The sequence below is a fragment of the Gopherus flavomarginatus genome, chromosome 1 (genome assembly GCF_025201925.1).
Source record: "Gopherus flavomarginatus isolate rGopFla2 chromosome 1, rGopFla2.mat.asm, whole genome shotgun sequence".
NCBI classification, from domain to species: domain Eukaryota; kingdom Metazoa; phylum Chordata; order Testudines; family Testudinidae; genus Gopherus; species Gopherus flavomarginatus.
Genome location: NC_066617.1, coordinates 250,089,681 through 250,194,703, shown reverse-complemented (window position 1 = coordinate 250,194,703; position 105,023 = coordinate 250,089,681). Strand labels below are relative to the sequence as shown.

The 105,023-nt window shown below is 44.6% G+C and overlaps 5 protein-coding genes and 1 pseudogene across 7 annotated transcripts; 4 read left to right on the top strand and 2 right to left on the bottom strand.

The window, feature by feature from the left end:
* Nucleotides 1-9,629: 9,629 nt before the first annotated feature.
* On the top strand, nt 9,630-36,123 carry LOC127038842 (lysozyme g-like). 3 transcript variants are annotated; one of them, XM_050931868.1, is made up of 6 exons: nt 9,630-9,720; nt 25,369-25,455; nt 26,328-26,429; nt 27,640-27,836; nt 34,397-34,535; nt 35,614-36,123. In XM_050931868.1, the coding sequence occupies exons 1-6, from the start codon at nt 9,699-9,701 to the stop codon at nt 35,745-35,747; spliced, it is 681 nt and encodes a 226-aa protein (XP_050787825.1). In that variant the 5' UTR covers nt 9,630-9,698; the 3' UTR covers nt 35,748-36,123. The 3 variants fall into 3 exon arrangements, with proteins under 3 accessions (XP_050787825.1, XP_050787843.1, XP_050787834.1); XM_050931886.1 differs by lacking the exon at nt 9,630-9,720 and adding an exon at nt 22,602-22,696; XM_050931877.1 differs by lacking the exon at nt 9,630-9,720 and adding an exon at nt 24,951-25,033.
* A 3,568-nt stretch (nt 36,124-39,691) lies between these two features.
* LOC127038860 (lysozyme g-like) lies at nt 39,692-55,235 on the top strand. The gene is given in 7 exon segments (XM_050931914.1): nt 39,692-39,786; nt 50,997-51,089; nt 51,615-51,716; nt 52,911-52,990; nt 52,992-53,108; nt 54,222-54,360; nt 54,671-55,235. Coding segments are annotated over 6 exon segments (615 nt in total). The 5' UTR covers nt 39,692-39,786; nt 50,997-51,046; the 3' UTR covers nt 54,805-55,235.
* Nucleotides 55,236-58,379: 3,144 nt separating this feature from the next.
* LOC127038875 (lysozyme G-like) lies at nt 58,380-70,687 on the top strand (annotated as a pseudogene).
* A 5,776-nt stretch (nt 70,688-76,463) lies between these two features.
* Nucleotides 76,464-79,131, bottom strand: MRPL30 (mitochondrial ribosomal protein L30). Its single transcript, XM_050931930.1, has 5 exons — nt 79,012-79,131; nt 78,257-78,340; nt 77,478-77,624; nt 76,732-76,805; nt 76,464-76,646 (listed from the first exon to the last, which is right to left on the bottom strand). Exons 1-5 carry the CDS (start codon nt 79,063-79,065, stop codon nt 76,514-76,516), a joined length of 492 nt encoding a protein of 163 aa, XP_050787887.1. The 5' UTR covers nt 79,066-79,131; the 3' UTR covers nt 76,464-76,513.
* A 108-nt stretch (nt 79,132-79,239) lies between these two features.
* On the top strand, nt 79,240-84,877 carry MITD1 (microtubule interacting and trafficking domain containing 1; the record flags this gene model as incomplete). Its single annotated transcript, XM_050937387.1, has 7 exons — nt 79,240-79,528; nt 81,652-81,753; nt 81,896-82,032; nt 82,114-82,200; nt 82,873-82,988; nt 84,523-84,583; nt 84,657-84,877. Coding segments are annotated over 7 exons (888 nt in total), but the record flags the coding sequence as incomplete, so codon positions are not given.
* Nucleotides 84,878-85,471: 594 nt separating this feature from the next.
* On the bottom strand, nt 85,472-88,213 carry LIPT1 (lipoyltransferase 1). The gene has a single exon (XM_050931823.1). The coding sequence runs from the start codon at nt 87,678-87,680 to the stop codon at nt 86,559-86,561; it is 1,122 nt and encodes a 373-aa protein (XP_050787780.1). The 5' UTR covers nt 87,681-88,213; the 3' UTR covers nt 85,472-86,558.
* Between the last annotated feature and the right edge of the window lie 16,810 nt (nt 88,214-105,023).

The following is a 105,023-nucleotide window of genomic DNA, read 5'->3' as shown; positions in this document are numbered from 1 at the left end:
ATGAGTACTATTTTGATGGCTTAGTAACAAGTTATAATCTCTAGTACAATGTAGCATTGGAAGGCTGGAGAACGGGTTGTGTGTTGCAGTGTGATGTGTCCATTGGAGGGAGGTAGTAATGTTGGACTGAAAATCAGTGCGAGGGACTTAGAAGTGGTAGTGGGGTTGAGTATTGGGATTGTAATGGGCTAATGCTTAGACATTGGAACTTGGTTGGGTGCAAAATGTCCCTTTAACATGATTTCCTTGCTTTTAGTGTTTGTGTGCAGAGTTGGATTGGCCTATGGGAGTAACGGAAAATCTCTCAGGAGGCCGCTACCCCCCAGCAAAAGTCTGAGGCAATAATACAAAGTTCTCTTCTGTGTATTCAGTGAGAGACCTATCTGTCAGCCCTCTCCTTTCCTCAAGGATTCGCTACACCTGCTTCTTTGCCTGAAAGCAGTAGCTGCCACCCCCTTCTCATTTTGCCAACACCATAGCATTCCACAACGTGTTGTAGGTGCTAGTACCAAGGAAGAGTTATCTGAATTTGAGTTATTCCTCTCACGTTGACTGAACTTAAGTGAGAGCAGCCACAATGCAAAATACACAAATTACTGTATCCATCCACTCAAGGCACTAATAGAGTGTACTGGCCCTTTAAGCATAGAAAGGGCCAGAAGTCCTCGCTCCAGGAACATTGGTACAAACAAAGGCTCGGGAGATGGCTGAAGCCTGAACAGAGGAAGAGGTTCCAGGTAATTAATAGTTGGATGGGAAAAACTCAGGACACCATCCCTTTAAATGCCCGGGACCAGGAGTCTAGTAGTGTAGAGTAGGGTAGGGCCCCTCTCTCTCCCAGCCAGCTGGGAGGAGCTCTCCATAGGAGGGCAATATGTATGATGCCTTCACCCTCAGAACAGGAAGAGACTGACAGGAGAAAGAAGCCAGACCCAGAATGCTGAGCTCCCACTGAGAAGAGCAGGGAGTGGCAGCTTGTAAGTTTCGAGGTTCAACCCAAACTAGTAAGGGGATTGTGTCACCACCTGCCCTAGAATTCTGGGTACTGTTAAATGCTGTGCTGCTCTAACTCACCGCCCTGACACCATCAGCCTGCCTGCAAGCATACCAGTCACATCCTGGTTTCCACCACCTAGGTACTGTTTGCAGAGTGACCCCAAAACCCCCATCCAATCTCATATTTGTTCAAAACCATTCCCTGCCGTGTCCAGCCCTCTCCCAGTACACTCACAGAAGTTGTTTTGGTCGCTGCTCCTTTACAGAGACAGAAACAGCAGCTCGTTATCTTGACTGGAGTTAACAATCACTTCAATTCACCCAAAGCACTGGGTTGGTTTAGATCAAAAGTAAAACAAGTTTATTTAGTCAAAAAGAGAGCGGTTTTAGATGAGTTCAAATGTCAGGGAGAAAGATAGAAAGGGTTATAAACAAACAAAAGTAAAAATATGCTTTCTAATGGCTAGGACCTAACTAAGCAAGCTACAGTCTTTGTTCAAGCAGAACGAACTGCATTCCATTATCGAAAAAATTAAAAAACTTAACTGCCCCTAGCATGCCTGGTTTAAACACATTTTAGTCATAATTCCAGCACATCTGTATAATCCTTTGTGGGTTAACTGTACATACATCACACCAGAATATTATTGATCAGTGAGCTATTAGTCTTCCAATGATACATCACATGACACCTTTTACAGATTACAGTAGAACCTCAAAGATACGAACACCAGAGTTACAGACTGACCAGTCAACTGGACACCATGTGGAACGGGAATTAAGCAATCAGGCAGCAGTGGAGAGAAGGAAGAAGTGAATACTATATTGTGCTTCACCATGCAGGGGGCAGCCACTTACAGGTCGGAGGCAAAGACGCTGCGGTTCGCGGCACAGCTGTGAGCCCCTGCTGCCAGTCCAAGACAGCCCGATGAGGCAGAGCAGAAGTGGCGCTGGGGTCTGAGCCGCTTTCCTGTAAGCTGTGGGTGCTGTTTTCAACACCTCTTTCCCCCTCCCTCCCCGTCCTTCTTCAGCCGGGATGGGGACAAACTTGCAAGCTCAGTGTGAGCCCAGGAAAGAAGCTGCCACAGCCTGAGCTGTGGATGCTGCAATGAAGGTGCTGGTGCTGGAGAGGGAGCTGCTGCTCTTGTGGCTGGAGCCTGGCTTGGAGTGTGAACTGCCAGAGCTGGAGCTGCTGCCAGCACGCTGCGCTCTGGAGGAGCATCTCCATTTTTAAAGGGCCATAGCCTGCACCATGTACCCCATGGCTGTGCTCCTGGATCCTGCTAGCACTTCTGGAAGTGCAGGAGCAGGATTTTATAATTGTAGTATGAGAATTAATGTATGATTTGATTTCATCCTGTCAGCCATCCTTTTTGAAAAGCAGAAAGGAATGATCCTCTGTGACATTGGTAGAAATGCATCTAACAGACTGCCAGTGTCTGTACTGATGTTAAGGCAGGGACAGACCAGAACAATCCTTCTGACTGATTATGGTCACCCTTTTGTTCGAAGAAGTGCTTGATTGACTACCTTTTTTGCAGAATAAAGCATATAACTTCTTCCAAGTCTCTGGATCTTCAATGGAAAATCTTTCCATGATTCAAACTTTTACTTATCATTTAATCCTTGATGTAACACTAATCTATACAGACCTGACATATGACTCTGTAAGAACATAAGAAAGGCCATACTAGGTCAGACCAAAGATCCATGTAGCCCAGTATTCTGTCTTCCGACAGTGGCCAATGCCAGGGAGGGCTGGCTCCAGTGTTTTTGCCTCCCCAAGCAGCGAAAAAAAAAAGACAAAAACCGTGATAGGTAGCACTTTGGAGAAAGCTCTACCACTGCCACTTCATTCTTTGGTGGCAATTCGGCAGCAGGTCCTTCCCTCCGAGAGGGACTGAGGGACCAGCCACTGAATTGCCACCAAAGAGCCAGAAGTGTTGCCCCTTTCCGTTGGCTGCCCCAAGCACCTGCTTGCTGCTCTGGTGCCTGGAGCTGGCCCTGATGCCAGATACTTCAGAGGGAATGAACAGAACAGGTAATCATCAAGTGATCTATCCCTGTCACCCATTCCCACCATCCCTGCCCATCTTGGCCAATAGCCATTGATGGACATATCCCCCATGAACTTATCTAGTTCTTTTTTGAACCCTGTTATAGTCTTGGCATTCAAAACATCCTTAGGTGAAGAGCTCCACAGGTTGACTGTGAGCTGTGTGAAGCTATACTTCTTTTTGTTTGTTTTAAACCTGGGACCAATTAATTTCATTTGGTGACTGTGGTGATGTATGCACACCCCATCCCCTTTAGGGCAGATCTTGGGTGTGGTGACACTGAAGTTACAGCCTACCAAACTGTCCTGGGACTCCAGACTGTGCAGCTCAATGGCCAGAGTCAAAGTGGCTATCCTTGGGTTCTGGGCTGCGTGGCCTAATGGCCTGAGACAATATGGCCTCCCTCAAGCGCAGGGCTGCATGGCCTAGTGGCCAGAGTCAATAGGGTGGCCCTAGAGCACAGGGTTGTGGGGCCTAGTGGCCAGAGTCAATATAGCTTCCCTCAGGTTCCAGGCAGCACGGCCTAATGGCCAAATTAGAGGGCTGCCACCTCAGGGAGGTGGTGGCTAGGGTAGGGGGACCTGGGCCCATCTGACTCCAGAAGGTCCCAGCACAGGGTCCTAACAGTGGCAGGGCAGTCCACCATGGGGTCAGCAGGGAATCCAGCTGCAACACATTGACCTTACACAAGTGGGAGATGCCACTCACTCCACCTCCCTGGGCTACTTCCTACCATGCTTCCTGAAGGTGTAGTCCATATCAAGTCACGGTCTCCAGGTTCCTCAGCACAGGTAACTTGGGACTCTGACTCCGGCCAGTCAGCAGTAGGAAACAGGTCCCTGGTCTCCGCTCCCGCAGGCAAGGGCTGTAATGGCTCCTGGGATGGAGACTCCACCAAACGTCTTTCCTCCTTGGCAGTCAGCCCAGACTGAGCTGGGCTGTGCTCCTTTATACTAGCACAGCAGTTGGAGCAGATCCAGGATGGTCTGAAGGACAGGACTTCCTCTGTCCAAATTGTGGGATTAAGCTTTTCCTGCCTAGTGAGGGGTATGTATACTCCATCACAATGATCCCTAGTTCTTGTGTTATGAGGAGTAAATAACACTTCCTTATATATTTTCTCCACACTCGTAATGATTTATTAGACCTCCATATCCTCTCTTAGTCATCTCCAAACTGAAAAGTCCCAATCTTATTAATCTCTCTTCCTATGGAAGCTGTTCCATACCCCTAATAATTTTTGTTGCCCTTTTCTGGATCTTTTCTATATGTTTTCCAATTCCAATATACTTTTTTGAGATGGAGGGACCAGATCTGCACACAATATTCAAGAGTGAATGTACCATGGATTTATATAGAGGCAATATGGTATTTTCTGTCTTATGATCTACTCCTTTCCTAATGATTCCCAACATTAGCTTTTCTTACTGCAACTGCACATTGAGTGGATATTTGCAGAGACTATCCACAATGACTCCAAGATCTCTTTCTCGAGGGGGTAACAGCTAATTTAGACCCCATCATTTTATATGTATAGTTGGGATTATGCTTTCCAATGTGCATTACTTTGCATTTATCAGCACTGAATTTCATCTGCCATTTTATTACCCAGTCACCCATTTTTGTGAGATCCCATTGTAACTCTTTGCAGTCTGCTTTGGAGTTAACTGTCTTGAATAGTTTTGTATCATCTGCAAATTTTACCACTTCACAGTTTACCTGGTGTTCCAGATAATTTATGAATATGTTGAATAGTACTGGTCCCAGTACAGACCCCTTTCCATTCTGAAAAATGTCCATTTATTCCTACTTTTTGTTTCCTATCTTTTAACCAGTTTCTGATCCATGAGAGGACCTTCCCTCTTATCCCATGACAGCTTATTTTGCTTAAAAGCTTTTGGTGTGGGGCCTTGTGAAAGGCTTTCTGAAAATCTAAGTACACAATATCCACTGGATCACCCTTGTCCACATTTTTGTTGACCCCTTCAAAGAATTCTAGTAGATTGGTGAGGCATGATTTCTCTTTACAAAAACCATGTTGACTCTTCCTCAGCAAATTGTGTTCATCTGTGTGTCTGATAATTCTGTTCTTTACTATAGTTTCAACCAATTTGCCTGGTACTGAAGTTAGGTTTGCCAGCCTGTAATTGCCAGGATCGCCTCTGGAGCCTTTTAAAAAAATTGGCATCACATTAGCTATGCTCCAGTCATCTGGTACAGAAGCTGATATAAATGATAGGTTACAATACCACAGGTAGTAGTTCTGCAATTTCACATTTGAATTCCTTCAGAACTCTTGAGTTGATACCATCTGGTCCTGATGACTTATTACTGTTTAATTTATCAATTTGTTCTAAAACCTCCTCTACTGACATCTCAATCTGAGACAGTTCCTCAGATTTCTCACCTAAAAAGAATGGCTCATGTGTGGAATTTCCCTCACATCCTCAGCTGTGAAGACCGATGCAAAGAACTCATTTAGCTTCTCCACAATGGCCTTATCCTCCTTGAGTGCTCCCTTAGCATCTTGACAGTCCAGTGGCCTCACTGGCTTCTGATGTACTTTAAAAAAAATTTGCTGTTACTTTTTGAGTCTTTGGCTAGCTGTTCTTCAAACTCTTTTTGGCCTTCGTAATTATATTTTTACACTTCTCTTGCCAGAGTTTATGCTCCTTTCTATTTTCCTCAATAGGATTTAACTTCCACTTTTTAAAGGATGTCTCTTTGCTTCTAACTGCTTTTTTTACTTTGTTGGTTAGCTAAAGTGGCACTTTTTTTGTCCTCTTACTATGTGCAAGAGCGGATACATGTATTCTCCTCATGTTCCCTATTTGCAGCACCTACTGGTCACAACATAGCTGTGACCTTGTTACTTGTGAACATTGCCAATACCTTGGGTTTTCCTGATGACAAAGGGGATGATTCTGGATTTTTATGAATAATTATGATAATTGATACCTGAGTATCGATAATAAATAGAAAATGGCAGCCCTTGACCATTGCTGATATTATGAGTCGCCCATTTGCATCTCTACCCAAAGAGATTACAACTCAGCATGGGGCCTCTTAGCATCATGCTATCTGTTCTTGTGAGTAAACATTCCTCCCCACATTCCTGGCTTTCATGCTCCATAAGGGGAGTTGAAGTCTGGGATAATGCTTCAGCAGCTCCTGCAATGGGTTCAACTGGAGTTGACTGACAACCTAAAACTATAGAAAGAACAGGAGTACTTGTGGCACATTAGAGACTAACAAATTTATTTCAGCATAAGCTTTCATGGGCTATAGCTCACTTCTTCGGATGCATAGAATGGAACACACAGACAGAAGATATTTATACAGACAGAGAACACGAAAAGGTGGAAGTACGCATACCAACTGTAAGAGTCCAATCAATTGAGATGAGCTATCATCAGCAGGAGAAAAAAACCTTTGAAGTGATAATTGAGATGACTCATAGAAGGTGTGAGGATAACTTAACATAGGGAAATAGATTCAATTAGTGTAATGACCCAACCATTCCCAGTCTCTGTTTAAACCTAAGTTAATTGTATCTAATTTGCTTATTAATTCGAGTTCAGCAGTCTCTCTTTGGAGTCTGTTTTTGAAGTTTTTTTGTTGTAAAATTGCCACCTTCAAGTCTGTCACCGAGTAGCTAGAGAGGTTGAAGTGTTCTCTGACTGGTTTTTGAATGTTATGATTCCTGATGTCAGATTTGTGTCCATTTATTCTTTTGCGTAGAGACTGTCCAGTTTGGCCAATGTACATGGCAAAGTGGCATTGCTGGCACATGATGGCATATATCACGTTGGTAGATATGCAGGTGAACGAGCCCCTGATGGTGTGGCTGATGTGATTAGGTCCTTTGATGGTGTCACTTGAATAGATATGTGGACAGAGCTGGCATAGGGCTTTGTTGCAAGGATAGGTTCCTGGGTTAGTGTTTATGTTGTATGACGTGTGGTTGCTGGTGAGTATTTGCTTCAGGTTGGGAGGCTGTCTGTAAGCGAGAACTGGCCTGTCTCCCAAGATCTGTGAGAGTGAGGGATCATCCTTCAGGATAGGCTGTAGATCTTTGATAATGCGCTGGAATGGTTTTAGTTGGAGGCTGAAGGTGACGGCTAGTGGCTTTCTGTTATTTTCTTTGTTGGGCCTGTCCTGTAGTACGTGGCTTCTGGGTCTCTTCTGGCTCTGTCAATCAGTTTTTTCACTTCAGCAGGTGGGTATTATAGTTTTAAGAACCCCATCTAGGGTGTATTGTATTTGCTACCCAAGATCCATAAACCTAGAAATCCTGGACGCCCCATCATCTCAAGCACTGGCACCTTAACAGCAGGATGGTTTGGCTATATGGACTCTCTCCTCAGGCCCTATGCTACCAGCACTCCCAGCTATCTTTGAGACATCACTGACTTCCTGAGGAAACTATAATCCATTGGTGATCTTCCAGAAAACACCATGGATGTAGAAGCCCTCTACACCAACATTCCACACAAAGATGTACTACAAGCCATCAGGAACAGTATCCCCGATAATATCATGGCTAACCTGGTGGCTGAACTTTGTGACTTTGTCCTCACCCACAACTATTTCACATTTGGGGACAATATATACCTTCAAGTCAGTGGCACTGCTATGGGTGCCCGCATGGCCCCACAGTATGCCAACATTTTTATGGCTGACTTAGAACAATGCTTCCTTAGCTCCCATCCCCTAATGCTCCTACTCTACTTGCACTACATTGATGACATCTTCATCATCTGGACCCATGGGAAGGAGGCCCTTGAGGAATTCCACCACTATTTTAACAATTTCCATCCCACCATCAACCTCAGCCTAGACTAATCCATGCAAGCGGTCCATTTCCTAGACACTACTGTGCTAATATGGGATGGTCACATAAACACCACCCTACACGAGAAACCCACTGACCGCTATACTTATCTACATGCCGCCAGCTTCCATCCAGGACACACCACATGATCCATTGTCTACAGCCAATCTCTAAGATACAATCGCATTTGCTCCAATCCCTCAGAGAGAGATAAACACCTACGAGATCTCTATCAAGCATTCTTAAAACTACAAGCTTTTTGAGCTGGGGCAATAAAGATTAGTATCAGGTATAAATTGTCTCCTGACTGTAGTTAATGAAGATGGTAAACAGTGCAACCATGGTCCTTCCTTTATGTTTCTTTGATAGTTACATCATGGCATTTGGGTTTGGGGGTGCTGGGATATGGCACCCTTTGGATCTGATCAACTTCTATTATTACCTTACCATCTTGAGTTAGTTATCTGGCCTTGTGCCATACCCCGTGGGCCATCTACCTTGACTATCAGTTTTCATGAAGCTCTTTGAACAATTTCTATGGGAGGATTAATTTGCTTGGAACTTCTCTGCTGGGTTTGACTATAACTATAAGCTTTAGACAATAAGTCCAAAATTTCTGGAAGAGTGCTTTTGGGATGCACATGTAACATAACCTTTCCTCCCGTTGCCTCATGTTGGCTACCAGGATAGCCGTTGCCTGTCCTGGATGAATACTTCACTCTAACATGTACAATGTCCTTAAACGATCTTTCCCCTTATCGAAAATCTGGCGGTAATGTGTTCCACAAAGTTCTATTCACAGTTAACTGTAAAATCCTAACCAAATCCTCATAATCTAACTGAAACAATTTTACTATTGTTTACAAATATACTGCATGTGCTACAATTGGATCTCTTCTTTTTCATTGGGTCCACCATCCTTGCAATAGCATCTAGTGTTTTTACATTTGTTACCACTGCTATTGGAGAAACCTTACTACTTGAGTCTAACAGTTCCAATTTAGAAGTTCATTCTATTTCTTGTTCTGAAAATTCCAAATTTTCCTTTTATAGTTACAATGGAGATATCCTGTTCTTGCTTTTTCAAAGGAACTGGTATTTATCACGTTTGGACAGCTTCTGCAATGGATAATTTAAGTGGGGAGTTTTGCTTTAACCCTTTACACTTTCTCTTGGCTGGGGTAGGTGCCTGCACCTTGTGAAGGTATGTCATTGTCAGGTTTTCTTGTGGGAATTCTGCGTTTGGCCAAGCCACTTGGTGTAAAGTGGGCCTATGAGAATAAAAATGGAGTATGCCACTTGTTTCTCTTCATTATTGTTTCTGGCTCAATTTTCTTAAAGATATTAGAATTATTGGTTGGGATTACCGGCTGCAAATACTGTAGTCTTTTGTGGGAGGCATCAATACTCAAGACTACCTCTTTGCATGTACCTACAGCAAGTTCCATATTTCCCTGAGTTTCTTGTAATAAGCAGCACAATCTTGGATGGGCCTGAAGCATGTTCTGACTTGTTCTTTCCTTATTTTTTCTAATTGCTGTTTGTTCCATCTCCTGTTCCAACCATTCAGCATTTAATTCCTCATTCACCAAATGCTGCCTGTCTGTCTTCCTTCTTTCTTTACAACTGATAGCTTCTTCCAATCCCCCTTGTGCTCCCCCCAAATCTTCTGTGTCTGGCACTTCCTCTTTTTCTAACTCTCCAAAATGTTTATTCTGTTCCTCCTCCTGACTGCTTGTAGCCCTCGACCTGGTAAGTAGGGTGAGATTCTCTGTCCTACTGCTACTAGCTGTTCTGTCCCAGGGTCCACCATGGCTACCTGGATATGGGAAGGTGAGTTATCTGGTATTCTATTAACAACATATACAGGCGACAGCTGCATCTCTGTACACATATTCTCTTCATTTCCTACCTCTGGGATATCTTGTGTTTTGTTCTCAGGCTCATCTTCAACATTTGCTACCTAACAATACATATCCCCCAGAATATTTAAAAAAAATGTTCTAAGGCCTCTGTTCTTTGAGCTAATTCTGCTGTTTTCATGTCTTGGCCATATGACTGTTCCTGATCCATTACTGCTCACTCTTTCCACATCATAACTTCATAACTGTTGGGTCTAAACTTTTGGTGAACTTTGGGGAGCCAAAACACACCCAGACTGGCCGTCTCTGCATAATCCTTTCTGAACCCTTTATTGAACAAAGCACTGACTTGCAAACTACTCATGACACCCCCTTTCTCTAGTAGCCATTAGCCTTTATCTCTATGCATTTACTTGTTAAACTTGCTTTTCCTGTAAAATCTTAATTGATTATGCATGACCATTATCTTTTGTTAATCACTTTGTTTACTTCTGTGTATAAATATTGATGCTCACCCCTAATAAAGGGGCCACACTTAATCTAAAGCTTTGAGAGCTAAGGATAGTGTGAGCCCGTTAATCAACGCATTGGTGTCTGGTCTCTGACAGAATTGTGTGCCCCATACCAACTCCGCACGAACTCGGGTGCTGGAGAGGTGAGTGAGGACTTGCTTTATTACCTAACAATTTGGGGGCTCGTCCGGGATTCCTTCTGGTGCGGTACCTCTGTCCAGTGGTCAGACCACTCATATATGAATTGGCAAGGCGCCACAGGAGATTTCTCCCAGCCAATTCAATATTGAGGGGTCGTGTATTGGACAGCAGGGTAAACGCCAGTTGGAGGGCTCCTGTCAGACACCATGGGTCAAGGGACTAGCGTGCCTCTTGAGAGTCCGTTGGGGATTGTAAATAAGTTATGGAACGAAGGGAAACTCCCAGTACAGACAGGAATGTCTAGGAAGAAGTTGTACACACTATGTGTAAGGAATTGGACTGGGTATACCGTGGTATTGGCCGACCCGGAGATGAGGTCGCCTTCGTATGGCTCTTTCGAACAGGCTGCCTTAAGAGGAGTAAAGAGCCAGATCGAAAAAGACCATCCGGGACAGTTATGTTACTGGTTTTGTTGGGACACAGCAGCAGAGCTGTGGAAATCTTTAAAAATTATGGCAGTCAGGTACTCTCCCGAGAGTGAACCCCCTCCAGGTTATTTCGATGAAGGGTGTAGACCACGGCGTGTTTTGACTCGTCAGCTGGTCCCCTCTGCACCTGCCCCTATTCCTCCGCAGGGGGACTCTCTCCTTGTAGCAGAGGGGAATCTGCAGGATACCAGATTGGAATTTCTGCAGAAGGATGAGGAGGAAATGGAGGGGCAAACCTCGGGAGGAGTGGTTACTAGGCTAATGTCCAAGCAGGTACGGCAGGGTGCATGCCCCCCCCCCCGAGGATAGCCCAGAGGATGTCCCCGTCAAATCTCTTGCGAGTAATAAAAGTATAGTTAGAGAGATGCCTTTACAGGTGCACGATCAACCTTATATGGGCAATGATGGACGGTTACAACATGCTAATATTGTGGAATATAAAGGATGGCTAGAATGGGACTTAAAAGAGTGGGGACGGTTGTCAGGGTCTTTTGGGAAAAATCCCCGAAAGATCATAGAACTTCTAGAAAGATTGTTTTTAAGTTATAATCCTACTTATATGGATGTGGATCAGTTGTTAAGTAGAGTTTTGACCGGAGAGGAACGTAGTAGATTGTGGATGGCAGAAAGGACATGGGGAGATAGCAATGCAGTTAATCGTACTTGGATGGATAGGCGGGATCTGGCCGCTGGCTGGAATCCCCTAGACTGGACTCAGCCAAGGCTGACTCAGCTGCGAACAGATCGAGAGCGATTGTTAGAGAGACTCAAGGAAATGGCTCGCCGCTCGCCTAATCAGGCTAAGTTCATGCAGATTCGGCAGGAATCTGATGAGCCGCCCAGAAAGTTCTGGTCGAGGCTATTGGAGGGGGCCCGAATGTTCACTCAGATGGATCCTGAGAGAGAAGCAGACCACCCTACTCTTATTTCATTTTTTGTGAATCAGTCGGTGCCCCCTGTAAGGGATTACTTCTTAAAGTTTCGCCCTGGTTGGGGAGGTGAGTCAGTCACTTCAGTGTTGGACGTAGCTGATTTTGCCTGGGAGAAAGAAAGGAAAAGTAGTAAAAAGAAAGAGAAAAAGGAAGAATATAAGCTGATGGCTTTAGCTTTTCACGGCGGTGTTCGAGGCAAAGGCCGTGGCCGTGGCAGGGGATTCCAGGGTGCTCGGGGAAGAGGGTCCTGGCGACCCCAGCCATCAGGAAATTGTTTTCAGTGCGAACAGCCCGGTCACTTTAAACGTGAATGCCCCTGGGGACGCCCAGAGGGTCTGGTTGCATCCGCAGATGCTTACACAAGTGAGGAATACACCCCTGCACCACCAGCTCAGCCCATTCCCCAGGCCTGGATCAACTACGGGAAACAGCAGCAGCCGCAGCAAACTCAGCCTCCTCAATGACGGTACCCCGGGGGCAAAGGCAAACAATGTGATGGTCTTATTTCCTTAATGTCTTTAGCCGGCTCCTTTCTCACTTTCTCCCCTCCCAGCAAAGAGCCTCGTTTAACCCTTCCAGTCCAGGGACTGCCTGTCTCTTTCCTCATTGATACTGGGGCTACTTTCTCTCTTTTAAATCATGCCCCCTCTCCCTGGCTATCCTCTGAGGTCAAAACTGCGACTGGGGTGGAGGGCAACCCACAGTCTCTGGAACTCACTTTGCCTTTGAATGTTGTTTATGCTGATAAATGTTTTCCTCATCGTTTTCTTTTTTCCCCAGCTTGTCCGATCCCTTTGATGGGCCGGGATTTACTCTGTAAGCTTGAGGCTACTTTAACCTGCACTCCTGAAGGGGTAGGATTATTGATGACAGTGTTAGGAGATTCGGCCCCTACTCAGGGTAATTGGGAAACACCCCCCTCTCTCTCCCCTGACCTCACTGACTTGCCTTCAACCCTCTGGGGAATTTCTGACACTGATGTTGGCCTGCTCCTTTCGGCAGAGCCCATAAGGATTCAGGTGAAGCCTTCCTTAACCCCCCCGTCAGTCCCTCAATACCCCCTGTCGCTGGAAGCCCGGGAGGGCATCCGCCCCATTATCGAGGGATTCATTGCACAAAAGCTAGTCCGCCCTCAGCGCACTCCCTGTAACACCCCTATACTGCCTGTCAAAAAGCCTCCTAAAAAGGACGGAGACCCTGTTCGTTGGCGCTTTGTACAGGATCTACGAGTTGTTAATCAGTATGTGGTCCCTCTTCATGCAGTAGTTCCTGACCCAGCTACTATCATCAGCCAAATCCCCTGGGATGCTGAGTGGTTCACTGTTATTGACTTAAAATCAGCTTTTTTCAGCATTCCTGTGCACCCAGACTCTCAGTATCTCTTTGGTTTCACCTGGGAGGGACAAAGTTATGTCTGGCAACGACTTCCTCAAGGCTACAGAGACAGCCCCACGATTTTCAGCCAGTGCCTCCGCCACGACTTGGAAGGTTTCACCAGTCCGCAGGAATCCACATTGGTCCTATACGTAGATGACATCCTATTAGGTAATCGCGAAGAAGCTGCCCTCCGCATCGATGGTAAGGCACTTTTATTATACCTACACACCAGAGGCCACAAGGTAGACCCTAAAAAGATTCAGTGGGTCTCACAGAAGGTCCGATATCTGGGCTTCCTGTTAACCCCAGAGGGAAGACAGATGGACCCAGCCTGCATAAAGACTATTCAAAACTGCCCTCTACCGAACACCAAGAAACAACTTCGAGGTTTCTTAGGATTAATTGGCTTCTGTCGCCCCTGGTTGCCGTCCTGCGGGGAGTTAAGCAAACCGCTCCACCGACTCACTGCTAACCTTGCTCCTGACCCTTTGCAGTGGTCCCCGGACACTATTCAAGCCTTTCAGTTACTCAAGGACAGTGTGGCCTCCTCCATGTCTCTCCGCCCCCCCAATTACAGCAAACCCTTTCACCTTTTTGTCCACGAGAGGGGCGGAATTGCTAGTGGTGTCCTTACCCAGCTGAGCGGGCCCCACCATTTCCCGCTTGCTTTTTACTCTCAGCAAATCGACCCTGTCGCTCAGGGAACCCCATCCTGCACCCGGACTCTGGCAGCAGCTGCCCTGCTGATCACAAAGGCAAAGAGCCTAACCCTGGGTCATTTTACCACGGTTTGGACCTCTCATGCCTTGTCAGCCCTTCTGCGTAGGGGCACAACCCAAGTCTTTTCGGCCCATCGTCAGCAACAGCTAGAGGCCGAACTCTTAGAAGACACTAACCTAATTTTTGAAAGGTGTGGACCCCTTAATCCAGCTACCTTGCTTCCTGACCTGCCAGTCCTCCAGGATCAGCACGACTGTGTGGAAGTAGTTTACAGCATCTTACAGATAAGAGACAACCTGTTTGACGTGCCACTGGACAACCCCGATTGCATCCTCTTCTCGGACGGAAGCTCCTTCTATGTTGATGGCAAGCGTTTCACTGGTTATGCTGTCACCTCTGAATGGGACATTCAAGAGGCCGCCTCACTGCCAGGCAACTGGGGAGCCCAAGCCGCTGAACTCTATGCCCTGGCCCGAGCTTGCCAGTTGGCCGCTGGTAAGACCGTTACCATTTTTACTGATAGCAAATATGCTTTTGAAGTTGTGCATTGTCATATCCACCTCTGGAAGTTTCGAGGTTTCCAGACAGCTGCCGGTAAACCCATTCAGCACCTCCCCCTCATCCACAAGCTTTTGGACGCCCTCCAAAAACCCTCTGTCCGGGCTGTAGTTCACTGCCGGGCCCATACTAAAGATAGTAGCCCCGTTACCCGTGGGAATGCCCTGGCTGACGCCTCCGCCAAGAAGGCTGCCACCTTACCTTTAGCCATGCCCACATTGGCTATTGCAACCTCCTCCTTTACTCCACCGCACCCCGTACCAGTACCCGCTGCTGAACTACAATCGTGGGAAAGCCTCGGGGCCACTCTGGTCAAAGGGACCTGGCTTATGCCAGATGGCCGAGCCTGCCTCCCTCGCTCCACATACCCCGTGGCAGTTCGCTGGCACCATGATAAAGGGGGTCACTACGGCACGCACGCCCTCGTGGACACTATCGCTCGCTTTTGGTATGCTCCAGGCATTCAACCCTATTGCCTATCAATAGTGAAAGCATGCAGCACATGTCAGCGTAATGGACCTGCTCCGCCTCTTAACAAAATTAAGGGTGGAAGACCTCCGCCTGCTGCTCCATTTCAACATCTTCAAATTGACTTTGCAGATATGCCAAAGGCTTTTGGGAAAAAGCACCTCCTTGTTTTGGTTTGCCCTCTGACTTCCTGGGTCGAAGCTTTTCCTACTGCTAATTGTACTGCTGCCACAGTGGCGAAGATTCTCCTTAGAGATATTGTACCCCGTTTTGGCCTCCCTCTTGTGCTCGACTCAGATCGCGGACCTCACTTTACTGGTCATGTCCTTGGCCGTTTAGAACAAGGACTGGGCATTTCACACTCCTTTCATACACCCTACCACCCCCAGTCTAGCGGGAAAGTTAAGCGTATGAATAGGGAACTTAAGTTTACATTGGCTAAATACTGTCAGGAAACAGGATTAAAGTGGCCTCAGGTACTTCCCTTGGTCCTGTTTCACCTTCGTACTCGCCCAACCCGCGCATTGGGATTATCCCCCTTTGAACTGCTCTATGGACACCCCCCTTTCAAAGGCGGGGCGCTACCACGTGCTGATGTTTCACTATTGGGAGGGGATCATATGACCGCGTGTCAGTTTCTCTCCCTACAGGCTCGCCTTCGTACCCTTTGGAAAGCCTCGCAGTTTTCCCAGACCGTGCCGCTGGAGGAACAAATCCACCCGTTCCAACCAGGGGACTTCGTCTGGGCCAAAAAGTTCGTTCGTGACGACACCCTCCAGCCAAGGTTTACTGGACCCCACCAGGTTCTTTTGACAACCCAGACTGCAGTGTTCCTGGAAGGACGCAAATCTTGGATCCACCACTCCCACGTCAAGCCAGCCGTAGTGGACCACAGTGACGGACCAGCAGCTCTTGTCACCACTGAGGACACTGCCTCCGACCAGTGGACCAGCTTACCTCTCTCAGACATTAGACTTAAATTGACTCGAAAAAAATGAGAGGACCCTTTATTCTGACAACTGTATGTTTTTTTTTATGCTTTTTTAGTCTATTTTCTGCTTATGAAGATAATGCTTTTATTAGATATTCCCACGAGGTTAAAACTCGTATTTTAGGAAATAGAAGTAATTGCTGGGTATGTACTCAATTTCCAGTAAATGCAGCACAGGGACTCCCCTTCACACCCATTCCCCTAACCACTGCTAATATAACTTGGATGCCACCGACTAGAATAAAAGATCCAGTCCAACCCAATCTTACATGGGACAAAAGAGGAGTGCCAATTAACAAATATCTCAGGGTAACCAATCAAACAGGATCACTGTGTTTTGTTAAAGAAAAAGGGTCAACTTTTGTGGGAACAAGTAAATGCAACATATATTTTAATGGCACCGCCTTTAGTAAAAATCTTGGCTTCAAGCCTTGCGCATCCCACTTATCCCATATGTGGATCCCTCACCCCGATCCAACCTTTTCAACTTTTTCATGAAGGGGCAGGTTTTCAGAGTCAGTTTTTAAAAAGCCCTGCTCAGATCTCGAGGGTGTCCAACTAATTGTTAAAGAATACACAATTGCCTTCTACAACTGCTCAAGCAGTACTACACTGCCCTTTGAGGACAACACTACCAAATTGTGCCTCTGCAGTTCACACAACGACCCCTCTGCGTTACCAGGGGAACAGTGGTACAACGGGTGGTGGGTTACCTCCTACTTTGAGAAATGGAATACCCAAAACGCATTATATGGAACATACTGGGTGTGCGGGCCCAAGGCTTATTATTTTCTCTCCCCTGATTGGGTAGGGTCATGTTATTTGGCATGGCTAGCACCGCCTTCTCGCATCTCCCTCACTCCCCCTCATTTTCCCCACGTTCGTAACATCCGTGAAACTGACAGAGATATTAATCTCCGTGATGGTTTGTCCTGGCAGCGGTGGGCTGGTCACACTAGCTTGAAGGGTGCTATCATCCGCCTACAGGGACTATTAGAATCTTTGACAAATGAAACTGCAACCCTATTTGAAAATCAGGCCGGGGAAATGTCCCAGCTGCGCCAGTTAGCTTTGCAAAACAGAATGGCTTTAAATATGATGTTAGCAGCCCAGGGAGGAACTTGCGCCCTCATAAATGAAAAATGCTGTGTTTTTGTAAATGACACCTACTCTGACATTTTTCAACGTACCAAACACCTAAGGGAAATGGCTAAAAAACTACTCCTCTGGCCAGCCACCTTATGATTGGTGGGGAGCCTTATGGAATTGGCTGCCCGGACTTGGGTGGGTTAAAAACCTCTTGGTGGGTGTTGTTGGGGCCATCGTAGTCCTTATAATACTGTGTTGCTGTATTCAGTGTGTCCCCTCCCTCATAAACTCATGTAAGTCAGTTTATTCTTTTCCCACTTCAGCTAAAAGCCTTACTCTCTTCGAATTGGCCCAGGCTGAAATTGCCAAGCGGCCCTTGAGATCTTGAAATAGGGTGTAGCTTTTTGATTAATAGTTATCTCAAAGCTACAAATGGAGGAATGTTGGGTCTAAACTTTTGGTGAACTTTGGGGAGCCAAAACACACCCAGACTGGCCGTCTCTGCATAATCCTTTCTGAACCCTTTATTGAACAAAGCACTGACTTGCAAACTACTCATGACACCCCCTTTCTCTAGTAGCCATTAGCCTTTATCTCTATGCATTTACTTGTTAAACTTGCTTTTCCTGTAAAATCTTAATTGATTATGCATGACCATTATCTTTTGTTAATCACTTTGTTTACTTCTGTGTATAAATATTGATGCTCACCCCTAATAAAGGGGCCACACTTAATCTAAAGCTTTGAGAGCTAAGGATAGTGTGAGCCCGTTAATCAACGCATTGGTGTCTGGTCTCTGACAAAATTGTGTGCCCCATACCAACTCCGCACGAACTCGGGTGCTGGAGAGGTGAGTGAGGACTTGCTTTATTACCTAACATAACCATCTTTTTGTAACTGCTGTTTACAGGAAGCCTGTTCTCCTGCAAGACTACCTCTCTGATAGAGGAGCCTGGAATTTACTTCCCGTGTCTGACTAAGCTGTTCTCTTGGGGCTTGTCTACATCACAAAATGAAATTGACTTAACTTAAGTAGAAGTACAGCCTCCGCAGTAATTAAAGCAGTGGTTCACATCCCCATTATGCTCCTTCTGTCAGCAGAGCAAGTCCCCAACTGAAGTGGGGCATTGTGGGGCACTGACAGCTGGAGCCCCACTGCCCCAGGGCTGAAGCCTGAGCTATGAGCTGGGCAGAGGGGAGGTAGCTGCAAGCCCCATGCCTGGCTGACTGCTCAGGCTGTAAGTGCTGGGGAAGAGGGGGGAGTTCCATCTGTCAGCCCCATGCTGGGCTTACAGCCAACAGGCAATGTAAGTAATGCGTTCTCTACAAACACTGCGTTACCCTAACTGCATCCTAATGCTACATGTCTTGTGAAGGTAGCGTTATTAAGTCGATGTAGTGAGCAACTTATATCAGCAGAAAAATCACTATAGTGTAGACACTTACATAGTTAGGTAAGCACAAGCTGCCTTTTGTCAACCTAACTCTATAGTGTAGACCAGGCCATAATGTAGCACTTATCCCTTGCTCCTGGAATAAATCTTGTCTTGCCTCATCCAACTGTTCTATTTTTTTCTTCAAAATTCTTCTCAGTGCATTACATGCAGTATATACACAATCCATGGCTATTTCTTTTACCTCTTGAGGTTTTTTCTTTAACTTTTCTTCCTCAAGGAGGGAACATATTAAGTTCCATGGATCTTGATGTTCCAAGAAGATTTGATTACTTTGTTTTTTGCTAACCCTCCTTCCTGGGTTTTAATATAATCGCATACAAGGTGTGTCTGTGGGGCCATTGGGGCAAATGCCTGAATAGGCACCTGACTCTGTTCAACAATGCATTTAGTAGTTCCTGTTTCAGAAGACATTACATCCTTGCTCCCTATGCCACAAAATATCACATGGGGATTTTCCCTGTTGAGGAGTCCTTGTGGTGCTTACTTCCCCTTCAGCTGTTAACAGCTGGAGTACACTGAGAGGAAGGGCATTGACCTAAGTTAGCCATTACATTTTTCCTTGATCCTCTGTTGGTAATGCAGTCCAGAGAGTTTTGGGGAGCATATTAATAACATCTAACCATCTGACTCACTCTGCCACACCTACCCATACGGTTCCCTCACACACAAGTGCTATTATCTATTTGGAACTACTTTGATAATTTCCACTTTCAATATTTCCTGAGCTCAGTTTTTACAACATTACATAAACAGACAAGCAAAACCGCACTGATGCCTCTCCAACACCAAACCCCCAGTCTCAGGATCAACACGCACATACCCCAAACCTGCCAGGCTTAGAAAAAACATCTCTTCTTACCTGACATCTACTGTCACCAGGTTCAGAAAAAAATCCCTCAAAAAGCTCAAAAATCCCCTCACCCCACTTCCTCCTCACTGGGCCTAGAGAAGCAGGAGCAGAGGCAGCATGGAAAGACAGTGGGAGCAAGGAGCCCTATACTCTGCCTCTATATGGCTGCTCTGAACTAGCACCACAGAAGCTTGTGTGCGCTGCTTTGTGCCTCCTCCCATTCCTAGCTGAAGTCTATGTGCACTAGAGATTCTGGTCATATTTGTGGCAGCAAAATTCACTGCAGCTTCCAGGGGCTGAAACAAGAGTCTCCTGTCCACAGCACGTGGTACTGCTACCTGCAGTACAGCCACACAACACAGTGTCCACAGTATGGCTGATAACTGTGGCTTATTTGATAGCCACGTAAAGGCTATTGAAGCGAATGCAGTGATGCCCTACACTGGGAGTCAGCAACCTTTCAGAAGTGGTGTGCCGAGTCTTCATTTATTCACTCTGATTTAAGGTTTCGCGTGCCAGTAATACATTTTAATATTTTTAGAAGGTCTCTTTCTATGTCTATAATATATAACTAAACTATTGTTCTATGTAAAGTAAGTAAGGTTTTTAAAATGTTTAAGAAGCGCCATTTAAAATTAAGTTAAAATGCAGAGCCCCCCGGACTGATGACCAGGACCCAGGCAGTGTGAGTGCCACTGAAAATCAGCTCGCGTGCTGCCTTTGGTATGCATGCCATAGGTTGCCTACCCCTGCTCTACACTCATCTTGATGGCATGTCTCCGGATGTAATGTGATAACTTTTGTGCACCGCATCTGATCACCTCCAAAATTCCAGGGAATGTCCTAAGCATCAATTGGCAGAGCTAGGGATGTAACATTTACAGAAATTTTGAAGGCATGGGAAAAAAACACCCTTTTCCCCTAGGAAAGTGGAAATTCTAGAAAAAATTGAAATATCTGCAGTAGGTACTTGCTTATCAAAGCTAAACTTTATTTACTTCTTTAATAATCAGAAATGTGTTCTGTATAATTTAGCTAGCACATAAAGAAAGTACTGTTTGGAATATTAATGAGATAGATAAGTACAGATTCTTAAGTTTTAATCTGAATAATAATGACGAAGATAGCTAGTGTTAGGGCTGGAGCTGCAGTTTCACATTAAGGTATTCAAGTGCTTCTTTTTAACCTCTTGGCATATAGGAAATAAATATAAAATGTTGAAAATAGAAAGCACCACTATTGTTATAAACTAAAAGGAAGGTTATATCCTTTGGGCTCAGAATTAGTCAATAGACCTGACATGACATCGTCATGCAGATATAAAAAAATGCTCATATTTCTAGAGAAGCATTCATTTTGCATACTTATTAATTATTACAAAGCATTTTGAAGTGCTGATGAGCAGCAGTAAAAATATAATATTAAACATTCCTCTAGAATGTTTTCACTTTTCATTCTGAGAGAAAATATTTCATAGAACAGTTTTCTTTCAATTTTCCCTCAATTTTCCAATGTCTCCATACTGGGCCTCAGGAAAAAAAAATTCCTACAAGTTGCAATTTTTCTTCTGGAACCTCACATCTGCAGAGCCCTATTGATTTTGGTAAAAATCAGAAAACTAGAAAATTCATTTGCCCTTACCATTGCTCCTTACTCTCTCTTCTGAGACTTACCTATCAGTTCTGGGGTGGATGCTGAAGGAGTCAGAGATAGAGGAGAGACAAGGAGATTTCTTCATTCCTTCCAAGCATGTTGCCTCACCAAACCTGCTTTATGGTTAAGGAGAGAAAGAGAATTAGAGAAGATACCAGCCGTACACCTGTCCCTTTCCATCCAGGGACATTGATGAAATTAAGCCTCCTTCACTGAAGGCTGAGGGTAGTGAAAATGAGGGACACATGGTATGAAGGGAAGAGGAGAATGTGGGGCCAAATACAGAGGGAGTTTGCAAGGAGCCCCTAAAATAGAGAGAGATGGGAGGGTGCATATCTAGTGAGTGTGTACTACAGGACCACCTCTGTGCCCAATAAGTAGAGGATATGTGTTGTAACAATCACCAGGTCCAGTGCTGGTTCTTTAGCTCAAGCTGTGGTAGCTCATGCTTTTAGATCTTGAAATTCCCAGTTCAGCCCCTGGTGTGTCAGCCAAGAAGGCGGCCATCTCACACCCAGCTTGTGGGGCAAACGAAGGAATGCAAGGAGCCTCTGGTATGTGCAATGAGCTTAGACAACAGCAGCAATGAAGTGCGCCATCCTCTAGCGATTAGTTGCTCCTGCCTGGGATGGGAAATGCTTTTTGTTTGTTTGTTGCCACAGTCTTGCCTGAGAGGGTCTGTGACACCCAGGGGCGGCTCCAGGCACCAGCACACCAAGCGCCTGCTTGGGGCAGCAAGCCACAGGGGGCGCTTTGCGGGTTGCCGCAAGGGCGGCAAGCAGGCTGCCTTCAGTGGCATGCCTGCGGAGGGTCCGCTGTTCCTGTGGCTTTGGCAGACCTCCCGCAGGCTGCCGCCAAATTCGCGGGACCGGGGACCTCCTGCAGGCAAGCCGCCAAAGGCAGCCTGCCTGCCGTGCTTGGGGCGGCAAAATGCCTAGAGCCGCCCCTGGTGACACCACAAGAAGATTGGGCAATACATTCCTGGGGAGAGGATGAATGCCTCACCTTTGCTTTGGATTTTGTCACAGACTGTAGGAAGATGCAAGCAGAGTCAGGATGAGCCCTACCCTGACATCTGGTGGTGAATTATGGGAAGTGTGGAAAGAGTTTCAGGAAGTGTGGAATCTCAGGTATTTGCATAGGCACACCCAGCATAGTCCAAACCAGCCTGGGATGGTTATTTTGACAGCTTTGGGATCCCCAATTTCTTTGTTATTGGGGCAGGATAAATAAAGTGATGCCACCTGATTATGTGAATGAGGAACTACGAGGCTGCTTTATGACAGAGATGTCTCAATATAAATTAAGTGACACTTGCTAGAAAAGGGACATGAGTTCCAAAACCCAGTGAATGGAGAGAGGTTGGGGACTGGTGTGTGTGCGCTTGATGGTATGGGCCCCTTTTGAGGGCCTGGAACATCAATTGCACATCTTCCTCTCTCCACTGTTAAAGAGTAGAGCTAATTTTGATTTTATTAGGAGTCCATCTAAAGGCTGCTGAGCTGAATTCATGCTGGGCGAATGGTGCACCAGCACCAGAGCTCCCCTACTATGAGCTGAAATTGCTAAGAGTTGAAATCACTAAACAGCTGGAATTATTGAGCTGAGAGCACTGAGTGCTGTGCTAACTAGTGGGGGAGCCTGAAGACCTATTGCTAAGTGGCTGGCAGAGTGAAGCAGTTTGCAGCATGTTGGAGCAGCCCATGGAACAGTGAGTGGAGTGGAGCGGTTTGCGGGGGTGGCTGGAGTGGCTTGTGGGTTGGCTGGAGGAGCGGCACAGCTGGTGAAGTGGAGCTGGTCATGGTGAAGTCTGCAGCAGAACTCCACAGAGAGGCAGAGCAGTTGGTCTTGGCCCACGTAAGGTGCCCCTTACCACCCTGTGTGGGCCCCTCCCCATTTTCACCCAGGTGGAGGGGGGGTAAAACTCTGCAGATAAACTTTTGAACTCTGGGGTGGCACTGACCAGAGACTTTTGGGTTGTTGGACTTTGGGGTGATTGGACTTAAGACCCTAAGGGGGAAAGGACATTGCCAAGCATACTTGGAGGTGGGCTTTTGCTTATGGTTTGTGTTATAATCCTGTTTGTGGTGTTTCTCCAATGTGATGCCGCATTGTTTCCATCCTTTATTAAAAGGATTTTGCTACACTCAGACTCCGTGCTTGTGAGAGGGGAAGTATTGCCTCCTAGAGGCGCCCGGGGGGGTGGTATGTAAGTGTCCCAGGTCACTAGGGGGGGGCTCGAGCCAGTTATGCATTGTGTTATTGAAACGGAACCCCTGGATACTGAACCCGGCCCTTGTTGCTGCCAACTCAGAGGGGCAGAAGGGTTACAAAGAGAAAGCTAATGAAAAGTAGAACCCATAGGAAGGGGAATTAGTTTCTTTTGAAATCTGAATCTTGCCACATAGTGGAACTGAGGTTATACCTTCCCCAACTCTCATAAGACAGACGCTGGTTTGTTTTAATTATAACCTTGAAATTTGAATTACATCTGATATAGTTGTTTTGAATAAAGAGGGAAGGAACCTTCTAGTGTATATAAAGCTCTTCAAAACAGCCGTCCTCTAGAAGAGAAACTGAAGACAGATGAGTGAAATATCAAGCTATTCATAGTGGAACTAGTCTCAATTCTGCGCATTAGTGAAATCCTATGGGTGGTAATGGAAGGGCATTTCCTTATTCATTGAATTCAGTGAAAGCTCTGCTTGAGAAAAAACTCCAAAATTTGCTCTTTAGTGGTTGTTACTGTGTCTCTGCTGTACAGTAACTTCAAGATAAGAGGCATCTGCTTATTATTCAGATTACTTTAGAAAAAACTAGAGTCGTAGAGCAGCTACAAGGGGGTTTGGGGTTATAATCCCATGCCCTGCTCAAAGAAATAATGAATTTAGTAAACATCTGCACAGAGTGTGTAGGGTACCTTGGCATAGAATAAAAGTACTTACACCTCTACCTCGATATAACGCTGTTCTCAGGAGCCAAAAAATCTTACCATGTTATAGGTGAAACCGCGTAATATCAAACTTGATTTGATCTGCCAGAGCGCACGTCCCCACCCCCCGCCCCCCCACCGAGCACTGCTTTACCGCGTTATATCCAAATTTGTGTTATATCAGGTGGCGTTATAACGGGGTAGAGGTGTATATAGCAGCAGTAGAACATACTAAACACTATTAATAATATGAAGTCCAGATCAAACGTTACTAGGGTTTATATTTGGAAATAAGCTATTAAGATATTCCATGAAAGACAAAATATGAATGTCAACAAAACTGCATTATTACAGCTTGATTCTGAATTTATTCTCTTGCCTGTCTTCTACAGTGCATCTCAGTGTTTGCACATTCAGTAAAGAACAGTGCCCCATCATTTAAAAAATAATTTCTTTGTATTCTAGTCCACAGGGCTAGCTTGTCTTTATTATATTTACTGTCTTCTTCTTATTATATCCTTCTTTCACTATATTCAGCTGTAACTCAAGAAACCTACAGGCCTGGATCCTGTAAGACATTTGGCTGAAGTGAGTTAGCATAAGTATAGTCACGTGTAACAGGCTGCAATCTTTGGCGTAGATAAATGGCCTAAAGGTTACCTTTAGAATTTGGAAACTAAGGAGAGGTTGCTCAATAGTAGAGTTTGAATTTACCAGTAAATGCTACCACAAGGAACATAGAAATAATAACCACAAATTTACCAGTAAATGCTACCACAAGGAACATAGAAATAATAACCACAAAGGAAGGGGTGACGGGTAGGATGGCAGTTACATGGAGCAATATGTTAACCTACAGAATAAGTACACCTCAGTATTATGTGGATGAAAAGGCTAAATTTGGGCATGGAGGACTGAGCATGAGCAAGTGATGCTCAGGCCCTATAACAGGGCAGCCACCATGTGGCTGAAAGTTCTTTCTGGGCTTCTTCTGTCACTTTCTGCTTTCTACCGCTTGACCCTTCAGCTCATTGAGGAACTTGGTCCATCGGACACTGTGGCATGCTACAGACAGAGCTGGTCTTTTGTCTCTTACCACCAGGTCCTTAAGGAACGGTGTGAGTATGCACTTCTAAGGGCTTATGTAAAGAATGATACCGCAGATAGCCCCAATACTCTATTATCTCTATCTTTTCATGTGATTGGGATCTTTAGGTATCAAAGGCTTTACTTGGTCCTCAGTGTGGGTGTCTCTGCCTTCTACCCTGAGGCTCCCTGCAAGATAAGAAACTCTATAGTTTTAGTTCTGTAGCCTGATTCTGGGGAGAATAACCTTATTGCAGTTAGATCAATTGGCCATCATTGCAATCATTAGTAACCTCTAAAAGGGTCAGACAACAGTACTTCTTCATAGTAGCATTGTACATTTAGATATTTTCATTCCTTTGCAGACTTTATTTCTGACTCTCTTGGGTGCTTGAGAAGAACCGTCCCCATGCTACTAACACTGATGATTCTGGGTCTTGCTGCCTTCATTGGTGAGTCTGGGGTCTATTTCTATTTCACTTAACTCACTGCCAAAGCAAGAATGTAAAAATATATTTGTGGGGATGGGGTGTGTGATAGGTTTTACCCCCTTGGCATCCCCTGGGGATGAGGGGAGCCCCTCTCTCATCCTGGACATGCTTCTCTCAACAGCAGCTTGACTGTGGCCTTGGCTGCAGACTTGGGGTACAGCCCTCTGGCTATGCCTCTTCTACCCTCTGGCATGTGGGGTTAAAGTAGTCCAAAAGAAAAAAGGCAAAATACCTCTATGGCCAACCAAAGGACCGGTTCCCCACAGTATAATGTAGAGTAAAGGCCAATAGACCTTGGGAAGAAAGGTTGGTCTTCTTATCTCTTGTGTGTCTAAACAACTGAGGATGAGTCCCAGGACTCCAAAAATAAAAACTGTTCCTGCCTTTCCTCAGGGGACTCAGACAGCTGCTGTATATGGAAGAATGAGTTTGGTTTTTGGTTCAAGAGCAACAAGATAAACTATTTCAGACTAATTTGGCTCCTAGGATCAAGGATGACTCTTGCAAGAAGTGGCAATAGGGTGGTCTCAGTGAGGGGCACTTGATATAGGGGACAAGAAGTTTTCATGTGTTGCCTCATTTAGAGCCAAATTAAAATATAGATGAGTTTTCATAGGACTTTCCTTCACAGAGGCAGTGACTTCTGGCTAGCAAGTCCTCCTGTCCAAGAGAAATAAAAAAAATTAATAATAAATTACCCCATCCAAAAAAACTTATGAAATGGAACCCATCTGAGAGTGGAGCTGAGTCTAGTTCATGACTTTTAATTCATTTAGCTTTACTTATGTTCACAAAAGGTTCTTAATGTAAAATCTCTCCATTTAATTGGTCAGGTACTTCTGAGAGTCAGACAGGATGCTATGGTAACATAAACAAGGTTGATACCACTGGAGCTTCCTGTAGAACTGCAAAAGCAGAACGCTTATCCTACTGTGGTGAGTATAGCTCCGCCATTCTGTTGCTGTATTTCATCACAATGATCCATAGTACTTTACACCTTCAAAGTACTTTACAAGCATTAATTGATTAAAACTCATAACAGTCCTATTGGCTAAATACTATTGTCCTCATTTCACAGATAAGGAAACTAAGACAGAGAGGAGGATTTAATATAATTTTGGTGTAACTCCACTGGCTTCAGTGCAGTTATACTACAAATGATTTTGGCCCAGAAAGGTGACAGCCAATTTTTTCACAAGTGGCTTCTGATTTTTTTTAGGTGCCCAACTTCAGACATTTAGGGTATGATTTCCAGAAGTGCTCACACAAGCACCTCTAATTAAAGTTATCAGGATCCGTGAGTACTCTGAACCCTCAAAAAAAAGACCCCAGTTGTCTCTGTTTGGAACACCCAAACTGAACAGTCACTTATTAAAATTTGGCCCAACTGAATCTCTCAAGGCTGCTCAGCAAGTCAATAGCAAAGCTGGGATTAGTACTTAGGAATTCCTGACTCCCAGATTCTAGTTTAGTACTCACTATTATATACCAGCTATAGGCACATCAGATCAACATCAACATCGAAGGAGCTTATTCTTTTACTCTACAAACAAAATTGGACTTAATGCCTCCCATGTTGAGTAGGATTGAGATTCCCTCCTAATGTAGCATGAAATGGTGCTGAGACTCCAAAAGAAACTGAGAGGAAAATGCAACTTATTGGGAACTATCTCAAATTACAGCTTCCCATTCCCATTAAGTCTTCTGCATCTGTCCCTAAGAATCCCACCATTTTGAATCCCCCTCTCAACTTCAAATATTACAGTCCTGTCCTTCTGGCCATAGAGGGGTAAATGTGACTCCTCTTAGCTCCTGTCAACATCACTCCTGCATAATTCAGAGAGCGACAGGTTGCAGCTGATTTCTCTTCAGAGTCTAAGCACTTTCTCCCTCCACCTTCATCCTCAGCAAGCCCATTCACCCATTCACCTAAGAACTAAATCCAGATTTTACACATTATTTCAAGGCACATTTTTTATTTTATTTTTTGCCTTGACACATTGTTAAAATTCATAATGCAAAATTCACAATGCACATAACTCATAGAAGGGCTATCAGAAGGCAGAGCAGAGCTCTGTGCTTAGGAAATCTCTTGTTGATGTTAAAATTATTAAGAAAACATCTCTACTTTTCCACTTACTACAGGAGTTCGTGCTTCAACAACAATTGCAGCTAAAGACTTAAGTGCTATGAGCAATTATAAAACCATCATTAAGAACGCTGGAAGAAAAAGATGTGTGGATCCAGCTGTGATTGCTGGTATCATCTCTCGAGCGTCACATGCTGGAAAGGCTCTAAAGGATGGCTGGGGTGATCGTGGAAATGGATTTGGTTTGATGCAGGTCAGTAATTATCAATAAACTAAGAATAAGTGTATAGCCGAGTGTTTAGCAGGGAGACTCCTGCATTTCTCAGTAGTGCAGCTCAGGCTGAAATTGATAGTTGGCACACCACTAGAAAACGAACTATTGCTGAGGCAGCCGCACATTGCACTGGCCTATGTCAGATCTGGCAGTATAGAGGCTGCTTCTTATGCTGCAGTTTGAACATCAGTTAACTCCATTGGTTTAATGGAAGTCCCTAAAGAGGCCAACTATTTTACCCTTCCACCTAGAAATTCCATGTCTTGTTTTTAATATTTATTTAGGAAGTATTAACAGGTTTACAAATCGCTGCTGTGTAAATATCAGAAACAAAACAACAGTCCTTAAAGTCACAAGCTTTTGTTTAAAGAGACATTATGCAGTAATACAGTCATCAGATCTCTCGATTTTTTACCATATTGCCTCTTTACACCTATGATGTAATTTTTAGTGATTTTATTAAACTGAATGGAATCTCTGATTGCATATATTGAACAGACAAGGAATGCCTATCAAATTGTAATATTCAAAAACCTTTGGACAGCTGTGCTGCTTTTGTTTCAGGTAAATGTACTGTGAGTGTTGAATATATGGTAACTAAACATCTAAGTATCTATTTGTCCTCAGTTTCTTTGGCTGGGTACACAATAGAGACATTATATTTGCATAACAACCTCCCATATTTTTGAACCATTCCTTGGGAATGGCACTGTTTTTTTCTCCACTAAGAGGTATCAGTAACTCAGCATCTACTAGCAGATGAGAGATTAATTTTTCATTTCCTTTTGTGTAACTAGTTCTGCTAGGAAGGCCCAGGAGGGTTCCCAAAGGATCATTTGGAAATAAATATAGAACCAGTCGTGATATTTGGTTACAAATTGTATCTCAATACTATCTAATGACCATATGTGTATAAAATCTCTTTTACCACAGTTTCTCCAATGCTTATCCCCTATCTATAAAAATCTCCTCTTTCACTCTGTTTCTCCAACACTTCTCTGTCTCTCAGTCTCTCTAACCCCATTTCTCTGGGGTTATTTGTCTATACAGATCCTTTCCACTGTGTCATATACAGATGGGTTTTTTTGTTAAGAAAGTTGGGTACGAAGATTGATATTGATTAGTTATAATTTTTTGTTTTATAATTGACAAGTTGTGATTGCTTCTATTAGAGTTATCTTGCTGTATAAAACAGCTTTCTCAGAAAGTTGAAAACGTAATGCCTAACTTGAATGTACTGGTACCATGGGAGAATGGGCCTGTTAATGCTAGTTTTGATCTCTAAATAGGTTAGTAAAATTCTCTTTACTGAATAGCTGCCCAACCATATGTATCCCATGACTCTCCCAATCTTTAAAGCTCATTGGTTTGTGAGTTGGATTACGATCTGGATTATTCGCAAGGGGTGTTTTGGGGAGGGAAAATTAATTTACCTTATTTCTAGTGCCATCCCAAAGGCATAGAGTAGCCTTTACTCAAGCATATGTATAATTTCTGGAGGGTGTGGTTTGTTTGTTTTTTTTGCTAATCTGTGGTGACCTAGCGATGTTTACACTGCCACAATTTTCTTGCCCAGTAAAGACCCAATGTTTGGCAGGGTTAGTGCACCCTCCAGTCCACTACTGCTTTGAGTTGTCTGGCATGATAGTATCAGACTATTTGGAACAGCTCATCCACCCTGTTCAGTGGGTCTGTACAAAGTATCTGCCCTTATTCTTGATCTTTACTTATTCCATATAAAGTGCAACAACATCCTCTGTATTCCTGCTAGGGTTTTATCTGGGATAATCACAGAAAGATTTTGAAACAGGAAAGCTATCCTTAGCAAAATGTTCATTTTGAGTGTGGCTGTTCTTCCCAACCAAGAAATTGCATACTTCCCCCAGCATTTCATATCTTTTTTCATTTGCTGAAGTGATGGCTTGACATTTACATCATAGAGCTCTTATGGGTTGTTTGATATTTGAATTCCCAGGTATCTTATAGAATTTATTGTCCATTTGTACCCAAATGTTTTCTGAAAGAATGACTTATCAGAGTCTGGCAAATTTACAGCTAGTAAATTTCAGATTTGGCATAATTTACTGTAAATCCAGATGTTTTCCCAAAGTCATAGATTTCTTTAGAAACTAAGTATAGGGAAATCTTTGGTTTAGATAAAATTAACAATACATCAACTGCATACACCACTTGTTTCCGATGGGTTCCTGCAAGTTCTATTCCTGTGACAGATTCACTGATCCTTTTCCTTTGTGCAAGAAGCTCCATGCCCAGTGCAAAAAATAAAAAAGACAATGGACATCCCCACTTAGTCCCTCTGTGTAATTCAAACGGGGGACATTTAACCCCATTAATTCACAGAGCTGCTTTCGGGCTTGTATAAAGAGCCATTATCTGATTAAGGAACTGGGAACCAATGTCCACACAGGATAGGACTTGCAACATTCTATTCTGTCGAAAGCTTTCTCTGTGTCAAGTGATCTTTTGCTGATCTGTCATTATGGATGATTCCAAGGACTCTCAGAATATTGCCTGACATTCGTCTGATGTCAACCAATCCACTTTGATCTGGATTTATATAAGATGAGAGCATGGACTGCAATAGGCTAGCAGCGCTAGTATTTTTGCTACAATGGTTATGCCATGATTCGGTAGCGATGAAGGTCTATAAGGCCTGCATACAGTCAGGTCTTTTCCAACTTTAGAGAGAACAACAGCAGTAGCTTCTTTCATAGGTTATGTAAGTTCTTTCCCTAACAGAATAGCGTTGATGGTTTCTCTCAAAGGACTCATTAATACCGCCTTAAATTCCTTATAAAACTCATCTGGAAAGCCATCAGCTCCTGGAGTTTAATTGCTTTTCGTATTTTCTATTGCCTCTAAATTTCTTCTTCTGTTGTTTCTTTATTGAAGGTTTCTTTGTCAATTCAAAAAGAACGAGGAGTACTTGTGGCACCTTAGAGACTAACAAATTTATTTGAGCACAAGCTTTCATGGGCTGATGCCCACTTCACCACATGCATGCAGTGGAAAATACAGTAGGAAGATATATATATATACGGAGAACATGAAAAAATGGGTATTGCCGAACCAACTCTAATGAGACTAATCGAATAAGGTGGGCTATTAGCAGGAGACAAAAAACTTTTGCAGTGATAATCAGGATGGCCCATTTGAAACAGTTGACAAGAAGAGGTGAGTAACAATAGGGGGGAAATTAGCATGGGGAAATAGTTTAGTTTGTGTAATGACTCATTCACTCCCAGTCTTTATTCAAGCCTAATTTAATGGTGTCCATTTTGCAAATTAATTCCAGTTCTGCAGTTTCTTGTTGAAATCTCTTTTTGAAGTTTTTTTTGTTGAATAATTGCAACTTTTAGGTTTGTAATAGAGTGACCAGGAAAGTTGAAGTGTTCTCCGACCAGTTTTTTAATGTTATAATTCTTGATGTCTGATTTGTGTCCATTTATTCTTTTGCGTAGAGACTGTCTGGTTTGGCCAATGTACATGGCAGAGAGGCATTGCTGGCACATGATGGCATATATCACATTGGTAGATGTGCAGGTGAACGAGCCTCAGATAGTCCCTTTGGCAAGTCTGATACTTCCAGATATTTCTGAATAACTTCAGAGCTTTGAGTATCTGAGATATAGAGGTTTTTAGAATAAGAAGCAAAAGTAGCACATATTTCATTACAGTGTGTAACTCTCTTCTGCTGATTATATTTAATGGAGGAATAATATGTTGCTCTTGAATCCCTTTAAGCCAGAGGTTTTCAAACACTGTCACAGGAGACTCCCTAAGCAAAGAAAAATAATTGTGTGCCTCCCCACAGTTTACTAAGACAGTAAAAGGAACTGAAAAATCCTCTACTTTGCACAAATATGAGTAATGGACTAAAAGGACTTAAAGCAGGCGTCAGCAACCTTTCAGAAGTGGTGTGCTGGGTCTTCATTTATTCACCCTAATTTAAGGTTTCATGTGCCAGTAATACATTTTAACATTTTTAGGAGGTCTCTTTCTATAAGTCTATAATATATAACTAAACTATTGTTGTATGTAAAGTAAATAAGGTTTTAAAAATGTTTAGAAAGCTTCATTTAAACTTAAATTTAAATGCAGAGCCCTCCGGACTGGTGGCCAGGATCTGGGCAGTGTGAGTGTCACTGAAAATCAGCTCGCGTGCTGCCTTCAGCACGGATGCCATAGGTTGCCTACGCCTGACTTAAAGCAATGGAGTTATAATAAGAGTATGAGTGTCAAAAGTATTGCTTTTATTTCAGAAATCACCTTTTGTGTTAGCTCCCAGTTCTGTTCAAAAGGAGAACTAATCCAAGCAGCTAAAGGAAAACTGCACAAACTTTTTAGGAAATCATAACTCCAAACAAGTATAGATTGTGTCATTACCCACCAGTTCTTACCCACCAGGTCAGTGGGAGGAGAGAGCTTGTCTGACTGTACAAAGTAGTGGGATTCGGGGTTGCAGTACAGAAAGGTAGACACGTCTCCTGCCCAGCTACCTCTTTAGCAGGCTATTCCCACCTGCCTGAGACTCTGCCCCTGCCTAAGCAGTGCAGCTGGCTGGAGAGGAGGGGCGCACATTCTTTTGGGTCATAAATTACAAGGCCAGAAGGGGATTGTGAGCATGTGGTCTGACCTCCTGCCCTTCGACCCCACACCTAGCTCATGTTTGTGTCTCCCCTCCCACCGTGCAGGAAAATGAAAGGAACAAGCAGCTGTTGCCACTGAGCTACCCGTGCCATGCCCTGCCCTGCTCCACACAGGCGGCACCATTCCTGTTCTGGGTTTGCAAGGGGAGTAGCCTCTCTCTGCAGGAGCTAGCAAGCCCTGCAGCAGCAGCCTCTGTTGGAGACAGCAGTCCAGTCCTAGTAGCTGAGGCTGCCAACCGTAGTATTTAGTGGCAGATGCAGCATCAGCATGAACCATGCATTCTGCATACAAGGTCATGCTGGCAAGGGCAGGACCATGTGCTCTTTAAAATGGCCTTCCCTCATGAGATGTGACCTCACACACATCATGCAGGCACAGGCGGGGTCACGCAAGGAGGGGCAGGCCCACACCACTTCCAGAAGTGCCAAAATGTCCAGTATACCAGGAATGTATGGATGGCCACCTGGCAGAGATGTCATGGAAAAACTGCAGCTTGAGTATGAGTTCTGAATACTCTCTGCTGATTATGCTAAAGTTTAACTGTAAAATCTCTGTGTCTATTACTATTAGTCCCAGATTGGGGGGAGCAGTGCCCTACATGCTCTCTCCACTTTCATCTCTTCCAGAGAGCTCAGATTTCACAACTGCGCAATTTAAGTGTTTACATGCAGGATTGGGCTTCCTCCTTCAGCATTTCCAGGCATGTTCTTAATTCTGATGTTCCTTCATGCTCTGTTTTCTGTATCATCTCTCTCTCTTTCTGTTCCATCAGTGCCATGTGGCTCTGCAGCTCTGCTTCTCTCTCACTTGCTTCTCTGAGGCCAGTCTCTAGGACAGTGACTCGATCTTCCAGGGCAGTAACTTCCTTCTTTAATGCTAGAAGCTTGGTTTTCGGATCCACCTTGGTGGCCATTTGATTTTCTTCAGCCCTTGGCATTTCTTCCTGATTTGGTTGCCATGTGCTGATTTGGGGTCTGAGAGGTTTCTCCACACTTTGAGCCAGAAACACTCTTACTGAGGTATTCTTTTACATTTTCAGGGCGAATCCACCTTCTGCAACGGTATGCTCCATATTTCGGGCTGAGTTTAGGAGGTCTAGGGATTGATGGAGTCAGATTAGTTTGCAAGCCCCTCATAGTTCAGACTTCAGGTAGCCATTTTAGTCCATCCCCCTGCTGATCTCCAGAAATTCAATTTCTTAGCAGCAGCAGCTGCTTGGGGAAAAGCCTCAGGCCAAGAGACTAGGTGAAAACTGGCAGGCCCACAATGACAGGATGGACTTTATCCACAATGTAGTGCCACAGAGACCTGAGTGACAACTATAGATATTGAAAATATTCACCTAACACCTTAAAGCACAGCCTGCTTCTGCCAAGCCTGTCAGTGATAATCCAGCAATCACTTAAGTGTGCTGCACTTCAGTGTGCTGGGAGTTTTCTTTTTGAACTTTTGTAGTACTTTGCATACTAGTGGTATACTGTAGGGGACTAAAACTTTTAAGAATGAGACATAGAGCTTTGCTGGATTGAGCCCTTATAGTATAAGCTTCTTGGAGCAGGAAGAGTGGGGGCGGGGCAGATATACTGCAGCACCAGGCATTGCAGCAGTGCTAGCCAAATAATATCATTAATAACTACAACTTGAAATGGAAAAGCAGCATTTTAAGATAAACCCCTTTTCATTATCACAGTCCAATGTAGAATACCTCACTGTTTGCGCTGGGACTACATCAAGTGCAATGAAGATGAAAAACTGATTAATTTCTCAATCAAAGATTGAGACAAAGTCATGAAGAGTATGCTGAGAGGGAAGAACAGCAAAAACACATTATCTTTTTTGAGAAGTAATGTTCTTTCTGGCTCTTCTAGGTTGATAAACGCTACCATAGATTGGTTGGACGATGGAATAGTGAGGCACATGTCCTTCAGGGGACAGGCATCCTTGTTAGTATGATTAAGGGAATCCAGAAGAAGTTCCCCAGATGGACAAAGAACCAACAGCTGAAAGGTACAGTATAGATTGCATTCAGTCCAGGAGCTAAGGGAAACTCTAGGAGAAAAATCATATTAAAAGTTTCTTACGTTACTGATATTTTTAAATACTTAATATTCTAAGTATCTTAATTTTTAACCATTGGTGCTGTTTGTCTACTTTTGATTTCCCATAGTTTGGGCAGTGAAACTAGATTAGTCAGTTTCAGTATTTTGTCCCATTCGTTACCACAGTGTTGTGTGCTGGGTTTCCAACACTACATTTATATAGGGGAATATTTATAAATCCCTCCCCCCCAGTCTAGTTTATATTGACATTTGGGCCTCTACCACTTCACCGTGAGTGAAATCCTGGTGCCTCTGAAGTCAAGGAGAATTTTTCAGCATCTTTGAATGAGTCCCAGAGTTCCCCTTATAGCTTTACACTTGTGTGGGCGGGAGGTGCATTTCTAGGAACTAGACATCTTCAGGGGACTGCAAAATTGTGCAGTACAACATGGAGCAGAGATTCAGAAAGGGGAGAAGAACAGAGTGTGAGGTCATGTTTTAATTTTCTCCAATGCAGTTCTTTGCAGGACTGAACAAAAAGTAACATGGTAACTGGGTCTTATATTTTATTAAGAACAGGCCTGCTTCAAAGATTGAGAGCTTCTGTTTGAATGTGGTTAGCCAAATGCATACTGAAGGTTCACCACCCTACTAACATTTGTTTATGTCAAAATCCAAAAGCCCTCTGATTGTGATTGGATTCATGCAAACTGTTCACACAACCTCCTTTTCATAGAATTTCAGGGTTCAAAGGAAACTCAGGAGGTCATTTAGTCCAACCCCCTACTCAAAGCAGGACTAATCCCTGGACAGATTTTTGCCCCAGATTCCTAAATGGCTCCCTCAAGGATTGAGCTCACAACCCTGGGTTTAGCAAGCTAATACTCAAACCACTGAGCTATCCCTCCCCTCTTTCTTTCAGTTACACTGTGATAAAGGAATTCATTCACTACCAAATGTCTAATTTTTTTAACACACTAGGAAAAAAACAAGCCAGGTCTGGCTGGATAAGTCTGTTTTTAAAAATGTCCCTTTTTTTGTTTCAGGAGGGATTTCTGCCTACAATGCAGGACTACGAAACGTCCAAACCTATAATAAAATGGACATTGGCACAACCGGCAATGACTATGCCAATGATGTCGTTGCACGAGCCAAGTTTTTTAAGAGAAATGGATACTGAATCTGGGAGTTCTCTCCTTTTCAAATACATTCTGGATCTTACAATAATTAGTGAGGTGTTCAGGAGAGACACTGTATATCTGGGGAGATTAGAAGCTGGAACCTGCAAAACCTTACTGATGTAAATAAACCCATTGTGGGAAGATTTGCTTAAATAAGGATTTGCAGTCTCAGGTGCCAGATTTTTAAATTCTATAATCAGTAAAACATTGGTCATATCAAAGGAAATAGTTATGAGAGTATTAATAAGATCCTACTCCATCTGATTATTTCCCTTATTAAAGCTGCTCAGTCTAGCTATTATTAATCATCTGCCTTCCAAATTTCACGCCTATTTCAATATCTGCTGCTGTCTTAAAAATAAAAGAGGAAAGTAATCTCTTGGGGGGAAGGAAGCCTGTATTTTCAATCTTTTTGTGATTTAGTTTGACAATTTATTTTTCATTGCAGCTGGACATGTGCCTGTAAACAGATAGTATGTGGGGATTTTATCTGTATATATATTAATTTTGCATAGAAATGCCTAGAGACTGGGATAGATGCTTTTAATCAAATGGAAATTGAATAAGAATATTATTAGCAAGTGAAGGAAGATTCAAAGACTCATCTTTTCAGTTGCAATGTTAGCAAAGGTTGGATAATGACAATACATTTAAAAGCAGATAAGTAAACTTAAAATCATCTGGCACTGGCCCCTGTCGGAAGACAGGATAATGGGCTAGATGGACTGTTGGTCTGGTCCAGTATGGCTGTTCTTATGTTCATAATAGCAATAGACTCGACAGGCTCAACATGAACATTTCCTGACGTACCTTGAGAATTGGACCCAGGAACTCAGGTGATTTTCAGAGAAGTGAAATCTAGCAGATCAGTACTGGGCCTGTCAAAATTGGGTGTTTTTGTGTGCCTTCGAGAAGGTAGCAGCCACAACAAGGTGGATTGAATCCCCTTGGACAGCTCATGTGGCCCCATTCCTTTCAGGAAAAGCTCAGTCATCCTACCACCTTTGTCTGATGAGCAGGTGTGGTCCTACACAAATGAGAGAATAGGCCATTCTAGGTAGACTGGGGCTGACCCCAGAAGCACAGTGCCTCTGGGAGAATACACTCTAGTTTGGTGGCATTATGGCTATGATACATGGCAACATAATTGGTTGCAGCCTGACATAAATTCATTGCATAAGGCAGTGGACCTTATAGTCCTGGAATAATTTCTAAGGGTCTTGCCTGATGGAGTCCAAAACTGGGTCCAGGGGTATCAGTCGACTTCTACCAATGAAGCTGTATTGAGAACATAGGCCTGTATGGAATTCAGTGGTACCAAATCATCCAAACAAGGGATTAGATCAAGGGGACCATAATGAGGTAAACAAGATGACAGAAAATTCCAACCCTGTGGCAACAAAGGGGACACAAGGAGAGAGAAATTATTGGACAGTTCTATATCTAGGAACCCACAGGAAGTATTGATGCCTCAGGCACCCAGGAGATAAGTGAACTAAGTTATATGTTTTCTCTGTGGCCAACTGGGTCATATAAGAAAGGACTGCCCGCTCATAGAGTGCAGCTATTTGTACTGCTACTACAGTCAAGTATATGGCTTGGGACACACTCCACTTTATCTGGACCCATTAAGTTAGCCAGATGTGAAGTGAGAGGCTTTATCAACTCGGGGCACAGCAGAAGCTAGTTCAAGGAAACAGCCTCTGTGCAATAAGAATAGATCAACATTTGCCAGTGTAAGCAGGGTTTGAATAAGCTCTCCCCTGACATCTAGTGATGCACTGGGGGAAAAGACCTCAGGAGCAGACCATATTTGCACATGTCCACTCTGCCTAAGTGAGTAGCAGACAGGCCTGCTTTGCCAGGGTGATCAGTCTTGGCTGATTTCGGGTTATAATTCACTTTAGTATTGAATACAGGGGTAATTAAATGTTGCTATCCTGACTGTATGAGTAAAGGGCAGCAGAACAGGACTTAACATGCAGTGACTCAGGTGGTTACCCTAAACTGAACCTTGCTTGTTAAGTGGGAGGTAGGGATATCAAATCCCACTGAAAATGAGAGGAGATAGGAGCAGGTATTCCTAGCTAGTGGTGCGATCTCTGCCTAAAGAGTCCTAGACACTCTTTGATCTTCCCCTCTCCAGTGGTTGAAGACAGAGGTGATTAGATTCAATGGAAAGTCCTTGTTTCTGTTCAGTGATTACTAGAGCTGAAATCACTGATGAGCAGATCTAGGTGCCAAGCCTTAGACCTCATGTGTGGACATTGGTTCAGGAAATGACAACATAGAGACTGTCCTGGGAGTTGGGGTTTCAAGCCAGTTCAGTTTTGTATTGTTAACAGGAACCCCTATATTTTGAACCCAGCCCTTGTTGCTGCAGACTCCAATTCTTCACCACAACTTAATTCCAAGTCATCACAGGGAGCAGTTTCTCGCTGTCAATCTGTAGGCATGGTAGAGGCACCTCTAAGCCTTCCCCAAGAGTTGCCTCCCCCAGGATTCTCCCACCCACATCCAGCACGGGTATTTGAATGTTGTGTAGGAACAAGTGTGTACTATTAATACACCAGGAATTTCTACGATTCCCTCAGATGAAATCGACTCGCAATACAAGAGCACTAGAAATATTGGGCCCCACAACAAAAGTCCGCTTAGAATGAAGAGACCCCAATTTCAGTGGGAACAGGCTATCTCCTGTTGTCTGCAGTAGTTGATGATTAATAGTCAACAATTTAACTCCTACAATAAATCTTCTTCATGGATCAGACTTATTTCAGATCCCAAGTCCAAAAACATTGTAATTTTCCAGCCATTGATGTCACCAGGTACAGATTAACAGGTATCTGAGCAGCTCATCACATGGGCCTTTTAAGAGTTGCTGATGGTGACTCTACTGCAGCATCAAATTCTCATTTCCTTTGATGTGGCTTCCTTCTGCTTGGGCAACTCTGTCTCCATTGTCTGTTGCCTCTGCATTGTCTGCAAATGTCATCTGGGCTGAATGACAGGGCCTAGCTGTGGTAAAAAAAAGCTAACAAGAAATTAAGATGCAAAAGGAAAAGGATGGAAAGTAACATTGGAAATTTTATAATGCCTTTATATAGATCAATGGCATGGGCCCATCTGGAAAGCAGCGCACAGTGCTAGTCACCTCATCTCAAAAAGGATATTGCAGATGAAGGTTCAGAGAACAGTGATACTAGTGTGATCAAGGGCCTGGAAGAATTCTTGTGTGAAGAAAGACTGGAATTGTTCACCTTAGACAGTAGTCAGAGAAGAGGAAATATGATATGTCTATAAAACAATTAATGGTATAGAGAAAGCAGAGCAGGCACTCCTGTTCTCCCTGACTCAGAACACAAGAACAAGGGGACAGTCAATGAAATTAAAAGGTAGGGAAGCCAAAACCAATAAAAGGAAATACTTTTTTATGCAGCGTTTAATTAGTCTATAGAACTTGCTGAACAGGAAGTCCCTGAGGCCAAGGACTTAACATGATTCAAAGGGGAATTTATATGAATGTCAAGAATATCTGGAGTTATCATAATGAGAACAAGAATTTTGGAAGGGAAAATAAACCTTATGCTCCACAGCTTAAGCCAGTCTCTTACTGGATCAAACATACATAGGACTAGGCTCTTACACTTCCCGCTTGCACATTAGGTTCTGGCCACTGTCAGAAACTGGACAGTGAACTACATAAACCTTGGTTGTAATCCAGTGTGGCAATTCATATGTACCGTAGTCTAAATTTTATGCAAAAAATCAGCAGTTTCTTTGCAGAGATGTTGTGAAACTATATGGAGGCCCAATACTGTATGTATGTATTGAGTTAATTCTAAGCAGAATTGTCAGTAACTGCATCCAGAAAGGGGGAAATGAATCCAGATATACCCTCCACAACAAACATTTCAGACACTCTGGCTTTACCCCGACAGAGCTCAGAAAACTGGTGTTGGGCAGAAGATTCAAGCATGTGAGCTGAGAGAATGAAGAAATTTGCCAGGGTTTAAAAGTCAATCCCTCATGGAAAGGGTAAGTTAAGGGGAAAAAACTGACCCCTCCCCAGACCCCCAGAGGTTAGAGACCTGAGATAAGATAGGCCTCCCTCGGGCTCTAGGTAAGGTATTCTTTTAAACCTCACTCTCTCTCTCTGGCCCAATTAATATTTAACTATTCAATTAATGTGGAACAAATTCAACAAAATACTCTCCCTCCCCCATCAGATTATTTCATAGCCCACTGCTGAGGGCACTCACCAGGGAGGCAGAAGATTAAGGTGACCAGATGTCCCGATTTTATAGGGACAGTCCTGATTTTTGGGTCTTTTTCTTATATAGGCTCCAATTACGCCCCAACCCCTGTCCTGATTTTTCACATTTGTTGTCTGGTCACCCTCTAGAAGATCTTTGTTTGAATCCCTTCCATCAGACAGAGGGGGAACTTGAACCAGGAGTCTCCCATATCCTAGCTGAGTACCCAATCTACTGGGCTAAAGGGAGGCCTTTCCGTGCCATTTTGTCTGGGGTTGGGCAGACACCTAATTTTGACTCACAAAGATCAGTTTAGGTGCTTAAATCACCAGATTCCAGGAGAGTGGTTCCTGGCTTTGAATTGTGAGCAGAAATAGGTGCCTCCCTCCAGCCCAGAGTTTAGGCCCTGAACTCCAAGACAGGGAGGAGTTTAAGGGTATGTCTACACTACGAAATTAGGTTGATTTAATAGAAGTCGATTTTTTTAGAAATCGATTTGATACAGTCTTGTGTGTGTCTCCCCACTAAGCGCATTAAGTAGGTGGAGTGAGCCCACAGTACCGAGGCTAGCGTTGACTTTTGGAGTGTTGCACTGTGGTAGCTATCCCACAGCTCCCGCAGTCTCTGCCACCCATTGGAATTCTGGGTTAAGCTCCCAGTGCCTGATGGGGCAAAAACATTGTCGCGGGTGGTTCTGGCTACATGTCATCAACCCCCCTTCCTTTCTCCCTTTGTGAAATCAACGGCAAAAAATTGTTTCTTGCCATTTTTCCTGGATTACTCATGCAGAGGGCATACCAGGGCAAGCATGGAGCCCACTCAGCTCACTGTCACCATATGTTTCCTGGGTACTGCTGGCAGACACAGTACTGCAGTGCTACACAGCAGCATCCCCTTGCCTTGCAGACAGCAGACAGTACAATACAACTGCTAGCCATCATCATCATCCCATGGGTGCTCTTGTTGACCTCGGTTAGGTTGGTCTGGGGCGCCTGGGCAGATGTGGGTGCCCCTGGCCGACGTTGGTGAGGTTGGTTGGGGGCACCTGGACAAAAATGGGAATGACTCCAGGTCATTCCCTTCTTTAAGTTTCGTCTAATGGAGATTCAGTCCTGCTTGGAATATCATGCCAGCTGGAGGCTTCTACCTTAGGCTGCTCTCCCAGTTGGCAGCGCTGCGCGGTCACACCTACCCCCGCCTATCCCTTGCTCCCATGGCTCATGAAGCCTGGCCAGTAGTAAGGAGCAATTCAACTATAGGCTGAGCAAGTGCAGAATGCTGGTAGAATGTGCCTTTGGACATTTAAAAGCTCGCTGGCACAGTTTACTGACTCCGTTAGACCTCAGCAAAACCAATATTCCCATTGTTATTACTGCTTGCTGTGTGCTCCACAATATCTGTGAGAGTAAGGGGGAGATGTTTATGGCAGGTTGGGAGATTGAGCTCTGCATGGTCACCTGTGCTGATCAGCTCGCTACGCTGGCCAAACAGGAAATGAAATTCAAAAGTTTGCAGGGCTTTTCCTGTCTATTGGTCAGTACATCTGAGTTGAGAGTGCTGTCCAGAGCAGTCACAATGGAGCATTCTGGGATAGCTCCCGGAGGCCAATACCCCAAATTCGACTCAGCAGGGTCAATTTCAGCGCTAATCCCCTCATCAGGGAGGAGTATGAAAATTGATTTTAAGAGCCCTTTTAGTCAACAAAAATAGCTTCATCGTGTGGACAGGTGCAGGGTTAAATCGATTTATTGCTGCTAAATTTGACCTAAACTCATAGTGTAGACCAGGGCTAAGATACACTCCTCTTCTCAGCATCACCCACTGAGCAGCTTAGGCAGCTCCCTACCTAGTGTGCTGGCTTCTGTGGATTGCATTCTAAAGCACCTGTCTCTCCCCATGCATTGTATAAGGAGACGAAATACCTAAGTCACACTTTGTGAATTGCATTGCTGTTCCCGTAATTTTCTAGGTGCTTAAAAGTTAGATGTGATGCCTAAGTCCCTTTGTGGATCTGGGCCTCACTGCTTAAGAAGCTTGCAAGAGCTCTGCCTTATTTTGTGTCCTGTTCGAAATGTCTGTGCATAACAAGAGCTTCACAGCACCCCACCTGGACAAGCTTAGTCCTTCAAGGCACAATTCCCCATTCCACATCTTTCCTTCCAAGCCAAAACATAACAGTAACAGTTAAGAAAACCAACATTAATGTAACACAAAATTACAAATACCTATAAACAACCTAATAACTAAACTTACCAACAATGTTCCATTCATTTTTGAGGTGCTCTGCACTGTTGCTTGGACTTATGGGGCTTTCCTGGAACATCAGCACTACAGTTGTCTGTTTGCCTATCTGGGTGTAATGTGATAACTTGTGTAACATTATAACTTCCAACGTTTCCAGGAGTGTTCTAGGTATCAGTGGGCAGAGTCCGACAGATTTTGGTAAAAATCAGAAAACTGGAAAAGCCATTTGCAGTCAAAAAGCTGGTCCTTGCTCCAGTGGGACCAGAATTAGGGGACAGGGGGCCACTTTTTTGAAAGTGGATGGGCCTCGCTTGTTCACTTTTCACCAGGTCAGACTCCGGCGCCTTCCCCTCCCTTTCCCCCCAGGTCCCACCCCCTGGCCAGGCCAGCAGCTGGTTGAGCCCGGCCAGGGACTCTGGGCAGTTGTGGGAACCACGCGAATCCCCCCACCCAGGGTAGGGGAGACGAAAGCAGCCCGGGCTCCCCGCCTGGCCAAGGGCGTGTGGAGGTTGAGGGTCCATGCGCTGGCTCCCCCACAGCTACCCACATGGCTCTTACCCCAACCTGGCTCCAGCCGAGGGGCAGGGCCTTGGAGTCAGAGCTGCAGCCCAGTCATGGTAAGACCTGTGGGGAGCCACAGTAGACCCTCTACCTGCCACGGTGCGGGGGGGTGGCGAGAGAAGCCCCCTCCCAATGTCCCTGCCCCCCGGGCTCCCTACCCAAGGCAGGTGGAGGATCCGCACCACGGCTCCCCACAGCTACCCACATAGCTCTTGCCATGGCTGAGCTGTGGCTCCAAGGCCCTGCCCCCTGGCCAGAGCCAGGTGAGAGTAAGAGCCACTGTGAGGGTTGCTGCTGGGAGCCTGGGTCCCTCCACCTGTTCTGGGGAGCCCGGGGGGCAGGGATGTGGGGAGTGGGCTTCTTTCAGCCCTCCTAACCCACCCCAGGCTCCAGCTTTGGGCTTGGCCAGGGGTGGGGTCTCCAGGGGAAGGGAAGGGGTGGGGCCTCCAAGGGAAGAGGCAGGGCCATGGGGAAAGAGGCAGGATGGGACCTCAAGGGGCAGGAACTCCAGCCCCTACACTTTCTGGAAGGCTCTGCTGCCCCTGTGCTCTCTCCCTGCTGATGGCTGCCTGAAAGTTCCAGGGCAGATACTGAGCCAGCTGAAAAGACAGATAAATGGCAGCTTCATCCCCTCCTCCCTTCTGGTGTGCTGCCTCCCCAAAGTCTGCTGCATGGTGTGGGAGAGAGAGAAAGAGAGCTCCAGCCATGTACCCATCCCTTCTAATCTCAGAGGCAGGAAAGTACTTTGGTGGAGAGATAGAAATAGGACAGACACATATATTGCCTGGTACATGGTGTAATGGGGTACTCACTATTGTGGTGCCGCCTCGTGGCTGGGTCTGGGGATCATCTCTTATCCAATATAGTGCCTTCTTCTGTCACTTGCTCACCCTGCAGCCCCACTTGCTCTCCAGGACTCAGGACGCTCTCTCATTTTGACTCAGCCCTCTGGCCAGGTCACTGTATAGTCCTCCTGTTCTGAGGTATCACAGTCTCACCGGACTGGCTGTCCAGACATCATTCCCAGCAGCCCTCCAGTTCAAGGCTATGCCACCTCCTCAGTGGCTGGTAGGGGAAAATGGGCTCGCCCACTACTCCAGCCTAGGAACTCTACAATCAGCAGCCAAGATCTCTGGCTGCTATTTCACTGGACTGCTTCCTACTCTGTCTCTATCATACTTCTTTATCTACCACCCTTCTGGGTATGCCTGTCTTAGGATCCCAAGGTTTCTACTCTCCCCCAGGTAGGGTTACCAGATAGCAACTGTGAAAAAACAGGACAGGGAGTGGGGGGCAATAGGCACCTATATAAGAAAAAGTCACAAAAAACAGGACTGTCCCTTTAAAAATGGGACATCTGGTCATCTACCCCCAGGGTTTCTCCCTCTTTTCTCTCTAAGACCAGAGAGTGACTGCAGGCTTCCACACAGCAGTCTCTTCCTGGTGAAAATGTCCTGACTCTACGCTAGCCAGGTCTGCTCCTGTCCAACTGGGCTCCATCCTCAATCAGCGCTTTCCTCTCGAGCCTAACTCTCCCTCAGGGGACGCCTGTCAGGTTAATAGTACAAGTAACTATGTACAGTTATGTTTAATGTATAGTCCAGGAGTAGGCAACCTATGGCACGGGTGCCGAAGGTGGCACATAAGCTGATTTTCAGTGGCACTCACACTGCCTAGGTCCTGTCCACCAGTCCGGGGGGCTTTGCATTTTAATTTAATTTTAAATGAAGCTTCTGAAACATTTTAAAGACCTTATTTACTTTACATACAAGAATAGTTTAGTTATATATTATAGACTTATAGAAAGAGACCTTCTAAAAATGTTAAAATGTATTACCAGCACCCGGAACCTTAACTGAGAGTGAATAAATGAAGACTCGGCACACCACTTCTGAAAGATTGCCGACCCCTGGTATAGTCAGGATCTTTGGTGCTTGGTTAGTGTAAACTCTGCCTAGCACATAAAGGTACATAATTAAAATTGTCTCAGTCTTCAGCATTTCATGGATAAAAACTAAAAGGAAGTATAGCAGCTTTGCAATATGCACAGCTGTGCTAAGAGAACCAAGCTGCAGAGATGAGAGCCGGTGACCAGAAGCCATCTTTCTAGAAGCTATAGAGTCTTAACCACGAGACTCCCACCCTTTTATTTGTGGTTGGTTTGATAACTTTAACAGAAGTATTTTATATAAGTTGCAACATTTTTTGATCAAGAAATCTAGGAGAGGCTCAATGTCATAATGTAAATCACTAAAATCCATGAATCACAGAAATGCCTACGGTGCCTGCGTTGTACACTCAAATATACATGCCTGCAATTTTCTACCCATTGCTCCTGAGAAATATGCTGAAATAAACCTTTCTGCATTATTCCAGAAATGGGATGTAGTCTTGTTGCATGGCAGAAATTACTATTTCCCGTCTTCAGGGTTTAAAAAAAACCCCAGCAGTGGCCTAAAGTGAATGAGTATTGTAAAGCCAATGTCAATAGCACAGATTGCACCACTTGGAGTCAACTGGTGTTTTCCCTCCCTCACATGAGTTAGGTAATAAAAGAGAAGGGCAAAAATAACTCCTCAGTCCACTATTTTCAGCTAAACTTAAAATATTTGTTTTGATGCCTTAGGCGAGATATTCATCATTAATAATTGACCCTGCACTCAACTCAATGTTATTTCTCTGTCTGTCGGGCTATAACATGATAACTTTTGAACATCACATCCGATCACTTCCAATATCTCAAGGAACATGCTAGTCAACGATGGACAGAGCCCTGCTGATTTTTGGGAAAAGTAGAAAAGCCATTTGCACTTAAAAAGTTGCTCCTTGCTCTCCCTTCTGTGAATTGCCTACCACCTGTCAGGTGGATGCTCAGCCAACAGGGGAAGCCAGAGGCAGAAGAGAGAGGAGGAATATTCTTCCATTCCTCCCGCCTGGCATACTGCCTACCGAAAGCCTGCTCTATAGTGGGGGAGAGAGCAAGAGTGCCCAATCTGGGAAGCATTGAAGGAAAGAAGCTTCATACACTGGAGGCTGGGGGGAAATGAGGGACTCCCAGAGCTCCAGGTGTGAAAGGAAGGGGAAAGCAGGGGACTATATGCAGTTCTGATTGTTAAGAGGGAGGGTTGCACCATGTCTCTGCAATAGAGGGAGATGTGAGGATGCAAATGTACCCCTCTGATGAGAGTGTTCCAGGTCCCCCTCTGTGCCCAGTAAACAGAGGAGATGAGTTGCAGAAGTCACCAAATACAACACTTTGTCTCAATCTGTAGCAGCTGATGCTTTTAGCTCTAGCGTTTCCCAGTTCAACTTCCAGTGTGTTAGCCAAGAAGGTGGACATCCCACTAAATAACTTGTAAGGTTTGAGGAGAATGGAGGAATGCAAGGAACCATTGATGTGTGCAGTGAGGTCCCAGCCTCTAGTAACTAGTTGTTCCTGCCAGGGTGGAAAAATGTTTTTAGTTTGTTCCCACAGAATCTCCTGAGAATGGTCTGTGATACCAGAACCAGACTGGGGAAAAACGTTCCCAGGGAGGGTGAATGCCTTGTCATTGATTTGGACCTGGCCACAGAACATTTAGGGAGGAGGTTGTGAAATCAGAGAAAGATGAAGAGGGAGGGGGCGAACTGCTGGGAAAAGGAATTTTTTTGTTTGTTTTGAAATTTGAATCATGCCAAATAGTGGAAGATTACATCTGCCCTCATGCCAACTTCCGCAAAGGGACACACTGGAGTTAGTTTTCATTACGAAACTTGACAGTAAATTTGATCACATCTGATACCAGAAAAACATGTTGAGTAAACAGGGAAGTACTGTCTAACATATATAAAGCTCCTCAAAACATCCATCTTCTAGGAGAAGGGAAGCTGAAGACAGCTGAGTAAAATAGTAAGCTAATTCAGAGTGGGAGCTATTCTGAATTCTGTTCATTAGAAAATCCTCTGGGTAGTAATGAAAGACCAAATAAGTTTACTCTACTTGAGTAAAGACTCCAGGATTTGTCCTTTAGGTAAAGTCTACACTATGAGCTAGGAGTGTGAGTCTCAGCTCACATAGACATAATCCCTCACTCTTTTCACTCTAGGGCACTACAATCAGTTGTGTTGTCATGGGAACATGGACAGTGGCAAGCAGCCACATGGGTTAGCTGTGCCTAGTAAAAACCTGCCTGAACTCCATGTGTATGTACTTAGCACGGCTAGCCCATACTGCCACTTGCCGCTGACTCTGCTGCTGCAGCTACATCACTATTTTTAAAGCATTTACTTGATGAGACCTAGGCCTGGTCTACACTACGCGTTTAAACTGATTTTAGCAGCGTTAAACCAATTTAACGCTGTACCCGTCCACACTACAAGGCCCTTTATATCGATATAAAGAGCTCTTTACATTGGTTTCTGTACTCCTCCCCGATGAGAGGAGTAGCGCTAAAATCGGTATTACCATATCAGATTAGGGTTAGTGTGGCCGCAAATCAACGGTATTGGCCTCCGGGCAGTATCCCACAGTGCACCACTGTGACTGCTCTGGACAGCAATCTGAACTCAGATGCAGTGGCCAGGTAAACAGGAAAAGCCCCGCGAACTTTTGATTTTCATTTCCTGTTTGCCCAGCATGGAGCTCTGATCAGCATGGGTGGCAATGCAGTCCCAAATCCAAAAAAAGCTCCAGCATGGACCGTACGGGAGATACTGGATCTGATCACTGTATGGGGAAACAAATCTGTTCTATCAGAGCTCTGTTACAGAAGACGAAATGCCAAAGCGTTTGAAAAAAAATCTACAGGCTACACAGTGCTGCGTGATAAGTGTAACGGGAAGCCAGAGACTCAAATGGATGCTCATGGAGGGAGGGAGTGGGTACTGAGGACTCCAGCTATCCCACAGTCCCCAGCAGTCTCCGAACAGTATTTGCATTCTTAGCTGAGCTCCCAATGCCTGTAGGTTCAAACACATTGTCCGGTGTGGTTCAGGGAATAGCTCGTCAATTTACCCCCCCACACACGTGAAAGAAAAGGGAAAGAAATCGATTCTTGACTTCTTTCAATGTCACCCTATGTCTACTGAAAGCTGCTGGTAGACACGATGCTGCAGCAGTGAAGACCAGTATCTGCTCCTCTCCCCTCCCTGGTGGCAGACAGTGCAATATGACTGATATCTGTCATTGCCATCAGCCCGTGAGTGCTCCTGGCTTGCCTCAGGTGAGGTAGGCTGGGGGTGCCTGGTTAAAAATAGGAATGATTCCTAGCCATTCCCAGTAGATGGGACAGAACAGCTGGTAACCGTCCTCATCATAGCAACTGGGGGCTGAGCTCCATCAGCCCCCTCCCTTTCCTGTGTAAAGAAAAGATTCTGTACTGCCTGGACTATCATAGCAGCGGCATGCTGGGCTCCTCTCCTCTGCACCGCTTAATGTCCTGCCTGGACTGTCATAGCACCGGGAGGCTGCGTCCGCTTCATTTTATCTCACTAACAAGTCACTGTTTGTTATTCCTGCATTCTTTATAACTTCATGACACAAATGGGGGGGACACTGCCATGGTAGCCCAGGAAGGTTGGGGAAGGAGGGAAGCAACGGGTGGGGTTGTTGCATGGGCACCCCCCGTGAATGGCATGTAGCTCATCATTTCTGCAGGATCTGACATGGAGCAGCTGTGCTCTCTGATACACTGCTTCTTTAGTACACTTGCCCCATATTCTAGGTAGGACTGACTCTATTTTTAGAAACCATAAAGGAGGGATTGACTTAGGGAGTCATTCCCAGTTTTGCCTTTGCAACCCCAGTCGATCTCAGCTAGGGGCACCCATGATAGCAGCAGACAGTACAGAAGAACAGATAACCATCATCTCATTGCTGAATTACACTAGCAGCAGATGGTACAGAACAACTGGTACCCATCTCTGCTATCATGCAAAAGCAAATGAATGCTGCTGTGTAGCGCTGGAGTATCGCCTCTGTCCGCGGCATCCAGTACACATACGGTGACTGTAAAAAAAAAAAAGCTGAACGGGCTCCATGGTTGCCGTGCTATGGCGTTTGCCAGGGCAATCCAAGGAAAAAGGAGGTGAAATTATTGTCTGCCGTTGCTTTCCCGGAGGAAGGAATGACTGACCACATTTACCCAGAACCACTTGTGACAATGATTTTTGCCCCATCAGCCACTGGGCTCTCAACCCAGAATTCTAAGGGGCGGGGGAGACTGCGGGAAGTATGGGATAGCTACGGAATAGCTACCCACAGCGCAACGCTCTGGAAATCGACGCTAGCCTCGGACCATGGACACACACCGCCGAATTAATGTGGTTAGTGTGGCCGCGTGCACTCGACTTTATACAATCTATTTTATAAAACCGGTTTATGTAAAATCGGAATAATCCCGTAGTCTAGACGTACTCCTAGCAAGAGAATGTCTATGCAAGCTGGGAATCACACCCCTAGCTCATAGTGTAGATATACCCTTAGTGGTTATTACTGTGTCCCTGCTGTACAGTGAATAGAAGAGATGAGGCACGTGTTGATTATAGATTACTTTAGAGAAAACCAGAGCCCTGGAGCTGCTAAAAAAGTTGGAAATGATAATCTCCTGTGCTCTGCTCATAGCAATAATAACAGTTAGCAATCAACTGCATAGTGGGTGTAAGGGACCCTGGCATAGAATAAAGGTGCATTTGTAGCAGCAGCAGGTCACCTTAAACACTATGAATGTTACTAATTCCAGATCAAATATTATTGGGGTTTGTATTTTGAAGTAAGGTAGTAAGATACAACAGAGGCACACTATGATCAAAATTAAATTATTAAAACTTGCTGTGTTGATCCTCTCAGATTTTTTCTACACTGAAAGGACCTTATCTGTGTGCTGTGTCAAAGAGAGGCAGAGTTATTATTGTGCCTTCAGTACCAGTATTTATACACTAATACACAAAATTCCCTTCTATCTCAGTACTTGCACATTCGGTGAAGAAAGTCCCCATCATTTTTTTGTATTTCTTCACAGTGGTACTATACATTTAGATGTAACCCTTCTGCCCCTCTGAGTTGGCAGCAGCAAGGGCCGGGTTCAGTATCCAGGGGTTCCATTTCAGTAACACAATGCATAACCAGCTCGAGCTCCCACCCAGTGACCTGGGACACTTACATACCACACCCCCCTGGGCGCCCCTAGGAGGCAATACTTCCCCTCTCGCAAGCACGAAGTCTGAGTGTAGCAAAATCTTTTTAATAAAGGAAGGAATCAATGCGGCATCCCATTGGAGAAACACCACAAACAGGGTTATAACACAAACCATAAACAAAAACCCACCTCCAAGTACGTTTGGCAATGTCCTTTTTCCCTTTAGGGTCTTAAGTCCAATCACCCCAAAGTCCAACAACCCAAAAGACTCTGGTCAGTGCCACCCCAGAGTTCGAGAGTTTATCTGTAGAGGTCCCTCCGCCCAGCCTGGGTAGAAAGGGGCACCTTACGTGGTCCGGGGCAAACTGCCCTGCCTCTCTGTGGGTTCTGCTTCCGCCTTCTCCACGAACTGCTCCGCTTTACCAGCCGCTCCACTCTGCTCCTCCAGCCGTCCTCACAAACTGCTCCACTCCACCAGCTGCTCTGCTCCATGGGCTGCTCCAGTTCTCCCTGCAAACTGCTCAGCTCCGCTCGCTCTGTGGGCCGCTCCACCCATCCACAGCTACTCCGCTCTGCCAGCTGCTCCACTCCACCAGCTGTCCCGTGATCCGCTCCAGCCATCCCCACAAACTGCTCTACTCCACCAGCTGCTCTGTTCCACAGCATAGCTTCAGGCTCCCCCACTAGTTAGCAAAGTATTCAGTGCTCTCAGCTCAGTAATCTGTATCTAGATTCTTGAGGGAATAAAAAAATCAACTCTGACATTCCACAGTGGAGAGAGGAGGGGGTGGAACTGGTGCTTCTGGCTCCACAAGGAGACTGCACCACCAGGCACAAATACCTGTCCCCAGCCTCTCTCAATTCACTGGGTTTTGGAACCCATGTCCCTTGTCTAGCAAGTACCACCCAACTGAGGTTGAGTCATTTCTGTCACAAAGCAGTCCCACAGCTCGGCAGCCTGGGATGGGGTAGGCGTGCTTATGCAAATACACTCTCTGAAATTCTTTCCACCAGATGTCAGGGTAGAGCTCATCCTGACTCTGCTTACATAGATATTTTGGTTTCTCTGCAGACCTGGATTTATTTTCTGACTCTCTTGGGTGCTTGAGAAGAACCGTCACCATGCTGCTAACGCTAATGATTCTGGGCCTTGCTGCCCTTTTCGGTGAGTTTGAGGTCCATGTCTATTTCACTAAGCTCACTGCCAAAGCAACAGTGTAAAGAGATGATTGTAAGGATGGGGAGATATGAGAGACTAAGGCATTTTTCTGACCACTCCTACAAAACCTAATTATGGACATGGAAGAATGAGTTTGGTGCAATAGCAAATGGAATATACATAAACTGTATTCGACAATGCAGCTTTCAGTACCAAGGATGACTCTTGCAAGGAGTGAGAATCAAGTGTTCTCAGTGAGGAGCACGGGGGCATAGCAGTCAGGACACTTTCATGTCTGGCCTTTTTTAGAGACCAGTGAAAGACACATATCTGCACTGGCCTTCCCTCTCAACTGAGGTAGTGTCTTCTGGCAAGCAAATCCTCCTCTCCACAAGATCTTTTTCCAAAACAACCCACAATGTATCCCATCTCAAAGTGGACCAGAGTCTGGTTTATGACTTCGAATTCTCTTAGCTTTACTTATGTTCACAATAGGTGCTTAATGTAAAATATCTGCATTTAATTTTTCAGGTACTTCTGAGAGTCAGACTGGATGCTTTGGTAATATAAACAACGTTGATGCTACTGGGGCTTCCTGTAAAACTGCAGGACAAGAAGGTTTAGATTACTGTGGTGAGTATAATTCTGCTGCTTTGTTGCTGTATTTCAGCACACAGATTCGTCACAATGATCCATAGTACTTTACACCTTCAAAGGACTTTACAAGCATTAATTGATTAAACTTCACAACAGCATTCTGATTGGCTAGTATTATTCTCCTCATTTCACTACGAAACTAAGACAGAGAGGAAGACTTAATAAAACCTTGGGATGATTATGGTCCAGAAATTAAAAAATCAATGTTTACACATGTGGCTTGATTCTTTAGATGTCCAACTTCAGACATTTAGGGCCTAATTATCAGAAGTGTTCACACAAGCACCTCTAATTAAACTTATCAGGAGCTGTGAATGTTCAGATTCTCTGAAAATCAGGCCCAAGGTATCTCTGATTAAAGTATCCAAAATTAACAGTCACTTTTTAAAATTTGACCCAAGTGACTTTCCCAAGGATGTTGAGCAAATCAGTGGCAGAGCTGGGAGTGGTACTGATAAATTCCTGATCCCATTCTCTTGGTTAGTCCTCATTATGCCACACCAGCTACTTGCACATCAGATCAACAGTTTATCTGATACCGTCGGGAAAATCAAAGGTGCTCCCTATTCTTTCACTCTACAAATAAAATTGAACTTAATGCCAAACCCTTCTATTGTGGGTAGGATTGAGATTCCCTCCTCATGTAGCATGAAATGGCACTGAGAATCCAAAAGAAAATGAGGCAAAAGTGCAACTATTGGGAACGACTGTCTCAAATTGCAATTGTCCCCCTCTACATAAGTCTTCTGCGTCTGTCCCTAAGAATTCCACATTTTGAATCCCCCTCTCAACTTTGAAGCCCCATATTACAGTCCTGTTCTTCTGGCCACAGAGGGGTAGATGTGACTCCTCTCAGCTCCTCTCAACATCACTCCTACATCATCCAGACACTGACAGGTTGCTGTCAGTTTCTCTTCAGAGGCTGAGCATGCTGCTCACTCCAACTCTACCCAAGCCCATTCACCTTCCTTTTGGGACCTATAGAAATAGGAATTAAACCACCTTTTACACATTAATTACACAAGGCAAAATTATTTTTTGCCTTGCTTTCACAACGCACGTAACTCTCACAACGGCTCTCAGATGGCAGAACAGAGCTTTCGGCTTTTGAAATCTCATATTGACTTAATAATCTTAAAGAAAACATCTTTACTTTTACATTTATTACAGGAGGTCCTGCATCAGAAAAGATTGCTGAGAGGGATTTAAATAATATGAATAAATATAAAGCCATCATTAAGAGCGCTGGCAAAAAAAAAATGTGTAGATCCAGCAGTGATCGCTGGTATCATCTCTCGAGAGTCACATGCTGGAACTCTCCTAAAGGCTGGCTGGGGCGATAACAGCAGTGCATTTGGTTTGATGCAGGTCAGTAATGATCAATAAACTAGGAATAAAATACTACTGTATATCCATGTGTTTCAACAGAGAGAGCCTGCTTCATTTCTCACTAGTGCAGCTCAGGCTGAGATTGATACTCGGCACACTATTATATAGGGTGACCAGATGTCCCAATTTTATAGGGACAGTCCCAATTTTGCGGTCTTTTTCTTATATAGGCTCCTATTATCTCCCCACCCCATCACGATTTTTCACACTTGCTGTCTGGTCACCCTACTATTAGAAAACGAACTATTGCTGAGGCAGCAACACATTGCACAGGCATATGTCAGACTTATAGAGGCTGATTCTTGTGCTTTAGTTTGAACATCAGTTAATTCTGTGGGTTAATGGAGGTCCCTGAAGAGACTGTGCATTTTACCCTTCTATACAAGAAAAGTGAAGTACTTAGTGGCAGCAGCAAGTTTGAGAGAGAGCATCAGACAAAAAGACAGGGGAAAACTGGCAGGCTCAGAATGACAGGGCAGGCTTTATCCACAGTCTTATGCCACTGAGTCCTTAGTGATAATAATAGATTTTAAAATATGCACTTGGCTAGCACCACAATGTACATACTTCTTCTGATAAGACTGTCAGTGATAATCCAACAACAAAAGAACAGAGTGTAATTTTATGGTTCATTTTGAACTTTTGCATTTCTTTGAATTTAGCCAGGCCCCTGTCCTCTGTGGCATTCTATGTTTGTAATGAAGTCAGTGAGACTACTCAGAAGGATTACAACCTTTAAGGATGAGAAGTAAAGATTTTCTGGATAAAGCCCCTAATTTCCTCCGTGGGTCAGGAAGTGTAGCCCACATACTGCAGCACCAGACACTAGACCAGTGGTAGCCAAATGCACAACTACAACTTGAAATGGAAAAGAAGCAGCATTTTAAGATATGTTTTTTTCATTAGCACAGTCCAACATTCTATCCCTTGGTGTCTGTGCTCAGGGCACAACAAAAAGTACAGTGAAGGTCCATGGACATTAATGACCAAAACTGATTTATCAAACAAAATTTGACAACTAAAAATATGTAGAGGATATCGAGAGGGAAATAAATTTCATAAACATATCCTCTTTCCCCCCAGCTCTTCTAGGTTGATAAAAAACACCATAGTATTGTTGGACGATGGAATGGTGAAGATCATCTCCTTGATGCTACAAAAATCCTCATCGATATGATTAAGGGAATCCAGAAAAAATTCTCCAGATGGACAAAGGAACAACAGCTGAAAGGTATAGTGTAGATTTGTATAGGGACTAAGGGAAAATCTCTGGCAAAAATCATGTTTAAAAGCTTCTTTGTTTCTGACACTCTAGAATAATAAGCATTTAAAAGAATCTCACATAATTTTTCACCACTGATGCTGTTTGTCTGCCTCTTGATTTCACCTAGTTTGAGTAGTGTCCCATTGTTTAGCATAGTGTTGTATGATGGGTTTATAAACACTGCATGGGGAATATTTATAATCCTCACCCCCCCAAAAAAAACCAACCCCCCCCAGTTTATATTGACTGTGTTAGCTACTCTGATGTTTCATTTCAGGTGGGATTTCTGCCTACAATGGAGGACTAGGAAATGTCCGAAGTTATGAAAATATGGATAGGGGCACGCCCGGTGATGATTATGCCAATGACGTCGTTGCACGAGCCAAGTTTTATAAGAGAAATGGATATTGAATCTGGGAGTTCTCTTCTTTCAGATAAATTGTGGTGCATATGATTATCAGTCTGATGTACATTAGAGACACTGTACGTTTGGGGGAAGATTAAAACCTGTATCCTGAAAATCCTTATTGATGCATATAGGCTCACTGACTGCAGTGGGAAGAATTGCTTCAATAAGGGTTTGCAGTCTCAGGCACCAGATTTTTAAATTCTGCAATCAGTAAACATTAGTTATATGGTAACTTTAAAACATTTGGTCTCTATCTGACCAAGGAATCATTAACCAGAGTATTGATAATATCCTATCCTATTCTGATTATTTCTCTGATTTATTAAAGCTGCCCTATCTAGCTATTGTTAGTCTTCTACCTTCCCATTTTTAATCATATATATATTTCAATATCTGCTGTTGTTTTAAGAAATAAAAAGGGAAAAGTAATCTCTTTGGGGAAGGAAAAATGTATTTTCAATCTTTTTGTGATTTAGTTCGACAATTTATTTTTTGTTGTTTAACAAATGAAGCAAGACTCCAATGCTCATCTTTTCAGTTGCATTAACAAACATTTGATTAGGACAAGAATACATTTAAAGCAGATAAATTTCAAAGGGAATCAAATGAAAGAAATTTGTGCTACCTGAGATTATGGCTTTTTTGCTGCTTTCAAAGGCCTTAACATCTCATTCAATGAAAAGGAGTGATAACCTACTTGAGAAAACATTAGTACTATCCAGTACAGCATGTCTTACAGTCTTTTGACTTTAAGATTGAGCAGTTCTTCTGGAGTGCATTTAGAATCCACTTGTTCCCAATGTACATGGGAGTTACAGGATAAGAAGCATTTTTGAAAAGCTGGTCAATTCATTTAGGACCCTGAGAGCCTGAACCAATGTCCATTGAATCAATGGAAAGACTGCTGTACTATAAACAGAAAAGAAACAATTCATGTTGACATATAGACCCTCATTAATCTCTCTGCCAAGATGGAAAACTCATCAAATTCCATATTCCTGAAAACTCAGGTGATCATTCTGGCTTCATGGACATATATTATACAAACAAACAATCTAAAAGGTACAATTACTGATAAATATTCAACTCATAATACAACTCATAGCTTGTTAGATTCCACTTGTCCAGTCAAACATGATAATTTCTCATACAAGTAGTCTCCATTGTCTATATTTTCAACTAAAGTTAACCATGAGCATGTGTCTATCTTCAGAGTCATAGAAGCATGTGTAACCATGTTTCCTGGTGGAATACCTGACAAAAAACACCAACAAAAATCTGTATTTCTTTTTCCGAAATGGAAAACCATCTTCATCAGTTCATTTAGTATGCGCCGAAATACTAAATGGCTTAATAAGTATTTTCACTTGCGTCCTCTTAATCTACATGTAAAGATTCTAGCAAACAACAGCCTGCAGTAGAACCACCCCGTAAGCATTCCAGATCACAGATGTAGTCCATGATTTGTTTGTCTCTGCAACGGAGTGTATTCGACCTTTGCAGTGCCATTCTGATGGCCCTGCAGTCCTACTGTACCCCACTCCAAGAAGGGGCAAGCTGGAAGGACAAGAGCAGTGGAGTTGGATGCTCCAAGCTTGCCTAGAGATATATGTCTAGAGTGGTCATTTTGGAAGCCATAGAGTCCCAGTCCTCCATGGGTTAGAAGGGCTAGTAACAGCAATGCGGGCCCTGCTGGCCCAGATAAAAGTAGCTGCCTGGCCTTAGCAGTTCAGTGCCTGACTGGGACCAGAGGGGCAAGGAAGGGTGTGCCTCTCTGCCAACCTTCTCCAACTGCCCACTAGCAACCCTTTGTAGGCCCAGGTATAGCCCAGCCCTCTTTAATTGGCTGGACTGGACTCACCTTCTTTGGGCCAGCAGAGATGGGCTCTGTCTATCCACAGGCACCAGCCACCCTGTGCCATAGTTTAATTTATTTTGTGAAAATCTGGAAAAGGGGGAGAATCGTGAGGTGTAAAAAAAATGGCAGATGACAGAAAATTATTGTTAGTTATGACAAGAAAATACTGTGAGGAACTTCAGGGAGACTTAACATATTGACAAAAACAAGTTAGAAGGAATCATTCGAAATATTTCTCCACATTGCTGTGTTCTAAATTCATTGTAGCCAATGCAGAAATGACATGGGGATTGTTGTGAACTGTTGCTCTATGAAAATAACTTTTCAAAGTGAAGCAGTGACTAAAAAGCAAATAAAATGTAAAGAAATGAAGAGTGGAATTTTTTTCAGTATTATTTGCTATAATACTATTATGTAAATCAATATTATGGCCTTACCTGGAATATTGTGTTCAGTTCTCGTTATCATATTTCAAAAGAGAATATAACTAAAATAGAAAGGGGGTCAGAGAAGAGAAATCAAAATGATTAGATGCATGGGGCATGGAGTGTCATCCTTAATGAGAGAGACTGAAGAGTTTGCAACTAAATTTAGAGAGAAGATAAGTAAGAGGGAATACGGTACAAATAAACAGAATAATGAAAGATATAAGGAAGGTAAATCAGATGTTCCTAATTACTTTCTTAGAATACTGAACAAAGGGATCTTAATTGAAATTGAAGCAGTACAGTTAAAAATAATAAAAAGAAATTTTTTTCATGGTATATAATTCGCTTGTGGAACTCATTGCCACAAGATATCTTTGGGGCCAAGATCTTAACATAAATAAGGACCAGAGACTATATATAAACTTTTATGCTTCTTGGCATGAATCAATCACTAATAGATTGGGATTAGGAAGAAACTTCCCCATGAGCAGGTTATTCAATAATTTCTCCGCTTGTACATTTCTCGGACCTCCCTTTAAAGGGATGAACAAAATCTTGTATCCAGTTCATTCCGAGTGGGAGCTATTCTGAATTATGTTCATTAATAAAATCCTATGGGTGCTTATGGAAGGCCAATTCCTTATACATGGACTTCAAAAAGAGCTCTCCTTGCGTAAAAACTCCAGAATTAGTCCTTTAATGGTTGTTACTGTGTCTCTGTTTTACAACTATTTTTAAACTATGAGGCATCTCCTTATTATTCAGATTACTTTGTAGAAAACCAGAGTAATGGAGCAGCTACAAAGAGTGGTTGGAGGTCTTAATCTCCTCTACCCTGTCCACAGAAATAACAAATTTAGCAAATACCTGCACAGCATGTTTAAGGGAACCGTCCACATATAAAGATGCATGTGTAGCAGCAGCCGGTCATGCTGACCACTATGAATTTATTAATTCCAGCTCATATATCAGTGGGGAGTTTATTTAGAAATAAGCTATTACTATATTTCATGAGCGAAAAATGATCAATGTCAACAAAACTAATTTGTTACAGCTTGATTCTGAGTTTATTCTCTCGATTCTCATCTACAGTGTGCTTATTTGTGTGCTGTGTCAGAGAGACAAAGATATTGTTCTGGTCCCAGTATTTATCTATTAATAGAATAGAATTCCTTTCTGTTTCAGTGTTTGCATATTTAAAAAATGGGGTCTTTGTACTTCTTCGCAGTAGCATTGCACATTTAGATATTTTCATTTCTCTGCAGACTTGGATTCATTTTCCAGCTCTCTTGGGTGCCTGAGAAGAACCCTCCCCATGCTACTAACACTGATGATTCTGGGCCTTGCTGCCCTCATTGGTGAGTTTGGGGTCTATTTCTATTTCACTAAGCTCACTGCCAAACCAACCATGAAAGAAGATATTTGTGGGGATAGCAAGTGTTGTATGTATTTAGATAGAATATATGGGTTGCAAAGAGTCTAAGGTGTTAACCTACCCAGTCACTGCTCAACAGTGTTAAACAAGGTTTGGCATACAGAGACCTCAGCCTGCTTAATACCATGGCAGTCACGCCATTGAACGTCAGTTTAACCTTGTATTAAAGATATCAGAAAGAAGGAAAAACAGTTAAAGCAATTGAAATGTAAACTATTAAGTATTTTAACAACATCCCTTGTTCCCTTTCCCTTTTAGCGAGAGGGAATTTTTCAAAGGAAAATACTCCTCGTTTGACAGTAGTGTAGATGATATCAAGGATGGTAATTAAAGGTCCTCTTTGGGGAAAAGAGAAGAAGTTAAATGAGATGAGCTGGACATGTCCTTGTTCCTGTTGTTGATAAAGTCCAATTCCATTTCCTAAGAAGAGCAGACAAGACAAAACACTCACAAAGAGGGGAAAGACATGAACAGCAAAAACAGAAAATGTAGCTTTTATCTCTGGTGTTGACTCTCATTTGCAATCTCACTGCTGGAGAAACGCAGGCATTTGCTGAGAGTGACCTCTTATGGATGTTCACTCCCTTTTAGCAGTTGAGCTCACAGCTGGAGTAAATTTGTTAACCCAATTATCACAACAGGAGTGTGATTGGTTTTACCAGTCTGGCATGCTGTTGAACTGACAGGAGCACCTCTCTCATCCTGGATATCCTTCTCTGCACAGTAATTTGACTGTACCCTTGTTTCCAGACTTGGGTACAGCCTCTTGGAGTCTGCTCCCTTCTGGGGAGAGATGAGGTGGGGTTAACATAATCCTAAAAGAAAAGACAAAATACCTCCACTGCCTATAAAAAGGGCCAGTTCCCCACAGTCTCACATAAAGCTTCTTATCCCTTGTGTGCCCAAACTCCTGATGCTGAATCCCAGGACTCCAAAAATAATAACTAGTCATGCTGTTTTCTCAGAGGCCTCAGTCAGCTGTTTGCCAAGTAGACACTCTGCGTTTCCTGGGGCCAAGGAGGTCTATGTACTAGCTCTGTTTGCTCATGAATACTGCCCAGCCTGAGCTAGGATTCTCCCTTTTAAGGATTGACAATTCTTATGGCATGTTGAGGTTGATTAAGCCCAGAGAAACTCTTAAACCTTTCTTGACTGCAAGGGAGAGCTACCCCCTCTCACAGGAGAGATAAGAGACTTAACATATCATAGGATTGCCTCACCACTCCTACAAAACCTAATTATGTACATGTAAGAATGAGTTTGGTTCAACAGTAAATGGACTATAAATAAACTGCCTCAGTCAATGGCACACTTAATACCAAAGATGATTCTTGCAGGAGGTGGGGATTGGGTGCTGTCAGTCAGGAGCACCTGGGTCTAGAGGTCAGGATGTTCCTGTCTTGCCTCTTGTAGATCCCAAATGAAAGACACATCTCTTTGCACAGCCCTTCTCCGTCAACAAAGGCAGTGAGTTCTGTGGAGCAACTCCTCCTTCCCAACAGATCTCTTTCAAACATAAAAAGACACCTGTGGAATGCTACCCATCACCTGAGTGGAGCAGAGTTGGGTTCGTGACATTGAATTCTTTTAGCTTTACTTATGTTTGCAAATGGTCCTTAATGTAAAATCTCTCCATGTCATTTTTCAGGTACTTCTGAGAGTCAGACTGGATGCTATGGTAATGTAAACAACATTGATACCACTGGGGCTTCCTGTGCAACTGGATCACCAGAAGGCTTAAGCTACTGTGGTGAGTATAACTCTGCTGTTTTGTTGCTGTATTTCATCACACAGAGTCATCACAATGATTCATAGTACTTTGCAAGCACTATGTTGGTGGGAGAGCTGCTCTTGCAGACATAGCTTCTGCCACTCGTGGAGGTGATTTTTTTGTGCCAGCGGAACAGCTCTCTCCCCTCAGCATAAAGTGTCTTCACCAGATGCACTGCAGCGGTACAGCTGTGCCACTGCAGCGCAGTACATAGAGATATCCCCTAAGAGAGAGAGGAAGACTTAACAAACCCTTGGTGTTACTCCGCTGGCTTCTAGCCCAGGAGGATTTTAGCCCAGAAAGGTAATAGCCAATATTTACACAAGCGGCTTCTACCATTTGAGGTCCCCAACTTGAGACACTTAGGGTCGATTCCCAGAAGTGCTCACACAAGCACTTCTAGTTAAAGTTATCGGGAGCTGTGAGTACTTCAAACCTCTGAAAACCAGGTCCAAAGTGCTTTGACTGAAACACCCAAAATTAATGGTGACTTATCAAAGTTTGGCCCAAGTGACTTTCTGAAGGCTACACAGGAAGTCAGTGAGAGAGCTGGGATTAGTACTGAGGAATTCCTATCCTAGTCTCTGATTTAGTTCTCACTGTTTTATACCTGCTACATGCACATCAGATCAACAGTTTGTCTGGTATTGCTGGTAAGAATCAAAGAAGCTCCCTATTTTTTTACTCTACAAATAAAATTAGACTTAATGCCAAACCCTCCCATGATGAGTAGGATTGAGATTCCCTCATAATGTGGGATGAAATGGTGCTAAGACTCCAAAAGAAACTGAGAAGAAAGTGCAAACATTGGGAACTAATGTGTCAAATTGCAGCCTCCCAGCCATGCCCCTAGATAAATCTTTTACATCTGTCCCTTCTTCTATTTTGAGTTCCCCTCTCAACTTTGAAGCCCCATATTACAGCCCTATTCTTCTGGCCACAGAGGGGTAGATGAGGCTACTCTCAGTTCCTATCAACATCACTCATGCATCATCTAGAGCAAGGGTGGGCAAACTTTCTGGGCAGAGGCTGAGGGCCACATCTGGGTGGGGAAATTGTATGCAAGGCAGGGGGTTGTGGTGCAGGAGGGAGTGTGGGGTGTGGGAGCAGGTGCAGTGTGCAGGAAGTGGCTCAGGGCAAGGGAATGGGGCAAAGGAGGGGTGTGCAATGTAAGGGGGCTCAGGGAAGAGGGTTGGGGTGCAGGAGGGGTATGGAGTGAAGGAGGGGGCTCAGGGCAGGGGTGCAGGAGGGGTGAAGACTGCGGGAGGGGGCTCAGGGCAGGGGGTTGGGGTGCAGGAGGGGTGCAGGGTGTGGCAGGGGGCTCAGGAAAGGGGGTTGGGGTGCAGGGGGGTGCAGGGTGTACAAGGGGGCTCAGGGCAGGGAGTTGAGGTGCAGGCAGGGAGCTTAGAGCAGGGAGTTGAGGAGCGGGGTGCAGGTGGGGTTTGGGCTCCAGCCCAGCGCTGCTTACCTAAAGCGGCTCCGAGGTGGCAGCAGCGTGCACCAAGGCCAGGGCAGGCTCCGTGCATTCCTGCCCTGTCCCCGGCCTCGCACTGCTCTAGGAAGTGCTGCAGCCCCTGGGGCGGAGAGGGGGCAGGAGGGCTCTGCATGCACTGCCCTTGCCATGCCTCCAGGTACCTCCGCAAAAGCTCCCATTGGCTGCCATTCACTGTTCCCAGCCAATGGGAACTGTGGGGAGTGGTGCCTGGAGGCAAGGGCAAAGCACAGAGCCCTCTGCCCCCCCTCCCGGGGGCTGCAGGGAAGTGGTGCCAGCTGCTTCTGAGAGTGGCACAAAGCCCATGGGGGGCAATCCCATGGGCCAGATCCAGAGCCCTCAGGGGCTGGATCCAGCCCGTGGGCCATAGTTTGCCCACCCTGATCTAGAGGGTGACAGGTTGCTTTTGATTTCTCTTCAGAGGCTAAGCACATTGTCCTGCCATCTCCCCACCAAGGCCATTCACCTTCATCTTGGGGCCCAAAGGAATGGGAATTAAACCTAGTTTTTTTTCGCTTTGACACATATCAAAATTCATTCTGTGAAAGGCACTATGCACATTACTCTCACAAGGGCTATCAATGGCACAACAGAGCTCTTTGCTTTTGAAATCTCTTGTTGACATCAAAATGATTAACAAAACACCTTTACCTGTATTTTTACTACAGGGGTTGCTGCAACAGAGAAGATTGCTGAGAGGGACTTGTATAATATGAACAAATGTAAAACCATCATTAAGAGCGCTGGTGCAAAAAAATGTGTGGATCCAGCTGTGATTGCTGCTATCATCTCTCGAGAGTCACATGCTGGAACTATCTTATTGAATGACTGAGGTGATTATGGATATGGATTGGTTTGATGCAGGTCAGTAACTATCAATAAATTTAAGAATAAGTGTATAGCCGAGTGTTACAACAGGAAGCCTCCTGCATTTCTCAATAGCGCAGCTCAGGCTGATATGAGGCACACTCCTACAAAACGAACTATTGCTGAGCCAGCAGCACATTGCACTGGCATATGTCAGACCTGGGATTATAGAGGCTGCTTCTGGTGCTGCATTGTCAACATCCATTGATTCCATGGGGTTCACAGAATTCCCTGAAGAGGCCGAACATTTTACTCTTCCACCCAGAAATTCCATTTCTTGTTATTACGATTCACTTTTTCAGGAAGTATTTACAAGTTTACAAATCCTTGCCACATAAATACCAGATACAAAACAATAATCATTACAATACTGAGCTTTCTTTAAAGACATTATACAGCAGTACAGTCATTCCATCTCATAATCTCTGATTGCATATTTTGAACGGACAAAGCATGTCTATCAAATTGTAATATTCAATAAAAATTGGACAGGTGTGCTATTTTTGTTGCAGGTGAATCTATTTATTCTGATAATTGAATAATGGATTACTAAATAGCTAAGTATCTATTTGCCCTCCATCTATTTTGGATGGAGGGCAATCCAAAATAGATGGAGGGCAAATTATCCCTCTCACACCGCAATAATAATTGTTGCACTAGTTTTCCCATTACCAACTCCCATATTTTTTGAACCATTCCCTGAAAGTTGAACTATTTTTCTTTCTCCATTGAGAGGCTATCAGTAACCAAGCAGCTAGTAGTAGGTGAAAGATTAATTCTTCATTTCCTTTTATGTGACCATTTTTGCTAGGAAGGCCCAGGATACCCAAAGGATCATTTGGTAATAAATAGCCAACAGTTTGTGATATTTGGTTACAAATTGCGTCCCATTACTCTCCAATGACTGGACATGTCCACCATATATTTATCAAATATCCTCTTTCACCACCATTTCTCCAACACGTATCCTATCAATCTATCAAACCCCATTCCTCTAGGGTAATTTGTCTATAGTACAGATCCTTTTCCCAGAGTATCATATATGACATTTTTTTTAGGAAACTTATCTACAAAGATTGATATCACTTACTTATAATTTTTTGTTTCATAATTGACAAGACACCATTGCTTCTATTAGAGTAATCCTGCTGTGTACAACAGCTTTTCTAGAAAGTTGAAAACATAAGCCTAAACTTGAAAGTACTAGCACCATGGAGAATAGGCCAGTTAATGTTATTTTGATCTCTGAATAGGTTAGAAAAGTTTCTTTACTGAACAGCTGGCCAACTGTATGCATCCCATGGCTCTCCCTGTCTTTAAAGCTCACTGTTTCGTGATCTGGATTATTGCCAAGGGGTGTTGTTGGTGAGGGAAAAGAATTTATCTTATTTCTAAATCTGTCCCAAATCCATAGAGTAGCCTCAAGCTCAAGCATGTGTATAGATTTCTGGAGAGTGATTTTTTTTTTATTTATTCATCAGCGATAACCTAGAGATGTTTACTCCACTGACTCCACTACTGCTTTGAGCTGGCTGGCTTGATAGTACCAGAAACTATCTGGAACAGCTGAACAACCCTGTTCAACGGATCTCTCCAACCTGTTACTTCTGGGAGAATTCTGCACCAAAGAATTAAAAATTCTGCACACGATATTTTAAAATTCTGCAAAATTCTGCATATTTTATTTGTCAAAATAACGCTGGTTTCAATTATTTAGGTAATTTATTTAAACTACAATACAATGGATGGAGACTGGGAGTGGGGACCATTGGAGGAAACCTCCAACCCCCTTGCCTAATAGTAAAGCAGCTAGTAATTAGTTATAAGTTATTAGTCAGCAAATATATGCAGCCATATGCTCAGTGTTACATCACAGGCAACTGAAGAGCAAATGAGGGCTAGGGAATCAAACTCACAATTTATATTGGCTATTGACCATCTCCAGAAAGGTCAGTAGCAAACAGTTCATGGAGCATATTTTGATAAGAAATTTTTTCAGTCCAAAGATTTAGACCAGTTCTAAGCACTAAAGCACCATAAGCATTTATAAGGCCATATTGTCCTTTACACTACTCTGCCATGCAAAGGAGCCTTAAAACTTTTACACCTGTTTTATACTCTTGGAGTAATTCACAAAGACAAAGGGAACAATTCACTAAGCAGGCAGGCGGCTACATTTTGCTTTGCCTGAGGGGACAGCCTGCACCATGCCTACCTCCTCAAACACACCCTGAAGCCCTCCCCCTCCATGCCGAGCGTGCTGCAATAGTGAGCAAGAGGGACAGAATGTGTGTCTCTCTCTCACACACAACTGCCCACCCCTTCACACACACCCGGTGGTGATTTATGTCTCTGTTGGCTGCTCCAGGCTCCTGAACCGACCCGCCTGTGCTGCCAGGGAGGGACATGTGATTGCTCTTGTGGCTTCCCTCTGCTACCCTGTCAGAAGTCATTTTTCTATGGGGAAGCAAAGAAATATGAGGGGGACATGAATTCTGCACATGTGCAGTGACACAGAATTCCCCCAGGAGTAAAGTATCTGGACTTATTCTTGGTCTTTTCTTATTCCATAGAAATTCTAACATCCTCCTCTGTATTCCAGCTAGGGTTCAAGGTAAGATGATCACAGAAAGATTTTGAAACAAGATATCCTTGGCAAAATTTTCATTTTGAATGGGACTACTCTTTCCAAACAAGAAATTGCATTCTTTCCCCCAGCACTTCAGATCTTTTTTCATTTGCTGAAGTGATGGCTTGACATTTACATCATAGACCTCTTCTGAGTTGTTTGATATCTGAATTCCCTGGTATAATAGGATTTGTTGCCCATCTGCCCCCAAATATTTTTGGAAGCAATTACTTCTCAGAGTCTTTCAGACTCACAACTAGCATTTCAGATTTGGCATAATTTACTATAAATCCAGATATTATCCCAAAGTCAAATATTTATTTTTAAACTAATTTAGCAACATTTTGGTTTAGATAAAAATAACATTACATCAGCTGCATGAAGCACTCATATCTGATGGGTTCCTGCAAGTTTTATTCCTGTAGCAAATTCGCTGATACTTATCCTTTGTGCAAACGGCTCCATGGCCAGTGCAAAAGTAAAGGAAACAATGGACATCGCCGCCTAGTCCCTCTGTGTAATTCAAACGGGGGACATTTAACCCCATTAAGTCACAGAGCTGCTTTCAGGCAGGTGTAAAGAGCAGTTATCCGATTAAGGAACTGGGAACCAATGTCCCTATGGGACAGGACATGAAACTGAAAGTTCCAGTCTATTCTGTTGAAAGTTATCTCTGTGTCAAGTGATCTTTTCCTGGTCTGGCATTATGGATGATTCCAAGTACTCTCATAATATTGCTTGACGTTTGTCTGGTGTTAACGAATCCAGTTTGATCTGGATTTATATAAGATGAGAGCCTGGACTGCAATCAGCTAGCTAGTATTTTGGCTAAAATCTTTGTCATCATACAACAGTGATATGGGCCTATAAGAGCTGCACAAGGTCAGATCTTGTCCAACTTTAGAGGGGAAAAACAGCATTAGATTTTTTCACAGGCTGCGTAAATTCCTTTTCTAACAGAATATCAGTGAAGGTTAAGAATTTATGAGTAGTCATACTGGGTCAGACCACTGGTCTATCTAGCCCAGTATCCTGTCTTCCAACAGTGGCCAATGCCAGACGTTTCAAAGGAAAAGAGCATAACAAGGCAATCATCAATTGATCCATTCCCTATCTCTCAGCATCTGGCAGTCAGAGGGTTATGAACATCCAGTCCATGGGGTTGCAGCCCTGACCATCTTGCCTAATAGTCATTGATGGACCTTTCCTCTGTCAACTTATCCACTTCTTTTTTGAACCCTGTTATAGTTTTGGCTTTCACAGCATCCCGTGGCAATGAGTTCCACAGGTTGAGTATGCATTGTGTGAAGAAGTACTTCATTTTGTTTCTTTTAAGCCTGCTGCCTATTAATTTCATTAGATGACCCCTGGTTCTTGTCATATGTGAAGGAGTAAATAATTCTTCCTTATTCACTTTCTCCACACCATTCATGATTTTATAGACCTTTATCATATCTCCCTTTTGTTGTCTCTTTTCCAAGATGAACAGACCTAGTCTTTTTAAACTCTCCTCACATGCAAGTGGTTTCATACTCTTAATAATTTTTGTTGTCCTTCTCTGTACCTTCGCCATTTCTAATATATCCATGTTGAGATGGGTGTGGCAGGATCCCCGGGGTACAACCTGGAAGTGGGGTACTGCTATGCCCCTTAATTCTCCAGCCTGGGCTGTCTCTCACAATGCTTTGCCAGTAACAAGCAGCAAACCCCTTCAGGTGCTGCTATCACTCAGCACAACAGCATGTGGAGTCACATACCCATCTAGATTGCATGAATGCTCCCAGAATCATACAGAGAAAGGCACCAGCCAGTTCCCCTCAGCACCCCAGCCTTGCACCCCAGAGCAGTACCATCCTGCCCTGGTCAGAAGCCTGACCAGTGTAAGTTTATACCAGTTTGCCCCTCCCTCAATGTGGAGAGAACGTGCACAAGCTCCTATAAACTAAGCTGAGGTTTCCCAAGCACTTTAAGCAAAATACACTGTTTTAGGTAAAATATAAAACAGATTTATTAACTACAGAAAGATAGATTTTAAGTGATTGTAAGTGGTAGGCATAAAAGGTCAGAGACAGTTATCGCAGAAAACAAAAGATAAACATACAATCTAAATCTTAAACCTTTTTACACTAGGTAATATTTAGATCAAGCAATTTTCTCACCTCACTGTATGTTATAATTCTTAGTACACAGGCTTCTCCCTTAAGCCTGGACCAGTCTGCTCAGATGAAGTCTCTGTCTTCTCAGCATTCTTATTGCTTCTAGTGTAGGTGGGGGAGAAGAAAGGCAAAGGCATGCTGCCACTGTTCCCTATTTTATATCCTTAGTCCGTGTGCCTAGAAGACACTTACCCAGACATGTCCTGGTGGGCTTTGCTGAGTAACCGGCTTGGGCAATCCCCCTGACATAGTCTTGTGCAACAGAGTCATGGCGTCGAGCAGTCTCCATTGTATGCTGCTTGGGCAACTGTTATTGAATTGTAAATCCCTTGATTACAACTCCCCTGTTGACTAATGGTCATTGGACAGCCTCCTGGGTGGGGATCTTTTGTATGTCACAAGCAAATTTACAGCATATTTCAATAACAACCATACAGCAAAATCTCATAACTTCATCCATACTAATGATATACATATTTGGACAGAACAACAGATTTCAGCAGATTATGACCTTTCATATGATGTCTTACATGGCATGCTTTGTATGAAATATCACAATTACATGACAGTGGTGAATATAGGGGTTCCAGGGTGCTGCTTTGAAGTACAGAGTGCCACAAGGGAGTAACCAGAACTGCATGCAGTATTCAAAATGTGGGCATACCAAGGATTTATATATGTAGTGACATGATGATATTTACTGTCTTCTTATTAATCCCTTTACTAATGGTTCCTAAAATTCTATCTTTTTTGATCGTCACTGCACACGGAGTGGATGTTTTCAGAGAACTATCCACATTGACTCTAAAATCTTCACTAATACCTCCTTAAATTCTTCATAAAACTCAGCCAGAAAGCCATCAGGTGCCGGAGTCTTAACCACTTTTCATACTTTCTATTGCTTCTTATGTTATTTCTTTATCTAAAGTCTCTTTGTCAATTTTGTTTCCATTTGGCAAGCCTGCTACTTCCAGATATTTCTGAATAACTTCATAGCTTGGAGTATCTGAGGTAAACATATTTTTAGAATAAGCAGCAAAAGTAGCACATATTTCATTACAGTATGCAACTCTCTTCTGCTGATTAAATATAATGGAGGAATAATAGATTGCTCTTAAATCCTTTTAAGCCAAGAGTTTCAAACATTTTCAGAGAGAGTGTCCTTAACTGAAAGAAAAAAATGTGTGTGCCTCCCCAGAGTTTAAGACATTATAAAGAACTGAAAATCCTATACTTTACACAAAGACTAGTAATAGGGTAGAAGGGCTTTGAGAATGAAGGGGTGCATGAAGTGTGTGTGGGGGGGGAAGGTCGGGTCTTGCACCTGGAGTGTGTAACACAGAGGGGAAGTCAGGTCCTGTCCCCAAGGGTGTGACACAGCAGGGTTGCATCCTGCCCTTGACTATGGAAAATCCAGTGGGAGCAGGTTAGAGAGCAAGCCCCATGGCTCCTGTCTCACATGGATAGGCACAGCTCCCCACTTTGCCTCTGTGGCTCTCACCATAGCATCACATGATGCACCCAGGTGTGTGTGGGCAAGGCGATGCCCCGTCTCCTTCCTGGCCCTGGTGCTGCTGGATCGCCTGCCATGAGATGAGTGGTGGCTGCTCAAATACAGTGATCTGGTCAGCCGGATGAGGCCCCTGGGCCACCAGTTGCCCATCCCCAATGTACTTGCTTAAAAGTGGTCTGGCCTTGGCCTCAGCGACCCCTTCGGCTCCATGGCCCATGAGCCCAGCTATCAAATATTACTTCCAATGATGCATGATCTGACCGTGTTATGGTGCAATTTCTGCAGATTTGAGCTGCTTCATTAAGGTTTTAGAGATTAACCTGGAATTCATCTAAAACTGAAGAGAGTGAATAAAACCTTTAATCTCTTTCCCCTGCGTGCAATCCTCTCCAGCAATCTGATAGGTAGAATTGTTGGTACAGAGAAGTCAGTGCGGTAGTGAAGAGCAAAAATTGATTAATTTATCAAACAAACTTTGAGAAATAAAATCATGTAGTGAATGTTGAGAGGGAAGAACTGCAAAAACACGTCATCTTTTCAAGAAATAATGTTCTCTCTGGCTCTTCTAGATAGACGCTACCATACAGTGGTTGAAGCATGGGATAGCAAGGACCATGTTCTTCAGGGGACTGGCGTCCTTGTTAGTATGATTCAAGGAGTTCCCAGTTGAACAAAGGACCAACAGCTGAAAGGTATAGTATAGACGGCATTCAGTCCAGGAGCTGAGGGAAACTCTAGGACAAAAATCCTATTAAAACTTTATTGTCTTACTGACACTCTAGAATAGTAAGCATTTAAAAGAATCTCATATAATTTTTCACTACTGATGGTGCAGGTCTACTTTATGATTTCCCTAGCTTGAGCCGTGAAATTAGATTAGTCAATTTCATACAGTTTGTCCCATTCTTTAGCACAATGTTGTGTGCTGGCTTTCCAACGCTGCCTGAGGAATGTTTATAAAGCCTCCCAAAATACTAGCTAATATTGACATTTGGGCCTCTACTATTTTGTCATGAGTGAAATCCTGATGCCTTTGAAGTCAATGACAGTTTTGCAGTTTATTTGACTGAGTCCAGAAGTGCACCCTATATTTTTATAGGTGTGTAGGAGGGAGGTGCATTTTTGGGAACTGGACAGTTCGTCAGGGGATTGCAAAATTGTGCAGTACCATATGGAGCCGAGAAAGGGAGAAGAATGGAGTGTAAGGTCATGTTTTAACTTTCTCCCTTGCAGTCATTTTCAGGACTGATTGAAAAGTAAACAAGGCAATTGGGTTTTATAATCTATTAAGAACAGGCCTGGTTCAAAGATTGCAGTCTTCTGTTTGAATGTGGTTAGCCAAATGCATACTGAAGGTTCACCACCAAGCTACAGTCATTTGTTTATGTAACATCCCAAATTCCCTCTGATTTTGGGTGAATTCAGGAATTTATTAAAACTGTTCACACACCCATAGTTAAGTCTGCACACTGTAATAAGGTAATTCACTCACTCCCAATTTTTTTGTTTTAAACACACTTGATAAAAACGAGACAGCTCTGTCTGGAATGGTGGTTTGTTTTTCTTTTAAATCTTATTAGCTATTTTGGTGTTTCCTTCCAGGTGGGATTTCTGCCTATAATGCAGGACGAGGAAATGTCCAGACCTATCCAAACATGGATATTGGCACAACCCACAATGACTATGCCAATGATGTTGTTGCACGAGCCAAGTATTATAAGAGAAACGGATACTGAATCTGGGAATTCTCTGCTTTTCAGATACATTGTGGCGCTTACAATAATAATTCAGGTGTTCAGGAGAGATACTGTATATTTGGGGGAGATTAGAAGCTGAAACTTTCAAAACCTTAATGATGCAAATAGGCCCATTGACAGCAGTGGGAAGACTTGCTTAAATAAGGCTTTGCAGTCTCAGGCACCAGATTTTTAAATTCTACAAGTAGTTAAACATTGTATCATACCAACAGAAATAGTGATGGGAATATTAATAATATTCTACCACATCTGATTATTTCTCTGAGTTATTAAAGCTGCTCTATTTTTAGTCTTCTGCCTTCCAAATTTTAAAAATCTGCAAATTTCAATATCTGTCATTGTCTTAAGAAATAAAAGGTAGTCTCTTCAAAGAGGGAAGCCTGTATTTCCAATCTGTGTGATTTGGTTTGACAATTTATTTTTTCAGTACAGCACAACAAGCATCTGTCAATTTGTTGTATAAGAGTGCTTTAATTTGCATGTACTTTCATAGACTATCAGGGCTGGAAAAGACCTCATCTAGTCCAACCTACTGCTTAAAGCAGGACCCATCCCCAGACAGATTTTTGCCCCAGGTCCCTAAATGACCCCTTCAAGGATTGAACTCACAACCCTGGGCTTAAAGGGCTAATGCTCAAACCACTGAGCTGTCCCAGCTTGTCATTAACCAGAAAACTGCCTAGAACCTGAGATTAATTATTTCAATCAAAACAGAAATATTCAGATTGAAATGCTGTCACATGGGGGTACAGAGACCTTACTACAGGTAGAAGAAATATTTCTATTGGCCAGGAATACAGAATGATGTATGGGACTTTTGCATGGCTTGTGAAATGGCAGGCTGGGGCCTGGAGCTGCCCCTGGATAGCTCAGTGGTTAGAGCATTAGCTTGCTAACCCCAGGGTTGTGAGTTTAAAGATCTAGGGCAAAAATCACTGAAGCCAATAAATGTGATTGAATACACAGAAAGCAGTTGTGTTGAATAAGGTGGTATTTTTACAGAGTCATTTTCAAGACAGAACCACACTTTAAAATCTGTACCATTTATTAAAGACAAATAGGGAAAAAAAGTTAAAATTAGTGAACTGTAAAATTATGTCCAGTTGAATGCCTCAAAGAAGAGCAGCTAAAAAGAGGCAATTCAGAATGAAGGTTTTTTGTTTTTTGTTTTGTTTTTTTTGCTTTGTTTATTTTTTATATTAAGTATCCAAAGCTGTGGTAGGACAATACTTGCTCCGTTCTTACATACCAGCATGAATTATAATGTGACATCAGAGCTCACATGCAGTTGCACTGGAGTATCAAGCCAGCCTTCAGAGTGTATAATAAACATTGTAAGTCTATTAAGGCATTTTGAAAATATGTTTATTTAACTTATGTTTTAATTGTGCAGGTTCACTCTTGCAAGGGTCAGGAGGCCCTCATTCAATACCACCTCTTTGCTAATGATGCAGCGCTGGCAACCCATACAAAAACCCATCACCAAAACTTCATTGATAGTTTTTCCAAAGCCTGCCAAGAATTTGCATAAGCCTAAAGAAGATTAACATAATGTGCCGAAGAGTTGAAGAAGCACCCTACATCAAGATCAACAACTGTGAACTTGAAGTGGTGAACATGTTCACTTATCTGGGATCCACTATGGTAGTCAATCTCTCACTTGAAATGGAACTCAACATCTGCATCAGAAAAGCCACCACAACAATATCTAAAGGGTACGGCACAACAACAAACTGACCGAACACACAAAGATCTGTGTGTATCAAGCATGTGTTATCAGCACGCTTTTGTATGGGAGCGAGACATGGACCCTATACTCATTAGGAAAAGAGACTCAACAGCTTTCATATGTGTTGTGTTCATCGAATCTTTGGAATCTCCTGGAGGGTCCAAGTTACCAACACTGAGGTGCTCAAGCGGGCCAGCATGCAAACACTCCTCAAATAGAGATGCCTCCTCTGGCTTGGGCATATGTGCCATATGAATGATGGGCACATCCCAAAGGACATCCTCTATGGCAAATTGGTATATGAAAAACAACCCAAAGGATGCCCAAAATTACATTTCAAGGATGTGTACAAGCGAGACCTCAAAGAAATGGATATGGATGTGGACAACAGGGAAAATCACACACAGGCCTACAGCCTTTGGAAACAAGAGCTCAATAAAACTCTCTGGAGTTACGAGAGGAAATAGTCCAGTTTAGAGAAGAAAATAGCTCGCAGAAGTCAAAGCCCAAAGGGTTGAAACATCACCTCTAAATGTGACAGATGTGGCAGAGATTGTCTCTCTCGAGTGGGTCTTTTCAGACACAGCTTCCATAAAACCAATTGAGTAAATTCTTTACTTCTCAGGGGCACATACCCATGGTCTCTCAAGACTGAAGGATGCCTACTACTACTCTTACATGTTTAGGTGCTACTTATTCAATAAACAAACGAGATTGAAATCCCTATTGAAATAGTACAAAGGGCTTCAACAAGGTCATTATTGTTTCTTATACTTTCCAAGTTACCACCTGGGCTTTAGTCCACTGTTCCCCAAACCAGTGACTGGACCTATCTGTTCAATATCTTGCATTTCTCATACTAGGACTTTCTCTTCTGAGCCACAGTGGAGAGGCATATTTCCTTGCTACTAGTGTTATTATTCTGAATATATATATGTTTCTTTGCTGAGTTGTAGATTTAGGGAGAGTGTCTCTGAGAACATACGTGGATTTTCTTAAGTATATGTTGGATGCTTTCTGTAAGCCTGTAAGTGTAACCAAAGGTCTGCATCTGTGCATGATCCCAGAACATGTGTGAAGGGAGCTAATTGCACACATTGATTACTGTGGTGTAGAAGAAGCATATGATTACATTCCATTACAAACTCTCTATGATGTTGAAGGAGAGGTAGTACGGGCAGTTTGGATAGTATCAGCTCAGGCATAGGTGCCAACTACATGGGTGCTCCAAAGCTGAAGCACCAATGGAAAAAAATAGCGGGTGCTTAGATCCACTGGCAGACAGCTCCCCCTGCATCACCTCCTACACACCATGATCAGCTGTTTCACAGCGTGCAGGAGGGGCTGGAGGGAGGATGAGGAGTGTGACAGAGGCCTGGTCTACACTACACGTTTAAACTGATTTTAGCAGCGTTAAACCGATTTAACACTTCGCCCGTCCACACAACGAGGCCCTTTATACCGATATAAATGGCCCTTTAAACCGGTTTCTGTACTCCTCCCCGACGAGAGGAGTAGCACTGAAATTGGTATTACCATATCGGATTAGGGTTAGTGTGGCCGCAAATCGACGGTATTGGCCTCCGGGTGGTATCCCACAGTACACCATTGTGACCGCTCTGGACAACGATCTGAACTCAGATGCAATGGCCAGGGAGACAGGAAAAGCCCCGCGAACTTTTTAATTTCATTTCCTGTTTGCCCAGTGTGGAGCTCTGCTCAGCACAGGTGGCGATGCAGTCCCAAATCCAAAAAGAGCTCAAGCATGGACCTTACGGCAGATACTGGATCTGACCGCTGTATGGGGAGACAAATCTGTTCTATCACAGCTCCGTTACAGAAGACGAAATGCCAAAGCATTTGAAAAAAATCTCCAGGCTATGATACAGAGTCCACAGCACAGTGCTGCCTGACAAGCGTAACGGAAAGCCAAAGAATCAAATGGACGCTCATGGAGGGAGGGAGGGGGTACCAAGGACTCCAGCTATCCCACAGTCCCCAGCAGTCTCCGAAAAGTATTTGCATTCTTGGCTGAGCTCCCAATGACTGTAGGGTCAAACACATTGTCCGGGGTGGTTCAGGGAATAGCTCGTGAATTTACCCCGCTCCACCCCCCGTGAAAGAAAAGGGAAAAAAATTGTTTCTTTACTTTTTTCAATGTCACCCTATGTCTACTGCATGTTGCTGGTAGATGCGATCCTGCAGCAGTATCCTCTCCCCTCCCCTCCCCGGTGGCAGATGGTACAATATGACTGCTATCTGTTGTCATCATCAGCCCGTGAGTGCTCCTGGCTGGCCTCAGGTGAGGTCGGCTGGGGGCACCAGGGGAAAAGTAGGAATGACTCCCGGTCATTCCCAGTAGATGCTACAGAACGGCTGGTAACCGTCTTCATCATAGCAACTGGGGGCTGAGCTCCATCAGTCCCCTCCCTTTCATGTGTAAAGAAAAGATTCTGTCCTGCCTGGACTATCATAGCAGCTGGAGGCTGCCTCCCCCTCATTTTATCTCACTAAAAAGTCAGTGTTTCTTATTCCTGCATTCTTTATTACTTCATCACACAAATAGGGGGACACTGCAAAGGTAGCCCAGCAGGGTTGGGGCAGCAGGGAAGCAACAGTGGGGTTGTTGCAGGGGCACCCCCTAGAATGGCATGCAGCTCATCATTTCTGCGGGATCTGACATGGAGCAGCTGTGCTCTCTGGTACACTGGTTCTCTAGTACACTTGCCCCATATTCTAGGCAGGACTGACTCTATTTTTAGATACAACATAAAGGAGGGAATGACCCAAGGGGTCATTCCCATTATTGTCTTTGCGCCCCTGGCTGACCTCAGCAAAGGTCAGCCAGGAACACCCATGACAGCAGCAGATGGTACAGAATGACTGATAACTGTCATCTCATTGCCAATTTACAATGGCACAGCAGACGGTACAGAACGACTGGTAACCATCTCTGCTACCTTGCAATGGCAAATGAATGCTGCAGTGTAGCGCTGCAGTACCGCCTCTGTCAGTGGCATCCAGTACACATACGGTGACAGTGACAAAAGGCAAAACGGGCTCCATGGTTGCCATGCTATGGCATCTGCCAGGGCAATCCAGCGAAAAAGGACACGAAATGATTGTCTGCCGTTGCTTTCCTGGAGGAAAGAATGAGTGACAACATTTACCCAGAATTACCCGCGACACTATTTTTGCACCATCATGCACTGGGATCTCAACCCAGAATTCCAATGGGTGGGGGAGACTGTGGGAACTATGGGATAGCTACCCACAGTGCAACGCTCCGGAAATAGATGCTAGGCTCGGACCATGGACGCACACCACTGAATTAATGTGCTTAGTGGGGCTGCGTGCACTCGACTTTATACAATCTGTTTTACAAAACCGGTTTATGTAAAATCGAAATAATCCCGTAGTGTAGATGTACCCTTTGTCAGGTGGAGTGGGGAACTGAACCAGTTTCCCACATTCTGGGTGAGTGCTCTGACACTAGGACAAAGGATGGCACCTGCCATCTCCTCCTCTAACAGCCCCCCCACACACACACACCTACCTTTGTGGGAGGCAGGCAGATGCTTAACTTCTGTTCTCTCAAGCAACAGCTTAGGCATCTAAGGTGCCTGACTCCAGAAACAGCACTCCCCATTGTAGATTGCAACCACAGATAGATACCTCCCTGTATCCCACACTCAGGCCATGTCTACACAAGTTATGTTAGCGTACAGCTGCTGAAGTTTGTATATCACTCATGCACTTGCATATTTGGCTGCTTGTGTCTGCGCTGCACATATTTTCCATGAGTTTTTTTTTTTGATGCAAAGTGTTGTACATGGTGGGTAGGCATCCCAGTGTGCCATTTGCTGCCTTCTGGCAAAATGCTTTTTGGGAAATGTTCACATGTGTTCTGGGAAGCAGTTATTTCAAGGTCTTATCTCAAAACTTTTACCGTGAGACAGTAAGCTGTGCTACTCATGGAAAAGCTGGGTTCCATTTTAATCATTTATTAATACACACAACTCCCAATTTATCAGTTAAATAATTTATTTTGTAAAAGTGAGACTAGTCAGCGCATACTATGACTTAATTGCTTTTTGTTCCACGGGTTTCAGAGGCCGCCGAATTATTAATTCTCCTGTGCTCTTAAGTAAGGTATCTGACATTTCCTCTTCTGTTGGAATTCCATGAGGTAGTTTCAGAGGCTGAATTCTACAGACAAGATAATTTGTTTAAAACATGGACTATGCTAACAAGTTATTTTAATTGTTGCTGGTTAAAGGAAGAGTTAACAAACCTTATTAAATGCTTTATGACTTTCAGTTTTCCATTCACAGATGGGATATTTTTGTGCACTCTGGGCTGATTTGCCTATAAACAATGCAGAATAAATGTTACAAACTCACTTTGAAAAGGCACTTTATGTCTCTGGGAACTGATGTATTCACATATCAATAAAAGAAGAACATAGGTACACAAAATTAAACTACTTTGGGAAATTCACACTTACTGAGAATAAGTGTGCTAAAATTTATTAAACTTTTGGGATTCTCTAACATCTTCATTAATACACCCAGACTGTCCAAATACTCACGAGCACTGATTAACATGACCTAATAAACAAGAGTGAACTAATGAGCAGTCAAAAATATGTATATATAGTTTTACTAAAGGGTAGTGGGCAAAGTTCTTCTCTGCTATGCACAGCAGTCTCAATGCTGGCGTTCTGCTTTCCTTACAAATGTATATTTCTTATTAATATCCATGGGAGAGGCATACATGTAGGCTCCAATCATGCAAATACCTACCTATTTGCTCAACTTTACTATTGTGAGTAATCCTTTTGATTTCAATGGGATTTCTCACTGTAGTACAGTTAAGGACATGCATAAATGTTTGCAGAGTCAGGGTCCCACAGGACAAAAAATATCGAAGCAGTGTACTATGGTGAAGATCTGAGGAGAATTTTGCCCTAAATTTCTAGGCTAATTACTTTACTGATGTGCATGATAAACATGAAATAAAGTAATTTAGACAGTATACTTTATCCAGTCCAAGATCATGTATTATCTTCTTTTCCCAGTATGGACGACCTATTCCACTTTTGATTCTAGTGACAAGATGCAGTTTGTGAGGCTGCTCAGGATCACCTCCATATTTTTCGTGATCTGAAGGCTGTGGCTGAAATACCTACAAATAAGTAGTTCACAAAACGCATGTTTTTGTTTATTTTTAAACATTTCAACAGTTACTGAATTTTAAAATGTCTTGAGGTAAAAATATTCCCCTAAAATATATTTTGATCTTTCACTAGAAAGAAAATGTGGCAACCCCCCCTAAATTTCTAATAAGCTTCCCTTTCAAAAAGGCAAAGCAGCAACATATGACCATACTATTAAAAAAGCTAATCTCCAAATAACCTCAAATTATCTCAAAGTGTTTCCTCATGACAGTTTGCAGAAAGATAGAATAAGTTTGGGGTCATGATCCTTCAATCATATATATCCCAGCCTTTGGGGGCATGAGTCTTCAACCATATATATAAACACATAAGAGCAGAGGTATGCGCAGACAGGTCCGGTTGTAGAACTGGGACCTAAATTTGTAAGATGATTGTGACAGGCTTATTACTCAAGACTGCCCTATTTCAGAAATAAAATTGACTACAATCACACACTGGTTTTTCATACAAGAAACTGAGTGCATCGCTCTCTGGTTTAACAAGGTATTGCTCAGTACCATTACAAATTAGTCTTACTAAAAAAATTAAAGGTATAAACAAACCCCAAATGTGCTTTCAAATCTTTAAATAGTGTGCTTACTGAAGCTGGAATTCTTGACTTAGTAAATTTATGGCGAATCCATGCTGTCCACGTCAGTGAATCCACGCTGCTTTTTGCCACAATCTAAAAAAGTTATGGCATGATTTGTCAAATATTCAAGGAGAAAATTATTAACATCTGTATTGTACATAAACCACTGTAATAACGGAATTAGGATCAGAGTCCCATTGTGCAACTTGAATAGCCGATACTGTGCCCTTATTACATCAGTGGGTGCTTTGACACGAAGAAATTTAGCATATTTTTGCTTACGTAAACCAAATACTTTTGAAACCTTTTAAAGTCTGTGTTTCTGATCCGAGTGTTCTAGTGAAATGAGGACACGACCCCGAGTTTCACTAGCACGGAGGCGGCAGAACGGCAGGAGTGTGTGGGGCCCTTCACAAGAGGAAAACCTCGGCGAGCCGGGACCCGCACTCTGACAGCGATCAGGCAGCGCAGCTCACTGGGGCTGCTGACTCGGTCTTGAGGGACGCTCCGAGGGGAATCGGGCTGCAGCCCGCCCTAGTGCGGCCCAGGATAGCTCGGAGGGCGAAGAGCCCCGGTCCTGCGACCCTTTCACCGGGGGCTCGAGGGAGTAGGGAAGCGGAGCGCAGCAGCCCGGGCAGTGGGCGGCGAGGGGGTGCAGCTCCGGGTCCCACTCTCACACCGCCCTTCCTGCCCTTGGAGAAACTGGCCCCAGCAATCCCACTACGACCAGCGCAGGGAACCCCCCGGCCCTGCGCCCCACTCACTCTCCAGGCGGCCGGGTGTCTCTTAGCGACGCAGCCCAGCACCACCGCCGCCATCTGGGCCCCCCGGACGCCGTTTCCGGATTCCGATAGTCACTAAAATCCGTGCTCAGAAGCCGCCGCACTTTGGTTCCGAGGCGCAGCGCGCGCCCCGGCTACTTCCGGCACAGGGCGGGCAGGGGAGGGGAGGGAATAAAGTGCGGCACCGGCGGCCGCCAAGGGTTCTTCTAGGTCGTGAAAAATCACGTGACCGCCTCCCCCACCCCTTCTGGCTACCGGAAGTGGCGGCTGCTGTTGGCGCGTGCGAGCTTGGTCCAGCTGGGGGTTCGATGCTCGCCGGGTGCAGCTTCCTGCCCGCCCGCCCCCATGTCCCAGGCCGGTCCGGGCGCCGTGGCCTCGCTGGAGCCCCCGGCGGTGGCGACGCTGAAGCGGGCGGTGGAGCTGGACTCGGCGTCCCGCTTCCAGGAGTCGCTGGTGTGTTACCAGGAGGGGATCGACTTGCTGCTGCGGGTGCTGAAAGGTACCGACGGGCTGGCCCCTACCTCCCCTGCAGCGCTGCAACACCCTGCCCCCCCCGCCGCCTTCCTGCTCGCCCTGCTCCGCCGGGAAGGGTCGGGAGCCGCAGCGCCAATGCAGCCCCCTGGCGGCGTTCATGCTGCTCTCTCCTGAGCTTGCAAACGTTTGAGGCTGGGGGGCTGCGGGCTGTCATTTTCTCCGGGGTTGCAGAGGGTGCGTGGAGGTTGGGAGCTCAGCTCTGGCTGACCTGCAGATGCTGCCTCTTTAAGGCCTGGTCTATACTAGAAAATTACGTTGTCTTAACTATGTTGGTCAGAGGTGTGAAAAATCCATAACCCTACTTGGTGTATTTAAGCTGACCTAAATCAGCACCACTACTGCCTCTTGGGGAGGTGGAGAACCCCTGTTGGCATAGGAAGTGTCTATGCTGAAGCAGCACAGCTGTGCCACTGAAGTGTTTTAAGTGTAGACTAGCCTCATGTATGTGCTGAACTCTTAGAGAGGTGGTGATGGGCATGTTGCGGTTATATATGCCTGTGTTGCGCCTCACAGTTCATAAATGACTAAGGCCTGGACTACACTAGGAAATTAGGTCAGTGTAACTAAATCACTCAGAGGGTATAAAAAATCCACACCCCTGGACAATGCAATTAAACCGATGTAACCCCTTGCTGTAAATAGCACAAGGTCCATGAGACATTACCTACACAGGGAAGAACCTGTCCTGTCCGTGTAGACAGCATCTTCACTGAAGTGCTACAGCAGCACCATTGTAGCATTTTAAGTGTAGATGGTTCCTAGGAACTTAGTAAAATCAAAAGGCTGGTTGGCTGCTGTGTTCGAGTGGCCCCCACTTACTTTTTTTAAAATACATCTTGTGTCTAGTAGATAGCTATTACATTCCTCTCTCTCTCCCTCATACACACACAGTGGTTCAAGAAGCTTATCCTGGGGCTTATGTTGGCTTGGCAGGTTTAAATTTTTTTTGATAAATGTTGGTGAGGGTTGATTTCACCAGAAACACACAAAATATTTGTGTACTAACAAAGTATTTCCATGAATAATCAAAACTTACAGTAATAATATTAAAAAAAAATCTGCTTGAGAACTTTAGAGTTTCACTTAAAAATATTAAAAGCAGCCAAGAATCCTGTGGCACCTTATAGACTAACAGACATTTTGGAGCATGAGCTTTCGTGGGTGAATACCCACTTTGTCAGATGCATGTAGTGGAAATTTCCAGGGGCAGGTATATATATGCAAGCAAGCTAGAGATAAGGAGGTTAGTAAAGTCAGGGAGGATGAGGCCCTCTTCTAGCAGTTGAGGTGTGAAAACCAAGGGAGGAGAAACTAGTTTTGTAGTTGGCAAGCCATTCACAGTCTTTGTTTAATCCTGAGCTGATGGTGTCAAATTTGCAGATGAACTGAAGCTCAGCAGTTTCTCTTTGAAGTCTGGTCCTGAAGTTTTTTTGCTGCAGGATGGCCACCTTAAGGTCTGCTACAGTGTGGCCAGGGAGGTTGAAGTGTTCTCCTATAGGTTTTTGTATATTGCCATTCCTAATATCTGATTTGTTTCCATTTATCCTTTTCCGTAGAGACTGTCCAAGTGGGTATTCACCCACGAAAGCTCATGCTCCAAAATGTCTGTTAAGTCTGTAAGGTGCCACAGGATTCTTTGCTGCTTTTCCAGATCCAGACTAACACTTAAGAATATTTAATTTGTATGTTTTGATATGTGATGTTGATAATGTGTTTTTACCATTAAAAAGCTTTAACTTATGAATCTCAAAACCTACTGTCATTAAATAATTGTCTCATCACCCACCCATAATTTTCTGGAACTGTGAAAATTTTAAAAGTGCTTAAAATAAACATTGATATTATCAATCAAAATTTATTTTTAAAAAATCAAATTCTGCCAAGCCTAGGTACACACAGTGAAAAATATTGAGAATTAACCTGTAAAGGGACTGGCTCTTGGACATGGATGTAAGTCCAGTAAAGGATTTCTCTCCTCTCCTATAGGCTGTTTAATGGAAAAATCAGAGGACATTTTATCCTGGGGAATAATTACCAGATGTAGTCGTCCTTCTTTTTTGAGATAATCTGAATATTTTTGATTCACAGCTACAAAAGATGAAACAAAAAAAGCTCACTACAGACAAAAAATATCTGACTACATGGAGAGAGCTGAAGCAATTAAAAAACATATTGAAAAAGAAAGAGAAGGTATGAAGTTGTACTGTACTTTTAAAATGTTCATGAAATGATGCACTTGTACATCTGAAGTTACAATACAGTTACCTAGGATTTATAGAATGCATATGTATGATTGCACTGTCTTGTTTAGTGAGGGATGCTTCTTTTTTAGATGGTAAATACCACCAGCAAATTAAAATTGAAGATAATGCAACTGGTTTCAGCTATGAGAAGGTTTTCCAAGACTACCTTAATGAGACTGTTACAGAAGTTTGGGTAGAGGACCCATACATTAGACATGTTCACCAGGCAAGTGGAACTTGAAGCAGCTTACATATAAAACTATAACAATTTTTTTCAGTTATTAAATAATCAAACTAACTCTTACAGTTCTACAACTTCTTACGATTCTGTGAGATGCTTGTTAAGGGGCCCTGCAAAGTGAAAACTATCCACCTTCTCACTTCCCGTGATGAAGTAAGTATCTAGACTTCATGTATAACATCTGTTGTTCATATTTACCAATATTTGTCAGACTGAAGCCCTCCCTCCTTCAACAGGAGATGCAAGCAGATCAAGAGGATTTAACATAAACACTGAATTGTGTAATGCAAATATTTTGTTAAGTAATAAATTCTACTTATGTGGAATCCTAAGTGTAAGTGACTCTGGAAGAAAGATGTTTATTTATATTGTCCTAGTTGACTGTCAAGAAACTCCATTTAAATCAGTTCTGCTGGGAGACTCTTTATAATAAGGAAGGCTTGGATACATTTTGATATTTTGAGGTTATGACAAGTATAAACCCTCTTTGTTGTCATTATACTCATTCTAACCCAAATCTTAATCTGGACAGACAATTCAGTGTACTGGGGAGGCAGCATATCTAGTGGTTAGAGCATGGGTCCAGGAGGGAGAACTGAGTCCTTGTCCATAATCTGTCATTGGCTTGCTATGTGATTTTGGCCACAGCTGTCAATGTGCCTCAGTCATCCCATCTGCAAAAATGAGTATAACTTATCTACCTTCATAAAGCATTTTGAGATTTGGATAAAAAGTATAAGAACAAAGTGGTGTTAGTGAATTGAAGAAGATAAATGGACACAATAGGAACATACATGATGAAAAAACAACTTTTACTCTTAACAGGGCAGTGGAAAGAGTCAGCAGACAAATAGTCTAGAAGAAATAAAGCAATCACTAAAGAACTATGGCGTAACACTGAATGTCTCATTTTCATCTTCAATTCATGATCGAGAAATAAGGTTGGTGACGCAGAAAACCAATTAATTTCAAGAAGCAAAGAATCCTGTGGCACCTTATAGACCAACAGACGTATTGGAGCATGAGCTTTTGTGGGTGAATACCCACTTCGTCAGATGCAACGTATTCACCCACGAAAGCTCATGCTCCAATACGTCTGTTAGTCTATAAGGTGCCACAGGCCTCTTCGCTGCTTTTACAGATCCAGACTAACACGGCTACCCCTCTGATAATTAATTTCAAATTATTTAATCCTGACAAATTATCTATAACCATGGTTGCAAATGTCATTCAAAGCAGAAGGCAGTTACTTTATCCAGTAAAGTACGTTCTTCATAGCTTTATACTGTGTTCAACATTGGGACTGCTGGGATCTAGTTTTTAAAACAAGACATTGCTGTACAGTAACTCCTCGCTTAACGTTGTAGTTACATTCCTGAAAAATGCAATTTTAAGCAAAACATTGTTAAGCTAATCCAATTTCGCCATAAGAATTAATGTAAATGGGGGGGGTTAGGCTCCAGGGAAATTTTTTTCACCCGACAAAAAACTATATATTATATAGATATACACACAGTATACGTTTTAAACAATTTAATACAGTTCACAGCTATGATGATTGTGAACCTTGGTTGAGGTGGTGAAGTTAGAGGGTGGAAGAAGAAGGGATATTTCCCAGGGAATGCCTTGCTGATAAATGATGAACCTAGCACGACTGAGCCCTCAAGGATTAATACATTGTTGTTATGTAGCCTCTCATCAAGGCAGCATGAACAGGAGGGAGAGGAAACAGCATACAGACAGAGACAGACACATTCTGTGTGTGGGAGAGGGAGAGATGCACGCTGCCCCTTTAAGTAAGCTGACCAACTCTTAAGTGCATTGTCTTTTTAAGTGGATCAGGAAGTTGAGAGAGCAGCTGCTGCCCCAAGCGCTCTCTGTCCGTGTCCCCTCCCTGCTCTATATGGAGAAGAGGTGAGCAGCGGGGACACCCTGACATTAGTCCCTCTCCTCCGCCCCTCCCCCGCACAGCAAGCAGGAGTCTCTGGGAGCAGCTCCAAGGCAGAGGGCAGGAGCAGCACCTGGCAGTGAGGGGAGGGACAGCTGAACTGCCGATTCATAGCCTGCTCGGCAGTTGCAGCACAGCGAACTTAGAGGAGCGGGGAGCTGATGGGAGGCTGCTGGTCTATCCTGGTTACAAGCCCCCACTAGCTAGCTGCAACGGGCTGCTCTTCCTGCAAGCAGTGGACAAAGCAGGTGGCAGCCAAATGACATTAGAAGGGAGCGTTACACAACTTTAATCGAGCATGTTCCCTAATTGATCAGCAATGAAACAACATTAACTGGGATGACTTTAAGTGAGGAGTTACTGTATTATACAGTTGACATCTACTCTAGCTAGAAATTGTGATTGAAATGGTAGGAGCAATTTGCAGAACTTGTAGATATGATTAATGTCTTTTTCCCTAATTATGTTAAAGTACCTACAGTTTGTACACTTGTGAAGATGGAATAACACTGTGAATTTATAAATAGATTCAACAATGGATGGATGATTAAGATTGGAAGAGGGCTTGATTATTTTAAGAAACCACAGGTATGTGTGTCTCTTCTTTGAATGAATTTGAACTACCAAGTGGCTTATTCTAAAATTGTGTTCTTTTCTGTAGGGTCGTTTTTGCCTTGGATACTGTGATTTTGATTTGAGACCATGTCATGAAACAACAGTGGATGTCTTTCATACTAAACATACAAAGAAAACATGACCAAATATTTCTGTTGTTTACTTACTGCTCTTACAAGTTTTAAATGCCTGCTTTTAATTTCTCTCAATTACATGTAGTGTACATATTTTATGGAATAAACTTTTTTATATTTTTGATTCCTTGCAGTTTGAATTGATAGAATTTCTAAACTAAATGGGGTAACACTTTAAAGCAAGGTACAGTAGAAACTCAAGAGTTATGAACACCAGAGTTCCAAACTTACTGGTCAACCACACACTTCATTTGGAACCAGAAGTATGCAATCGGGCAGCAGCAGAGACAACAAAACAAAAAAGCAAGTACAGTACAGTACTGTTAAATGTAAACTACTAAAAAAAAAAAAAAAAAGGGAAAGTTAAATAAAAATTGCCAAGGTAAGGAAACTCTTTCTGTTCTTGTGTCATTTAAATTAAGATGGTTAAAATTAGCTTTTTTTTTTCTGCATAGTAAAGTTTCAAAGCTGTATTAAGCCAATGTTCAATTCTAAACTTTTGAAAGAACAACCATAACATGTCCAGAATTACAGACATTTCAGAGTTACAAATAACCTCCATTTCCAAGGTGGTCATAAACTCTAAGGTTCTACTCTATCAGATGATGAATCAGCAGTGCTGAAAGTTCACAGGTTCTTAGGAGACTTGTTAAGTTTCTGTAAATTGTACACACTCAACAAACTTAAATGTTTTTGATCCAACACAGAAAATCCAAATATACACAAGTTAGATAGGCAACTGTCTTTAGTATTATACTTTAAAGAAAAAAACAATAGGATTGAAGGAAAACACCATGCTAAAACTGTAGCTTAGTTAACTAGATAATTAAGGCCAATTGTTTCCTTCTAAAATAAGGTGGAGAGCTGTAAAATCAGTGAACATTTGTGCAGAATCCTCTGTGAAATACCAATTGGCAATCACACTACAATTTAACAGCCTTCAAAAGCCTTCTGTTTCAGTGATTAACTTATTTGATTACTAATGGCAGTACATGTATTGAGGGGCCCACATACCAATAAATGGAACAGAATGTGCCATACTTAATCAGACTATCTAAACATGTGGTTCTGCTTTGTGGCCATTATCCTTCCAGTTAAGTCACAGAACCATCCCAGAGAGCAAGACACAGGAATCAAAATGCAGTTCTCCTGCATGGTATCTGAGCTGGTCGCAAATCCATGGCCCATTATTTACTGATACTGATTTTTTTCATGATGTTAACATGCAAACTTTACTATTTTTAATTGAGACCGTAAGATGAAAGTCTAGAATAAAACTCAATTTAGAGCCTAACATGTAGATAAAGCAGATACTCTATGTATACATTTAACTTTAAGCTCTCAGAAGTTACCAAAATGTATCAAAATACCTCATATTAGACTAGTGGCTTTACAGTCTTTTTAAAATGAATTGTCATTCTGTCCAAATCCAGTATAACTTTCCAGTAAGTCACTGCCTCTGAGATGTGAACTCCTAACATATAGATATGGTCTGAAGTATCTTCATATATTTGGGTGACTAAGTACATGTTCAATCTTCAGTAATTGAGAAATTGTTTCATGTTGACAGTGCTGACAACATGAAATTTAGTTTTATGATCAGTCTAATTAGTAGATTGTGTAATTAATCTAATCAGTCATGAACTAAAGCAAGAACTTTAGTGGATAAATCAAGAGAAAGTTACTTCAGTAGTAGTTTACTCTTGTAAAATCAACTTGCACAACATACTGAAAATAACCAGATTTTTTTACAATTTTTGTTAATCATGCACTAGTTAATATCAAAGATGTGACTTACACTTTCATTATGAAAATCACATTAGTGTCATCACATTCTCACATAAGAGACTCCACTTGCTGTGCAACTCATAGCTTTGTGGACATATTCTAAGCAGAGTGCTTGCTAATGCTGTGGTTTCACTGGGACAAAACTTATTGCCAATTAAGTTTTTCTCTAGTTCATTGCACATTGCTGGTGGCAGCCACTGCTCTGGCAAAACTATGCTGCAAACTTCAATTCTCCCATGTTTTACATGAATATCCACTTCAGCTTCAAGGAGAGACTGTTCATACACCATGTTAAAGCAAGTGCTAATACTAAATTTTGGTGTCTTGCCATATATCCATTCCCAGGTTTGTAGTTCTTTGGTTTTATTATTAATTCCAGGAAACACTGTCTCATCAGCTGGGTTTATGAGGGTAATATGATAGTCAATTTGATGACATCTTGCATATTCTGCAGCAACAGCATCCATGACCATCTCACATGTTAAAGTAGGATCCTCTTCAAAGAGATTTTTCACTAAAGCAGGCATGCTAGGAGTGGCATTGCTTTTTATCCCCTTGTAAGGACTCTTCAGTACAGAAGATAGGTTTATTTTATCTGCACTGCATAGTAAAGTGCAGTGATGATAAGCAACAGTCTTTCCTAGCTTTGCAGCAGTACCTGAGATTTTAAAATTCCCATCTAGCAAGAGATCATATCTGTCAGTGGCACACACATGTAACTGGGGTCGCAAGCCTTTTAGAGCCCTAACAACTAATTTTAGGTTTTCCATTCTCTCGTATTTTTTCTTGGATGTGAAGAAAGTAAAATTGATATTGCCCAGATCATGGTAAACCGTTCCACCTCCACTTCTCCTTCGAGCCAGTTTTATGTTCTTCTTCCTCATTATCTTGAGGTTACACTCCTGCCAGGGATTCTGGTGTCTCCCAATCACCACAGTGGGAGAATTTCTCCAAAGGAAAAGAACCTGCCTGTTCTCTAAATTCATGTTGTCATGAATCCAATCTTCCACAGCCAAATTCTGGAAAACATCACTAGAAACGGACTGTAGAATGAGCCCTCTGTTTGCTGTGTACTTGAAGCTAGCTGCTGAAATCTTGAGGACATAAAATAACTGAAAACAGTTCTTCAGGGATGAGGGGATTACCATGGTTTTAATAAAATTATCAGATAATGTGTGACAGAGGCAGGTCTATCAAAGTTCCGTATGAGATGTTCATAATCTGCACTCCTCTAGTACAAACACATTACTAAAGGCAATCATGCCGTACTCACTTTCTTCCCAGGATACCAAAATAGTGATGCTACCACAATGGATGTGTTTACAAGGTAGATTTCCTTCTTTCAAATATGATGATGGCATTTCACCACTGGTGCATGGTCAATATCTATTGAAGGCTGTTTCCACTTGCTGCATATTACTAGAAGCCTGCAAGAGGGAGGGCAGGAAGCATAGTATCTGACTGTATTTGTTTTTTCCCCTACAATATAATTTTACAGTACTGTCATTAACACTGCTCCTGGAGGAATTCTGTGCTACTGCGCACGTTCAGAACTCATGGTCCCCTTCACTCCAGATTTCTTTGCTTCTCTGCACAAAAATGATTTGCTGCGTGGGAAGCAAAGGAAAGCCACAAGAACTGTCATGCACCCCTTATGAGGCCCAATCAACTGCACTGAGCCCCACTCTGAACCCCCTTGCCCTCCCCATTGAGCCACCCCTCCCCCCCACTGAGCCTCAACCACCTTTCCCTGGACCCCAGTGCCCCTGCACCCAGAACCTCCCAACCAGCCCGTTCATCCAGATCCCCCTCACAGCTGTATCCAAGCTGCCAGCAGCAAGGTTGCCCCACCCCAAACCCTCTCACCAGCACTTGGATCCCCCCCACACTAGAAGCCTGCTGGGCTGAACCTGCCTGGCATGGACTATTAGGTTCTCTTCATTTTTCTTATTTTCAAAAGATGTGAGCAACTCTGGTCCCATAAGGTCATATGTGTGCGTGCCAGGAACTCTTAAGCCAGTCCCATAAAAATTATTGAACAAAAATCTGTCAGCTGGAAGGAAACAAAGTCCTTTCCTAGAGAGCTTTTGTTTAATATTTATTAGAAATGTATTTGCCATACCAAAAGCTTTAAGATTGAATTCAGAAGAATGACCCAAGGAGGTGGCAGGGAGTGTTATATAGGAGATACAGCTACACAGCCCATAAAAATCAAGACATACTGTAGGCATCAAATGAATCTCCATTATAATCAAGTCAGTAAACAGAAATATTGAAACTTGAAACATTTTTCTTCCAACTGTGCCAAGAGAATGTTTCTATGGAGGGGCAGGGTCAGCCCTTGCACTGTGCCAGTGTCAGGTGCAGTGTCTGAGGGGGAGCTACAGAGGGATCTGGAGCCATGCTGGAGCCTCCACATTTATTTATTTACAAATACAAGTGGCAGAATTGTGCAAAATTTCAAAATCTGTGCGAAATTTTTATTTCTTCGGCATGGAATTCCCTCAGGAGCAGTAAAAGTATTTAACAATCTAGTCTACCATAAATATGCAGGTTAACTTGTTAAGCAGTCGGCAGAGTGGTCCAGCTAACAAGGGCGGGATTTAAACTGCCCTTGACGCTAAAACGCGGCACCTTGTCCCTATGCCCCCACCCTGCTTCAGGGATCGCACCAGAGAGGCGCGGGATGTGCCCGATCCTGCCGGTACCATTAGCCGCGTGAGGGCGGGGCCCCGGGCGGGGCCCCGCCCGGGCCCCGCCCGAGGCTATTTGAGCTTTGCGGGGTGAGAGCGGCCAGGGGCTCCGCGCTGCGCGACGTTCCAGCGGCCCCGGGGAGGGGGGACCGGTCCTGGCTCTGCCAGCAGAGAGAGAAACCCCGAGCGCCGGTGCCTGTGGCGGGGACAGGTCGCTACTCACGGGGGGAGGGGAGAGGAAACAGACTCCAGCCGCCTCCGCTTCACACGCGGCCCGTTATATCGGGCGTCTGTCCTGGGTGCGCGTCCCAAACCCTTCCGGCCCCGCGCCGCAGTTGGGGCCTGACGTTCCCCCGGCGAATCGTCCGGTGACACGGGGGAAGGGAGAAGAGGAGACACCGCGTCCCTCCCACGCACGGGGGGTGGGGGCTTGCCGGGGGAGTTTTGTAGGTCACGTGAGCTGGCGGGGATTTTTGGCGGGACAGGAAAGGGTTGTGCTGCGCTGCCCTGGGTTCTGCGGGCGCCGCGTGAGCGCCGCTCTGGGGCGCGGGGCCGAGGCAGACCAGGCTGCGCAGGGCAGGAGCAGGAGGGGATTTTGCCCTGTGTGTGTCCTGTGAGCGAGGTGGGGTTGGGCTGATGGCGTCTGTTCTGTGGGACCAACTTCTGCGGCGGTCAGAGACAAGCTTTTGTAGTTTGTCTTAAAAAATAAAAGCCAGAAACACCCTATCCATCATGGGCGAATACTTCTCACAAAGCGATCGCAGCATATCTGACGTCAAGAGCACACTAAGGCAGTGACTAGCCTCTCCTTCTTCCCCTTGTTTAGGACAGAGGGACATGTAGCCCTGAAAGGGGCTCTGGCCATTACTCTACATCTGTGCCCTCTAGCTGGACCTAAGCACCAGTGCCAGGGACTGGAGTAATTAGACTCAGAAAGGGACCCAGGAGTGAGTTCAACTACTACAGGGGACAGTGAGCTTGCCCAGGAGTGGAGGCTCCAAGGACAAGAGATGTAAAGAGGTGACAGCTGAGCCCAGGCTGAGAGCCAGCTGACTACATGTGGTGAAAGATGCAGGCATGATGCTCTGTACCTGATACAATGTCTTGAGAGAGAAACAGGTTTTGTGCTAGTTCTTGGAGAAGGGGCATCACTTGAGATGGATCCTGAGCGCTAGATGGTGGAATGGCAACAGAAGCAGGCCATCCAGCAACAGCAATGCCAGCAGCAGATGTTGCAGATGTGGATGGCCCAGTCAGCACAGCAGCAGTTGCTGAAAGTGATTGTGACCTACCAGCAAGAACTGCAGAGAGACTTTTTGCCACAGTTAAAAACCCCAGCCCCTGCACAGGGAGGCCTGGTAGGGCCCAATACACCAGGAGGAACTCTGTCACCTTTGCCAGAAGTTAACTAAGATGGGCCCTGACAGTGCTCTGGAGGCATTTTTCACCACCTTTGAGAGGGCAGCATTGGCATCTCAGTAACCTCTGGAGATTCAGGCATTAGTTTTAGCTCCCTCCCTAATGAGACAGGCACAGTTGGCCCACTGTAACCTTGGCTCAGAGCAGGCTAGAGACTGCATTTGGGTGAAATTTCTATTTTAAAGTATCTGGATACTAGCAAAGAGACACACCGGCAGAACTTTAGGGCAAGGTTTAAAAGAGCATTGCTGGCATTGGCTTCCCCTCAAGGAGTTTTCCAGGACTCAAGTTGTGGAGTTGGTCCTCGTAGACCAGCTCATGCCCATACTTTCAGAAAGGGGCTGGAAGTGGGTTCTCTGGCATTGCCCTGAGTCATTGTCAAACATGAAGCTGCTGGTGGATTGTTTTCTTGCAGTCAAAAGGGTCCATGGCCGAGCTCAGATGAAGTATCACCCAGATAACTGACCAGTGACACAAACAACTGGGCTGGAATCCTTAAGCTCAGACAAAGGTCTCCCTCGTAGTCTAAATATGTCCCCTGACAGAAAGGAGCCTGCAGACACAAACTTGGTAACCTGCTACTCCTGTGGGCAGGGGCACATGCCCCCCCAATAATTGGCAGAGGCACAGAGGTCCTCTGGCCCTAATGCAGGACCTGACAGCTCCTCTGGCCCCGGGGCAAGGACGGGGACACAGAACCCATCTCTCCAAAAGCGGTCACATTTTTATGCCTGCGCACACCTCTGCCTGCATGCAGCACAGGCATATGAGGAATGAGTGCCCATTGATGGAGTGCAACTACATGGAGTTGTATGGCAAAAGAGAGGGTCCCTAGGCGGACTCCCCCCAAGTTGACCAACCTTCTATTGGTCCAAGGGAAGGAGGTACTGGGGCTCAGTGGGCACAGTGTAACCAAACTGATACAAGCTCCCTTGGTGGGTGAGACAATTGACACAGAGGAGACAATTTGCCTACAGTGCATACATGGAGACAAAGCCCTGTCTCAGTGGGGGCCCACACTGACTTAACTACAGAAGTGCTAGCAGAGAAATTAGAATACCCAGTGATTATAGGCTGAGACTGGTCAGCCTTTTCACAAATATTAATGATCTTATCCATGCCACAACTGAGCCCCCGGGCAGGCCATGACCTGTGCACCCCATCAACCTAGTGGGCCTGGGATACTCTGAAGACCCTCAGGAAGGGACGTTCTTGGGACCAGAGACAGCCAGAGAGACGCAGGGATGGCCAGCACTGGCTGTGGACTTTGAGACCTTACTACAAAGGAGGAAGCTTCGTCCAAGAGCAGCATGATAACACAATGCTGAGCCATGCCTACAAACAGGTGATGTCTGTAGATGGGAAGGCAGCAGACTCCCAGTGCCTGGGACAGTACTCCTACTTTGTGCTGGAGAAAGAGAGGCTCTGTCACATGGAATGATACCTGCAATCAGTGGCACTAAGAGCTCAACTACTGGTACTATAAGTGGCTGTAATCCTGCTGGCACACAATATTCCTTGCATGGACATCAAGGATGTGAGAAGACCCTGGACCAGGTTCTGAGTCACTTTTTCTGGCCAGGGGTGTACCATGAGGCAAGGGAGTATTCCTTTTCCTGCCCCGAGTGTCAGTATGTGGTAGCTAAGATTGTCCCAAAGGCTCCTTTGGTCTCAATGTCCTTAGTGGAAACCCCATTTGTGAGAATAGGAATGGTTATGGTGAGGCCTTCAGAGAAGAGCTCCTCAGGAAGTCAGCATATACTTGGACTGTAACACTCACTACCCTGAAGCCATACCCTCACATTCAGCTAAGGTGACAGCGATTGTTCCTGAGCTTATGAGATTCTTTGCCTGGCTCAGCTTCTCGTGGGAAATATTGATTGACCAGGTGTTGGAATTATTAATAATTGAAATTAATAATATGGGAAATCACCAAACACCAATTTAGCCATAAATTCCTTTATTAAATCTGAAGGCCAATTGGTACTTACACAAGTGCTCTAAACATGCCGAATAATCCTAAATAATAAACAATTTACTACATCCAAATGGTGACACATTTATAAGCATTTGGTCAAGATACTTACAAATGGGCTAAACACAGGAGTGCTTAGACCCATATTAGTCAGCTTCAGCATGATCAGGCAGGTATTAGCAATGAACCCTTTAAGAGTTTACTTTTTATACCCTTTAACAAACAAGTGATGTCATTGCCGGTTATTGACTTCAGCTAAAATCCAATTAGAGACAGTTCACTCTTATTTCTAGTCTTAATCCAGATAAAATTTACAACCTCCTTTCTTCACAATGCCTTTCATCCCCTCCATCTTGCTATCCAACGGTTTTCCCATTACACTTGGATTCACAAAGGTTGTAACACTGGTGTGTGGGTTGGGGAAAGGCCGTTTTGGTTCATTTTAAGACAGACTCTTTGTTTGATTTAAAACCATCTGCAGTCACACCTAGTGATCAGGGACCTTCTTTTCAGAAACTTCCCCTTCCCTCTTTAGTTATTCTTTGCATTAGACATCCTTCCTACTTTATTCCTTCTGTCGTTATTACTTATTATTTTCAAGGCTTTCCTTCTACTTGCTAATCAGGGCCTTTCTTTATTACACATAACTTTAATGTTATGCTTATCCTAAACCAAGGCTTTAACTTCACCTTGCAGTTGATGCATGAGTAATACTCCCGCCTTAAAATCAAGGCCCTGAGGACATCAGTGTACAATTCATGAACAGCCTGGTGGAAAGATTTAACAAGACGTTAAGAGATGTTGAAGCAGTTTGTTGGTGCTGAGGCTAGGCACTGGGATTAGCTCTTCCCGCCACTGCTATTTGCCATGCAAAAGGTCAAGCCTCCATGGGTTTCTCACTCTTTGTACTATTCTACAGATACAACCCCCGGGAATCTTGGATGTGTTGTGAGGAGCAAGATACAAACACCTTCAGAGCAAACCTAATACATCATCCAACTACAGGAACATCTTAAGAAGTTGAGCACTTTCACAAAGGAGAACCTTGTCTGACCTCCCACTTGTGGAGAACACATGTCCTACAACATCATGTGGAGACTGCACCGGAACAACTGATTAGAAAGAATCTGTGGCCCTTACTCAGGAGGATGTGAGACACTATCCAAGTTGAGGTGCAGGCAGTGCTGAGAATGGGGGTCATCAAGGAATCCAAGAGCTATTGGTCCAATTCTGTATCCACCTTCGTAAGGTCAATTCCATCACAAAATTTGACACTCACCCAGTGCTTCACATGGATGAGTTATTAGAGTGGCTGGCCTAGCATGATACCTCAGCATGGTGGACTTTACAAAAAACGATTGGCAGATCTCCCTGTCTCCATCCTCTCACGCGAAGGCTGCATTCTCAACCCCTTTTGGCTATTTCCCCTTTAAAATCATACCATTTTGGCTTGCACGAAGTTGCAGTGTCTTTCCAGATTCTGATGAATCAAGTCCTTCGAACTCACCAGCAGTACGCTGTGACTTACCTTGAGGACATTGTAATCTATAGCCATACTTGAGAAGATCACTTCAGTCACCTAAGAGCAGTATTAACTTTCCTACAAGAGGCCAGTTTCACAGCTAAACCTGCCAAGTATAAGAAGTGACTTATTTAATGTATCAGGAAGAGGGAGGCCTTGTGAAACCAATGATAGATAAAGTCCATGTGTTAAACTCCTGCCTTGCACACTGGACGAAAAGACACATATGCTACCTCCTGGGCATGGCAGGATATTATCATTGGTTCATTCCCATCTTTGCATCGATCACAGCACCCCAGACTAATTTGCTACAGGGCTGTGATGCAGTAGGGACTGTCTGTGTGGGGGATGAGAGAGCTGGAGATGACTTTAGGTGAGGGACAGGACCTAAGCCTGTAACCTGAGCCAGGTGGGGGAGAGGGGGTCAGCATCTTTGCCCGGGAAGCTGGACAAAAGGAAGGGGCTGGCTGGAGGGAGTTAGTTCAGTTTCGGTTTTGGGATGAGTGGTTGGAATTCAGGGAATCCCAACCTGGGAACTAAGCTTCTGAACCCCCAGAAGGACTTGATTGAGGGGTCCTGGTTGTGCCTCCAAGCTCTGCTGTAACCTGCATTCTTGTCGTCCAATAAACCTTCTGTTTTACTGGCTGGCTGAGAGTCACTGTGAGTCCCAGGAAGAGGGGTGCAGGGCCGGACTCCCCCATACTCTGACAACTGGTGGCAGCGGCGGGATCTACTGCACCCCATGGACAGCGCTTCCTGCAGTAAGTGACAGGGGAGCAGCAAAACGAAGGGGGATTGACGGGGACCAGGTGGGCTGAAGAGTCAGAGAGCGATGGTTTCAGGAGGTGATTAACCCCTGGGAGTGTGTGACCAGAGCAAAGGACTGTGCAGTAACGAGGGGGATTGCAGGAGCAGTCCCAGGGGCGGAGGAGTCTGCAGCTAGACCCTGGCAGAGATGGGGTGACCTGAAAAAGGGCTGGTGCATGAGGGGTCTCCCTGGAACCGGTGGGAAGCTGAGAGCACAGGCCGGCGAGTGGCCAGCAGGAAGATGTATGCTAAGCGCCTTAAGAAAGACCTGGTGGAGCTGTGCAAGCATAGGGGGCTGCGCACTGGGAGATCCATCAAAGAACAGCTAATTGCCCAGATGGAGGAGAGGGATCGCTTGGGTGAACAGAGCTCGGTCCCTGAGGGAAGCCGCCCAGCAGACACAGCGTGGGCCCCGGGGCCTGACATGGCTGGGAGGGGCCAGACTGCTGCCGAGGACACCCCGAGACCCTGCCCACCCACCCTAGAGGAGGGGTTGGGGGAAGCCCAGTGAATACCAAGGGCACCCTGACCCCGGCGGCCAGCAGGGGATCGTCCTGGCAGAGCTCCCCGTCCTTGGAACAGATGCCTATAGAACATGACAGGGAGCTGAGACAGGAAGAGCTCGAGTTAAGGAGGCAAGAACTGAAGGAGCTGGAGAACCAGCGTAAACACGAGCAGAACCAGCAGCAGTGTGAGCTGGAGGAGAAGGAGAACCAGCGTAAGCATGAGCTGGAACTGGCTCGGCTGAGAAGCAGTGAGGCCCCAGCTGTGGTGAGTGAGGGGGGACCCAAGCCTACAGAGAGCTTTGATAAGTACTTCCTGGCCTGGCGTAAGGTGAGGGAGGACATAGATACCTTCCTGACAGCCTTTAAGAATGCCTGCGAGCTGCACAGGGTTGACCCTACAGACAGGATCCCGTTTCTCACCCCCTTATTGGACTCCACAGCCGTGGAGGTATGCAGCCGAATGAAAGGGGTGGAGGCAGGGGACGACAAACTGTTCTAAAAGGCCCTGCTCCGTGACTTTGGGCTGACTCCTGAGATGTACCGGAAAAGGTTCCGGAGTCAGCGTAAAACCTGTGAGATCACATACCTACAACTGGTCAGCCGGGTGAAGGGGTATGCCTGCGAGTGGACAGCTGGGGCCCAAACTAAAGAGGACTGCTTGACCTATTCATACTGGAGCACCTGTACAAGCAGTGCCCATCCGACCTGAGGCTGTGGTTGATGGACCAGAAGCCGGAGAACCCGCAGCACGCAGGCCAGTTGGCCGACCAATTTGTGGACAGTCGGGCGGGGATAACAGGGAGGAGTCTCAAAGGAGCAGGCCTGCCTCAACGCAGAGAGAAAGTCACCATGGGACCTCCCAGCAGGGGCCTGTGGAGAACCCCCACCAAAGGGGAACATCCAGCGTCAGATCCATCCCACCCACTCGAGGGGACCCATAAGACATGGGCTGCTATCACTGTGGCCAACGAGGCCACATATGGGCCCAGTGCCCCAGGCTCAGGGACAGACCGAGCAGACCCAACCCGCAGAGGGTTGACTGGGTAAAGACCCAATCAGATGAGGGGCAACATTCCCAGAAAAATGGGGCTGGCAGTGTACCACCTATGAAGGAGGGAAGAGGTCCCCAGGTCATCTCCTCTGCGGGGCTGGATGCTCCAAACTCTGGGTTTTTGGTTTACAGGGTGAGCATGGAGCTACCCCTCTGGAGAGAGTGCCTTGTTCCCCTGGAGGTAGATGGGAGGAAGGTCACTGGGTACTGGGACACGGGTGCAGAGTTGATGCTGGCCTGGCCCGAGGTGGTGGCCTCAGATTGGATGGTGCCCGACACCTACCTGACCCTGATGGGCATGGGCGGGACCCCATTCAAGGTGCCCACGGCAAGGGTACACTTGAAATGGGGGGCCAAGGAGGGCCCAAGGATGTGGGGGTACACCCACATTTGCCCACGGAGGTGTTAATGGAGGGGGACCTCGAGGACTGGCCAAGTAACTCCCGGGATGCCCTGGTCGTGACCCGTAGTCAGAGTTGGCGAGGGGCACTGCGCCTCGACAACGGGGAATGTACTTTGCCCGAGGCGCAGGACCCTAACCTGGTGGGGAGGGAACGCCCAGGGACACAGCTCAGACAGGCTGCGGCCTCAGACCCAGCCAGCGAGAGAGAGCAGGTCCCTTTCCCTGTCCCAGCTCCTGAGTTCCAGGCCCAGCTGCAGAAAGATCCCTCCTTGCGGAGGCCAAGGGACCTGGCCAACCTCAGTGCGGTACAGTCCATGAGGAGAGGTTGCAAGGAGAGGTTCCTGTGGGAGAAGGGGTTCCTGTACCAAGAATGGGCTCCCCCAGGGGAAGCAGAGGCATGGGGGATCAGGAGGCAGCTGGTGATTCCCCAAAAGTTTCGCCACAAGCTACTGTACCTGGCCCATGACATCCCTCTCGCAGGGCACCAAGGGATCTGGCGCACCAGGCAGAGGCTGCTAGAGAACTTTTACTGACCTGGGGTCTTTACCCATGTCCGACAGTACTGCCAATCCTGTGACCCCTGCCAGAGGGTGGGGAAGGCCCGGGACAAGGGGAAAGCGGCTTTGAGGCCTTTACCCATCATAGAAAAACCTTTCCAGAAGGTGGCCATGGACATAGTGGGACCTCTCAGCAAGATGACCTGGTCGGGGAAGAAATACATTCTGATGGTGGTAGATTTCGCCACCTGCTACCCCGGAGGCTGTGGCCTTGTCCTCTGTCGAAGCAGACACCATGGCAGATGCACTGCTGACCATTTTCAGCTGAGTGGGATTCCCCAAGGAAGTCTTAAGGGACATGGGGTCCAACTTCATGCTAGCCCTGCTCTGGTCCTTGTGGCAGAAATGTGGGGTCCGGCACAACTGGGCCTCAGCGTATCACCCGCAGTCCAACGAGCTGGTGGAAATGTTCAACGGGACGCTAAAGATTATGCTAAAAACATTTATGAACCAGCACCCGCAGGACTGGGACAAGTACTTACCTCACCTGCTGTTCGCGTACAGGGAGGTACTACAGGAATCTACTGGGTTTTCGCCATTCGAACTGTTGTATGGAAGGCGGGTAAGGGGGCCCCTAGACCTGTTGAGAGATGAATGGGAGGGGAAGGCCACTCTCGATGGAGAGTCGGTGGTGGAGTGTGTCCTGACCTTCCTGGGAAAGACTTGCCGAGCTCATGGGCCTGGCCAGGGAGAATCTAGCGTGAGCCCAGAGGAAGCAGAAGGTCTGGTATGACCGCACAGCGCGGGCCCGCGCCTTCGCCACCGGGGACCAGGTGGTGGTTCTCATCCCCGTGAGGAAAAACGAACTCCAGGCTGCCTGGGAAGGGCCTTTCAAGGTTATCAAGCAACTGAAGGAGGTAAACTATGTGGTGGAGCTGTCGAACTGGGCACATCACTGCTGGGTGTACCATGTGAATATGATGAAGCCATACTATGACAGGGGGAATGTGGTGTTGGCCGTGTGTGGACATTGGGAGGAGCAGAGAGATGACCCTTTATTGGATCTGTTCCCTGGGACAAAAGCTGGTTCTCCCCTGGAGGCAATTCCCCTCTCTGATCAGCTGACCCTGGCTCAGCATGCTGAGATCAGAGGGGTGCTGCATCTATACCAACAGCTGTTTTCCAGCCAGCCTGGATGCACTAATTTGACTATCCACCGGGTGGAGACCGGGTCACATCCTCCTATAAGATGCTCCCCTTTTCAGGTCCATGGGAAAACTGTCCAGGACCTAGAAAGAGAGGTCAGGGACATGCTGGCTTTGGGGGTGATCCAGCCGTCTTCCAGCCCTTGGGCCTCACCAGTGGTGTTGGTCCCCAAAAGGGATGGGTTGATCCGATTCTGTGTGGACTATCGAAAGCTCAGTGTCATCACTGGATCTGATGCCTACCCCATGCCCAGGCCTGACAAGCTCCTAGACAACCTGGGAGGCGCTCGGTACCTCACCACCATGGATCTTACAAAGGGCTACTGGCAAGTGCCGCTGGATGCAGATGCCAGGCTGAAATTGGCCTTTATCACCCCTCTGGGGCTGTACAAGTTTCTAACCCTGCCCTTCGGCCTCAAGGGAGCGCCAGCCACCTTCCAGCGCCTGATCAGCTACTGAGGGGGATGGAGAGTTTTGCCGTGGCATTTATTGATGACATCTGTGTCTTTAGCCGGACTTGGGAGGACCACGTGTCCCTGGTTAAACAAGTGCTGGACCGACTCTGGAAGGCTGGGTTAACTGTAAAGGCTGAGAAGTGCGAGGTGGGGATGGCTGAAGTATCTTATCTGGGCCATCGGGTGGGGAGTGGCTGCCTAAAGCCGGAACCAGTCAAGGTGGAGGTGATGAGAGACTGGGCTGCCTTCCAAACCAAAAAGCAGGTCCAAGCCTTTATTGGAATGGTGGGGTACCATCAAAGGTTCGTGCCCCACTTTAGCACCATAGCTGTCCCCATCACTGAGCTGTGCAAGAAGGGGAAGCCAGACAAGATGGTCTGGACCGAGCAGTGTCAGGATGCTCTCCGGGCGCTGAAGGAGGCTCTGGTTAGTGGCCCAGTTCTGGCAAACCCAGACTTTGACAAGCCCTTTATGGTGTTCATCGATGCCTCAGACACAGACTGGGGGCGGTGTTAATGCAGGAGGATGAAAAGGGGGAGAGACATCCCATCGTGTACCTGAGCAAGAAGTTGCTACCCCGGGAGCAGAACTACATGGCCATCGAGAAGGAATGCCTGGCCATGGTGTGGGCCCTTAAGAAACTGGAGCCATATCTCTTTGGGGGACACTTCACCATGTACACTGACCACTCTCCCCTGACCTGGCTGCACCAGATGAAAGGAGCCAACGCCAAGCTCCTGAGGTGGAGCCTGCTCCTGCAGGACTATGAAATGGATGTGGTCCATGTGAAGGGAAGTGCCAACCTGATAGTGGACGTGTTGTCCCGGGGAGGGGGCCCTGAACTTCCCCAGGTCACTGGGCAGAGTGACCCTGCTCAGTTCAGTCTCGAAGGGGGGAGAGATGTGATGCAGTAGGGACTGTCTGTATGGGGGATGGGAGAGCCAGGGATGACTTTAGGTGAGGGACAGGACCTAAGCCTGTAACCTGAGCCAGATGGGGGGAGGGGTCAGCACCTTTGCCCGGGAAGCTGGACAAAAGGAAGGGGCCAGCTGGAGGGAGTTAGTTCAGTTTCGGTTTTGGGATGGGTGGAATTCAGGGAATCTCAAACTGGGAGCTAAGCTTCCTGAACCTCCAGAAGGACTTGATTGAGGGGTCCTGGTTGTGCCTCTAAGCTCTGCTGTAACCTGCATTCCTGTTGTCCAATAAACCTTCTGTTTTACTGGCTGGCTGAGAGTCACTGTAAGTCCCAGGAAGAGGGGTGCAGGGCCGGACTCCCCCATACTCTGTGACAAGGGCAAAGACACCAAAAAGGTCTGTTGAGACAATGTGATGAATATGGACACATCTGACACTGGCCTGGGATCAGTGCTCTCCCAGGACTTTTTCTGCTCTTCACCTTCAGTTGTTCCCCAGGGAGAAAGCATATTCTGTTAGGAAGCTCTGGCAATAAAGTGGACTGTGGACACCCTTATGTATTACCTGATGGGTAGTCCTTTCTCCCTAGCCACAGACTGTGCCCTTACACTGGCTACACTCTTTGAAGGACTCTAACCCCTGGATTACGTGCTGGTATCTGGCACTTCAGCCTTATAGCTAGCTTCCACATGCAGCACCGAAACAGGAAGGAGCATGCAAGTGCGATCCCCCCCCCCTCCCCCCGAGAGATTGGGACTGGGTTGATGCTTGAACAAGAAACTTTTCTGATCTTGAGAGGGACTGGAGGCAGAGGAGCAGAGGGAGGGTAGAATGCGATGGGACATGCCCCCATCCCACTCAGGCAGTGCAAATTAGGCATTCCTGCAGAGCATGCCCTGTTTGGAGAAGGGGAGCTTAAAAAGTTAAAGGTGGCCTAAGAGGAGAGACTACTAGTGAACTCAGTAGCCATGGGAGTCCAGCCTAAACCAGAGACTAGACTTCCCTCCCCTACTTCTTCAAGGCAGACAGACATGCAGCACTCCTCCCCTGGTCCGAACCCAGCCCCGGCCCAGACCTGCCAGGGGAGGGGCATCTATCCTGAAGCCCCAGCCCTGGTGCTGCCACGGCAGGGAGAGGTCCAGTGCAGCTGTAGGGAGAGAGAGCTTGGGCAAGTCCTCTCTCCCCGCCCTAGTCCTGGAGCACCCTCCTACACCGCAAACCCCTCATCCTCAGCCCTACTCCAGAGCCCACACCCCCAGCCGGAGCCCTCACACCGCTGCACCCCAACCCTCTTCTCTGCCCCAGCCCAGAGCCCCCTCCGAGACTCTAAACCCTGCCCCCCCACACCACATGAATTTTGTTATGTGCACCAATATGAAGGTGATGTGTCACACATCACCTCCATATTGATGCACATAACAAAATTCATTCCGCACATGGGTGGGAAAAATTAGAGGCAACACTGCCTGCGGGCAGCCGAGTTCAAAACAGTAAGCAGGGTGGGCATGGTGGGATACTGGGGGAGGCCAGTTATGTTGACATAATGAGCACTGATGCTTTGTCGCTTTAACTTTGCCACAAAAACTTTTATGCCTCTTGTCAAGGTGATTTTATTTTGTCTGCAAAACAGCAAAGTTTTGCAGCCAAAAGTAGCTTTGTAGCATGTAAATTTACAGTGTTTGTCAGCGAAAGCCACCTTTTGCTGACAAAACTATGTAGTATAGACAGGGCCGGCTCTAGCAATTTCACCACCCCAAGCTCGGCGGCATGCCACAGGGGACGCTCTGCTGCTCGCCGGTCCCGCAGTTCCAGTGGACCTCCCGCAGGCGTGCCTACAGATGCTCCACTGGAGCCGCGGGACCAGCGGACCCTCCGCAGGCACGACTGCGGGAGCTCCACCGGAGCCACCTGCTGCCTTCCAGGTGACCGGCAGAGCGCCCCCCACAGCATGCCGCCCCAAGCACGCGCTTGACGCGCTGGGGCCTGGAGCCGGCCCTGAGTATAGACAAGACCTTAGTCTTCATAGGGAGGTACACCTGTCCATGAGCCTTCAGAGTAGGTTTGGCTTCCTCCCTAGCCTCTCACTTCTGAACTGAGTTGCTCCCTTTTAAGTTTCCTCTTCAATTGGGGCATGCTTTGCAGGCTGGAGGGGAAGAGCTATTTGGACTCGTTTAACACCTTCAGGCCCAATGTGGGGTTCGTGCATCCCATCATATTCCCAAAAATAAGAATATGCTCTAAAGACATTTGATTTGTGGTGGATGGGAAAAGGGAACTTTCAACAATGGTAAAAATTACTCCGAAGATTGCCAAATAACAGATCTTGAAATTGAAAATATATTTGATTATGGTTATTTGACTCAGCTATTAAACATTATTTTGTTTGTATTTGTTATTTGGTAGACTAAATAGAATATTTTTATTCTATATTCATTTGTTCAGGTTGGATCAAGTCCTGAATTATCTCATCAAACCTCATTCCACATCTGTCATTTCTAATCCATCAGTTTCTTTAACATAAGTCACAGAGTGCAATGCATGATCAGAATAAGAGTCCGTGTGAGTTTCTGCATTATTTCTAATGCCATTTTCTGTTTTTTCAAACTTAATTTTTTCTGTATTTTGGAATAAGTGAGTCCTGACTTCTGCATGGATTTCTTTAGTGTTTTGTCGCAAATAATCCTTTTCAACATTCCCCACTTTTGGATCATTTTGTAAGACGAATACTGGAGTATTGGATTTACTGAAGCAGAAGCCCATGGTGCACTTACAATGCAAATCATACGAACATGCAAGAAAGTCTCTTGAAGGTCAAAGAATTGGGTCAGTTAGGATGCTTTTATTCAGCTTGATTGTTGTAACAATCCTATGCAAAATATTAGAAAAAATATTAGAAAAAGATTAGGAAAAAAATAGAATAAGAGGAGTGACTCAGTTAACACAAATTAAAACCTAGTAAAGAAATCTGATTCTCAACTGATATTAATGTTATGATGTCGGAAATATGGATTCACTTATTTTCTTGCAAACACAGGGATACAGATGTACAGCAAGTGGGAACTCATAATTGAGGTATGTGGAGTACCCACTTACCTCTTGCCTATATTAAAAATTGCCTCCTTTTAACTAACAGTGTATTTTTAGTTGATTTAGTTAAACTGTGGGACAACCCTGTGTGAACTCTTAAATTGATTTAAACCTGTCGTATCAATTTAGCTTACATCAATAAAGGGATCAGTTTAAGGATTGGGTCTTGACTAATATACTCCTCAGAGTAGGGTTGTATCTTTCTGCTTTTGGAGGGGCCATAACATACCTGGTTGCCAATAGATCTAATAATAATAAATAATAGTTAATAATAATATTTTCCTCAGTGCGTGATCTGAGGAGTTTACTACCTTCTTAATTTGGAAAATCAGTAATATATATTATTTCAGTGCTGTTTTGAATCCAAGGGCCTCATTCTTCTTTGACTCCATATGTAAGCTGGCACCTTTTCAGTCTCTCCTACCATTATATTTATCTGTTAATGTGTGAAGGTTCCTATTTATTCATATTTAAATAATATAATAATAAATATACATAAATAAGGCTCTAGGTGCCCTAACACAAAATTCCAGCAGCTTTAAAATAATAATTCACCTACAAAAAAATTTTTTTCCACCTCTTCAGCATTCTTGGAAACATACCCTCCGTCTTTCCCAAACAGGCTCTCCAATAGATGTTGTTTGCAGTGTCTAGAAAAGTTGCCAAATTGGGGCTATTTTAGACCAATGTTAGGAGTAAACTTCCATCAAATGGCATCTAAGAATGCCTTCCAAAATTATAAAGTGCACACATAAAGAGGTATTTAGCTATCTCTTCTCTCCGGTCAATAGGGACTGGACTTTGTATGAAGTTCTCCCTCTCTCTCTCTCGCTCTCAATACAATCTTCATATGTGAAGGCTAGATCAAAGCCATCACTGTGTTCCATATCCTCTGTGAACAAAAGCATCTCCCCTAACTGATACCTTATCTAAACTCAGTTTTAACTTCCTACTTCTCAATTATAGTCCTCACAGGTCACAATTAATCACACCATCTCCACTATGTCTTTCCCTCTCTTTCATAAGTGCTGCTGTCACCTCTTCCCCTTCTGAAAACATCGTTGTGTATAGTCTCCAGTCTCCATTTCCTCACAACAGAAAATGCCTTCTTTTAACAGCATATTCCTTTAAGAGATATTCATTTAACCAAATTTAACTTAGAGAAAAAAAATAAAAAACACAAGAATAAAGCTCCAACAAAAGATATATATTTTCCCCCTACAAATGAATATTTCATAGTGAAGAATTTGCAGAAGGATATAAAATCCTGTCTTGCAATTCCATCTCGATTTCAGAGACGAGACAATGTTAGATAATGCAGATTTTCTTATCTGACAATTTCTGCTACAGCTGACAGAGATGATGATACTAGTGATGATACCTGACCTGTCAGAGACAAAAACAGTGAAAGGAAGACTCTTCCTGGTGCTGGTGTAGGATTCTTGAGGTTTAGTTGCTCTGGCTTCCCCTGTGCTTTGTGGGTGAAGAAGTGTTTCAAAGGTGCTGCTAGCTCCTAATCCCCAGAAGGGAGTGATCTCTGTCTAAATATAGGTATGTGTTTGTACAGTAGTGGCTGGTGGCAGACAGTTTGCCAAGCAGGGTTTCCTGGATACAAACTCCTGTGCTAAAATCTGCTGGAGGTGATGGAGGAGGCATGTCTTTTCCATTCTCCATCAGCCCAGCTCTTGGAATCTCCAAAGACGTCTCTGTCAGGAACTCCACCTTCACACCCTTTCTGGACAATGACAGGCATTAATGGTGCAATAGGTCCCAAGAATGACAAATCTTCTTGTCCCTTAACACATGTGATGGTAGGGGACAGGGCTCAACAGCCCTAGGGGCCTGGGACTCACTTCCAGTTTGTGTCTTATGTTCCTAAAAGCATGCTTCAGGGTTTCAGCTGGCCACCTGCAGGGGTCTGGAAGGGATTTTTCCCTCAGTGTATTCAGGGTGGGT

Coding starts and splice junctions, on each gene's coding strand:
- LOC127038842 (XM_050931868.1), top strand. CDS start 9,699: ATGGCTACCTGGATATGGGAAG. Junction 25,456..26,327: donor GGGTCTTGCTGCCTTCATTG/GTGAGTCTGGGG, acceptor TTAATTGGTCAG/GTACTTCTGAGAGTCAGACA. Junction 27,837..34,396: donor ATGGATTTGGTTTGATGCAG/GTCAGTAATTAT, acceptor TGGCTCTTCTAG/GTTGATAAACGCTACCATAG.
- MRPL30 (XM_050931930.1), bottom strand. CDS start 79,065: ATGGCGGCGGTGGTGCTGGGCTGCGTCGCTAAGAGACACCCGGCCGCC. Junction 78,341..79,011: donor GACACCCGGCCGCCTGGAGA/GTGAGTGGGGCG, acceptor TAACTTTTTTAG/ATTGTGGCAAAAAGCAGCGT. Junction 76,647..76,731: donor GTCATAAAGCATTTAATAAG/GTTTGTTAACTC, acceptor TCTTGTCTGTAG/AATTCAGCCTCTGAAACTAC.
- LIPT1 (XM_050931823.1), bottom strand. CDS start 87,680: ATGGTAATCCCCTCATCCCTGAAGAACTGTTTTCAGTTATTTTATGTC.